Below are 144179 nucleotides of genomic sequence, written 5' to 3'. Positions count from 1 at the left end.
TCTGAATCGGCGCCAGTCGCCTCAAGGCTGAGAGGTCCTCCTCGCCCTCTTCCTCGACTGAGAGGACTCTGGAACATCGTCACCATCAGCACCTAACTCTGAACCTGAATCATCTCCAGCCTCATCTCCATCTTGAGACAACTCTGACTGCGGACTCACTGCCTCCTCGTCAGACTCATCATCACCTGGGGCAGGCCCCCGTGAACTACTCCCAGCGTGAGCACGCCTAACTCTGCTACGGCTGTGCATTGGAGTCCCTCATCCCGCTCCTTCTGCTGCTTGGGGAGGTGTTGAAGGAACCGCCCCTGCTCCTGCTGGGCATTTGATGGGCCTGGCATCAAGAAAGGAATCTGAAAAAGGGCAATTCTCCAAAATGCATTAGTAATCAAAATGTATCAGATGCAAAGAATAATGTGCTGTGAGCAGTGAATGATTTACCGTGTATGTGTACCGTGAGCGGTGTATGGAAGCAATGTATCAGATCAGTGCAGTATGGAACTGTGCAAATGATGGCGTGTCAAGAAAAGACTTTGTGGCATGAAGTGTAGTTTGAAAGAACTTACCAGAATACTGTAAATACTGAGCAGGTCCATGCTCATCTGCAGCATCCCCATCACCGAGGTCGTCAGCTCTAGAGACTGACTAGTGTAGTCAATGGAAGCCTGCAAAGTGTTGAGATAATTAGTAATCTGCGGGATATCGATTGAAATGAATGCGCGAAATGAAAAGAATGGCATATACCGGGGTCGAGCCTCGAACCTCGACGAGCTCGTGACCAGCTGGAGGAGGAGCGATGTGAATCTGATAAGTCTCTCCAGCCCGCCCTTGGTATGTCATAGTAGTAGGCAGCTCTGGCCATACAGTCTCCTATCTCCCCTCGGGACCTCTCCTCGTACGAGATCTGGTCGCTTCACCTCTCCCTCTCGTAGCTGGAGCTCTCACTCCCTCTCCTCCTCGGACACCAGACAAAGGTGGCATCAGATGCGTCTGAATAAAGGTCACATAGTTGCCCTCTATGCAAAAGTAATCTGTCTCCAGTCCTACCATGAACTGAATCACCTGGTCGACAGACAACCTGTGTGTCTCCCTCATCGATGGTGGAGGTGCCGTCGGTACAAATGGAGCAGGCAATGCCAAGTTCTGGCGTACGAAGTGCTCACTCAAAAACCAGGCGCGACAGTTCGGGCCCTCGAAGAGGATGTGACAGCGAGAGACAGTCCGGACAGTGTGGTACTGATCTCGGAGTCCTGACGAAATCACATCCCATGGCTGCCACGTAATCTGAGAAAAGAGAACGAACAAGATGATCAGTTGTCAAATAACTAATGTGGGTGCATTGGGTTAATTGAAATAATCTCATTGCAGAATTACCTCGCGCGCCGTTACCGAATCGAGATACTGCCGGAAGAACATAAAGCTCTCTCGGGTCCTACGACAAAGCTGGCCGTCGTATACATCAGAAAATGGGACTGTCGCTGGGGTCTCCTCCACAGGCTCTGGAGCAAGTGTCGGGAAGTATGCGTACACCCACAGCTGTAAGAAAGATGTGATCAGTACAGTGTATGAATAGAGTATAGAACATGCAGAAAGCAGAACGCAGTACAATGCATAAGGAGTGCAGGTCTAGAGTAGATATTAGATTTTGTGTGTGCAGTGTATGGTATGTAGTATGCAGTATGTATGGTGTACAGAAAATGCAAAGCAGAAAGCATACAGTACGAGAGTAGATACAGAGAATGCAGAAAGTACAAGTGTTGAACAAAATGAAAGCAAAAAATACTAAGTAAAATAATGAAAAGAGGAAACTAAGCTGTGTACCTCACAAGCTCACCAGTAGCCGCCGATCAATCTCCCGCACATCCGAGAGGTCGAGCTCATATATCCATAGAGAGTGGTAAGGCCGACTATGCCTTAGTCATAAAAAATGAACCCGCTGGAGTACCACCAGAGCGCTTAGGAAGTATAAACCCATGGTATTCCACCTGTTCGAAAACAAGGTGGTACCGAAAAGGAACAGGAGGAAACCCCTAGCGTACTGCTCCACCTCCTCATTAGTCTCAGGATCGTCCTCTCTGTAATGCTCCTCGAACTAGGTATATCTAACCATGCCCGCTCGAAGTGTCGATGGACGCGCTCCAAGTAATGTATCCCATGCGGCCACCCACTCTCCCATATCGGGATCAAGAGGAATTGGATCACCTCCTACGCCCAGGCTAGTGATCATGGCGAAGTCGAAAGGAGTCATCGTCATCTCGCCCGTCATGGAGAAGTAGAAAGAGTTTGTGGTGTCCCACCACCTCACCACAAGAGCCCCTAGGAGAGGGCGACTCGCTGTGACCCGTGTCAAGCTGGAGCAGAATAGGCCGAAGTTGGTCCCGTCGATGATCTGGCGGACCCTCGCGGGAAGCACATCATACCAATCACGAGCTATCGTCGCACCATAACCCCTGAAGGAGTGGGATCCGTCCTGTGGCAGTGCATGTGATGGAATCGGATCAGTGATGTATTGAAAATACAGTTGTAATTAGATCAAGTGACAAAAGTACAATAAAAATACAGTTGAATGCAGATCAGTGATGTATTGAAGATACAATTGAATTCCGAGCAGTGATGCATGAGGTACAGTCGCATACGGTACATGTAGAGCAGTGATGTGTAAAGTACAGTTGAGTGTAGAGTAGTAATGTATGAAATACAGTCAGATCAAGGCACGTGATGCAATCAAATCAAAACAGTGCAATAAATGCAAATAGTTGAAAAATAATACTGCGAAAAAGTAGAGTTGGTACCTCCACGGCAATGGCCGATAAATGAGACATCAGCTCCCTCAGCAAGAGATCATTTGGCGCGTGTAGACACCCCATTTTTGACCGACCTTAAGACTCAGACATCACCGATTGAGCGCTCGGTGACGTTGCATATCGTGCTCGTTCAGAAGTCTCAGAGTCGCGGCCGTGAGCCCTGCCTCCGGATTTCCGAACCCTCTTCTGTGCCTTGTCTCGGTTTGTGAACCAAACTCGATTTTCTCTGTTTCTTTTCCCGAGGGGAGGGAGAGGTCCCGTAGACCATCTCTCAGTGGCCGTGGGCTACATTTTGTGGCCGCAGGCCATTTTGCCCATTTCGGAGCCCGGTTTCCGATTTTTCGGGACCGTTGGCCATGTGCCTCGGTTCGGGACTGCCTAACCATCTCCGTTTGCTCTGATTTTCGGCATACTTCTTATTTACTCCCTTTTGAGGGACACTGGGGTCTGAGAAACCCACTTCGTGGTCGAATGCCCCTTTCGGTGCTTAACAGGCAATTTTCGGGACCCCAAACTGCGTGTTTCGGCCCCCGAGCATCCGTTTTGCATCGGTTTTCGTTCATTTTTGGCAGGTGCCTCTGTTTTATCACCAGGAAGGTCACTGGAGGGTGGGAGGCCAGCAATTGTCTCAACAGCCAGTTTTTACTTCTCCGGCGCCCTCCGACGCCCATTTTTCTCACTTCCGAGCTGATATTGAACAACCTGGAGCCACTTTCTTGAACTTTGAACCACATACTTGTGTTGTACACATATGGGAGGACCCTAAAAGTTTATGGCCGGCCATTAATTCCATTTGAACCTTTTGAACCCCTCCTCAAAGTGGCTTGTTCTCTCTCCTATTTTAGAGTTTCCAAATTCGAACCACAAGGTTGTGAAGAGGAGACCTGGGAGGCCACCTTTTTGTGGTGGCCGGCAACTATTCCAACTTGGCCTTTTTGACCCCTAGTCGGCCGGCTAGGGTAGGTGGCCGGCCGGCCACATGGAGCTTTGAAAATGGGCCGGCCATGTTCCTCTCTCTGCACAGTTTACAGCTGTATAGCTGTTTCCCCCCAGAAAATATCTCAATCCGGGGGATATTTTGTGGGGGAAAGCTTACCTCCTTTTTCCCCCACCTTTACACCCTCTTTTTGTTCCTTATAGCCAGCTGCCAACACTTGTATGAGGGGTTGGAACAAAATTTCTTTGAAGCTTTACATACAACTCTCCCTCTATCTCTCTCATTTTCTCAAAAATATCCAAGTTCTACACCTCATTTCTTCATCATCATCAAGCTCTACCACCACCCCTCCATTCCAGCAGCAAGGGGAGGAATTCCATCAGCTTAAAGTCATCAAAGTTGGTCCAAGAAGCAACAAAAGCATTGGTCTTCAAGGGTGAGTAGCATTTCCCCCTTTTTGGTCCATTTCTTGCACCTTTTGTAAGCCATACATGCTTATTGATTTGAGCTCCGACCAAAACTGAAAAGGTCATTTTTTTGAGCTCATTTTCTTGTTTCATTGAGGGCTCAACCCGGTTTGAGCCTTCCATATTGCACTTGCTTCAATATCCTCCTTGAATGCCATTTTCTTGCATGCTTTGGCAGCCTATCATGCTTCTGTTTTTGGTCTTTTTACAGGCCTATAAATAGTCTTATTTTGACCTTCTTAACATGTTTCATTAAGGGTCTTTGGCCGTTTGTGGAATATTTTGTATACTTTGTGTTATAGCCTCTTTTGAGCCTCATTTTGCATTGCATTTCTAGCATGTTTGTATACTGTTTTGGAGTTTTTACAGTTCTGTAAATATGCATATTTTTGGTCCCTCTTCAATGTTGTAGAAGGGAATTTTTCAGTTTAGGCTGTGCATATACCACTTGCCTCTTTGGTCACCTTTTGGCCCATCTTCTTGCACAAGAGCTTAGCCATATCTATCTTTGTTTTTAGGGTTTTTACAGTTCTGAAAAGTGGCTTATTTTTGGCCCATCTTCAATGTTGTTGAAGGGCCATAACCTATTTGGAGTTAGCAGCTGTGAGTTACTTCATAATCTCATGTTTAGGGCCATTTTTGCATGCCATTGTTGCCCTATCTTTGCTTGCTGTTTGGCCATGATTTGTACTGTAAAAATGCTTATTTTGAGGCTGCCTTGCTTCTGTCTTTTCATCTTGTGTACCAATTATGCATGCTTCATATAGCTATAGTTCATTCTATGTGCCTAATTTTGCATTTCGGGAGAGATTCCATGCATCGGGTGTGTTTTCGCCTCATTTCGGGGCTGTTTTCCCCCACATTTCATTGCTAAAAATCCACTAACATGTTTGCATGTCATTCCCATGCATTTGCATTGCATATGCCATTGCCTCGGATTTCGTGCCCGTGTGCACGCATTTCGAGGCACTTCATTTTCATCTATCGGCATCTTATGTGAGTGTGGCTGAGGCTCTCTCATGTTGGTATAAGCCCATGTCATGTTTTCATGTCATTTGCATTGCATATGCCATCGCCTCGGTTTGCGTGCCTGTGTGCACGCATTTCGAGGCACTTCATTTTCATCTATCGGCATCTTATGTGAGTGTGGCTGAGGCTCTCTCATGTTGGTATAAGCCCATATCATGTTTTCATGTCATTTGCATTGCATATGCCATCACCTCGGTTTGCGTGCCCGTGTGCACATATTTCGAGGCACTTCATTTTTATCTACCGGCATCTTATGTGAGTGTGGCTGAGGCTCTCTCATGTTGGTATAAGCCCATATCATGTTTTCATGTCATTTGTATTGTGTATGCCATCGCCTCAGTTTGCGTGCCCGTGTGCACGCATTTCAAGGCATCTCATTTTCACAGCATAATGCATATTAGGTTGTATCTTAGATCGTATTCATGCATTTCCTTGGTTTGCGTGCCCGTGTGCACGCATTTCGAGGCATGTCATTCCATAGCATTGTGTATGTTAGGATTGTATCTTAGTTGCATTTCATGCATGTCATGCATATTGCATCGTGTTCGGAATAGGAGTTAGCCCGGGCACGGGAAACGAGGTGCATTTCGTACTCCGAGTGACGGAATGTGTCTCAATTCCCAGTCACCGACACTCCGGATCATCCATGATGGAGTTAGGGTTTGTTGTGTTTATACGTGCATTCATTCTATATTGAGCTGCACAATTCGACTCCTCGGCCATCATGCCTCGGTATGCGTGATTGGTGGCACGAGGATCGAGGCATGCATATATTTGTGAAGATACATTGCTATGCCCCTTTCCTGCTCTCTGTTGCAGCAAAATGAAGAATCAGCAGTCTTCCGGGGCTCGACGCGCTTTCCAAGAATAAACTGCTAAACAGAGGCTAATTGGGGCATCCCGGTGGATTTCCGCGCAAGACAACCCGAACATGCATCATCCATCAGAAGCAAGGCAGTCCCTGGCTTGCACGCCAGTTTTACAGTTTTCTTAGTTAATTTGTTAATTAATTAGGAATTTGTATATTATTTGGACTGTAATATTTGGACTGTAATATTCTTTTATTTGGGACTGTATTATTTATTCGGACCCTCTGCGCGAGGGCACAACTGTAATAAGTGTGCGTGAGTGTGATGTATGTCTTCCAACCCCACGTCTTTCTTCCCTTTTATTTACCTGCTTATGATGGTTAGATTAGGGCATGTTTAAATTAGCATACAGTATGAGAGCATGTTTGCATCATTCATCTGTATTGCATGCACCGGGCTCGGCGCATCATACTAACTGCATTGTACTTTCAATTCCAAATTGAATACATGTTAGTTGTAGCATTCCATATGCCATGTTTAGAATAGCCGAGCCTGCTATAGTTGCATTTTGCATGTGTTGCATTAGGCATTTCTGTATACTTAGGATCATGCATGATTTCTAATGTAAACTTCTGTTTTGGCTTGGAGTACTCGGTAAGTTTTATGCTTTAGCATCCTTGCATGCGTGTGAGTGACTGCCATGAATAGCATGCTTACCATGAGGCTAAATGCTTATGTGATATAACTGCCTGAATGCCTGTGGGTGAAGGTTGGGTTACTCGGATTGGAATAAATCATCAACTGTTTGTTTTAAGCCCACTAGATAGTGGCAAAACCATCTTTTCTAAGCCCACCTGAGAGTGGCAAAATCTGCATTTTAAGCCTACTTGCGAGTAGCAAACCATCTTCCAAAAAAGCAAACATAAAATGTTCTGTTCCAATTCGGGCGACCCGATCTATACTTGTATGCTGCACGCATCACATAGTAACCTAGGCTAATAACCGGAATAAGAACATACAATGTTTTCAAAAATAGATATCATGGTTAGTAGAGGCCGATCTTTGATCGGGCGAGCGGGGGTGCCCACGAGGTGACCTTCCCCAATCGTACCCAAGTTCCCGAGCCGAGGCAACTTTGGTGATGACGGACACGTGGCCTTAGGCACCGAGTCAGGGTTTCCTAAATTTCCCATTTAAAAAACATTTAGGTGGCGACTCTGTATCTGGCAAAGCAGTCCATGTTTGACACTTCTTTCAAAAATCTGTTTTTTCTCAAAACGATTTGCCGGATTTGGACTCTTTGGTTCAGACTTAGAACCGTGACAAATTTGAGAGTCCTGAGCTGTAATGACCCCAATATGAACGGAACGGGAGCTCGTTCCTCCTGGGGCGTTTGGGGACGTCTACAGTTTCGGGCGACTCCACTGGGGATTTAGAGAACTTGACTCGAACTCATGATATCTGTTTTTGACTACACTTGTGTGATTCTTTGCATTGCATTTTCATTGGTGCGCCTAGGACACCGTGTTTGCCATCTGCTATTCCTGAACGGTTTGCCGGAGGCGTGTCTTGTCAAGGCATGACCATAAGGCTGACCAGTTGTGGGCTCTGCCAGTATGGGAACACAAACCCCGGTTTTACCGGGGCACCCTCTTTGACCATTCAACCTAGTGCATATTCGGATCCATAGTGACCATTCCAAATTAGGACAGGTTGCTTACCCGTTTATAGGTTGTTTGAAACCGCTGCGTGCGTAGTGAAACCCTAGTTCCTGACAAAATAGGACAGGGAAACCCTACCCCAACATAAGGGTGTTTTGGCTCTCACTTATCTGTTATGTGCTTTAGAGTGCGTCTCTACAGGAATGCATGTATCAGTATATGAGTTTGGGCATCAGGCCTGCAGGCACCAGTTTACGAATTTGGGCATCAGGCCTGCGGGCATTACTATCAGTATTTGGGAGTCAGCTTTACTTGTGGGTATCAGACTCAGATTTGGGGTAGAATTTTGGGACAGAATTCAGTAGAGGGCACACTCATTCAACTATGCTCGTATCTGTTCAGATAGAATCAGGCTGAGATGCTGTCTGTTTTCTCTTTTGCTAGGTGGTCTGGGAACCATAGCTTCAGAAGGCTCCGATATCCCCCGAGGTTCATCAGACTTGTGCTGATAGACTTTGTCAGGTCAGAGATTTAGTTCAAGGGTAATCAGTGTTCCTTTACCAGAGGCAGGGTAAAAAGGGCTAGTCAGGCACAAATCACCGGTTCAGCAGTTACCAGATCAGTGGCCCTTATCCACCCCACCAGTGAACAGTCAGGCTGAGGTCTCAGTTTCTACTGCAGGGATAGATACCAACCGGTCAGATGGATCAGCAGAACACGTCAGGGATGGAGGCAATGATGCGCCAGATGCAAGAAAGTATGAAACTCATGCAGCAGGATGCTGCTCGTCAGGAGGAATTTGCCAAACAACAGGCTGCGATCATGGCTCAGCAGGCCGAGCTCATCACCAAGCTGCAACAGCAAAGCGGTGCGTCCGCTTCACAACAAGTTCCTCCCCCAGCAGGAGTTCCAGCACCTGGGGAGACGCCAAATGTCCAGGAAGGTACGGACATTCCGGTAGGGCCGGCTTTGCCCCCAATTTTACCTCAACTATCCAAAACACCTACCAATCTACCGGACTCTCCCTCCGAGTTCGAGGTCGACCCCACATCGTTGAAGTTGAGCAAGCTCGAAAAGCTGTTCAAGAAATCCCAGAGGGTAAAGTCCATCCCGGGCATTGAGGACGGGTACACCGACGTAGCTGTAACTCTGCCGGACAGGTTCAAGATGCCTCACATCGACCGTTTTGATGGGTCAGGAGATCCTATGGTCCACTTGAGCTTGTTTTCAGATGTTTTGCGCCCGATGGGCTTGACAAGATTACAGAAGCTCTCCCTTTTTGGCAGGACCCTGTCGGGTATTGCAGTCACCTGGTATGCCAAATTGGAGGATTCAGTGAAACAAAGCTGGGAGGAGATGGCCGAGGCCTTCGTCGCACAATATTCATACAATACCCAAATCGAGATTACGACCCGTGATCTTGAGACGATGAGGCAGGAGCCGAAGGAGAGCTTCTCAGAATTCGTGACCCGCTGGAGAGCCAAAGCCTCAATGATGACCATTAGGCCAACGGATAAGGATCAAATACGGATGATTGTGTGCAATCTCCAGCCCAAGCTAATGCAGAAAATGATTGTGATCCCCTTCCCTACCTTTTCAGATTTGCATGAGATGGGAGTACAGATCGAGGACGCTATGAAGTAGGGCCTTTTTGACCAGGAGAAGGAGCAGCCCAGGAGGGCGTTTTCCCGCAGTTCGAATGAGACCACCAGTGGTGATGCAGCTGCAAGATCTTCTGATGTGGGCATGGTGGCTACCACCATATCAAAAACAGCTACTCCATTCACCGGTGCGTCCGGAAGTAGCTCACAAGGAACCAAATATCCACCCCGAGTCAAGAGGGTTTTCACCCCGCTTTATATGCCTTTGTCAAAAGCTCTAGAGGCCTTAATCCGAAAAGGACATCTGAAGCCATTGGAACAACGGCCTTTACCTGATCCTATCCCTGCAAAGCATGATCAGACTAAATACTGCGCCTACCATCAACAAACCGGTCATGACACCGACAGTTGCTTTCGTATGCGCCATAATGTACAAGATCTGTTTGACAACGGGGTCATTCCCGCGCCAGTCCAGCAAAGTCTATCGGCACTCGATCAGTGAATTTGTGGGGGGGATAATGTGATGTGATCAAGGGATGAACCACCTGCGGATGGCGCTCAGATTACTCCAGCCGTGGTGGATGGCATGCACTGTTTTGAGCAATGTACAAGTGCAGTTAATTTTGCATTCTGACTTGGGTATTGGGCTGTAACAGGCCCGCGGGGGGGGGGGGGGGGACCTCGCTGCTACAGTTCGGACTCGATTTGTGTCACGGTTCTTAATCTGAACCAAAGAGTCCAAATCTGGCAAATCGTTTTGAGAAACAGATTTTTGAAAAAGTAGTGCCAAACATGGACTGCTTTGCCAGATACAGAGTCGCCACCTAAATATTTTTTATGGGAGAATTTAGGAAACCCTAACTCGGTGCCGAAGGCCACATGTCCATCATCACCGGAGTTGTCTCGGCTCGGGAGCTTGGGTACGATCGGGGAAGGTCAGCTATGAGTACCCCCTTTCGCCCGGTCCGAAGACCGGCCTCTAATAACCGTGATATCCGTTTTTGAAAACTTTATGTGTTCTTAAACCAATTGTTAGCCTAGAATTACTATGTTATGCACGCAGCAAACAAGTATAGACTAGATTGCCTAATTTGGAAATAAGCATTGCATATCCGTTCGGTTTGAAAATGCTTTGGAATTTGCTACTCGCAAGTAGGCTAAAATACGGATTTCAACGAGTTTTTCCAACTCAAACAATCCAACCTTCACCCACAGGCATTCAAAATAGTTTAACACATAAGCATCTAGCCACATGTTAAGCATGTTGTCATGGCAATATTCACACTCATGTGATATGCTAAAGCGGAAATACTTACATAGTACTCCGTGCCAAAACAAAGAACTTGTTAGCAAACATGCATGATCCAAGTCCATGTGAAGTGCCTAATGCATTGCATACAAAATGTTACTAGAATAGGCTCGGCTATCCTAAACATGTCATGTGAAAAATGCACAATTATCACGTATTCAGTTTGGGAATTGAAGTATTGATGCAGTTAGCGTGATGTACCGAGCCTAATGCATGTAATACAAAATGCATGAATGCACGCATGCATAGCATAAGGTATGCTGAATTTAAACATGCCCTAATCTACCACCGTAAGCGGGTAAGTAAAAGGGAAGAAAGAAGTGAGGTTGGAAGACATACACACCACCCACGCACACTTATTACAGATTTACCCTCACTCGGAGGGACCGAATAAATATTACAAATTAATTAACTACGCAAGCTAATTAATATTACAAATTAACTAATTTAATTAACAAATTAAATAAATTAATTAAAGCAGGAAAATGCCTCGGGAAGCGCGCCACCATGCATGGGCTGCCTCTGTTTTCCTTCCTTTCCTCCTCTGGAGGCTGTCAAAGCCTCAGGACTGATCCCTTGGACAGAGAGGATCACCACCGGCTGATTGAAATTGCCACCGGCAGTGTGGTATGGCCATCGGCACAAAATTGAATCTGTCGGCAGAGAAAATGGTGCCGGTCGGCACATTACACTGCCGGTCGGCAGAGTATTCCTGCAGAACCTGCAACTCACAGCAACAGAGGGCAAAACAAAGCATGGCAACACAATTCAAGGCATGTATGCACCAACCATGTCCCTTATCATTGTGATGACTCAAAGGGACATGTGCCTCGGTTCTCGGACCACCAATCACGCATTTCCATGCATGATGGCCCAAAGAGCCAAGTATGCAACTTTGATTTCAAATGCATGCACACCAATCAAACAAACTAGGCCCAATTCCTATCACCGATTCAAGGGACAAGGAATGCATGCAAGATGCAATGCAACCTAGGCATACAAGCTAAGGATGCAACATGGCATGGCAAAGCACTTATGCAAGCATACAAGCATACATATGGCAATGCAAACTAATGCTAAGATGGTCTTATACATGAATTAGGCAGCTCTAATAAGGCCTAAAACAGTGGCCAAAGTGCTAAAAAGTGAGGGCTAAATGGCATGCACACACATATGCACATAAGGACCAACACTTAAGCACAAAACAAACAACATTCAAGCACACTTGAAAGGGACAAACATGAACAATTAGCATGCATTATAAGCCTTGAAATCATGCTAATACATGGTGCCAAACCAAGCAACAAATCAAGCCAAGCATGCACCAAATGGCCTAAGTGTTCAAAGCAAATCAATGAGGCATTGAACTACACTTGACATGACCAAACATGGCATGAAAAGAAGGACCAAAATCAGAGGTTTAGCATGTTAAAACAAAGCTAAAGGACTACTTAGATGGCATCTAAATGGCCCAAATACAAAGGCATGCACCATGGCCAAAACATGGAGCATTGCAACACATGCTTTCAAAGCATTAAAGATGCATGCAAGGCAATCAAACAAGCATGGAAATGGGACTGAAATAGCATGTAGAATGATCCCAAATCACCAAAACAATGCGAAGATGGCACGCTACACATGCACATACTCAAGGCCAACAAGCCTAAATACAAAGGAGCTATATCAAGCATGCCAAAATCAACCCAAACACTTATGGACAGACCTAGAACATGGCAAAATAAGCACATAATCTTCACAAGACTAAGCCTAAAACATGCTCCAACAAAGGCTAACAACCCTAGGCACATTAAGGCATAAACAAGGCATTACATGGCAACTATGCTAAACATGCATGGAGTTCCAAAACCAACTTGAAATCATGTTATATTATGGATATATAAGCATGAAAAACAAACCAAACATGCTCAACACACACTCAAGCATAATGCTCTCTCAAGAGGCCAAAACATGCCCTTTTCAAGGACAACAAGGGGAGGGGGTGGCCCTCTCCTTCTTGGGACTTCAAAGCATCATCTTCACCACTGAAATCCCTCAAGATTTCAGTGGTGAAGAGATCTCAACACCAAAATCCCGGAGCTAACACAAAAAGGCTCAAAATGGGGCCTTTTGAGGCCTAAGGGTGGTCAACAACCCTCAAACAACAAAACACTCTTAATAAACAATAAAGAGGGCTTAAAAACAGAACTTTTTTATGTTATACAATAATCACAAAAACAGCTCTAAGACAGGTGGAAAATCAATGCAAAAATGGGAGAAAAAGGGACTAGTTTCTTACCCTTGTAGTCCTCTTCAACAATGGTGCTCCAATGGCCTTCCTTAGCTTGAATCCAACACCAAAACCTCAAAACAAACTCTTTAGAACCTCAGCTCCAAGAGGAAGGTGAAACACTAGGTGTTTGTGTGCAATAGTGAGACACAAAACACCTAGTGTGCAAATAAGAGGGAAAGAGAGATAGGGAGTGTATATCTAACCCTAACCCTAGAAAAACCAGAGCTTGGTCTGTATTTTTCTCTCCCAAAAATGTCTAAAAGCTCTCCTCCTTTGCCTTAGAGAGAGCCTCTCTCTATATGCCTCTTGTAAAGCTTACAAGACAAGCTTTGCAAGAGGGAGATCCCTCCATACACGTGTATGGAGGGGAGCAAAAGCAATACAGCTGTCTAAAAATATTTGCAAAAGCAGATGAACAGCAATCGGCCGGCCAAAAATGCCATCTTGGCCAAAAAGAGTGCCGGTCGACAACAAATAATGCTGACCGGCAACAAAGAGTGCCGGCCGGCAAACTATATTGCCGGTGGCAGCAAAAACCAGCCGGTGGTATCTAGCCACTGCCGGTGGTGGGTGGGGATGGTCTACAAGCCCCACCCTGCCTCTCAAAGGCAAGATGCAAGTGTTTGGTGCAAAACCAGACACTAAACGGTCGAATTCGGGGATCCTGAGGCATGGCTCGCGAGCTGAGACCTCCGGGAACTCCAAACGAACACAAACATGGAAGATCACCGTGTGTTCAAACAGTGACGTCCAAGTCTTGAGGACGGTCAAAAATGGGGTGTCTACAGTTGCCCCTCTTTGACAGAACTCGAAAGTCATAACAATGACAGGAGTGAATGTCAAAGCCCAGAGACGACCCATTTTTGACAAGGCCGAAGACTTAGACAAACATGCAAGACAAACAAGGTATGTGCCCGGAGGCAGGGGCAAAATGCAAGACAATGCACGAAGCCGAGCATAACTTATGATCTTGCAAAGAAAGCTGTAATGAAGCAAACATGCGACAGTTTTAAGCTAGCAAACCAAACTACACTACAATGCAGAAAGGATGTAAGAGAATTATGGAATTCTCAATACGTCTCACTCGGGAGATACAATACCTGTGCGGCTCGTCTGGTTGCAGCAGCTTCAAATGAACCGTACATACAATATCGTGCCTGCAAAGAAAACAAACTTAACAGGTACAATATTGTTAACAACATGCACAATAGCATACTCGAAATGCGTGACAGCGCAAAGCAAGTGGGGGGCATAACAATGCTATGAAAATACAAACATGTAAGTGGAGCATGCGGTCTACGTAGGCAACGAAATTGATCATAAGCATGCGATCTACGCAGATAATGAAGTTTAACAAACATGCGGTCTACGCAATCAAAGCATGCGGTCTACGCAGGTAATGAAATTGATAATGCGGTCTACGCAATCAAGACATGCGGTCTACGCAGGTAATGAGATTTGAATAAGCATGCGGTCTACGCAATCAAAACATGCGGTCTACGCAGGTATTGAAATTGAACATGCGGTCTACGCAATCAAAACATGCGGTCTACGCAGGTAATGAGATTTGAATAAGCATGCGGTCTACGCAGTCAAAACATGCGGTCTACGCAGGTAATGAAATTGATAAATCATGCGGTCTACGCAATCAAAACATGCGGTCTACGCAGGTATTGAAATTGAACATGCGGTCTACGCAATCAAAACATGCGGTCTACGCAGGTAATGAAATTAAACATGCGGTCTACGCAATCAAAACATGCGGTCTACGTAGGTAATGAAATTAAACATGCGGTCTACGCAATCAAGACATGCGGTCTACGCAGGTAATGAAATTGACATGCGGTCTACGCAATCAAAACATGCGGTCTACGCAGGTATTGAAATTGAACATGCGGTCTACGTAATCAAAACATGTGGTCTACGCAGGTAATGAGATTTGAATAAGCATGCGGTCTACGCAGTCAAAACATGCGGTCTACGCAGGTAATGAAATTGATAAATCATGCGGTCTACGCAATCAAAACATGCGGTCTACGCAGGTATTGAAATTGAACATGCGGTCTACGCAATCAAAACATGCGATCTACGCAGGTAATGAAATTAAACATGCGGTCTACGCAATCAAAACATGCGGTCTACGCAGGTAATGAAATTAAACATGCGGTCTACGCAATCAAGACATGCGGTCTACGCAGGTAATGAAATTGACATGCGGTCTACGCAATCAAAACATGCGGTCTACGCAGGTATTGAAATTGAACATGCGGTCTACGCAATCAAAACATGCGGTCTACGCAGGTAATGAGATTTGAATAAGCATGCGGTCTACGCAGTCAAAACATGCGGTCTACGCAAGTAATGAAATTGATAAATCATGCGGTCTACGCAATCAAAACATGCGGTCTACGCAGGTATTGAAATTGAACATGCGGTCTACGTAATCAAAACATGCGATCTACGCAGGTAATGAAATTGAACATGCGGTCTACGCAATCAAAACATGCGGTCTACGCAGGTAATGAAATTAAACATGCGGTCTACGCAATCAAGACATGCGGTCTACGCAATCAAAACATGTGGTCTACGCAGGTATTGAAATTGAACATGCGGTCTACGCAAGTAAAGAATTAACATGCGGTCTACGCAAGTAAAGAATTAACATGCGGTCTACGCAGGTAATGAAATTGACATGCGGTCTACGCAAGTAAAGAGATGATTACAAACATGCGGTCTACGCAGATAATGTAATTAACATGCATGACAATGCAAAATGCAATGAGATGCGCAAAACAGCGCGACGATTTGAAATGCACAAAACAGTGCGACGGTTTGAAATGCACGAAACAGTGCGATGGTTTGAGATGCACAAAACAGTGCGATGCGCAGAACAGCGCGAGGTTTGAAATGCACAAAACAGTGCGATGCGCAGAACAGCGCGAGGTTTGAAATGCACAAAACAGTGCGATGCGCAGAACAGCGTGAGGTTTGAAGCGCACAAAACAGTGCGATGCGCAGAACAGCGCGAGGTTTGAAACGCACAAAACAGTGCGATGCGCAGAACAGCGCGAACAACTTTGAAATGCACAAAACAGTGCAACGCTAAATGCGATACGCAGGCCACACGGAGCGTAAATGGGCTTAAATGCGCAACAACGCACGTATTCCGGAATGCATGACAATGCATGGAATGGAAATGCAATGATGATGCATGAGAAATGTGCACGATAATGCAAAGGGGTGCGTGTTGCAACGCATGTAACACGTGCATAACAACGCAAATGTGTGGCGCATGACAGCGCAATGTAATGCACCGAAGTAGTGTGATGAACTCGTGCAACACACACATGGGGCAATTTTGAATTTAAAAGGATACAAAAAGGATACACCTTGCATGAATTTGAGTGCCACGCACTGGAGACACGGTCTGCGGTCAGAACGGAGGCCGGTTGAGCGTCGGAGATGCACTTTCTTGCACTTTCTTGAGCTATGAAGACCACGAACTTCTCATATGGCCTAAACAAGGTTGTGGGAACCCCACCGGCCGAAAGATGAGGCCACCGGCTGGCCATCGGCACAAAAACAATTCCATCGGCACAAAAAAGTGCCGGCCGGCACAAAACATTGCCGACCGGCAAACAGTTGCTGGTGCGGGGCAGTTTTGACTTTTCACCTTGGGTGTTATAAAATAGGGCTTCAAGCCCTATTTCCTCATTTCCTCCACGCCGAAAACTCTTGCTCTCTCTCTCTAGAGCTTTTTCTCTTCCCCGTTTCTCCGTTTCTTCGCATTCTACGCCCGTTTCGTCGTCGGATTCGCGTTTCTCTTCGCGTTTCGGACGTTTTCGACCGATCACATTCTCGTTTCGGTGCCTCGTTTAGCGTTCTAGCCTTTTTGGGGTTTGTTCCCCCCGCTTTCCTCTTCATTTCCGTGCCCTTTCACATTCCGGCCTTCCCGGCCATTTCCGACCTTCTCAGGAGTTGACTTTTCAGTTGACTCTTCGCATTCCGGCTCGGTTTTCCTTTTCCGGCCATTTTCACACCACTCTCTTCATGACGGACGACATTCCACGTGGCGGGACTCCCCCGGACCACGAGATGGATCCCGGGGTCGAGCTCTTACCACTGAGAGAGCGCCCGTTCGACCCGGCGACCTACCGGCCGGCGATCCACGTTCTGCCCCCAGACGGCCTGCGTCAGTTTCGAAGCTTTGAGAGGTACACGGCGCCTGAGCTACTACTACGCGAGCCTACCTCCCATCTGTCTTTCAGCACTTCCGAGGTAACTTTTCATCTTCTGTTTTACTTTCTGCAATGTAGGATACAAAACTGCCATAGTTAGTTGTATTCTCTAACTGCTGAAATCTGATATGCCGTAGACCGTAGTTGACTGTAAACATACATACAACTGATATCTGCTTGAGACTGACAAATGCACACACACTGCACTAGCCCCGAATCACCCAAACATACGGCACACACTGTATTTCACTGCATACACATTGGCACCCAGTATTTGTCTGAATCTGTCAAACTTGCACACATACCACATCTGTTCTGAAACACCCAAACACGCTGACACAGCACACGTATTTCACTGTAAGCACACCGGCACCCGGTATTTGCCTGAATCTGACAAACTTGCATACATGCCATATCTGTCCTTTCAAAACTGCATTTTGAATGTTGTCCTGCAATTGTCATTTTCTGTTTGCAGGAGGGTTCCCATACCATTCGCGGGTATGGAAATACTGGTGCACGGGAGTGGTATGATGAGCTCCCTGATGCGGTCCAGCGCATCGTGGACCGAACGGGCTTTGGCACCTTCTGCCGAGGGCTCTCTAGGTTGTCCACATGCAGGCCTCTCCTTGCCGCTCTGGCGGAGAGATGGTGGGACACCACCGATTCTTTCCACTTTTCTGCTGCAGGGGACATGACGATGACCCCTTATGACTTCTCGATGCTCACAGGCATCGGGGTAGGGGGTGATCCGATCCCCTTCGACACCGACATGGATGAGTGGACCGCCGCTCAGGTCCATTTACTGGGGGAGGCCCCACCACTAGCTCGTCCAGGCTTCGTGCGGTACTCCTGGTTCGAGACACAGTTCAGGGTTCAGCCTGCATTGGAGGAGGTGCAGATGACCCCGGAGGACGAGGAGAGATATGCTCGCGGCTTCCTCATGTTCCTGTTCGGGACTACCATATTCACCGACCGGGCGAACACCGTGCCTCTCTGTCTTCTCAGCACACTGGTGGACGTCCGGGATATCTTGCACTATGATTGGGGCGGCGCTGCTCTGGCCACCCTGTACGGATATATGAGCTCGGCTTCTCGTGGCAGCGGCCAGCTGCTTGGAGGTTACTGGCGGGCTTGGGAGGTACATTTCTTCTCCACTTTTTCATTCCCGTCTCGTACTTTCTGTACTCAGTACACTGCACACACTGTGGTCTGCTCTATTCTTGCTGTATACTGTACACACGGCACACACATACATTCTGCTTTACACTGACTGTACATTGCTCACACTGTACACTGTACACAATACACTGCACAACACACGGCTCTGCCATTTCTGCTTCATTCTGTGTATCCTGCTTTATCTGATGGTCATACTGACATCTGTTTTGCAGTTGTGGGTTTACGCCTACTTTCCTAGGCTTGCCCCCGTGCCAGTCGCGGAGCCTCCTCCGGCTGTCCCGTTCTCGAGTCGCTTCGACGGGAGATGCACCCGGCGACCACGGGAGACATTCGGCTTCTTCCGCCGATATTTTGACACCATCACCCCGGCCGACGTATGCTTTACTTTCAGTTCATTTAGCTTTGCTTTCCCACTGCATGTTTCAATAACAGTAGATAACAAACTGTCTGTCACTTTCAGATCACATGGCGGCCATGGGCCTCCTTGCCGTCGGCGATGCGGGGTCGGTTCCCTGGTGCTGAGGAGACCTCGCGTTTCCGGATCTTGCTAGAGGGCCCGGTCTGTCGGGCTTGGTACCTGGGGGAGCGTTTTCTACGCCAGACCCGCAGGTTACCTGAGCAGATAGTCCCAGTTCCCCCTCCTGCAGAGATGAGGGAGACCAAGGGGCTCACCACTGAGCAGCTAGATGATTACTCCATCGGCTGGGAGGAGGCCGGCTTCCGAGGCACCGGCGACTATCAGGAGTATGTGCGGACGTACCTGATGCGCCCCCTGAGCGGTCGTCGAGCAGAGGGAGCCAGGCCTGTAGCATCGGCGGTTGGGACCGGAGCGGGAGCAGGGGCTGGATCTTCGAGGAGGGCCCGGGTCCGTGGTAGGGGCGGAGTGCAGGGAGGACGAGGAGCTGGCTGGCCTGCCCTGCCTGCTGTACTGACTTTCCAGGGGCAGGGTGGGTCGACTTATCAGATCCCCTTCGCCCCTCCACCGGCTGGTCACGAGTTCATTGATGTCCCCGACTTACCGCCGGTATGTTCTACTGCATTTTGTACAGTTATTCATTTCAGTTTACTTGATATTCCACAGAATATTGATGCATCTGATACTTTTGCAGGCTTCTTCTGAGTACACCCGTCAGTCGTTGGCGATGAATGCCTCGATGATGGGGATGCTCCAGCGGACATTTGACCTCCTAGCCGTCTACAGCATACCGGTATGTCCTTCTGACACTGGCCTCAAACCATTCATACACTGCTTTACATAATCTGATGCACGGCACAACACCTGATACACTGATCCCACAGTATCTGACACACTGTATACACTGCATTCTGCACCGTACTCTGTACTGATAAACTGCTCACAGCATTCACTCACTGTACTCATACACTGCATTCTACACTGATAAACTGGTCACGGCATTCATACATTGTACTCACACACTGCATTCTGCATTGCTAAACTGCTCACGGTATACTGATGCATTTCCCTTTTCGTGAACTTTTCAGCCTCCTTTCCAGATTCCCATGGCAGGAGGTGCTCCAGCTAGACCTGCTGTCCCTGCTCGGGGGAGAGATGAGGAGGGCAGGATATTTCCCCGTACCAGGGGAGGGCGTACTCACGTCGGGAGTAGCTCGCGAGCTCCAGTCCCGGACGATGACGACGACGAGGAGTCAGAGGTGGAGGGAGGGTCATCGGAGGAGGAGACCGGAGGCGATTCTAGCTCGGGCTCTGACGACGACGCTGATGATGCTCCTGGACCCTCGTCCAGGAAGAGGACCAGGACAGACTGACGGCCCTTCGGAGTGCTTGACACAGATGCAGATTTTTGCTATCTTTTCTTTCTTTCTTTGTACTTTTCTTTTTGGTTGGTAGATAGATTACCTTGTACTGCCGCGGGCAGATTTTATTTCCAAAACTTATACATTTGAAAAGATAATGAAATGAAACAGACTTTTTATCTGAAAAAGTGTTTACATTGACACATTTCATGCATTGCATCGCATCTCATCATGTTACACCTCAATGTAAATGGAATTGATTGGTTGTCTGAAAATTAAACGCTTGCACTGTAATAATCAGATAACTAAACAGCCAACAACAAAATAACCCAAGCAATCCACTGCCTGATTCTTGGACACAAAGCCCTTGCTCTACTGGGGATTAATCTGCATACAGCCCATAACACAACATTCGATTCATTCTGCACACGGCAATTCTCAAACAAACAGCCAAATTTGACAGGACGGACCTCAAAGATGGAACCGGTTGGAGTCGAAACACGTTCAAATGTAGAGAATGGCACAGCATTCTGAGCATAAATGATTTTTGAAATCGAATGAGGGTTTTTCAAACCGGGATGTCGAGCCTACAACTGAACACAGCAGGGAGGACTCAAATATAAAGGTACACGACCTAAACACAACGAGACACGCTCGAAAAAGACCTAAAACAAAGGTGGAGATATACAAAACAAAAGACACGACATACAGACGCGTAAACGAAGATGGGGGACCTCAGATCACGAGGAGCCAGTTTCTCTGGGTATTATTTCCCACCCTTTCTGATTTTTGATTCTCACATCACTCGGCTCTCGAGCTCGGATTTTTTTCTCAAAAACCCTTTTCCTCACTTTTCTCTCAACTTACACCTCTCTATTCTTCAATCTCTCATTTTTCATCCCTCCCCGGGGTGATTGATGGATAAACAGGAAGTTGCGGGTTCCCGCCCGATGCCGTTAGCTCACAGCTATTTCTTCTGGCAGGCAGAGTGCTCTTCTGGCAAGTACGTCGATGACGGGGGAAAGACAGAACGCCTGGCTCAACTGTGCCCCTAGTTCATCATTTTAACCATTTTTTCGTTTTTGCTTTCTACTGAAACGGTTTTGATCAAAATGAGAGTCGGATTAACGTACTTGTTCGATTTTTGATTTGAAAAGCGTGCAAGTCAGGCTGCAAGCATTGAAAATTTTCCTTTTTTGGGTCCAAGACAATGGTCCGATTTTGGAAAATGAAATAGTTTTCGAGAAAATAGTCAACCTCAGTAAAAATTTTCAAAGACTATTTTTCAAACAGCTGATGCTGAACAAGCATGGAACTTACTCTTCGAGATGCGCAACCTCGGATCGGAGGCAATGGAAAATTGCCCCTGGTTTGAAGGGGGGTGTAAGGCAACGGAAAGTTGCCCCTAGTTTGAATGGCGGCTCACGGCGGCTGGTGGCAACGGAAAGTTGCCCCTTGTTTGGGATGGTGCCGCAGCAATCCGCAGACAGTCTTCATTGGCGGTGGTCAAGCTCTCGGACACAGCGATGACGAAGACGGTCACAACACATATATGGACACAATCACCTTGAAGGGTGTTGGCCACTGGACTTTGGGATGAAATCTAAACCATTGCATGGACTGAGACGCTATGAAAGCGTTGGGGGCTGGACTTCATGATGAAGTTGCCTACGTATCCCAAACATGGGAATCAAGCCTTACGTAGTTCCGGTTAAGGTCCACTCGGGTATTTTAACCTTCACTTTTTTTAGGCTCTCACTTTTGCCAAGGCGCCCAATGCGGGTTTTCGACCTTGCGAGCTTCTTTTCATTTTCTTTTGTTCGTTTCTTTTTCTTTTCTTTTCTTTTCTTGCTTTTTTTTTTCTTTTTCAATCTTTCTTTTGTATTTTTCTCTTTTTTGTATTTTTCTCTTGCTCTAACTTTTGCCTGGGCCGCCCTTCCAGGTTTTCGGCCCAGCGAGCCTCTCAAAGGGTAAAAGTGTAGCAAGTCCATGCCAAATGGTTTTTTTTTTGAAATTGAAGCCTCTCTGTGTCTAGGAGAACGGCTGTTGCACTGTTTTGCGGAGAGTCCATCCCGGTTGCTCTACGAGCTTCTTCCGACGAGATCCACTCCTTCTGATTTGGCTTTTGGTGCCTCTTGCTCGAGGGCTACTTCAAAACTGGCCACACGGGCCTCCATGGCGTCTGTCCGTTGAACTTTCTGAACGTTCTGAACGGGTTCAAACTCGGAAAACAAATAGATTGAATCTTGAGGCTGAGAGCGATCCTAGGCTGCGCAATCTCAAGAGCGATTCCATACAGGTCTTCGCAGGGCCGCGTAAAACATTTGTTTTTGAAAGTTTTTAAGAAAGCGACAAATCGCTCGCGCCGAAGATAGTGTGGAACCAATCTGGATCAGGCCAGGATCCTCCTCAGTACTCACGCCGACAAGCATGGCTTTATTCATAAAAAGGCTTAGCACGCCCCTCTTTCTCTCAAAATGATCAAAATTTTACAAAACCCGAGGAATTCCTTCCTCTTCGTATTTATCACCGCAGTGTTCAAAAGTTTTTTTTTTTTGAAAAACTTAGGTTAATGCAATGAGTTTGGCGCACAGGAGAGCAGGCGAGATGTACTGTCAGCTCAATCAAATTCTCTGGCGCTTATGCTGAAAGCAAGCATGAAGTTGAAATAGCAACAGCTGTTTCATTCGGCTTTGTTGGTGCAACTGGCCCCTCGGCAGAAACAGACTCAAAACAAAAACAAATAATAACAAAACAAAACGGTGTTTGGGACAACAACCCCAGAATCACCTGGTATTATATACAACGGGGACTGACTCGATACAACCAGACAGACCCTTAAGCAAAAAAAAAGACTGACTCAAGACAAAGAGACAGACTCAAAAACAAAAGACTGACTCGACATCCGAGCCAGGATTTACAAAACTCAGTTTCACCGATGCTCAAAAATGCGTGCCAGACGCTTCATTCATCCAAAATGTACCAAATGTTGCCCGCAGGCGGTCCACTTTACATACTCGCAGTATCTGAGCCCTCGAAATCCAACAACTGAGTGGTGACGGGCTTGCCTGAGGTGGGTGGTAGGATAACCTTGTTATCAATCAAATCCTGCACTTCATGACGAAGGCGGGAACATCCATCGATACTGTGACCGGACTGTTGGTGGTACGCGCAGTACAAGGTAGCATCATGAGTGGCGGGGAGGTTCTTCGGGTGTGGCCGGGGCTCCAGAGGCTTAAGATGCCCATTCTTCGCCAATATTAGCAATGCCCTAGACAAAGGCATGTGGAGGTCGTGAAAGACCCTGCGCCCTCGGGGCAGGTACTTTGCAGTTTGAGGATTCTTGCCAGATGCGCTGGCGAAAGGATCAGCTGGCGCTGCCTTGGCTTTTTGAACCTTTCCCGGTGCAGGGTTGGGAACTACAGGAACTGTCTGGGCATGACGGGGCCCATCCCGGTTTTCTGCCTGGCTTGAACTGCCTTTGATCGGAGCGGGGAAAGCATCATCTACAGCTTTGGTCACTATTGCAGATGTTTGTTGCTTGCTCATTCCTCTAACTTTCAGAGCCTCGACTGCCCACAGCAGTTGCTCAATAGGGTCGGCGTCTACCTTTGCCTTGTCCTTTCCCCTGGCCTCAGCCTGATCAAGGGTCTGGGTTGGTGTTGGCATGTCGTGGCTATAGCCAGAAGCCACCTCTGGCTGGCTAAGCTCTATCACAATCCGCCCCAGTAGCGGGGGCTCCTGTGGTACAAAATTTCCGGCATACGGCGCCGCTGGCGGTGAAGCCGACATTCCATAGGCAAGGTCTGCCACAGACCTTTGGAGATCGCCTATCATCCCCATCAATTCAAAGGTGGTGGGCTCACGAGCCTGGTATAACTGGGGAGCCCAGACTGGGTGCACAACGGGCAACCTGGGCGGGTGTGACATACTGATGTTGGCCTCACTCTGCGGAGCGGTCCCCTGCTCCAATGCAGCCGTCATAACCACAATTTCTTCTGAACTTTGTGCCGCCATAAATCCTACCTCAGCAAGGGGGAGACACTGGCTATTCTATATCAACTCTGCAACTCTCCTGAACCTTGAAAGAAAAACAGACAACATTTCAGCCCAAACTGATCGAATACGGGCGTAGTCAGACAACTGTACCCTACTGCTGATCACTGTTCCCAGAAATTACTGTTCCCGAAAACTGAACCGATACCCGCGGATAACTGATTCTCATAACTGATACTGATACTGGTGCCTTCGAGCCCGATACTCAAACTCGCAAACTGGTATATGCGTTCCTGTGGGGATACACTCTAAAAGCACATAGCAAGTAAAAGAGAGCTCAAAACACCCCTATGTTGGGGTAGGGTTTCCCTGTCCTATTTTGTCAGGAGCTAGGGTTTCACTACGCACACAGCGGTTTCAAACAACCTAACATCGGGTAAGCAACCTGTCCTAATTTGGAATGGTCACTATGGATCCGAATATGCACTAGGTCGAATGGTTAAAAGGGTGCCCCGGTAAAACCGAGGTTTGTGTTTCCATACTGTCAGAGCCCATAGCCGGTCAGCCTTATGGACATGCCTTGACAAGACAAGCCTCCAGCAAACCGTTCAAGAATGGCAGATAGCAAACACCGTGTTCCTAGGCGCACCAATGCACATGCAATGCAAAGAAACACATAAATGAAATCAAAACGGGATATCACGAGTTCGAGTCAAGCTCTCTAAAAGTCCCCAGCGAAGTCGCCAGAAACTGTAACAGGTCCGCGGGGGGGGGGGGGACCTCGCTGCTACAGTTCGGACTCGATTTGTGTCACGGTTCTTAATCTGAACCAAAGAGTCCAAATCTGGCAAATCGTTTTGAGAAACAGATTTTTGAAAAAGTAGTGCCAAACATGGACTGCTTTGCCAGATACAGAGTCGCCACCTAAATATTTTTTATGGGAGAATTTAGGAAACCCTGACTCGGTGCCGAAGGCCACATGTCCGTCATCACCGGAGTTGTCTCGGCTCGGGAGCTTGGGTACGATCGGGGAAGGTCAGCTATGAGCACCCCCTTTCGCCCGGTCCGAAGACCGACCTCTACTAACCGTGATATCCGTTTTTGAAAACTTTATGTGTTCTTAAACCAATTGCTAGCCTAGAATTACTATGTTATGCACGCAGCAAACAAGTATAGACTAGATTGCCTAATTTGGAAATAAACATTGCATATCCGTTCAGTTTGAAAATGCTTTGGAATTTGCTACTCGCAAGTAGGCTAAAATACGGATTTCAACGAGTTTTTCCAACTCAAACAATCCAACCTTCACCCACAGGCATTCAAAATAATTTAACACATAAGCATCTAGCCACATGTTAAGCATGCTATCATGGCAATATTCACACTCATGTGATATGCTAAAGCGGAAATACTTACATAGTACTCCGTGCCAAAACAAAGAACTTGTTAGCAAACATGCATGATCCAAGTCCATGTGAAGTGCCTAATGCATTGCATACAGAATGTTACTAGAATAGGCTCGGCTATCCTAAACATGTCATGTGAAAAATGCACAATTATCACGTATTCAGTTTGGGAATTGAAGTATTGATGCAGTTAGCGTGATGTACCGAGCCTAATGCATGTAATACAAAATGCATGAATGCACACATGCATAGCATAAGGTATGCTGAATTTAAACATGCCCTAATCTACCACCGTAAGCGGGTAAGTAAAAGGGAAGAAAGAAGTGAGGTTGGAAGACATACACACCACCCACGCACACTTATTACAGATTTACCCTCACTCGGAGGGACCGAATAAATATTACAAATTAATTAACTACGCAAGCTAATTAATATTACAAATTAACTAATTTAATTAACAAATTAAATAAATTAATTAAAGCAGGAAAATGCCTCGGGAAGCGCGCCACCATGCATGGGCTGCCTCTGTTTTCCTTCCTTTCCTCCTCTGGAGGCTGTCAAAGCCTCAGGACTGATCCATTGGACAGAGAGGATCACCACCGGCTGATTGAAATTGCCACCGGCAGTGTGGTATGGCCATCGGCACAAAATTGAATATGTCGGCAGAGAAAGTGGTGCCGGTCGGCACATTACACTGCCGGTCGGCAGAGTATTCCTGCAGAACCTGCAACTCACAGCAACAGAGGGCAAAACAAAGCATGGCAACACAATTCAAGGCATGTATGCACCAACCATGTCCCTTATCATTGTGATGACTCAAAGGGACATGTGCCTCGGTTCTCGGACCACCAATCACGCATTTCCATGCATGATGGCCCAAAGAGCCAAGTATGCAACTTTGATTTCAAATGCATGCACACCAATCAAACAAACTAGGCCCAATTCCTATCACCGATTCAAGGGACAAGGAATGCATGCAAGATGCAATGCAACCTAGGCATACAAGCTAAGGATGCAACATGGCATGGCAAAGCACTTATGCAAGCATACAAGCATACATATGGCAATGCAAACTAATGCTAAGATGGTCTTATACATGAATTAGGCAGCTCTAATAAGGCCTAAAACAGTGGCCAAAGTGCTAAAAAGTGAGGGCTAAATGGCATGCACACACATATGCACATAAGGACCAACACTTAAGCACAAAACAAACAACATTCAAGCACACTTGAAAGGGACAAACATGAACAATTAGCATGCATTATAAGCCTTGAAATCATGCTAATACATGGTGCCAAACCAAGCAACAAATCAAGCCAAGCATGCACCAAATGGCCTAAGTGTTCAAAGCAAATCAATGAGGCATTGAACTACACTTGACATGACCAAACATGGCATGAAAAGAAGGACCAAAATCAGAGGTTTAGCATGTTAAAACAAAGCTAAAGGACTACTTAGATGGCATCTAAATGGCCCAAATACAAAGGCATGCACCATGGCCAAAACATGGAGCATTGCAACACATGCTTTCAAAGCATTAAAGATGCATGCAAGGCAATCAAACAAGCATGGAAATGGGACTGAAATAGCATGTAGAATGATCCCAAATCACCAAAACAATGCGAAGATGGCACGCTACACATGCACATACTCAAGGCCAACAAGCCTAAATACAAAGGAGCTATATCAAGCATGCCAAAATCAACCCAAACACTTATGGACAGACCTAGAACATGGCAAAATAAGCACATAATCTTCACAAGACTAAGCCTAAAACATGCTCCAACAAAGGCTAACAACCCCAGGCACATTAAGGCATAAACAAGGCATTACATGGCAACTATGCTAAACATGCATGGAGTTCCAAAACCAACTTGAAATCATGTTATATTATGGATATATAAGCATGAAAAACAAACCAAACATGCTCAACACACACTCAAGCATAATGCTCTCTCAAGAGGCCAAAACATGCCCTTTTCAAGGACAACAAGGGGAGGGGGTGGCCCTCTCCTTCTTGGGACTTCAAAGCATCATCTTCACCACTAAAATCCCTCAAGATTTCAGTGGTGAAGAGATCTCAACACCAAAATCCCGGAGCTAACACAAAAAGGCTCAAAATGGGGCCTTTTGAGGCCTAAGGGTGGTCAACAACCCTCAAACAACAAAACACTCTTAATAAACAATAAAGAGAGCTTAAAAACAGAACTTTTTTATGTTATACAATAATCACAAAAACAGCTCTAAGACAGGTGGAAAATCAATGCAAAAATGGGGGAAAAAGGGACTAGTTTCTTACCCTTGTAGTCCTCTTCAACAATGGTGCTCCAATGGCCTTCCTTAGCTTGAATCCAACACCAAAACCTCAAAACAAACTCTTTAGAACCTCAGCTCCAAGAGGAAGGTGAAACACTAGGTGTTTGTGTGCAATAGTGAGACACAAAACACCTAGTGTGCAAATAAGAGGGAAAGAGAGATAGGGAGTGTATATCTAACCCTAACCCTAGAAAAACAAGAGCTTGGTCTGTATTTTTCTCTCCCAAAAATGTCTAAAAGCTCTCCTCCTTTGCCTTAGAGAGAGCCTCTCTCGATATGCCTCTTGTAAAGCTTACAAGACAAGCTCTGCAAGAGGGAGATCCCTCCATACACATGTATGGAGGGGAGCAAAAGCAATACAGCTGTCTAAAAATATCTGCAAAAGCAGATGAACAGCAATCGGCCGGCCAAACATGCCATCTTGGCCAAAAAGAGTGCTGGTCGGCAACAAATAATGCTGACCGGCAACAAAGAGTGCCGACCGGCAAACTATATTGCCGGTGGCAGCAAAAACCAGCCGGTGGCATCTAGCCACTGCCGGTGGTGGGTGGGGATGGTCTACAAGCCCCACCCTGCCTCTCAAAGGCAAGATGCAAGTGTTTGGTGCAAAACCAGACACTAAACGGTCGAATTCGGGGATCCTGAGGCATGGCGCGCGAGCCGAGACCTCCGGGAACTCCAAACGAACACAAACATGGAAGATCACTGTGTGTTCAAACAGTGACGTCCAAGTCTTGAGGACGGTCAAAAATGGGGTGTCTACATGGGCCAGTCTTGTTGTTTTGTTTTGAGTCTGTCCTTTTGTTTTGAGTCAGTCTTTTTGTTTTGGGTCTGTCTTGTTGTATCGAGTCAGTCCTGTTGTATAGGAGTCGGGTGATTCCGGGGGGTGTTACCTCGGGTATCACCATTTTGTTTTGTGTTTGTCTTTTCGTTTTGTTTTGAGTTTGCCAGGGAGCCAGTTGTACCAACAGATTTTGAATGAAACAGCAGTGATTTCCACACTCTCACATCTGCTTCTGCCGTGTGCCAATTGTGCCAGAAAGTTTGAATGAAACGGCAGTACTTTTCGCCTACTCTTCTGCACCCCAAAATCATTGCATTGACCTAAGTTTTTCAAAACTTTTTGAACACTGCGGTGAAAACGAAGAGGAAGGAATTCCTCGGGTTTTGCAAAAATTTGATCATTTGAGAGAAAGAGAGGCGTGCTAAGCCTTTAACGAATGGAATCATGCTTGTTAGCGTGAGTACTGAGAAGGATCCTGGCTTGATCCAGATTGGTTCTACACTGTCTTCAGCGCGAGCGACTGGTCGCTTTCTTAAAAACTTTCAAAAACAAAATGTTTTGCGCGGTCCTGCGAAGACTTGTGTGGAATCACTCTTGAGATTGTGCAGCCTAGGATCGCTCTCAGCCTCGAGACTCAACCCCTTCGCTTCCAAACCTTGAAACTTAAATTCAGAAGGTTCAACGGTCAACTATGATGTGAGGCCTGTGTGGCCGGATTTGAAGCAGCCCTCGAACAAGAGGCCAGGAAAGTCAGGTCAAGAAGATCAGATCTCATCAGAAGAAGCTTACGAAGCTAGAACAGGAGCCATTCTCCTGGATTCAGATGACTTCAGGATCTCAAAACCATTTGACATGGACAAAGCTACACTTTTACCCTTGAGAGGCTCGCAAAACCCGGAAAGGCGACCCAGGCAAAAGTTAGAGCAAGAGAAAAATACAAAAAAAAGAGAAGCAAAAAAAAAATGCAAAGAAAAGAACAAAAAAATCAAAAAAGAAAAGAAATGAAAAGAATTGAAAAGAAAAGAAGAACAAATCTCGCAAGGTCGAAAACCCGCAACGGGCGCCTTGGCAAAAGTTAGAGCATAAAAAGGAGAGGTTAAATACCCGAGTGTACCTTAACCCCGAACTACGTGAGGCTTGATTCCCATCTTTGGGATACGTAGGCAACTTCATTCTGAAGTCCAGCCGTAAAACAATTCGATTATGTCCATGCAATGGTTCCGGTCATCTTTGTCTTTTTTGTATCCGGGAGTTCGGTTGCAATCATCGCTCTGAGGGCTGATTACAATACACTGCGGTGCTATTCAAACAAGGGGCAACTTTCTGTTGCCATTCAATGCGCCGCGGTGCCGTTCAAACAAGGGGCAACTTTCCGTTTCCATGCAGTTCCCCTCAAGCAAGGGGCAATCTTCCTTCAAATTCGAGGTTGTGCATCTCGAGAGTAGGTTCCGTACTCGTTGAGCAGTGGTCATTTGCAAAAATAGTTTTTGAGAATTTTTACTAAGGTTGACTAATCTTCTCGAAAAGTATTCCATTTTTAAAACTGGACCATTTCTTGGACTCAAAAGAGGAAAATTTTCAGTGCTCACAGCCTAACTTGCATGATTTTAAATCAGAAAATTGAACAAGCATGTTAATCTAACTCTCATTTTGGTCAAAAATTTTTAGGAGAAAACTAAAACAAAAATGGTCAAAATGATGAACTAAGGGCACAGTTGAGTCAGGTGTTCTGTCTTTTCCCCTTTGTCAAAATACTTGCCGGAAAGGGCACTCTACTTGTCAGAAAGGGCACCGTATTCGCCAGAAAAGGGCACAACAAAGGGCAGAAAGCTCTCACATCCTCCAAGCAACGAGGTATCAAGCAAAGTGCGAAGCACGAACTAGAATGGGGCAAGATATTCCACTCCATCATCTGGACAGATCTTATCACGTCCAAACTCCCCAGCAAAGCATCATCAACTGATGTTAGCTGCAGATTTGTCACACACCCAGTTGTAGCGCAACCTTTCCGTGGGAGGAATTCACTAGCTATGAGTGGAAGAAAGAGAATCTAGCAGAATGCTAGGGGCACGAGCCCACAATTTGCTGTTCATCCATCAACCACCCGGGGGAGGGATGAAAAAATGAGAGATTGAAGAATAGAGAGATGTACGATGAGAGAAAAAGTGAGAAAAGGGCTTTTTCAGAAAAATAGAGCTTGAGGGACGAGTGATGTGAGGATCACAAATGAGAGAGGGTGGGGAACAATATCCGGTGAAACAGGCTCCCTGTGCATGTCTGTGTGTCGTGTCTTTTGTTTTGTTTGTCTCGATTCTTGCTTTGAGTCGTTCCGAGCATGTCTCGATGTGTTTAGGTTGTTTTACTTTGTTTTTCCTTTGTTGAGTGGTGTTTCGGTTGTGTGCCTTTTATTTCCATGTTGAGTCGTTTTTGCTGTGTTCAGTCGTAGGCTCGATACCCGGTCAAGAGCTCATTTATCAATTCAAAAATAAAATCGTTTTGCGCTCCGAGTGCCGTGCCGTTCTCCACATCTGTGCAAAACAAGATTCGTTCTTTCATAAAACCGCAGGGTTCAACCTAGGTCATGTCAGAACAATAAAATCAGGACCTATCTGAAGCTATATGGGTTCCAGACTGCAAAGCAAAAGCAAAAGAGGAAATGTCGAGCGTCTGAGTTTGTTTCAACTTCAGTAAGTTCCAAGACTACATTCCGTGTGTACCTCTTCAAGTCTTGCCAAAGCTCCGAAGTATGAGTGCGCCTCTACCTCAAGCTCAAGATCAAGGCTGCTTCAAGCCAAAATGGCGATCAAAAGTGCTCTCCCTGTGTACCGTTCCCCGCCAGAGGCATCTTGGCTGTGTTCGCAATGAGTTCCTAGGAGACCAACTGCGACGGTGGAAACTAGAGTTCGAATGGCTGATGCCTAGAACGTAAAGGTTCGGGATTTCCGGGACTAAAGTCTGGTTTAAATACCCAGAGGCGTGTCCTCGGCTTGAAATCTGTATGGAAGCCCCATAGGTTTGAGATAGCGTGTATGCACCTCAATTCTGGATACTGAACCAACCTAGTCTGTCACCCCGTTGGAGAATATGGAAAGTTGTGAATATGATCAGGAAGAAAGGCAACGTCCAAAGTGTTCTACATGAAGAACCCTTGTCAGTATTTCAGAGCCTTTGTACTGTAAGTTGAAGGTAAGTGTTCGAAGAGCACAGGGGAAGATCCCTATCGGAGCAGAGCGGTTCACCGCCACTCACCTCATGAGGTGCTTTCTAAAATGCTGTTTTGTTTATTTATTGCTTTTCTTAAGCATCATGTATTGTATTGCATTGTACCTATCAAGTTTCTTTCTCATTCATACACGATATTGTATGTACGGTTCATTCAAAGAAGTTCCGTTTAAGATCATTTCTTTAGTGTATCTATCACACTTTCTTCATTCACTTTTGTGTATCTATCACACACATTCTCATTTTGTGCATCTACCATGCGCATATTCACTTTTGTGTATCTATCGCACACATTCTCATTTTGTGCATCTACCATGCGCATATTCACTTTTGTGTATCTATCACATACATTCTCGTTTAGTGTATCAATCACACTTCATTCATTCAGTATATCAATCATACTCTGTTCACATTGTGCATCTATCACACTTTGTGTTCATTTTCGCTTTTAGTGTATCAATCACACTCTGTTCACATAGTGCATCTATCACACTTTGTGTTCATTTTTAGTATATCAATCATACTCTGTTCACATTGTGCATCTATCACACTTTGTGTTCATTTTCAGTATATCAATCATACTTTGTTCACATTGTGCATCTATCACACTTTGTGTTCATTTTTAGTATATCAATCATACTCTGTTCACATTGTGCATCTATCACACTTTGTGTTCATTTTCAGTATATCAATCATACTTTGTTCACATTGTGCATCTATCACACTTTGTGTTCGCTTTTAGTGTATCAATCACACTCTGTTCACATTGTGCATATATCACACTTTGTGTTCACTTTTAGTGTATCAATCACACTTTGATTCACTAAGTGCATCTATCACACTTTGTGTTCACCTTTAGTGTGTATCCATCACACTTTGCTCACTTCACCCTTTGTATATCAATTACACTCTGCTCAAATAGTGTATCTATCACACACTCTCGCTCTGTGTATCAATCACACACACATACTTGCTCACTTAGTGCATCTATCACACTTTGTGCTCACTTTTTTTGTGTATCAATCACACACTCTCGCTTTGTGTATCTATCATACTTGTTCACTTAGTGCATCTATCACACTTTGTGTTCACCTTTTTGTGTATCAATCACATGTTCGCTCTGTGTATCTATCACACATGCACACTGTATTTGCAGTGAGAATTCCATAATTTTCTTACATCCTTTCTGCACGAAGTGTAGTTTGGCTCGAGTTTACTTGCTTGCCTAGCATTCGCTTAAAATGTTGCATTTATTTCGCATAATTGCTTCATTACAGCTCTCTTTGCATGATCATGAGTGATGTTCGGCTTCGCGTAGCGTATAAGTCCAACTTTCAAAATCGGCTTCGCGTAGCGTATAAGTCCAACTTTCAAAACCGGCTTCGCGTAGCGTATAAGTCCAACTTTCAAAATCGGCTTCGCGTAGCGTATAAGTCCAACTTTCAAAATCGGCTTCGCGTAGCGTATAAGTCCAACTTTCAAAATCGGCTTTGCGTAGCGTATAAGTCCAACTTTCAAAATCGGCTTCGCGTAGCGTATAAGTCCAACTTTCAAAACCGGCTTCGCGTAGCGTATAAGTCCAACTTTCAAAACCGGCTTCGCGTGGCGTATAAGTCCAACTTTCAAAACCGGCTTCGCGTGGCGTATAAGTCCAATCTTCAAAATATTTCTGCATATCATTTGCACTTTGCCCCCTTTGCCTGCGGGCACATCTCTGTTTATCTTGTACGTTTGTCTAAGTCTTCGGCCTTGTCAAAAATGGGTCGTCTCTGGGCTTTGACATTCACTCCCGTCACTTGTGACTTCCGAGTTTTGTCAAAAAGGGACAACTGTAGACACCCCATTTTTGACCGACCTTAAGACTCAGACATCACCAATTGAGTGCTCGGTGACGTTGCATATCGTGCTCGTTCAGAAGTCTCAGAGTCGCGGCCGTGAGCCCTGCCTCCGGATTTCCGAACCCTCTTCTGTGCCTTGTCTCGGTTTGCGAACCAGACTCGGTTTTCTCTGTTTCTTTTCCCGAGGGGAGGGAGAGGTCCCGTAGACCATCTCTCAGTGGCCGTGGGCTACATTTTGTGGCCGCAGGCCATTTTGCCCATTTCGGAGCCCGGTTTCCGGTTTTTCGGGACCGTTGGCCATGTGCCTCGGTTCGGGACCGCCTAACCATCTCCGTTTGCTCTAATTTTCGGCATACTTCTTATTTAATCCCTTTTGAGGGACACTGGGGTCTGAGAAACCCACTTCGTGGTCGAATGCCCCTTTCGGTGCTTAACAGGCAATTTTCGGGACCCCGAACTGCGTGTTTCGGCCCCCGAGCATCCGTTTTGCATCGGTTTTCGTTCATTTTTGGCAGGTGCCTCTGTTTTATCACCAGGAAGGTCACTGGAGGGTGGGAGGCCAGAAATTGTCTCAACAGCTAGTTTTTACTTCTCCGGCGCCCTCCGACGCCCGTTTTTCTCACTTCCGAGCTGATGTTGAACAACCTAGAGCCACTTTCTTGAACTTTGAACCACATACTTGTGTTGTACACACATGGGAGGACCCTAAAAGTTTATGGCCGGCCATTAATTCCATTTGAACCTTTTGAACCCCTCCTCAAAGTGGCTTGTTCTCTCTCCTGTTTTAGAGTTTCCAAATTCGAACCACAGGGTTGTGAAGAGGAGACCTGGGAGGCCACCTTTTTGTGGTGGCCGGCCACTATTCCAACTCCGCCTTTTTGACCCCTAGCCGGCCGGCTAGGGTAGGTGGCCGGCCGGCCACATGGAGCTTTGAAAATGGGCCGGCCATGTTCCTCTCTCTACACACTTTACAGCTGTATAGCTGTTTCCCCCCAGAAAATATCTCAATCCGGGGGATATTTTGTGGGGGAAAGCTTACCTCCTTTTTCCCCCACCTTTACACTCTCTTTTTGTTCCTTATAGCCAGCTGCCAACACTTGTATGAGGGGTTGGAACAAAATTGCTTTGAAGCTTTACATACAACTCTCCCTCTATCTCTCTCATTTTCTCAAAAATATCCAAGTTCTACACCTCATTCTTCATCATCATCAAGCTCTACCACCACCCCTCCATTCCAGCAGCAAGGGGAGGAATTTCAGCAGCTTAAATTCATCAAAGTTGGTCCAAGAAGCAACAAAAGCATTGGTCTTCAAGGGTGAGTAGCATTTCCCCCTTTTTGGTCCATTTCTTGCACCTTTTGTAAGCCATACATGCTTATTGATTTGAGCTCCGACCAAAACTGAAAAGGTCATTTTTTTGAGCTTATTTTCTTGTTTCATTAAGGGCTCAACCCAGTTTGAGCCCTCCATATTGCACTTGCTTCAATATCCTCCTTGAATGCCATTTTCTTGCATGCTTTTGCAGCCTATCATGCTTCTGCTTTTGGTCTTTTTACAGGCCTGGAAATAGTCTTATTTTGACCTTCTTAACATGTTTCATTAAGGGTCTTTGGCCGTTTGTGGAATATTTTGTATACTTTGTGTTATAGCCTCTTTTGAGCCTCATTTTGCATTGCATTTCTAGCATGTTTGTATACTGTTTTGGAGTTTTTACAGTTCTGTAAATATGCATATTTTTGGTCCCTCTTCAATGTTGTAGAAGGGAATTTTTCAGTTTAGGCTGTGCATATACCACTTGCCTCTTTGGTCACCTTTTGGCCCATCTTCTTGCACAAGAGCTTAGCCATATCTATGTTTGTTTTTAGGGTCTTTACAGTTCTGAAAAGTGGCTTATTTTTGTCCCATCTTCAATGTTGTTGAAGGGCCATAACCTATTTGGAGTTAGCAGCTGTGAGTTGCTTCATAATCTCATGTTTAGGGCCATTTTTGCATGCCATTGTTGCCCTATCTTTGCTTGTTGTTTGGCCATGATTTGTACTGTAGAAATGCTTATTTTCAGGCTTCCTTGCTTCTGTCTTTTCATCTTGTGTACCAATTATGCATGCTTCATATAGCTATAGTTCATTTTATGTGCCTAATTTTGCATTTCGGGAGAGATTCCATGCATCGGGTGATTTTTCGCCTCATTTCGGGGCTGTTTTCCCCCACATTTCATTGCTAAAAATCCATTAACATGTTTGCATGTCATTCCCATGCATTTGCATTGCATATGCCATTGCCTCGGTTTGCGTGCCCGTGTGCACGCATTTCGAGGCACTTCATTTTCATCTATCGGCATCTTATGTGAGTGTGGCTGAGGCTCTCTCATGTTGGTATAAGCCCATATCATGTTTTCATGTCATTTGCATTGCATATGCCATCGCCTCGATTTGCGTGCCCGTGTGCACGCATTTCGAGGCACTTCATTTTCATCTACCGGCATCTTATGTGAGTGTGGCTGAGGCTCTCTCATGTTGGTATAAGCCCATGTCATGTTTTCATGTCATTTGCATTGCATATGCCATCGCCTCGGTTTGCGTGCCCGTGTGCACGCATTTCGAGGCACTTCATTTTCATCTACCGGCATCTTATGTGAGTGTGGCTGAGGCTCTCTCATGTTGGTATAAGCCCATATCATGTTTTCATGTCATTTGCATTGCGTATGCCATCGCCTCGGTTTGCGTGCCCGTGTGCACGCATTTCGAGGCATCTCATTTTCACAGCATAATGCATACTAGGTCGTATCTTAGATCGTATTCATGCATTTCCTCAGTTTGCGTGCCTATGTGCACGCATTTCGAGGCATGTCATTCCATAGCATTGTGTATGTTAGGATTGTATCTTAGTTGCATTTCATGCATGTCATGCATATTGCATCGTGTTCGGAATAGGAGTTAGTCCGGGCACGGGAAACGAGGTGCATTTCGTACTCCGAGTGACGGAATGTGTCTCAATTCCCCAGTCACCGACACTCCGGATCATCCATGATGGAGTTAGGGTTTGTTGTGTTTATACGTGCATTCATTCTATATTGAGCTGCACAATTCGACTCCTCGGCTATCATGCCTCGGTATGCGTGATTGGTGGCACGAGGATCGAGGCATGCATATATTTGTGAAAATACATTGCTATGCCCTTTCCTGCTCTCTGTTGCAGCAAAATGAAGAATCAGCAGTCTTCCGGGGCTCGGCGCGCTTTCCAAGAATAAACTGCTAAACAGAGGCTAATTGGGGCATCCCGGTGGATTTCCGCGCAAGACAACCCGGACATGCATCATCCATCAGAAGCAAGGCAGTCCCTGGCTTGCACGCCAGTTTTACAGTTTTCTTAGTTAATTTGTTAATTAATTAGGAATTTGTATATTATTTGGACTGTAATATTTGGACTGTAATATTCTTTTATTTGGGACTGTATTATTTATTCGGACCCTCTGCGCGAGGGCACAACTGTAATAAGTGTGCGTGAGTGTGATGTATGTCTTCCAACCCCACGTCTTTCTTCCCTTTTATTTACCTGCTTATGATGGTTAGATTAGGGCATGTTTAAATTAGCATACAGTATGAGAGCATGTTTGCATCATTCATCTGTATTGCATGCACCGGGCTCGGCACATCATACTAACTGCATTGTACTTTCAATTCCAAGTTGAATACATGTTAGTTGTAGCATTCCATATGCCATGTTTAGAATAGCCGAGCCAGCTATAGTTGCATTTTGCATGTGTTGCATTAGGCATTTCTGTATACTTAGGATCATGCATGATTTCTAATGTAAACTTCTGTTTTGGCTTGGAGTACTCGGTAAGTTTTTTGCTTTAGCATCCTTGCATGCGTGTGAGTGACTGCCATGAATAGCATGCTTACCATGAGGCTAAATGCTTATGTGATATAACTGCCTGAATGCCTGTGGGTGAAGGTTGGGTTACTCGGATTGGAATAAATCATCAACTGTTTGTTTTAAGCCCACTAGATAGTGGCAAAACCATCTTTTCTAAGCCCACCTGAGAGTGGCAAAATCTGCATTTTAAGCCTACTTGCGAGTAGCAAACCATCTTCCAAAAAAGCAAACATAAAATGTTCTGTTCCAATTCGGGCGACCCGATCTATACTTGTATGCTGCACGCATCACATAGTAACCTAGGCTAATAACCGGAATAAGAACATACAATGTTTTCAAAAATAGATATCATGGTTAGTAGAGGCCGATCTTTGATCGGGCGAGCGGGGGTGCTCACGAAGTGACCTTCCCCAATCGTACCCAAATTCCCGAGCCGAGGCAACTTTGGTGATGACGGACACGTGGCCTTAGGCACCGAGTCAGGGTTTCCTAAATTTTCCATTTAAAAAACATTTAGGTGGCGACTCTGTATCTGGCAAAGCAGTCCATGTTTGGCACTTCTTTCAAAAATCTATTTTTTCTCAAAACGATTTTCCGAATTTGGACTCTTTGGTTCAGACTTAGAACCGTGACAAATTTGAGAGTCCTGAGCTGTAGTGACCCCAATATGAACGGAACGGGAGCTCGTTCCTCCCGGGGCGTTCGGGGACGTCTACAGCGCGTCCTCATCGAAATCAGTAAAAGCATGGATGCCTCCCGCGATTGGTATAATATGAGTCTGCGGGTGATACCTCGTGGGGTCAAAAGGGTAGATACTAGGCGGTAAAAGCTGAGGCCCAACCCCCGGCTCAGCCTCAAAGTCCGCGGCAAGCTCCACTGGAGGGAGTGCGGGGAAACTCCCATCATGCGAAATGTCATCAGCCATCTGAAATAGATGCAAAAATGATGAAGTTTTGAACAAATCAAACCCTAGGAGAGAGAAAAATTCAAATAAAGTTGAAAACCCGGGAAAAGTGAACTAACCTTGAGAGAAACTCGGGGGAAAATGATCCTTGAATGGGGGAAATGACGAAAGAGGCATCGGAATCAATTTCTGATCGGTTCAAATCGAAGAGAACAAAGGGGTTTTAACGATTCAAGGTTGTTTAGGGTGTTGGGAAACGCGTAGAATGCGTGAATCTAGAGAGAAGGCGCACCTAGGGAGCAAGGGAAATGATTCTTGTGCAAGGGGTGTGGAGGAAATGAAGCAATTTTGGGTGTATTTAAAGACCCATGGCCGAAAAGACCGAATTGCCCGAATCTGCCATCGATGGCCGGTAGGGCATTGTTGATGGCCGCCAATGGCCACTGATGGCCGGCAAGAGGCCGGCAGCCTTCCCTGATGGCCTGCAATCCTCCACTAGCTTCCTATGCCTATTTTACCTTGGTATGTGTACTTGGGTTCCAACAATTCCTAGGAGTGTTCAAATTTTGATTCAAAATGCCTCCGTGGAAGCCCGGAATCATGTTCTCAATGTATGGTGGTCATCGCCCATCAATGCGCACAAGGTGTATCCTTTTTGACGCATCACAAATCTTCCGGGAGGTAAACTGGAAGTTGCCTTCAAGATGTCTTTATCAAGCATGCTTTTGTTGTCACCTAGCATTTACTTGTTGTATTAAACATCCATTCTATACACTTGCATTGTTTTGCACCTCTTTAACCTACGCTGTCACGCACGTTACTTGCATTGTTTTGCACCTCTTTAACCTGCGCTGTTACACACGTTACTTGCATTGTTTTGCACCTCTTTAACCTGCACTGTCACGCACGTTTTACTTGCATTGTTTTGCACCTCTTTAACATGCGCTGTCACGCACGTTACTTGCATTGTTTTGCACCTCTTTAACCTGCGTTGTCACGCACGTTACTTGCATTGTTTTGCACCTCTTTAACTTGCGCTGTCACGCACGTTACTTGCATTGTTATGCACCTCTTTACTTGCGTTACCACGCATGGTCTACGCATATTGTTATGCACACTTCTCTCGCATTGTTATGCACATACTACTTGCATTGTTATGAATCCTCGTTACTTGCGCTGTCACGCACGTTACTTGCATTGTTAAGCACCTTTTCACTCGCATTGTTATGCGCCAGTTTCGCTTGCATTGTCATGCAACATTTTCACTTGCATTGTTATGCACGTTCTACCTACATGTGTTTCTACTATATTGTATCTGTCAAAGTGTCTTTTTGTGCAGGCACGATATTGTATGTGCGGTTCATTTGAAGCTGGCACAACCAGACGATGTTGTATGTGTTTCAGTCAGAGGAACTCCGGGTGAGATCATTCCTCTTTGCATGATCATAAGTTATGTTCTGCATTGTGCATGTCATTTGCATCTTGCCCCTGCCTGCGGGCGCATCTCTTGGTTATATTGAATGTTTGCCTGAGTCTTCAACCTTGTCAAAAATGGGTCGTCTCTGGGCTTTGACATTCACTCCCGTCAATTTGTGACTTTCGAGTTCTGTCAAAGAGAGGCAACTATAGACATCCCATTTTTTACCGTTCTCGAGACTTGGTTCTGCTTGTAGGTAAATCTAGCCATAAGTTCGATTGCTCGTCAAGTACTCGACTTTCGCAGCGGAACGTCACAGGTTTGAGCTTTTCAAGCCCTGTATTCTTTCTGCCCCATTTTTGGACCATGTGTTGGTCCTTTAAGCATGCTCCTCATGAAGCAATGCCAGCCACTCTCTACCACTGCCGGCCATTCATTTATCCCTACCTGCCATTGATGATGCCTGCCGGCCATCAATGAGCCACTGCCGGCCACAAATGATGGCCGACAAAACACTTTGTCTCAGCAGATTTCACGCCAGATCTTTTGAGCCAGCTAATTTTCACTCATCCCTCCTCCATACAGATGAAGCTCTAGCTTTGCATTGCATTCTTCTATATAAGGAGAGGCTCCTCCTCCCTTACAGAGGTTCAGCATTTTTGGAGAAAATATATATCTCTCTCTCTCTCTGTATTTCTCACTCTCTTTCTCTATATTGTATTGAATAGTGTCCCAAAGTGTGTTTTCTCTTCACTTTTGCAAAGGAACACTTAGTGATGCACCACCATATTTGAGCTAAGGTTCTTGGGAGTGTTATTTGAGCTCTAAAAGTTGGTTTTTGGCCTCAGAGGTTGCGGGTTTCGAAGTTGTGCTTCAAGGGTGAGTATATCCCCCTTTTAAGCCTTTGTTTGTATCACATATTGGCCATCCTTGCATATTGTTTTAGGCCTTGCTCTCAACTAAAAAAAGTTCTTTTTTTTAAGTGCTTTTGATGATTGTTTAAGGCCTCTTTGGTGTTAAGGGTGTTCTACCCTCTTGTGTGCCTTGTTTTGTGCCATGTCTTAAGGCCTTTGAGTTAGTCTTTGTTTGGCCTTTCAGCCACTGAAATCCAGTGGATTTTCAGTGGTAGGCATGTGGTTTTGAGGCCTTAAATCAGAGGGGGGTGATCCCCTCTTTTTTTGTTTTGTTTGCTTGAGTTATCGACCTATCAAATGAGCATGTATCTCTATACCCTTGAGGCATATTATGAGCTTGTTTTTGTGAGTTTTTAGGTCTTCCATGACTCTATTTTGGGCTGGTTTGGTTGTCTCTTGAGTAGCTCATGTACTTGTAGTGCAAATCTTGCTTATTAGCCTTGTATGCACGATGTTTTGGCTCATTATTCTAGCATATTTTGGCTTTGCTCCAGCATGATTTTATTCATATTTTGGGCTGTTCTAGCTCTGTTTTGAGGCTTCTTGGTCGAATGATGCTTGTCATGCATGCTTGTAGTGCAAAAGCTTTGACTAGCCTTGAGTTTTGAGGTATCTTGCATGCTTAATTTGATGTATTTGCATGTTTTGGCACCATTTGGAATGATATCTCAGAGCATATAGTGTTGTTGCACTTCCATATTTTCCACTCTTCAAGTGCTTTTGAGAGTTATACCTTTATGCCTTATTTGTGAGCCATTGCATGACCCTCATTTTCTTGCCTTTCAAGCCATCATCTCAGTCCATTTTGGCTACTGATTTGGCCTGCATAGGGTCTGTTTGGGGTTGGTTTAGCCATTTGAGCATTGTCTTGCATGCCCCTAGTGTAGTACACTTCACTAGCCTTGATGCTTTAAGCTTTTCAACATGCATTACATGGGTTGTTTGCATGATTCCAAGTCATTTTACATGCCATTTCAGTGCTGGAACATATGCCATTATACTCCATGTTTCATCCTTTCAATGCCTTTGGAGAGTTGTGTTTTGTGCCTTAAGCTTGGGCCAATGTGCATGCATGTTTGTATAGCCTTTTGAGCTTCTATCTTAGCATGTTTTACCACTGCTTTGGGCATGATGTAACTCTGTTTTGAGCTGGTTTGGATGTTTGAGCATTGTGATGCATGCTTATAGTGTTATCTTCTTCACTAACATTGGTATTCTTGGCCCCTTAACATGTCATGCATGAATGCTTGCATGTTAGAGTAGTGCATTTTAGTCCAAGATTAGCATGTTGTTTGCATGTCATGTTGTTTGCGTGTTTTGCATTGCGTTCAATCGGATGTCGTATTGAACGCGAGGAAGATTGGCTCAATTCATACTTGAAGTGATGAAATGAGCCAATCTCCCTTAGTCTCCATTCCCTTTGATTCCTCATGATAAGGAGATGGTCTTGGTGTCCTATTTGTTATGCATTTATTGAAATTCGCACATGTTGGATCTTTGGCCATCATGCATCGAGATGCGTGATTGATGGTCTTGGATCTGATTATGCCTCTCCCTTGATGTTTTGAGATGATATGGAGTGGCATAGTGCGTACATACCCTTGGGAGACCCTCACTTTCCTCTATTTTGTGTTCTGCTGCAGCTTGGTATCACAGCACACCAGTGGCCGGTAGCCCCTTATTGTTGGCCGGCAGCCCTTCATGCTTGGTCGGCAGTGCCTTCTTTTGGTCCGCAGGAGGGTCGGCAACCACCTCTCATGGGCGGCAGGCCACTAGTGCACTCCTCCACACTGTTTTGGTGAGATCCAGCAGCTAATTTTCAAGGACACCCTGCAGATAGAGCCTCTAGAGAGCATTTGGAGAGCTTTTCGGGACGGCAACCGAACATGCATACTCTTCTCCTTCAACCAGAGCTGGAGCAGCTTAGTTTAAAGCTTTATTTTTTAATTAGTTTAAATTTGTAACTTAATTAATTTGTTTAATTAGTTTTGTGATGTAATAATTAGTCGTAACTATTTATTGAATTTGGTTTGTAATAGTTTAATTAGTTTAATTAGATTAGTTGAGTAGCTTAGCTTAGATTAGCTTAGCTCATTCATTCGGACCCTCCGTCGAGAGGGCGAATTTTGTAATAAGTGTGCGTGAGTGTGTGAATGTCTTCCAACCCCACATCTTTCTCCTTTTTACTTAACCGCTTACGATGGTTAGTTTTAGGGCATATTTTGTTTAGCATACCTTATGCTTGCATGCGTGCATTCATTCATTTGTCTTGCATACACCGGGCTCGGCGCATCATACTAACTGCATTGTATTTCAATTCCTACTTGAATACATGTATCAAGTTGCATCTCATATGCCATTTTAGAATAGCTGAGCCTATTTCTAGTTGCATTTTGCATGTGTTGCATTAGCCATCTTAACATAGCTAGGATCATGCATTGATTACTAACTAGCTATTATTTTGGCTCGAAGTACTAGGTAAGCTTTTACGCTTTAGCATCTTACATAAGTATGAGTGTTGCCATGATAGCATGCTTGCCATGAGGCTAACTGCTTATGTGATATAACTGCCTGAATGACTATGGGTGAAGGTTGGGTTGCTTGAATTGGAACAATTCATGAAATACGAGTTTTAAGCACACTTGCGAGTGGCAAAATCATGTTTTCTAAGCCCACTTGAGGGTGGCAAATCCACGTCTTAGCCTACTTGCTAGTAGGAACTTCAAACCATTTTCAAACAAACAAACATGAGATGTTTTGTTCCAACTTAGGCGATCCAGTCTATACTTGTGTGTTGTGTGCATCACATAGTAATTCTAGGATAATACACCGGAATAAGAGCACATGTGTTTTCAAAAACTATATATCATGACAGTAAAGGCCGATCTTTGATCGGGCGAGCGGGGGTGCTCATTGCATGACCTTCCCCTCTCGTACCCAAGTTCCCGAACCGAGGCAACTTTGGTGATGACGGACATGTGGCCTTAGGAACGAGCTAGGGTTTCCTAAATTTCCCAAAACAAAACATTTAGGTGACAACTCTATATCTGGCAAAGCAGTCCATGTTTGACACTTCTTTATAAAAATCAGTTTTCCAAAACGATTTGCCGGATTTGGACTCTTTGGTGATTTATCAGTTTTGCATTGCACTTTGCGAGATTAGATTCAGAACCGTGACATTGAGTCCAAACTGTAGTAGTCCAATGAACAAAACATATTTTTGCGCCCATTTCGCAAGCGGGGCCGGGACGTTCGGGCATGTCTACATAAATCACTAGTTCATGTGTTGAAAAACCATCAACCAATTGAAACAACTTTCAAATGAAAGAGATGAATGGCAAGTTGATTATTGAAATGAGGTTTTTAAACATGAAAATGAATTAAAGAAAAGCTAAGCACAATATACAACAAGTTATATAGACAAGCTTGTGAGATGACAACCAAACTAATCAAAGCATGAACTATTTAAACAACCTAAAACAGTCCCAAACCAACCCTGAAGAGACGAAAAATAGTAGCTTAGAATGCATGAAAAGGGCCTAAAAAGCTAATCAACAAAAAGAGAACTAGACTAGTAAGCAAGAACAATGAAGGGTGGCTAACCCCTCCACTTTTGAAACCTCAGAGTATCATTTTTAGCCCTTTTTAAACTCTGAAAATCAGTTTAGGAAACAAAGAAAAAAAGTGTAAAAGTAAGGGTTTGACCTATAGGTAAAGGTGTAGAAAGAGTGTAAATTCTCTTTATCCTTTTGGTAAATCTCCAAACCCAAACTTAGACACTTAGAATTGAATCAAAGCAACATGAAACTACAAGAACGATATAGTAAATGAAAGAAGGATGGCAAGCTTATACCTCTTAAAGAAGTAAGCTTTTGCTTGTGATTCAAACTAAGTCGCAACACACTCTCAAGCTTAAATTATGATGTTCAAGGCTCAATTAAGGTTCCTAGGCTAAGGTGTGAAGGTGTATATGGTGTATGGATATAGGTTCAAGGTGACAAGTTAGCTCAAAGTGTTGCTTGCACAAGAAGAAGGAGAAGAGAGAGCTCTCAAGGTGATGTAGAGGCTTTCTTAAAATTCTTCAACCCTCAAAACAGAGATATATGGTCGTTTTTATAGAATTTGAGCAAGAAAAGTCATAAATATCTTCAAAAATGGATAGTTGGCGGCCTTTCACCTAGAACAGTGTTTCTCGCTGCTAAGGCATGGTCAGCCTTCAATAGCCATGGCCAGCCCTCACTGAGGTATGGCCAGGCCTCAATGTGTTTCCCTGTTTTTCTGTTTTAGCCTCAGCAAAAGGGTGGTACAATGTGTAAAAAGGAATTTCTTGGGTATAATCAATGGGAATAGGAATGGTTTGAGATTGTTCGGAGCTTTAAACACGGCCCCTTCATTGAGACCTTGAACCACACACAACACCACTTTCATCATCGAGTGTACCGAACAAAGCGCGCGAGCCTTGCGGACAGTCAAAAATGGGGTGTCCACAGCTGTCAGTGTTTCTCTTGGCTCAGGCCATACACCTCCAATAAACTCCAGCCCAGATCTCAACCTTGTGTCTTTTGGGGATATCATCCCTCAAGCAAAGGGTATTGGTGGTTAGACCTTATATCTGGTAAAATCCATGTATCTAGGCATGTTCTATTCAATGAGCATTGTTTTCCTTTTTCCATTCTTCTTCTCTTCATACCATTTATTCATTTGTTTGGTCTTAACCTCCTCTACCTACTTCTCCAAAGTCTATTTCTTCTTCTATTTTTGCCCCACTTATTTCCCCTGTCCCTTCTATTTTCTCTGCCCCCTTACATCATCTAACCTATCTATTTCTCATACTTCTCCTATTTTACCTACCTCCCATCTTTTGTCTACATCTCCTCAGTCTACTTCTATTCCTATTAGTTCCATCTATATCAGTCTTCCTCCTTCTACACCTACCCCTCATGTTCCTTTTACACCTGCCCCTCATGTTGCTTCTACACCTGCCCCTCCTGTTGCTTCTACACCTACCCCTCTTGTTCTTTCTGCTTTTTATCATGCTCCTATTGCTTCTTCTCATCCGATGGTCACCAAAAGTAAGTCCCACAACCCATCTTGTTTCATTATTGCCTCTCTGCTCTCCATTGAACTGACTACTACTAAAGAGGCCTTACAGTCTCCTATTTGGTTAGTAGCCATGTATGACATGTTTTATGCTCTTTAGAGGCAATCCACCTGGGATTTGGTTTCTTTTCCTCCTTCCAGAACAACAATTGGTTGCAAATGGGTTTTCAAAATCAACAAAAACTCTTATGGGAGTATTGCTCGATACAAAGCCAGGTTGGTAGCCAAAGGATATCTCCAGCAAGAAGGCATAGTGTCACGACCCACACCCATCCTGTAGGTTTAGTGCCGTAATCGGCCAGTAATCCTGGGATTACCAAAGGCCTCTGAACAAATTAAACAAAATACAGGAGCTAGCAAAAACAAATACAAACATACAATGTCCATAGAGCTGTGTAAACATACATGAGACAAAAATTTAAAACTTAATTTACATAATTAAGATGTCATACCCACGTCACCATCTATACATACACACAACAAAAGACCCATTCAAACTTAACAAAAGAAATACAAAAGATCTTTAACATGGTTCACAAAGATTTGACCACTACAAAACAGGAACCTCCTCGGGAGGCACTGTGGTTGGCTGACAGAATGGAACTCCAAGCAATCATCTCTGAGCTTGGTCATGCGCCTGGTCACCTACATACATAAATAATACGGTGAGTTGGAGCCCAATGAATAACAACAGGGTAAAGGGTTATGAATGATGTCCTAAAACAGATTCAGAAATCAGAGTTCATATCAGAAATAGATTCAAATTCACATACATATACAGAATTCATGAGTAGTTATATGTGGTACACCCATTAGCTATTCGATCAAATTGGTCATATGACCCACATGCATAGTGGGTACCGACGACCATAAAGGTTAACATCTTTGTGCACAAATAGCCATGGTATATTGTTACCCTAGGTGAGGGCCATGACCACGGTATTGTTACCCCTGGGCAAGGGCCACGTGCATATTGGCCGCAGTATTGTTACTCCCGGGCAAAGGCCACATGAACATAAGCCACGGTATTGTTACCCTCGGCCGAGGGCTACGTGAACTAAAGATGCCATAAATACATTTTTTTAAAAAAAATGGACATTCATTCATGATTCATAAAATAGCATTTCATGAAACAAATCATATCTTATCATTCTGAAAATACTTGTAGTCAAACATAGCTTTACAGAGTTGTTACTCATAGACAGCTCCATTAGCAGAAGGGTTAGAATAGTTGGATCAACAATCTATGGCACGTGACCTACACAAACACATAGTGGATACACACTGAAACACACGCTTGGAAAGTACTTAACTCATTTCTTTTCTATCTTGGTGTGTTTCTAATTATTATCCTCATTGTTATGTCTTAATTAAGGCTTAGGAATGCCTAAGATGCAATGAAGACGCCAAAATATGAGTTGAAACACTTAGTCAAATTGTCAAAAACAGGGCAGTCCGCTCGAGCGCAACATCAGTTGCTCTAGTGGTCTGCAAGGTCTGTAAAAGTACTGGTTACATGATTTTTATGCTCAACGGTCACTCGAGCCAAAGACTTAGTGAACAAGGTCTTTGCTGGAGCAGTCTCCAAAACTCTGCAAAACTTCTTGGAGCTCTCATTTTACGCTCGAGCGGAAGGTCAAAAATGAGGGTGGTTGCTCGAGCGCAGGTTTTGCCGCTCGAGCCAACCCCCAAACTCTGCAAAAGTATTAGGAGCTCGCATTCTTTGGTCGAGCACAGAGTCCACCACTTTAGCAAAGAGTGCAATTTCTGGAATTTCCAGATTGCCGATTCAAGTTCAAAATCCATTTTTAAAGCATCAAAACACCTCTTTTTGGGCTAAAACTTAAGAAAACACTTGTAAAACATTATGATTAAAGATCATTTTGTAAAATCAAGGCCCTGAAGCAAGCGAATTGTTCAAAATAAAACTCAAAACTTTGAAAATGTAACATGCATGTAATAAATTGAATTCAAGGCCTCCAAATCATGATCAAATAAAGTAAAATGATGGTAAACATGATGAATTCCAAAAACTAGATTAGAATTGTTACATGCATGTAAGAATTCTTGAAAATTAAGTTCAAAATGTAAGAAAATATGCATGCATGCATGGTATGACTTAAACTCATTCATTTCTAGCTCAATTCTCATACTTGATCACAAGTCTCCTTAGATTCTCTTAATCAATGACTTAGATACAAAGAGTAGGAGTCAAATACTCACCTAAGGTCTCCAATTGAGTTCTAATCAAGAAATTCTTGAGCTCTTACATGCCAAGCCTTCAATTCTCTACAATTCCAAGCTTGAGTTCAACTTTCCTAAGCTTCTCTCTCTCTCTCTCTCTCTCTCTCTCTCTCTCTCTCTCACGTTTATGAGTTCAAGAAGGGGATGAAATGCTAGTGTCTTACATATTTTAAAGTCATTTGTGCCTTATATATGCTTAATTAGGTTGCCTTAATTAATTTGAGTTAAGGTTAGTTAATTAGGATTATTTTATTCTAATTAATGAGGTTGGAATCGAATTCCAATTAAACCTACCACAATGTTCTAAAAATTCCAAATAACACATAAACTAAGTCAGTTTCATGATCAGATACTGATAAGGCCTTCAATTTGTGTACCGAAACAAAACGCAAACAGATATTCCTACGTCAGACAGATACAAACACAAATAACACAATTCACATACAATTAACACAGAATTTCTTCTTAATTACTTATTAGGCATTCTTAATCAAAGATTATAAATTAATCACAGGTCGAGGTTGTTACCCGTAGACTACCAAGAAACTATCCTCTTGTGTCTGGCTCTTCAATTCAACTAGCCTATTAAGCAATTAGAAATATGTAATGCCTTTTTACATGGAACACTTGAAGAGGAGGTCTACATGTCCCAACCCCAAGGTTTTATTAATTCTCAATATCTAATCATGTTTGCAGGCTTAAGAAAGCATTGTATGGCCTCTAGCAAGCCCTAGAGCTTGGTATTCTACTTTCTCATCTTTTCTCATTTCTCAAGGGTTCCATAACAGTCATTCTAATTCCTCTCTCTTTATCAAATAGGGTGTTTCTAGCATCACTATTCTTTTGATATATATTGATGACATTCTTCTCCCTGGGAGTGATCCTAGTCTCGTAGCTGACTTGGTTTAACATATGCATTTGGCTTCTTTTTTTATGAAAGAGCTTGGTTCCATTAGCTACTTTCTTGGTATTTTTGTTCAGCAACATGCCCAAGGTTTTTTCTAGTCTCAACACAACTATGCTAGTGACCTACTAGTTAAAGCTGGGATGGTAGACTGCAAACCATGTGCCACTCCTGTCACCCTTGAGCCCTCATCTTCTCTTGGTGACAATCTTCCCTTTTCTCAACCTATTTTATACAGGAGTGTGATTGGTGCCCCTCAATATCTCATTATTACAAGACCTGATTTCTCTTTTGCTGTTAATCAAGCCTGTCAACACATGCATTCTCCCACTGTGGCTCATTTTGTAGCTGTCAAAAGGATCCTCAGATACATCCAAGGCACTTTAACTTATGGTTTCACCTTCAATCCTGGTCTATTCTTCATGCATTTACAGACTCCAACTGGGCTAGTGACTGGGTGGATAGACGATCCACCTCTGTTTTTTTTCTTTTTTTTTTTTTTGTATATTTCTTGGTCCCAACCTCATTTCCTAGTTTGCTAAAAAGCAACCTACCGTTCTCTCAATCCTCTACTGAAGTTGAGTATCGGTCCATAGCTAACATTGTTGCAGAACTTTGTTGGCTTCAACAACTCTTGGTCGATTTATATATCTCCCCATCTTTTTGTTCCTCTTTTATGGTATGACAACATATCTGCCATGTCCCTTCCTTCCAACCCAGTTTTTCACTCCAGGTCCAAACACATGGAAATTGATGGTCACTTTATTAGAGAAAGAGTTGCTTCCAAATTGATTAATTTGAGATATATTCGTACCACAAACCAATTGGCTGACATCTTCACCAAGCCAGACAAGCTTCAAGTGTTATCTAGCCCTCTCAGCTTGAGGGGGGATGATAAGAGTATTGAGCCATCATCAAGTAACAAAGCCACACATGCAACTTAGGTGGCTCAGGTCATGCATCAAGCTCAAGAGGTTCCTAATCCACGTGATCACTCCTCAAGATACAGTTGTAACAATAAAGTAGATCAGATTAGTTAGTTAGTGAGTTGGTTAAGATTTTGTTAAGTGTAATCAAATTAGACTTGTATATATATCATGTACTGTAAAACAATCACAAATAATCAAGATTCAATTTCTTCTCACAATGGCTCCAAAGTATCCACATTAATGAATTTTTATTTTAAACTTTAAAGTGATTAAAATTTTAAATGACATGATAGATATAAACTATTGATTATTGATTTTAGATTTCAATGATATATTACAATCTTATAAAATGAAATGGAAAAGATATTGATCATTTTTCAATATATTTACAAATTTTTTCCTTTTATCATTTTTCCCCTCTCAAACTTTGACTGCTCTCTTTCTTTTGACTAAGCACAAATTTTTTGCATACTTCTAATTTCTCTCTCCAAACACAATGTGGATCACGCATCAATTTTTCATACTATATGATTTTAATAGTAAAATCATTAATTAAATTTATTATAACTTTAATATTACAAACCTAGATTTAACTATCTGAAATCAAAGGTAAAAATTTTGGATGGTTGATCTGATCAAGAAAGGAAAGTTGGAAATGTCTTAGGTTGGAAGGGTTGGCTTAGATGGCTTTTAGAGATCACCAAAACCTCCATGTTGATCTGTGTATGTGTATATACATTAGGTTGACACAAGTCTTATACATTAAGGGTGTTCATGGTTCGGTTGCGATCGGAGAACCTCCAATCCGTCATCTGTCCACCAGATTCGCAAATTGGAAAAAAATCAATCTACATTCGTCAACTGGATTAGTGGATGCAAATTGAGTGGATTGGAGGATTGACGTATGGATGTGAATCAGTTTGATGGTTTAAACTTTTACAAATTTTGAACATGATACAACTTGTCAATATTTTTTTTTGGATAACAATCCAACTCATCATAATCAAAAGATTATCATGTAAATTGTCAAATATTCATAATAAATACATATAAGAAAACCATACATTATCAAAACTATTTTATTACTATTTTTTTTATTCAAAAACTATTTAATTTAATTTTTTTTAAAAAATGACAAAATTAAGTCTTATATTTTTCACACAAAAATATTAAATACCAACACTTGCTATTTCATAAGAGGATTCCAAATTGAAAACACAACAGAGTATCTAAACTTTTTTTTAATTGAAAACATAAACAGAATATCTAAACAAATTGAAAATACAAAGTCGTATAAATTATTAGGGGTGCTTGTAGTTTGGCGGTTCGATTGTGGTCAAAGGAACCTCAAATCTATCATCTAAAAAAAATTAATCTGTAAACTTCCGCTCGTTATCATATATCTACCCAAAATGCAATGGATTGATTCGATTTGATTCGATTCAATTTGCACAAATCAAAATATCCGCTGAACACTCTTATACATAATGTGGGACTGGAAGAAGCAACAACTTTTTTATGTATAAAACCATATGTATAATCAACACAAAACCCAACACAGAATATAATAAAAGGAAAATGTTTGAGGGCCATAATTTTTGTGGCTACAATGGCTCAAAACTGTCAAAACGGCGTCGTTTTGGGTGTAAAACATGCCAAAACGACGTCGTTTTGACAGTTTTGAGCCATTGTGGCCACAAAAATTGTGGCCCTCTAACATTGTTGATAATAAAATTTTACATACTTTAATAATAATAATTATAATAACAACAACGGTGAGGTTGTTGACACACAGCCCTGATGCATAAGTTTGGGGCGAATTATTGAAATGTAATGGAAGTTTCAAGAAGATTAATGCTTGGGAGCACTAAAAAAGGAGTATTAGGGGAGCACTAATGAAGTGACTCTCACTTTAATATGATGGTTGTCTCTTATATTTTTCTTTTTTCTTTTCTTTTTTATATTTTTCAACTCATTAGAGCTATTTGTAATAGGATTTTTTAGTGGTCTCTATCATTGCTGTTTCAAGAAAATGCTGTAGAGTTAAACAAGGGTTTATACTTACTATGGATTTATTTATTTATTTATTTATTTTAATGTTTAACTCTGTGACCTTTTATACTTACTAGTTTTTACAATTAATAATATGGATAAAACAAACAGATGCCCCTATATGTTTTGGAAAAATGGTTAGGAACATTAAAATGGGAGTACTAATGATGTGGCAGTGGATTATGGCTTTTTTTTTTTGTTGTTGTTGATATTTCCAATGCATTAGTGCTCTTGGTGGTGTTTTTTTTAACGATATGAATCATTGTTGTATGTTTTGTGTTGTTTTTTGCTTAAAGATTCTAATTTCATAATAAATAGGTCTTTTTATTAACAAATCATCAAGTTAATTAACAGTTTTTAATAATGTTAAAATTTTATTTCAATTAATAATTCAAATAATTTTATTATTGTATAGGAGAACAGTTAGAAATTTTACTTTTTTAATTAATTCTATTAAATAAAAAATTCTAACAGATATGTATTTGTAATTTTTTAAACCACAAGAAACAATTTATATTTTAAATAAATCTCAAGAAGTATATTTATAATTTACCCTTTCCAAATCGATCTGATGGTCCTTCTCAAGTTGCCTCTGTGTTTGGATATCTCTTTTATTTATTTATTTATTTTGTATTTTTTTAATCATATAATCATACCAAAAAAAGACTCATCATAAGAATAAATAAAGGGACAAATACACTACAGTGGTCCTTTAAGTTATAATTATTACAATAATGTTAGGGATCGTGAAATTTATCATAAATATTTTTTATCTTTTGATTAGTGTGTGATATTTTATTATATAAACAATCTAAAAATAGAGAATCTTTCATAATCATCTTTATGATATTTTTTTTTCATAACCCCTAACATTACTCAAATTATTAAGTAGTGGAAAAACTTATGATTTTATACTTTAATTTATGTAAAGTCTTGTTCTTGTGGGCACTTGCCAATTCCGAAGGTCCCCCCTACCACTCCGCAATTAACACGTTGATGGCTAGCTTAAATAAGGAGGTTTTAAAAAATGTTTTTAATTTAATAATAAATATTACAAATATTAAAAAATCAAATCATAAAAATTTGCATCATTTTATAATTAATTCTTAACAATTTCTCCATCAAGTAATTTTTCCATAAACAATTGGATATTAAGTTGTCAGATTCCTTATTCTCAAATATTTGGTTTTATAATTCAAGATTCACTTTTTAAAAAACTGAAACTTTTTATTTTTTTATTTTTTTATTTTTACTGAAAAAAATATATAATTTATGATTTTTTTAAAAAAAAAATTCACTAAATACCAAAAATTAAAAAAATGAAAATTCAATATATTTTTTGTATTCTTGTGTTTGTAATAATTTTTTAAAATATTTTTTTTACAAATATTTTACAGTTTAGATACATCGAAGTAAGATGCATTTGAAAAATTAAAAAAATATTAAAAAGTTTGAAAATATTCACTAAAAATAAAAAAATTATGAAAACAAAAAACTCAATTTTTGAAAAATTGAATTCAATAAATTGAAACAAAACACAATCCTATTTCAAAACATCTATAATTCTTAGATATGTCTCAATTTTTTTTTGTATTTTAAGATTTTTACATAATCTTTTGAGATAAGAAAAAATATTTGGGACCAGACAATTATTGAACCGTGCGAATTGATAATATATTTTTAATTCTTGATTTTGATGAGGTGGTAATATGAAAATAGTATGAGATAAAAGATGGACCAAAAATTTTGCCAGACGATCTGTGCTCTTTAATATCAATCAAATCCTCAATATTTCTGTTTTTGTTTTGGTTTTTTTTTTCTTTTTTATTTTGAACAAACTTTTGGCTATATGTTTGATTCCACCAAATGCAAGCACCAATTGTTTAGTTTATGTGCTGAGATGGAGCAATTTTAGGAGGGTTGGCCAAAGAATATGCATAACCAAACCATAGGCATTTCAAGCTCCAACCTTGCAAAAATGCTTGGTGTGCAATTGTATGCAATTTCATATAAAATTATGTATGTTTTCGTTAATTTATATAAGTGATTATACAAATAAACATCAGTTGAATATAAATTTACGTAAATTCATAAAAACACATAATTACGCAAATTGATATTGAACTTACGCATTTTTATGAGACTATTTATGTAAATTAGTGAAAACTTATGTAATTTTATATAGGATTACATATGATGTGCAATACACACTCAATATTTTTCCCTAACAATGTTAAGAAACCTTAAAAAAAAACTTTGGTATGGTAGCACCCAATATATAAAAGCACAAAAATGACATGCGCAATCAATATATATATCTATCGTTCAAAAAAATCATATATATATATTTATAGAGTCGTGCTATTAGCATTTCATAAATTATTTTAGATCCTCCATTTTTTTGGACTCCCACTTATAAATTTTGAAACCCTTGAAAAAAAAAAAAAAATTTGCCACCCAAAATAATATCAAAATTATCCTTCTACCCATTGAATGCACACCCCCTAGACCCCCAAAAAAACCTTCCTTCCAAAAAATCCTAACAAAACCCATTAAGAAGAAAAAATGTCTCATCCTTTTCAAAACCCACGAAAAAGAATAAGAAGAAGAAGAATAATAATGTCTCTATCAATTTAACCAACTTCTCATTTGATATTTTTCATGATTATCAAATCCAAGCTCTTGATTTGAGCCACAATAATCTTTAAGGGGATGTTCCAATACAAAACTTGTCTATGGTTGTCACCAACCTTACTTATCTTAACCTATCATACATTCACTTCTCGGAGATTAAATTCTCCGATTCCCAGTTCTTAAAACAGTTCAGTTCTTCGAGTTTTCTTCATTCTGGACTCATCCCAAATCACAAAAAGTTCAAAATCAATGTTTAGTTACTGGTTACCAAACAAGTAAACAATGTTTGGGCCTGTGTTCCCAAATTTCGGTCATATGTTCGGGAGTTCAATCCCCAAAAAATGACAAATAGATTTTATTATTTTTGTCATTTTTTTTCAAGAAACTTATCCTTATAAGGTTAATCTTCTTTGAGCTAAGAAAAACATCAAAGGTATGAACCTTCGCTAAGCTTTTATTGTTGTACTCCTCTCGTCTTATGGAGTTGTGGTTGTTAGAAAAATTTCTACTTATTATCATTGCTGGAAAAGTGTAGGTAATCAAATGGTTGTCACCGTCACTGTTATAATATTGCCGCCAATGGGTTTTCAAGGTTTTAAGGGTGGGTAGGTTTTGAAGGTAAGATTTGAAAAAGATTGATGGGTGGTGATGAAGGTGGATACTCTCATAAACCCTAATTCATGATGTAGTGGTTGTGTAGGTTTAATTGTGAGATGAGGTGTCCCAAAATTAATGATGTCCTTTGTAGTAATTTTATTTGAAGTTATTATTGTAATAAAAAAAAAGAGCTAAAAATTAAAGGATCCAAAATAATTTATGAGGTGCTAATAGTAGCACTCATATTTATATGATTATTAAAATTAAACGACTAACCTGATGTTCATGAATCTTCTTCTCCCTTTTTTTCCAAAGGAACCCCAGAGTAAAACGTGGCTATACTCTTTCATCAATCACTATTTATCATGTCCCCTCATATTATTCAATCACATAACACAAATAATCAATATTTCATCTTCACCACCAATCATACTACTATGAAGCGCCATGTATCCGTACTTCCGGACTACTGAATAATTACCCTTTGCCAAATGACTTTCTCTTCTTAGGCCAAGTATCAATTTCTCCATTAAAAAGAAAAAAATAGTATTTATAAGCCTATGCCTATGCCCATTGATGTAATACATAACAATTTAACCAAGTAAACAACATATAAGATATATTTTTTGTGGGAGCTGAGTAAAAATACACTTAATACGGCAAACATAGTACATCTAAGCCCATCTGAGATGGGCCAAATAAGGCCAAACCCACTAGATTCAAAGTCATTGCCGAATAGACAAAAAAAAGAAAACAGAATGAGAAGCACGTTGAGTCAGGGGTACCTGGGCCACACGTCTAAGCTGAGTACGTTGGATAAGTTGGCCAGACCACGTTAGGCGGATCTGGGTTGTCCTTTCCCAAAGAGTATAGTAGTGAGATAGGCCCTGATAAAGTGATGATGAAGGCCTAAGCTACAGAAGAAAAGATTCAAAAGAATGACTATAAAAGGATGAGGAAATGAGAGAAAAATGTATGTTCTAAACAATTGGCACCTTATGAAATCAAAAACTATTCTTTGAAAAGAAACAGACTTGCTTGTCAGAGTGCTAATTCTGGCACCATTGACTGAGCAGTTCTTCTATTTTAAGTGACGACTGGAAGATTTTTGAAGGGCTTGTTTGGATTGAAGAAGTATTCCAAAGCCACTTCTCCACAATTGGCACCGTCTGTGGGGATACTCAAACTCGTCCATGGCAAACCCAAGTCAAGATCCTCTAGTTGAAGATGATAATACTACGGATAAAATTTTCGGATACTCTATCAGATAATGATAACATAAGAGCTTAGTTGTTAGCTTTAATTATTGCTGAAAAGAATATCATGTTAATGGTAGATAATCTTAAACGAGAATTACGTGGAACAGCCCTTAGCTAATTGGGAATTTAAGAAAAAATAGCATTTATAAATCTAACTAAGATATGAATATGTGATATGTGTTATTTTAAAATTTATGCTTGTGAATAAAAAAAAATGGTTCTATAAACTGTTGTACAAATTGTGTGATTAAACAAAACAAATAAATTCATTTTTGATAAATTACATTATAGAACATGAAACATAAATACATATCACATAGTATATTGAAAGACGAAGAATCAAATTGAAACCTATGTGGTATCACAGTCTCCTTAAAATAGATTAGCTATTTCATCGTGGGTACTGGAGGTATGTTGACTTCTGTCTCCCAAGATATGACGGTTTAGATTGGCTAACGCAGAAGCACCTTTTGCTAGCTTTGGAAAACTAATAATGGCGGTACTCTCTCACACAAGAAGAAAAATTATAGGCACAAGGCAAATTAATTGTATATCTGAAAGCCAAAAAGTTTTGTAACAAACCAAGGAAGATGTGCCTCATTTTATACACAATGGGGGAGAGAGGAGGAGCCTCTAGCCATCAAAGCTGGCACCAAATGCAAGCCATTACTTTTGCAAAAATGCTAGAGTAATGCACCAAAAATTGATAGGTGTTCAATGTGTGAGTTACACACAATATATACATGAGTGTATATACATATTTGCAGTAGACTTGGCCCAAAAAGTTTAGGTTGGTAGACCACCAATCCGGCCAAGCCCAAACTTAACCCATTTCCTCAAGCCCCAAGCCGCAGATCTATGGCCTATGGCCCACAGACTCGAACCCGGTTCGGACGGGCGAGCAACGTGCATGTGGCAATTTTTCCATAACCAACTTGGATCATAGTTTTGGCCCAAGCGCATCCTTGAAGCATCCATAACTCTATTCCTTCGAAAAATTTAGATGCTCTAAAGGGCCCATGCCCTTATCAAAATCTTGAGATTTAAATACCCATTAAAGTTTTTCTCTACAATCAATGTGGGATTGATAGTTATACACAATTTCCAATACCTCATTCATGAGGCCAACTTTATGAGACCATTTCTCATTCAATTCTTAATGGTTTTTGGTCATTCCTTTTGTGGTGTAAAGACCTAGTTACAAAGAATCTACACCCATTTAATGACACCTCAACCAATGGTTGGAAGCTACTTTAATTTCCCATTAAAGTCACCATAAGACCATTTTTTTTTTTAGACAATAACTAGACCTAGAAGATACTATTCATTGGCAAAAACAATTCATAATCAAACTTTGTAAACCATTAGATGAACTATATCAAAAAGAGTTTGAAAGCCTATTGGAAAAGAATCAAATATGTGATTCTTTAGGTAGACAAATAGTTTATCTACGAGAAGTTATAAATAAATATTGTGCAGAACGACAAATTATAAAAGATATGGAAAAAGGCATATATGGATTATAGTCGTTGTTCAAAAACTGAAGATATTGTCACACCCCAAATCCGGGCATGATCGGCCATGGCCCACAGGGACTTAGCCCAAGGCACGCGTAAGCTTAAACATGAACCCAAAACCATAAAGAATAAATGTGATGATAGCCCCGAAATAAATAAATCAAAACTCAATCCAGTGACATGCCACAATTGAAAAACAAGTCATAACCAACTTCCTAAATACATATATATATATATACTAAATGGGACACAAACCGCCCACAACAAAAAATAATTCTAAATAAAACTCAACCACAATGTATACACAAAACTTGACAAGCAACCTAAAACAAATTAAATAAATGCCCTAGAGGTCCATGAAATTGAGTCCCCGCTACACCATGAGTCCACTCTAAGTCCTTCTAACACTTGGAATGGTAAACAACTAAGTCAGTTGATAGCTCAGTGAGTAGCAACATGGATAGTAAATACAATTTTGAAAACATGGTTCAATTCCAAAATAAGATATATATCACAAAAACTAGATTGGCATACAGTTTGGTAAATACAATCTGTTTCACAAAGAAGGTTCCACAGTTCAACACCTAAAATACTCATGTCTCGCAAGAACATGATAAACGACATTTTTCACTTAAAACAGATTATAACATGAACACCAATAATTTTCTGGGTACCAAGAAAAACAAATAATATGCCACACAGTTCTCAAGGCTATAAGCCCCGCTGGATCCAATACCGAACTAAGAGTCATCCTCATGGTGGCACCTAGGCCTTTTCTCAAAGACGATCCGATTGAAGGTCACCTAGGTCTTTTCCTTACAATCATTGAGCACTAGAGTCATCACAGCCCAACCCGGATCTGTTCCCTAGTGGCCAGAGTCACCACATACAGTGGAATAATTTCCCTAGATTAAATACACACATGGTCCCAATAATCAATACACATCAGTTTCGCAAAACATGGTAGTTCATCATTATAAACATAAGACCAAAACAAATAGTTTACTGTATGCCAAGTTCACACATGTTTTAGAAATAATTTGATTCCATTGATAATATAATAATTTATCAAAACAGTTTAGTCTTGAAACAATAATTTAATTTTCCAACAGTTCAGGGTATGGGAACATTTATAAAAATATGTAGCATGAAACTACTCACCTGGAAACGAAATAATATAATCCTCGAATAGAGTATGAAAGTCCAACTAGTGCCCTGAACCAATATGAAAACTACACGTCACTACTAATTTAAAAATACTAAAGAATACGAACTAAGTAACCCCAAACTAAAGCGCACTAACACGGCTCAACCCAACTCACCGTTACTCTTAAATATTACCTAAGTTCATGTTCTTCAAGGTCTAAAATCACCCAAGACATAGGTTCCGATCGAAACTTAACTAAAAGTAACTTTAAGATAAAACAGAGTTTTTTCAATCTATTCGCTAACTTTGAAAGTTAAAAACTCACTCCACGTTGTTCGAAAAATTCTAAAACCCTCCAGATATTAACTAATATATCTTAAGTTCCAAACCCAATTGGTTTCACTTGATTTTCTTATCAAAATAATTATCTACAATTTATTATATCCAAACAGGTTGTTTTCTGCAGCACTTTAAAGAAATTGACGGTTCTCTTAATATACACGAGCAATCAATGCAAGGCCAAAAACGTACAAAACTAGACTCGTAACCGGTTCTAATGACACTAATTTGATAATTTTTGGATTTATACCCAAAGAGAACAATACTCCCGAATTTACTGTTTCGGATTGGTTTCCTGGACAGATTTGAATACCTCAATTTATATGGATTTTGACTCCCAAAAATTATGAAAGAATTCAGATATGCAATTCAATATGTAATTGATCTACTGTAAAAATTTCAGTTCAAAATTCATCCGTTTGATATGGTTGCTTGATTTTTAAAATTTGTGACTTTGTACAGATTTTTTAAACTACAATCTACACTCTCTACGTTGCACTCTCACAATCAGACCCATTACCACCCAAACACACCTTCAGCCCTTCACCTTACCAAAGCCATACATGCTAGCCTCCAAATAACCTCTGCACACAAGCCATACACTATACCCAAAAGAGTACTCAAGAATACCCAAAACAGTGGCACATCACAATGAAGAAAGATGGGGGAAAAAATGTAAAAGAAGAGACAAAACAATTAAAACATTGGTCTACCTTGAAAAATTTGCTTTAGATTCAGACGATTCCTAGAGACACCCAACGTAGCTTCTCTTCCCCTCTCTCCTTTCTTTCTCTCACGGCTGCTATGTGTTGAAAGTTTTGTGGGAAAAAAAAATTATAATAAGGGTTAGGGCTTTTGTTAGGAAAACTAGGGTTGTTCTTTTATATATATATATATATATATCTAAACAAAAGGTTTTAAATTATTATCTCTTTATATTATTTTAAATTTCTATCTCCATTAAAATACAAATATTATTAGATCAAAATATGCTTACTAATTTGGCACTTAAATTTATTTATTTATTTAAATAATAAATCCTGCCTCTAAATTAAAGACTTTCACCATAAATTTATTTTAGGTTTAAAATTAATTAAAAGATCCTCCAAATATTTAATTTGCACTTTAGGATTCACCACCAAAATATTTGAGATTGTAATATTATTATTATTTAATTATTTACTTAATTTTTATATTCGGGTTCTCACAGATATGGTAGGAAGCTGTGTGTCACAACTCGAACCCGCCCCAAAAAGTTTGGATCATAATTGGCCAGTAATCACTCGATCACCTTCGGCCCTATACAACATACAAAATAATTATAATAATGGGGCCATAAGCGGAAGCATACAACAAATGAGGAAGTCTATTGAGCTGTGCCAATATGAGCAAAATTATAATGCTTACACCATAGCACATAAACACATTTACATGCCCATGCAAAAATTATGAGTACCATATGAAATTTTATAGATATCGTTTACATATCCCAAGACCATAATAGCAAAAACAAAATAAAGTCAAGCATAATGTAAGTCAAAAGCAAAACTCCATCTCGGAGGCATGACTCAACAGGTTCATAAAATAGCTCCTGAAGCTGACTCTAAGTGCGGGCTCTGTGCTGCGGATCACCTACATGTGCATACATAATATTGGGTGAGCGAAGCTCAATGAGTAATAATACAGTAAAGAAGTGTAAATAAATGAACATAAGGTTCTCACAATTTTCATAGACATAATACGGAATGGCCTTGGGTCCATCGTATAAATAGAACAGTCTTAGGTCCATTACATAATAGAACTGCTTTGGGCCCATCATATTAAAATGGCCTCAGGACCACAAAGATACAGAATGGCCTCAGGCCTACATATTAATAGTTGTTCAGAACAACCTTGGGTCCAATCACATATTATCATGTCATTAGCAGATCGGCCTCTAGCCCATATATGACACAAAACGGCTTCGGACCCACATATGATACAGAACGGCCTCGGGCCTACAGAACAGCCTTAGGCCCAAACATATCATAACATAAACAAAACGACCTTAGATCCACATTGCACATGTTATATAACTTTCACGAACTTCATGCATTTCGATCAAAACACAATGTTGGCACAAATTACCATTCATGGCTCAAAGTAATCAATTAAGAACATATTTTTACAATACTATTACTCACAGTGTGTTTTATCTAGTGACGTTTCCTCCGGCACACGACCTAAACAAACATTTCACACACACATTTGATAAATAATCAGCACACATAATATTGGGTGAGCGAAACTCAATGAGTAATAATACAGTAAAGCAGTGTAAATAAATGAGCCTAAGGTTCTCACGAAACTCAATCATAATACGGAACGACCTTAGGCCCATTTTATAAACAGAATGGCCTTAGGCCCATCAATATTAGAACGGCCTCAGGCCTACATAAGGTACAGAACAGCCTCAGGCCTACATATTAACAGCTATTCAGAATGACCTCAGGTCCATATTATCATGTCATTAACAGAATGGCCTTACACCCATGTATGATACAGAACGGCCGCAGGCTCACAGAATGGCCTCAGGTCAAAACATATCGTAACATAAACGAAACAACCTTAGGTCCACATTGTACATGTCATATAACATTTGCGAACATCATTCATTTTGATCAAAACACAATGTTGGCACAAATCACCATTCATGGCTCAACGTAATCAATTAAGAACATATCTTTACAATACTATTACTCGCAGTGCGTTTAATCTCGCGGCGTGGAGTGAAAGTTTGAGGAAAAATAATTTATTTTAAAAACACTTTTTCAAAAAAACACCACCTAATTACATAATCTAAAATACCTTCTCCAAGTGAGTTGTTGATAATACCTCACCAAGCGATCCAAGTGTCTCGCCTCCAAAGTGATTCACCTTGCACCCTCTTTGATTTATTTTTGTGTATATATTTTCTACAGACCTTAAAAATTCTGATGGCCAATTTTTTGTATCAAATACATCTGATATATATACACAACACATGATAGAGTTTGCATGTAGGTGGGATCCTTAGGGATCTCTATCTTTTAGTTGTGGGGATAAAATAAAAGATATATCTTTTATTTTAAATATACAGGATACAACTTATCCAATTTTTCATTAATTATCTTTTAAACAGATAATATAGAACTTCCACTAATTGCAATAATGTCCATCAACACATTACAATTAAACCCCTAAAAGTAGAGAATTACAAGTGAGGCCCTTTGTTACAATTAATCACAAATTTCCTTCCACCAAACTATATTCCACATGAGCTATTAGGTATGGACAAGTTCATCACTATCAAAAGCCCTAACTCATATAACCGAATTCTAAATTTTTCCTTCTTCTAATTGGACCCTAAAAGCATTTTCCAAAAATAGTATTTTTACAATTATATATGTATAAAATATTTTTACGAAACAGTAACCGGCCGGTTTTCTTTTGGTCCAATGTTAATAGGAAAAATTGCTTGAATATACTTTCTCACTTGAGAATGGTGGATTCCATGTTAAGCACCTATATAAATTAATTACCACTCACATAACCCAACATGTCAGTGTATAGCCGAATCACCGATTGACAATGTCAAATTTAAATGAATAAATAATTTAATTATACAAGCCTCTCAGGTCAAAGGAAAATAAGTGTATTGTAATAGAACTACCTTTTAAACTAATAATGATCATTCCATAGGTGTTCTTAAAACCGATCATGTTCAGTGCATGTACTTATTGCATAACACCCACCTATTTGCTTAAAGTCACTACCTCAATGATGGAGTTAATCATTCTATCATATAGCAGCAAAACAAGTGTAGGCCATAGTAGTGCGACGCCCAATCAACACCCATAGCCTAGAACATTAATTGGGTCTACAAGGCACCGAAAAATCATAACTCCCAGCTTTTGGTTCATTAACCATTAGCATGTTTTTCTACAATGTTACCCAAGGGACCTTATGCTCACATCATATGTAACATTAAATATAACATTACCCATAATAACATACAAAATGCAAAATATAAAATGCCAAGCAATTTATATAATCAATCAATAAAGTCAATAAATTGGTTTTTGAATGCACAAATGCTAACATTCTCCCACTTGCACTCAAAACCAATTACACATGTATTTAATACCATTCTCTTTTAAATAATTTCAAAAATTATATAAAAGGTATTCTCTCCACGATTTGATCGAAGAGCTTTGATACTTTTTCCAAGTTTGCTACGAAATTCCTTGAACTTTTCAAAGGATTCAGACTTATGTTTCATTAGGTACAAATAATCATACCTAGAACAATCATCGGTGAATGTAATGAAATGGTAAAAACCACCTCTTGCTATGTGATTTATTGGACCACAAACATCTGTGTGTATTAATTCCAAAACTTCTGTGGCTCTAATTCCTTTTCCCAGAAATGGAATTTTAGACATTTTTTCTTGCAAGCAGGGCTCACAAATTGGATAGGGCACAATTTTCAAAAAAAAAAATCTAAAGGTCCATCCTTGACCAATCTATTTAGACATTCTAAATTGATATGGCCGAGTTTCAAGTGCCACGTGTAAGTTTGGTTAACATCCCTTTTTCTTTTAAGGGGTAACATACTAGTGTTTGTATCATTCTCAACACAATTAATGGAATTATCAATAGAACTAATAAAGTAAAGACCTTCTATTAAAATGCCAGAAGCCACAAATTTATTATTGTGCTTAATAACAACTTTTTGAAAAAAAGGAAAAACAATATCCCAATGAAAATAACTTTGAAACAGAAATTAAATTTCTACGAATGTCTGGCATAAATAGACAATCTTCTAAAACTAAAGTTCTATTAAATGATAATTCCAAATAAAAAAAAAATCCTATGGAAACTACAGCAACTGTTGCACTTGTTCCCAACTTTATTAGCATCTCCCCTTCATTAAGCCTTCTGGTCTCCTTGAACCCCTACAACATATTGCAAATATGTAAGGTCGCACCAGAGTCTACACACCAAGCTTTAGGAGGACCAATCAATAAATTGGTTTCACTAACAAACAGATTCAACATACCTTCTGAAGGTTTGTCCTTTTTCAGTGTTGCCAAATACTGACAGCAGTTTCTCTTCCAATGGCCAAGCTTTCCACAATGGAAACAATTTCCTTTGCTTTTCTTCTTATCTATGCCCTTTTTAAAATCACCTAGTGTTTTTGCAAAGAATTTGGAGTCCTTTGGTTTCTTATTAAAATTGTTCTTGCCCTTAGGCTTGAATTTTCTAGGACTTTTTTTCTCACCCATCATTATAGTGGGTTGGCTCTTTTTAATAAGATCTTCTGGTGCTTGCAACATATTGAGCAGCTCTGATGGTGCAACAATCATCTTATTCATATTGTAATTCAAAATAAACTGATTATAAGAATCTGGTAAAAAATGAAAGTATCGCATCAATTTTAGTTTCACCATCAATATCTACACCCAAAGTTTCCAGTACGTTAATGAAAGATATCATTTTTAGAACATGTTCCCGTACTGGAGTACCTTCCACCATTTTAGTGGACATCAAACCTTTCATGGCTGTTTGGCGTGCACTTCTGCTTTGTTCTCCAAACATTTCTTTCAAGTTAACCATCATGTCTTTTGCAGTAGGAACACCCTCATGCTGCTTTTGCAACACATTGGTCATTGAGGCCAATATGTAGCATTTTGCAACATCATCTGCCTCATGCCACTTCCTAACAGCCTCACGTTGTTCATCAGTCGCATCCGCCTCAGGAAGCGCAGGTGGATTAGTGGTTAGGACATGGTTCAATTTTTCAACAGTGAGGACAATTGTTAAATTTCTCTTCCAGTCCACATAGTTTGATCCAGTCAAACGATTATCATCAAGAATTTTGGACAAAGGATTAAAGTTGTTCATTTTTAACTGCATATGTTAAAAATTAAAACATGTGTCAGAAGAATATAAGTATTGCATTGTATATAAATCCATAGGATGCGGGATTTTGAATCTACTATAGTAATGCTCACTAGAATTTTTATTCAAACAATTTATAACCCCACAAATATAACATTTATATTTAAAACATTCATAGTGAGCATTGGGAAACCAATCCTGCATGTACAAAAATTTCTTTTGAAATAAGTGAACATACCTTGAATGGGTGGGTAGCTACTACCCATCATAATATCATCTCATGTTAACATTTTTTTTTTATTTTTCTTTTAGAAAAATTAAAATTTATTTATGACTCCCAATTTTTCTTTTGGCCTCCAAATCAACTCATATGACACCTTTTGGTTACCATATAGTATTTGTCTAAGTGCAAACCATTGTCTAGATACATAGCATGAACATGTAAGATTATGCCTTCATTTTAGCCGATACTCCCACTAGTCACACTTATACTCTTTACAAAATAAATAAAACAAACTAATTAATTAAAACCCAACTGACCCTTTTGGTATCATTTGAATCTCAATTAATCAGAATTTTTATTTATCAACAATGGAGGGCCATAGGCATTATTTTTCTTAAAATAATCCCATTTAACACTTAATAATTAAAATGGGGTACCAATAACATTTATAACTAATTTATCCCCATAAATTAACAAATTAATTTTAATGTTATCATAAGTAACATGAAACCCACAAATATATATATATATATATATATAATCATGAATATGGTTATATCCATCAACAGAAAATATTGAGAGAAAATCTACAAAGATTTTTATCAACTGAACAACCTCCCACTAACTATGGCATGTCTAAAGCATGATAAAACATTAATTCTACATGATAACATCTCATTGTAATTCATAAAATAAAACATGTTAGAATATTTAATCATGTAATTAAAATTCATCAATATAAATAAATCATGTTATTTAAAATAACAATATACTACAAGTTCTACTTAACATGTTGTATATAATATTTACATAATCCCATAGCATATTTCTATAATTTTTTTAATATGGAACATGCATCAACAGTAAGCAAAAATAGATAATAAAAATAAAATAATGATACCATGTGAATGCCTTTTAGGCCAATCCCTAATAAACACAAAAACTGAGGTGCACCGTTATCACCGATTAAACAGTACGTGTTTTTTGTTTTTTGTTTTTTGTTTTTAATACTATTTTGGTCCTTTTCTTTTGTGATTAATACAAGAAAATATAGATTATATATTCACAAATTATATAATCAACTATTATGCAAGACAACATTGAATATTCAATATTTTTATCAAACTATAGAAAACAAAAATATAGATTCATGCAATCAAAGTGGGTGGCTTTGATACCAATGAAAATTTGCGGAAAAATAATTTATTTTAAAAACACTTTTTCAAAAAAACACCACCTGATTACACAATCTAAAATACCTTCTCCAAGTGAGTTGTTGATAATACCTCACCAAGCGATCCAAGTGTCTCGCCTCCAAAGTGATTCACCTTGCACCCTCTTTGATTTATTTTTGTGTATATATTTTCTACAGACCTTAAAAATTCTGATGGCCAATTTTTTGTATCAAATACATCTGATATATATACACAACACATGATAGAGTTTGCATGTAGGTGGGATCTTTAGGGATCTCTATCTTTTAGTTGTGGGGATAAAATAAAAGATGTATCTTTTATTTTAAATATACAAGATACAACTTATCCAATTTTTCATTAATTATCTTTTAAACAGATAATATAGAACTTCCACTAACTGCAATAATGTCCATCAACACATTACAATTAAACCCCTAAAAGTAGAGAATTACAAGTGAGGCCCTTTGTTACAATTAATCACAAATTTCCTTCCACCAAACTATATTCCACATGAGCTATTAGGTATGGACAAATTTATCACTATCAAAAGCCCTAACTCATGTAACCGAATTTTAAATTTTTCCTTCTTCTAATTGGACCCTAAAAGCATTTTCCGAAAATTGTATTTTTACAATTATATATGTATAAAATATTTTTACGAAACAGTAACCGGCCGGTTTTCTTTTGGTCCAATGTTAATAGGAAAAATTGCTTGAATATACTTTCTCACTTGAGAATGGTGGATTCCATGTTAAGAACCTATATAAATTAATTACCACTCACATAACCCAACATGTCCATGTGTAGCCTTTGATTTGGCATCACCGATTGACAATGTCAAAGTTAAATGAATAGATAATTAATTTATACAAGCCTCTCAGGTCAAAGGAAAATAAGTGTATTGTAATAGAACTACCTTTTAAACTGATAGTGATCATTCCATAGGTGTTCTTAAAACCGATCATGTTCAGTGCATGTACTTATTGCATAACACCCACCTATTTGCTTAAGGTCACTACCTCAATGATGGAGTTAATCATTCTATCATATGGCAGCAAAACAAGTGTAGGCCATAGTAGTGCGACACCCAATCAACACCCATAGCCTAGAACATTAATTGGGTCTACAAGGCACCGAAAAATCATAACTCTCAGCTTTTGGTTCATTAACCATTAGCATGTTTTTCTACAATGTTACCCAAGGGACCTTATGTTCACATCATATGTAACATTAAATATAACATTACCCATAATAACATACAAAATGCAAAATATAAAATGCCAAGCAATTTATATAATCAATTAATAAAGTCAATAAATTGGTTTTTGAAGGCACAAATGCTAACATGGAGCCTACCTTTAGAGTCAGCTTCAGGAGCTATTTTGTGAACCTGTCGAGTCATGCCTCCAAGATGGAGTTTCGCCTTTGACTCTCATCATGCTTTGACTTTTACTTGTTTTTGCTATATTGGTTTTTGGGATATGTAAATGATATGTATAAAATTTCCTATGGTACTTAAATTTTTGGCATGGGCATGCAAATGATGTGAACGTGTTATGGTGTAAGATTTATAATTTTGCTCATATTGGCACAGCTCAATGGACTTCTTCATTTGTTGTATGCTTCTGCTTATGTCTCCATTATTATAATTATTCTGTATGTTTGTATGAGACCGAAGGTAATCAAGTGATTATTGGCCGGTTATGATCTAAATCTCTAGGGGCGGGTTTGGGTCGTGATACTATGGTTGTGACAAAAAATTCAAACCATTGGTTAAGAAAAAGAAATTTTTGAAAAAACAGAAAAAAAAAATTAGAAAAGAAAATTTAATTCTTATAAAGAAAAATCAAAACCCTACAGTAGATATATTAGAAAAAAAAAAATCTAATAAATTCTCAAAAGATAAAAAGACCTTAATATCCAAAAGGAAAATATCATGAAGATTGCGAATGTTGGCTTCATGGAGAAAAATGACATTTCACAAACAAATGTCCTGAGAAACAAAGAAAACATGCTAAACAAATATTATTTTCTAAAGACAAAACCCTAATTTCTTGTAGTGTTAGCAAGAAGATTATTAAAAAAAAAATAAAAAATAGAGGCAGTAAATCATCATTTTTAGCCTAAAAAATTGCATAGAAATACAAAATATAAATAACATTTTAAATAGATAATTATAATTCATAATAATAATAATAATAAATCTGGACAAAAATGGTAACCAAACAACCAAAACAAAGTTTAATATATATTTATGGATTAAAATCACCAATAAAAAAATGTTATACCTTCTAATAATTGTAGGACAATCTTCACTGTATTTAAAAGATTTAATTCTATTGTGTACACAACAACAAATAGAATTTAAAGAAACAAAGAAAAGGAGAGAATTTGTTTGATTACAAAAATCAAACTCGAAATAAAAATAAATAAATAAAAAACAGATTTTATTTTGTTACAAAAACAAAATTAAAATCTGAATAAATAAACAAATAAAAACAACACTGAAAGTAATTAAATAACTTACTTGATTTAATTTCTTCGAATTATTTTCCTGATCAAGTCCAGTGTTTAACACTGTGTCCTTAAGACAGATTCGTCCTCTCCACGGTGCTTTCAGAATTTGGACGTCTATCTCCCAGGATGAAATGATCTACCACAAACAATAGCAGCACTACTAACTGTTTGCCTTACGAACACACTAAGTGTTTACACTCTTTCTTTCGGAAATAAAATGCAGCAAGATGAAGAATATAGATAACAGAAGTGAAATACGAAATTTCTGAATCCAAAACATCAAATGAGGGTGCTCCTATTTATAGATGTGAAGGTGGCTCTTGGTTTTGAATTAAACAGGTATGTAGCTCTTGGTTTTGAATTGAACAGGTATCATACCTGTTGGGTTTTGAATTCAAACAGATTTGAATTAATTCAAACAGATAGTAAAACGGGAAGGGCCCTATTTGGGTGTGCATTAATTCCAAAACAGTTTATTTCTGTTTGAAACCGGGAAGGGCCCTGTTTGGATGAACAAAAAATCCAAATTAATTTAATTTGAATTCTGGATTTTATTTTAATAAAAAATAAAATTAAATTCAAATATTTTTGGCCCAAAAAGATTAGAAGCCCAACCCAACCACGCACCCGCGCCCAAGCCCAGGCCCAGCCCAGCCCGCCGGACCGACCGGACGGACGGCGGCGGCGGCGCGCGTGTGTGGTGATTTTTGGGTCCAATGGGTCTAGCCCATTTTGCCCATAACCTCTCCCTCTAAAACACTTGGGTACCCCTTGGGGCACACCCCAAGTATCTCACCTTAAGCCTTATAAACCCTTTCAAAACCTCCCACCAAATCAATGTGGGACAAGCCAATTTACAACCTTAAGGAATTTCCACCAAAACTCCATTTCCATGGAGCACACTTTGGCTTCAATTTCCCATTCACTCGGTAATGGTTTTGAGCAACCAAATATACCACGTGAATCACAACGCGGCATAGAACGCGTTACCACTTTGACCCGAGTAAATCGACACTCGGGGCCCACCTAAAAAATAGACCGAACTTAGGAAAAAATTCTGATTTTATCCAGAATTTTATAACCATTCCAACAATCCCCCACATGAATGGAATTTGATGACAACGGAAATGCAACAATATGCAGACTTAACGAAAGAGTATAAGTCGAAAATATCTTGCATCAGGATAGGTAGTTTTCGGCTTTGAACCTTCCCTAGTGATAACCTATCGGACTTACTGGCTAACCAATGGACGCGATGCCTTGAATTGTTCAGCCGTTTGTGTAAGCCAAGACAATAGATTTCACACAAAATATCTTCTAACACATCGTGGTTCTCACGGTTGTGTTCATTTTGGCCTTGAACGCACCTGGTTTTCATAAGTGTTTCTAGAGAATTTAGCCTTTTCATTCTCATAGAACCGGCCCCAGTTCAACACTCATATAGGTGATTCTTATTGTGAGTATCTCCTTATACTCGTCTTGATTTTATGTCTTAATCAAGATATAAGTAATCATTAAAAGCAAAGCTTATCCTTATACCCCTGCAGACAACATATGTTGCAGATATCACTCTCACCATAGGAATGGGTAGGAATTTTAATCCCTTGGTGATTTCTGGCGAGCCATACATAACTTAGTTGTCCCTTTGAACTTAGTTCTTGGGATCTCCAGTCATATAAGTAGGGTTACCATTATGACGACTCTTATGTAATAGGCTTTAATCCCATCCCCTTCGATGAACTATACACTAGCTCTTTTGTCAAACCTTTTGTTAACGGATCCGCAATATTCTCTTTAGATTTGATATAATCTATTGAGATTATTCCATTTGACAGTAATTGCCTTACGGTATTATGTCGACGACGTATATGTCGTGACTTACCGTTATACATGTGATTCTGTGCCCTGCCTATTGCAGATTGACTATCACAATGAATACAAATAGCTGGCACAGGTTTTGGCCACATTGGAATGTCTTCTAAGAAGTGACGAAGCCATTCTGCTTCTTCACCTGCTTTGTCTAAAGCAATAAACTCGGATTCCATTGTGGATCGTGCGATGCAAGTTTGTTTCGTGGACTTCCAAGAAACAGCAGCGCCTCCTAGAGTAAAGACATATCCACTAGTGGATTTTGAATCTTTAGTATCCGATATCCAATTGGCATCACAATAACCTTCGAGTACTGCTGGATATCGAGTAAAGTTCAAACCATGATCACGAGTAAATCTTAGATATCTAAGAACTCTAATGATCGCTTTCCAATGGTCTTCTCCAGGGTTACTAGTGTACCTACTCAATTTACTTATAGCATAAGCTATATCAGGACGAGTACAATTCATTAGGTACATTAGGCTTCCAATGATTTGGGAGTATTTTAACTGAGACACTGCATCACCTTTATTTTTCGATAAATAAAGACTGATGTCTACAGGTGTTCTAGCTAAATTCAAATCATCATTGATAAATTTATCAAGAATTTTCTCAATATAATGAGATTGAGATAATGCATATCCGTCAGATGTTTTAGTAATTTTCATTCCTAATATAACATCTGCGACCCCCATATCTTTCATATCAAATCTCTTGTTAAGCATCTGCTTAGTTGATTTGATCATGTTTTGACTGCTTCCAATGATAAGCATGTCATCCACATAAAGACAAACTATGACATATCCTTGGTCAGTGTTTTTAACATAGACGCATTTGTCACATTCGTTTATCTTAAACCCATTAGTAAGCATTGCATGATCAAATTTTTCATGCCATTGCTTAGGTGCTTGTTTTAATCCATAAAGGGATTTTACAAGTCGACAAACTTTCTTTTCTTGTCCTGATACTACAAACCCTTCGGGTTGTTCCATATAGATCTCTTCATTTAGATCACCATTTAAGAAAGCTGTCTTAACATCCATTTGATGTATTTCTAAATTAAACAACGCTGCTATAGAAATAAGCATGCGAATGGATGTTATTCTTGTCACAGGGGAATATGTGTCAAAATAGTCCAGACCTTCCTTTTGTCTGTAACCTTTAACAACAAGTCTTGCTTTATACTTGTCAATTGAACCATCTGCTTTCATTTTTCTCTTGAATATCCATTTATATCCAAGAGGTTTAGAACCTGGTGGAAGATCCACCAATTCCCAAGTATGATTTTGCATAATGGATTCAATTTCATTATTAATAGCCTCTTTCCACAAAGGTGCTTCAGGACCTGTCATTGCTGCCTTAAAGCTTTGAGGTTCATTTTCTAACAAGTATGTCAGAAAATCTGGACCAAAGGATTTTGATGTTCTCGCTCTTTTACTTCGTCTTGGTTCATCATTAGTTAAATCCTGTTGGTCGAGACTATTGCTAGTCTCTTGTGTTTGATTGTCATTAGTCTCTTGACTTTGTGTACAATCATAAGTTCTTTTCTGTGAACTTAATTCCTGTCCTTTCTTGTAAGGAAAGACATGTTCAAAAAACACAGCATTCCTTGACTCTATAATAGTGTTCACATTTATATCAGGTATATCTGATTTATAAGTCAGAAACCGATATGCACTACTATTCTGAGCATAACCAATAAACACACAATCTACTGTTTTTGGTCCTATCTTAGTCTTTTTAGGAACAGGTACTTCAACTTTTGCCAAACACCCCCACACTTTTAAGTATTTGTAGGAAGGTGGTCGACCTTTCCACAATTCATAAGGAATGCTTTTGGTTTTGTTGTGGGGTATTCGATTAAGAACATAATTAGCAGACAATATTGCTTCCCCCCACAAGTCCTGTGGTAAGCCTGAACTTAGTAACATGGCATTCATCATTTCTTTTAAGGTTCTATTCTTCATTTCAGCAATTCCATTTTGCTGTGGAGAATAAGGGGCTGTAGTTTGGTGAATAATGCCATGTTGTGCACAAAATTCATTTAATGGTGCATCATATTCACCACCCCTATCACTTCTAACCATTTTAATGGTTTTACCAAGTTGATTTTCAACTTCTGTTTTGTAGAGTTTAAACATTTCTAAGGCTTCATCTTTACTTCTAAGTAAATAAACATAACAATATCTTGTGCAATCATCGATAAAAGTTATGAAATACTTTTTGCCACCTCTAGTTTGAATAAATTTTAAATCACATACATCAGTATGAATTAATTCTAGAGGTTCGGTTTTTCTTTCAACCGATTTAAATGGAGCCTTAGTTAGTTTCGCTTCTACACAAATTTCACATTTATGATTAGGATTAATTTCAAACTTTGGTATATAATCTAAACCAATTAATCTACGCAAAGCATCAAAATTCACATGTCCTAATCTACCATGCCATAAATTTGACTCAAGAATATAAACAAAAGATGTGTTATTCTTATTCATAGCAACTTTCGGTACAACTGTCATTACATTCAACTTAAAGAGACCATCACTCATGTATCCCTTACCAACATACATACCACTCTTTGTTAATACAAATTTATCAGACTCAAATACAAGCCTAAAACCATTTTTACTTAACAAAGACCCAGAAACTAAATTCTTCCCGATGTCAAGTACATGCAGTACGTTGTTGAGGGTCAGTTCTTTCCCTGATGTCATCTTCAAGATTACTTTCCCTTGTCCAGCCACAGTAGAAGTAGAAGAATTTCCCATGAAAAGTTGTTCACCATTTGCAGCCTCAATGTAGGTAGTGAACATCTTCTTGTCCGCACAAATGTGACGAGTTGCTCCAGTGTCAACCCACCACTCTTTGGGATTTCCAACCAAGTTAGCCTCAGACACCACAGCAGGAAGGTTGATGTCATTCACTCCGTCAGAGATGTAATCCAATTCTGTTACATTGGCCTGATTGGTGGTCTTCTTACTTGTACTTCCATGATTCTTCTTAGGGCGGCGGCAGTCAGAAGCTCGATGTCCAGTTTTGCCACAGTTATAGCATTTTCCTTTGAACTTCTTGCTACTATCGCCTTGTTTAGGACCATCTCCAGTAAACTTTCTCTTTTTGTTATGTGGTTTATGAATTTGTTCAACCACATTTGCCTTGGACTCAATGGGATTTTTCCCATTCCTCTTTTCAGCCTTTCGGTTATCTTCTTCAATTCTTAATCTTACAATCAATTCATCCATAGTCATCTCTTTGCGTTTATGTTTTAAATAATTTTTGAAATCTTTCCAAGCCGGTGGTAACTTTTCCACTAAAGCAGCGACTTGGAATGACTCGCTAAGAGACATACCTTCTGAATGAATATCATGCAAAATTATTTGAAAACTTTGAACTTGAGATATTACCGTTTGGGAGTCTACCATAACAAAGTCCAGAAATTTACCGACGACAAATTTCTTCGTGCCGGCATCTTCTGTCTTGTATTTCTTCTCCAAAGAATCCCACAATTCTTTTGCTGTTTTCAGAGGACTGTATACATTATACAGCATATTGTCAAGGCCATTTAGGATGTAGTTTCTGCACAGGAAATCTGAATGTTTCCAAGCATCTACAGCGGCAACAACTTGCCGATCACTTTCACCCTCTTTAAGTGCTGGAGCCTCTTCATGGAGAAAACCGGGCCAAATTAAGAGTTGTAAGATAGAACAGCATCTTCTGCTGCCATCTCTTAAACTCGGTACCATTAAATTTTTCCGGTTTTTCTCCATGATTGATTGGTACATGAACATGGTTCTGGATAGGGACCGATGTAGGTGTAACAATAGGAGTATCACTGCCAGATGCAGTTTCAGTTGTAGTAGCCATAATCTCTGATTACAAAAATCAGAAAATATTAAAACACAAATTAATTTTCTAGTTACTAAAACCAGAAAATAATTATAACACCAAAATAATTTTATTTTCCTTGTTACTAAAACTAGAAAAATAAAATATCACAAGAATTTTCTGTAATACCAAATAATATTCTGAATTGTTAATGACACCAGTATCGTACTACTAGTAGTTGTCAAAGAAAAGAGACAGTATATTACTACTATCTGTCAAATAGCATAAATCACTATTTGTTTTTCCAACCAGAATATTAATTTGAAAACACAGAAAATTAAATACAATGAAGATACCCAAAAAGGGATCTGTCTTAAGATTGTAGGACAATCTTCACTGTATTTAAAAGATTTAATTCTATTGTGTACACAACAACAAATAGAATTTAAATAAATAAAGAAAAGGAGAGAATTTGTTTGATTACAAAAATCAAACTCGAAATAAAAATAAATAAATAAATAACAGATTTTATTTTGTTACAAAAACAAAATTAAAATCTGAATAAATAAACAAATAAAAACAACACTGAAAGTAATTAAATAACTTACTTGATTTAATTTCTTCGAATTATTTTCCTGATCAAGTCCAGTGTTTAACACTGTGTCCTTAAGACAGATTCGTTCTCTCCACGGTGTTTTCAGAATTTGGACGTCTATCTCCCAAGATGAAATGATCTACCACAAACAATAGCAGCACTACTAACTGTTTGCCTTACGAACACACTAAGTGTTTACACTCTTTCTTTCGGAAATAAAATGCAGCAAGATGAAGAATATAGATAACAGAAGTGAAATACGAAATTTCTGAATCCAAAACATCAAATGAGGGTGGTCCTATTTATAGATGTGAAGGTGACTCTTGGTTTTGAATTAAACAGGTATGTAGCTCTTGGTTTTGAATTGAACAGGTATCATACCTGTTGGGTTTTGAATTCAAACAGATTTGAATTAATTCAAACAGATAGTAAAACGGGAAGGGCCCTGTTTGGGTGTGCATTAATTCCAAAACAGTTTATTTCTGTTTGAAACCGGGAAGGGCCCTGTTTGGATGAACAAAAAATCCAAATTAATTTAATTTGAATTATGGATTTTATTTTAATAAAAAATAAAATAAAATTCAAATGTTTTTGGTCCAAAAAGATTAGAAGCCCAACCGGACGGACGGACGGCGGCGCGCGTGTGGTGATTTTTGGGTCTAATGGGTCTAGCCCATTTTGCCCATAACCTCTCCCTCTAAAACACTTGGGTACCCCTTGGGGCACACCCCAAGTATCTCACCCTAAGCCTTATAAACCCTTTCAAAACCTCCCACCAAATCAATGTGGGACAAGCCAATTTACAACCTTAAGGAATTTCCACCAAAACTCCATTTCCATGGAGCACACTTTGGCTTCAATTTCCCATTCACTCGGTAATGGTTTTGAGCAACCAAATATACCACGTGAATCACAACGCGGCATAGAACGCGTTACCACTTTGACCCGAGTAAATCGACACTCGGGGCCCACCTAAAAAATAGACCGAACTTAGGAAAAAATTCTGATTTTATCCAGAATTTTATAACCATTCCAACAATAACATCATAATACGAATGAAAATTTAAGATATTTTTGTTTACTCACTCATTAATACCCAAAAACAATGACATGAATAGTTTAATGTGGCTGCTTAAACTTGTTATGTCACTCTGCATCTCTAACCGTGTATTGATTTTTTTATTTAATAAACTCTGCATCTCTAACCGTGTATTGATTTTTTTATTTAATTATTATTATTTTTTTAAAATTTAAGTAAAAACCTTCCTTGGATATGAATTATATCAATTTTATATTAAAATCTTTTAAAAAACTGTTCTCTTATTCTAAATTTCATTTTTTATTAAATTTGACAATAATAATAATAAAAAACATCTCTAATGTTTTGTCTTTTTAAATTGACGAAGGATACTCTCCTTTCATATAATGAAAACTTGAAGAAAGAATTAAAGATGATTTTTTAATATTTTAAGAAAACGTGAATCATTAAAGATACCCTTACGTCCAATTGATCCATTTCTCATATATGTATGTATGTATGTATGGATGTATGTATAGGCTCAGGTATAAGTAGGGTTGTACAAAATACTGCCCAATCCGTTAAAATCATACGGATCTGCGTCAATTCACACCGCTTTATTCCCTAACCGCGATTTAAATTTTAAAATTTATAATTCACTTTTGAATACATATATATTTTTAAATTTATAATGAAATATCAAAATAAAAATGAATGTAAAAGAGATTTAATATCTGAAATTTATTTCAAATTAATAGTTATATAGATGAAAAATATTATGTAAAATTAATTTGTGTTATATATATGAAAAATATTATACAAATTAGTATTATATATTATGCAAATGCTTGATAATTGGATAAAATATCCTTCGATCCGCCAATCCTTCCTAAATCGTTCAAACCATAATTTGTCAATCTGTCAATCCATTAATCTGTCATTTAATTTATCATTTTACTCTCAAATCATTCGAGCTGCACCTTATACACCCTAACTGTAATCGTTAAGGAGATGGTCCTTCTCAAGTTGCCTCTCTGTTTGGATATCTCTTTTATTTTTTTTGTTTTTTTAATCACATAATCATACCAAAAAAAAGACTCATCATAAGAATAAATAAAGGGACAAATACACTACAGTGGTCCTTTAAGTTGTAATTATTAACTAGGTGAAAAACTTGCGATTTTGAACTTTAATTTATGTGAAGTTCATGTGGGCAGTTAAAGGTTCCCCAGCCCCCCACTCCGCAATTAACACGTTGATGACTAACCTAAGTAAGGAAGTTTTAAAAAATATTTTTAATTTAATAATAAAATTTACAAATATTAAAAAATCAAATCATAAAAATTTGCATCATTTTATAATTAATTCTTAACAATTTCTCTGTCGAGTAATTTTTCCTTAAACAATTGGATATTAAATTGTCAGGATTCTTTATTCTCAAATATTTGATTTCATAGCTCATGATTCACTTTTTAAAAAATTAAATTTTTTTTTTGTATTTGTTGTTTTTATTGAAAAAAAAAATTGTGAAAAAAATCTTTAAAAAATTCACTAAATACCAAAAATTAAATATATGTGTGTATATATATATATGAAAATTCAATATATTTTTTGTATTTTTGTGTATTTATTAATTTTTTACAAATATTTTATTTTTTAGAAACATCTAAGTAGGGCGTATCTAAAAAAGTAAAAAAATTGCTTAAAAGTTTAAAAATATTCACTAAAAATAAAAAAAAATACAAAAAATAAAAAACTCAATTTTTTAAAAATTAAAACAAAACACGGTGATTGTTCTCCTATTTCAAAACATCTATCATTCTTAGATATATCTCAAAATTTTTGTATTTTAAGATTTCTACGTAATCTTTTGAGATAAGAAAAAAAAATTGGAACCAGACAACCATTGAACCATGCGAATTGACAATATATTTTTAGTTTTTTGTTTTGATGAAATTTTGCTAGACGATCTGTGCTCTTTGATATCAATCAAATCCTCAATATTTATGTTTTTTTTTTTTTTTTTTTAACAAACTTTTGGCTATATGTTTGATTCCACCAAATGCAATCCTATTTCAAAACATCTATAATTCTGTTGACTTATTTTTCTTACGAAGGAAAATATCATAAATACGAGCGCGTCAGTAAGGATTGAAAAATCCTTACAGATTAAATTTAAGCCAATTATCAAGCGATTGCATTGACGATTCTTTTGTTTCAACAAAGAGGATTTCCAAATTGCTAAGTGTAGAGAAAATAAAAATTAAAAGAAGAATGAGAGACAGAGAAAGACAATTGAGTGAACAATCAAAGTAATAATTACTTACCTCTACTCTTATGCTTCGAAAAGGAAATTCATAAAATGTTTTGAAAAGAAAATGGTGAAAATAAATGTTTCGAAATATAAATCTATGTTAAACTACTTATAAGATAAGAAAAATGACAAGAAATATTGAAATTAATTGTCTTTGATTTGAATTCTGGATCCTTTCACAATGTAGCCATGTATGGCTGTTTATAGGCAAATATTTGTAGGAAAAAACTTCTAGCAATAACTACCCAATAACCACCTAAAACTACCAACTCTTCCATCTTTTTTCCCACAATACCACATATCCCTCCATGTCTTGATAACTTCCTTTAACCTCCAATTCATGCTCCGTGTTCTCTACTTTATTCTCCATCATCTTTCCACATTTTATAACTTCTCATAACCTCCAAATGAGTAGGAGGATGCCACATGTCCTGTAATTATATAAATAATAACTAATAATAATAATTGTAGATTTATGGTACCAACATTACCCCCCCGCAGCCCTTAAAAAATGATGTTTACTTGAATTTTTGAAAGGTTGAGCCAAGCATATGGCTAATCTAAGCAATAAAATGCTTCAAATAATATCAACAAATGGTATCAAATGATATAACAGCACCAATAAAGTGCTTCGAATAAACATGAAATTATGAGTAGAAGACCAATAACAAGTTTCGAAGGTGGTATAAAAGACTAAATTCATCGTTCGAAGGTCTTGCGGCATAGCTTTGAAGGAACAAGGAAGCATTGATATATGATGATGATACTTACAATGAAGTTTCAAGGTTAGGCTTGATGCTTCGAATGTATCTTCGAAGCTCTATATAGTTTTGAAGGTGAAGTAATCAACCTTTGAAACAACTCTTGATACTTCGAATGTATCTTCCAAGCTTTATATAGCTTTGAAGGTAAAGTAATCAACCTTTGAAACAACTCTTGATGCTTCGAATGTATCTTCGATGCTTTGATTGTGTACATACAAACAATTGGCCATCAATTTGAAAAGATAAGCCATTCTCAACCACTAATTTAAACGCATAGGCTTTTCCTAGCCAAGTTCATGCATTTTAAATGGTCATCCCCTGTTCTTAGTGCTTCGAACTCATAAGAACAGTTTGTTAATTTTATTAGCCACATCATCAGAATTATATATTGGTGTGATCCACAAATCCAAAGTAGGTTTTGAACACCAAGAACCATAGTACAAGATGGCCTTAAAAATTCAAACAACTTGACATTTTGAACAATTTCAAAATATTCAGATTCATGAACATTAAATTGTTCATCATTCCTAGCCTTGTTTGGGTTCAGAACATGTTGTTTAGCCAAATAACTTTCATCATTTATTAACAAATGGGCCTGCTTTTCTATTTTAGCCACTAACGGCTTATGAAAATCCTCTATGTGAATTTCATTATTTTTTGGCCTAATGGGTCGTTCCATTTTAGCCATTAATGGCTTATGAAAATCCTTCATAGACATGTCGTTTCCATGGTTTGACTCTCTAAGAATGAGTTTTTCAACCCCTCGACCTCTATATGGAACATCATTTTTAACCATGTTTGGCTCAACAACAGGTTTTGTATCAAAGTTATTTTTGTAAGTTGGCTTTTTTAAAAATGGGTTTTTCGACCCCCTAAGCCATTGATGAAATTATATTTTTACTAATTTCAGTCACAAATGACTTAAAAACATTTTGTAAAACCACACAAAATTCGGTCATTAAAGACTTGACAAAAACGGTTAATAACTCATGTCTCCATTGACAAATTTTCATATCAAGTTGATGAGTTACTCCGATTAAGTAGTGTATTTTTTCTTTTACCAAATAATATGGAAATGAAGAAACAACTTGGAATTTTTTTTCATCAAGAAAATGGATCTTTTCTTGAAGATCCAAAATTTTTCTGTCATGCCAATATATTTCATATTGACAAATTCGAATGGCAAAATCTAGATCGTTTGTCATTTCTTACACTTGGTAGTCCCACTGGGCGTGCCAAAAATTGTTGGCTTATTTTTCATACGAAGAAAAATATCATAAATGCGAGCGTGCTAGCAAAGATTGAAAAACCCTTACAGATTAAATTTAAGCCAATTATCAAGCGATTGCGTTGACGGTTCTTTTGCCTCAACAAAGAGGATTTCAAAATTGCCAAGTGTAGAGAAAAGAAAAATTAAAAGAAGAATGAGGGACGGAGAAAGACGATTGAGTGAACAATCAAAGTAATAATTAATTACCTCTACTCTTATACTTCGAAAAGGAAATGCATAAAATGCTTTGAAAAGAAAATGCTGAAAATAAATGTTTTGAAATATAAATCTACGTTAAACTACTGCTAAGATAAGGAAAATGACAAGAAATATTGAAACCAATTGTCTTTGATTTGAATTCTGGATCCTTTCACAATGTAGCCATGTTTGACTATTTATAGGCAAATATTTATAGGAAAAAACTTCCAGCAATAACTACCCAATAACCACCTAAAACTACCAACTCTTCCATCTTTGTTCCCACAATACCACATATCCCTCCATGTCTTGATAACTTCCTTTAACCTCTAATTCCTGCTCCATGTTCTCCACTTTATTCTCCATCATCTTTTCACATTTCATAACTTCTCATAACCTCCAAATGAGTAGGAGGATACCACATGTCCTGCAATTATATAAATAATAAATAATAATAAAAATTACAAATTTATGATGCCAACAAATTCTTAGATATATCTCAAAATTTTTGTATTTTAAGATTTTTACATAATCTTTTGAGATAAGAAAAAAAAAATTGGGACCAGATAACCATTGAACCACGCAAATTGATAATATATTTTTAGTTTTTGATTTTAATGACGTGGAAATATGAAAATAGTATGAGATAAAAGATGGAACAAAATTTTTTCCTGACGATCTGTGCTCTTTGATATCAATGAAATCCTCAATATTTCTTTTTTCTTTTTTTTAACAAACTTTTGGCTATATGATTGATTCCACCAAATGCAAGCCCCAATTGTCTAGTTTATGTGCTGAGACGGAGCAATTTTAGGAGGGTTGGCCAAAGAATATATATAACCAAACTATATGCATTTCACTACAAGAAATTAGTTATTTAGAGAGACTAATTGAATTTGGTCCCTAAAAGCAATCTTTTAGGGACGAAAACATAACTTGTGATATTCCTGCAGAAATGCTTCATTGTCTGTGCTAAAATTCTTTAGAAATATTTAGAGACAAATTAATTTGGTCATAACTGAGATTTAGGGACCAAATCTTTTGGTTCTTAAAAATGGACAATTAAAAAGCGACCATCTTTATAGCTGAAACCATCCCAATCCACAGATCAAACACTCATTTGCCCTAATTTTGCAGTTCTCTCTCTCTCGTTTGAAGCTCGATGTGAGAAAATGGATCATGAAAATCGATTTATCATTTACTCATTACCGGTAGATCTATCGAACATATGAGATGTTAAGCCAAGTAGATCTATCATTTTTCACACACACACAGACACATACACACAGAGATCATGAAGTCTATGGTTTGATTCTTCATCTTCTTCACTTTTTGTTGTGTGTGCAGATTTGTGACCTGAAGCTTCATTCACAACGGATCTATCATTTCCTTCAATTTTTATTTTTTATTTTTTTTATTTTTTTGTAGATTTGGTGCATCTCTCCCTCTCTCTACCTCATATGTACGTGTATCTATAGATCTATGAAGAACACAGTGATTAGTTCTCGTTTTTTTTCGAATTATCAATTTTTTTTTTTTTAAGTAACTAGACTTCTTGTTCTTTGAAAGGCAGGGTTGGTTTTCTGTTTTTGGTTGTTTTGTTTCTAGATTTGAGCAGGACTTCGTTACTTTTCTGAGGTTTGTTTTTGTGTTCTTACTCTTGTTTTTTTACATCGATTACTAATTCAAATTTAGAGTCAACAAAGTTCTACTTCTCTCAAAGATCACTGCTGGGATTTTTTACCAATTTTAAGTCGCTCACGTTTCAAATTGATCTAATCGTTTCATCACCTTGTCTAATTCAGATGGCTTCGACGATGCTCTCTCTCTCTCTCTCTCTCTCTCTCTCTCTCTCTCTATCCTCTACATCTGCCTCAGCTTCAGCAAGACAATCGCAAGATACCATTAACCTCAATCCACTGGTTAATTTTACAAAATTTCCTATTTTGTGTGATTTTCTTTTCATTTTCCCTATGTTGGCCCCATTTGGTGTAGCTGTTAAAACAACTTATAGATTATAGCTTAACAGATTATAGATTATGACTTTAATCAGAAGTTGTTAATCTGTTTGGTGTAGCTGTTGAATTATAGATTTAAATTACTGAGTAGTGTTTGTTAAATAAGCTGTGAAATAGGTTTTTCAATTAATTTTTATTTTTTGTTTGTCTACATTTCCTATAAAAAATAATAATAATAATCTATAATCCATTTGAGTCTTTTTCTATTTTTAAAAAAATAAAAAATAAAAAAATTTAAGAGTATAACCATAAATTAATATGTCCACAGCAGAAGCTGATAATCAGAAGTAATGGGTGAACAGCTTCTCAGAATCAGCTTTTTTGAGTTAAAATAAGCAGTTAGAATCAGAAGCTGTTTGAAATAAGTTTAACGAAACAGTCTAAAATAATTTTTTCAAAGCTAAAAGCCATAAGTTGGCTCTGAAAAGCTGAAACAAACACCCCCTTATATGTTGAAAATGAAGTATAAAAAAAAAAAGTTTATGAATTTAAGTTTGTATTAGCTTTACTTCAGGGGGGTCCTTTTGTTCTATTGGATCACAATTCTGAAGCTTATCTAAAAATTTTAAGCATTACTTTTTCTTTATTTCTTTCTTCAACAACTAAACTAGAACATTAAGGCTATGTTTGGGAACAAGCTAAATTAGCCAAAAAGGTAATCCATTCTCTCTAATTTTTTCGCATATCGTTTCGTAAAAAATCAGGAAAAAAAAAAGAAGTCAATTTCCAAACGAATCCTAGGATGTATAGTAAATCATGACATTCTATTTGAACAGGCAAAATTGAAGCTGGAAGGCTCTGATCATGCTACTTTCTTGAAGGAGAAAAGCAATCCCTTCACCAAGACTAAGGTAATTATGATGTCAGTGTAATTTAGTGTAAATTTAGTAGCTTCAGGCTTCCATTACATCTTAACATAGTGAAAATTGGTTAATAAATCCAATTAAATTTATTTGTGTGTGTTTCAAAAGCAAGGACCATTGATCTCCATTGTGTTTGGAAATAAAGCTTTGTTTTATTTTTCTCAAACAGTGTTTCACTTGTTGGCTCTTTAGATTGTTAGGTAGATTTTCAAGCAAAGGCTTGAAACTGGCAACTGTGATGGTGACATAGAGTAATATCGGGTGGATTTTCAAGCAAAGGCTTAAAGCATCAACTTTCCTTTTACCTTGGAAGTGTGTGTTCAAGGTCACTGATGCTCAGGTATTAATCATTATCAGTTTTGAGGTTGTTTGTGATGTGAGTTTTGATATTGTTTCTGTAAAATGGACAGGAGTTGAGCAGCAGTACTTGTGTTTTCTAATTCTTTTAAAGTTAACATAAAACACATTTGGTGGTTTGTTCATACGTAACAAATGGTTTCCTATTTTTTCAGAGGCTTTTTTTATTTATTTAGTTGATTCTGTTTCTAGGCTTACTGTCAAGACCATTTTTTCTTTCTACAACTAGAAAGCATTACTTAATTTCGTGAATATGTTTCATTCCATATGGTCCCAAAAAGTCCAATGCAATACTTGATTTCGTTCAATTTTTGGAGACCAAATATAGACCTTGTTTGGTTTGTTTTTTAGAAACATTTTTGGGAAAAATTTTCGATAAACAAATTTTCAAGAGTAATCAAATCAAATAAATTTTTCTAAAAAAAATCTCAAAATTTTGTTTGGTTACCTACTTTCCAAAATCACTTTCTCTCTCATTCACATCAAATCAATCACTTTTTTTAAAACTCTCTTCTCAAAATAATTTTCCAAAACCATTTCTGAAAAAAAGTAAACCAAACAAGTTTTCGTACTTTTTATCTCAAAAACTACTCTACAAATACAAACCAAACACACCCATAGTATTTGGTAGCCAATTGATAGAGTTTGTTGAACTTTTCCTGTACCTTTGTGATAGATACTATTTTATTAATCGCCTTAGATTAAAGAATTTCCTTACAAATGTTATCTGAATTGAACTGATTGTAGCAATCCTTTTGAGATGTACAGTGATTATTGAAGAAGATTGTTCTTAGAAAACTTATTGCGTGGTGAGTGTTATTTATGGTGATTTGGATAAGTGGACCACTACAAGTTTTTGATACTTCACTGTTTCTCATTTCTGGCCCATATCACCCTAATTTGTGTGTGTGTGTGTGTGTTAATTGTATATTTTTTTATATTGATCTCAATTGAACACATACTGATTTGATTGTTGTTTTTGTTTGATAAATAACTTGTTAAGCCTCGAGGAGATTACATAGACAATTGATTTCTTTTTTTTGTTTGATGTTTGAGGATCAAAACAAAGGTTGAAAGCCCTCCCAAAACAACACTGCTGCTGCAAAATTCTGTCTTTCCCTCTCCTTTCTTGGTTTGCTTTATTACAAGAAATCTAGAATTTAGGAACAAAATTTCAGGGACAAATGTTATTGTAGCATGACTGACTGAATAAATGTATATGTAGTACCATGACTGAGTGAATAAATGTTTAAGGTTTATTGGGATTTTTTTTATTACATTGAGCATTTGGTAATTTACACTATTTTATATTAGGTGTGATATGATAATTTTGTAGTGTTCATGTGGGATATTCTTAAATTATCTGGAAATTGACAACATGCTATTTGTTTGCAGAGTTTGGCCATTATAAAAAGGGACAATGCAACTCTAAAGACATTGATTGGTTGATTCACTCTCTATCAAGGTATTTCTCAATCCTTCAAGTCGTATTGAGTTTTTAATTTCAATTTTGCTTTAGAATTGCTAGTTAGTTTGAGGATGACTTTTTAAGATAGAAGTGTGATAGGTTCTTGGAAGGTTTATGGAGTTGAATGATTGATTGGGTATGTGATTTGGGTTAAATCAAGAAATAATTTTTTTTTAATTACCCATCAAATAACTATTTCCCAAATACTCTATCCAAATATTCTTGATCTCTGTAGCTCGCCTTTTTCGCGCCCCCTCTCGAAAGTTTGAAAGAAAACCCTACAGTTCGGACTCCAGCGATTATGAATGTAATCTCACAAGTGCAATGTGAAACTGATAAACACCAAAGAGTACAAATCCGACAAATCTTTTGGAAAATTGATTTTAGGATCAAAAATGCCAAAAATGGACTGCTTTGCCAGATACAGAGTCGCCACCTAAATATTTTATTTCGGGAAAATTTAGGAAACCCATGACTCGTGCCAAAGGCCACGTGTCCGTCATCACTAAAGTTGTATTGGTTCGAGAACTTAGGTATGAGAGGGAAAGATCATGAATTGAGCACCCCCCTCGCTCGATCAAAGATCGATCTCTACTAATCATGATATGATTGTTATAAACATTATGTGCTCTTGTTTCGGTTATTAAACTAGCTTTACTATGTGATGCGCACAATCACAGACTAGTTTGCAAGACTTGGAACAATTCAACTCATGTTTGTTTGCGAAAATGGTTTGAATTTGCCACCTCAAGTGGGCTTAATATGCACATTTGCTGAATCGTTCCAATTCAAACAACCAGCCTTCATCCACAGGCCCTCAAGCAGTTTAGCAAGTAAGCACATAGCCTCATGGTGAGCATGCTAATCATGGCAACATTCATATTCATGCAAGTATGCTAAAGCGTAAAAACTCGCCTAGTACTCCAAGCTAGGAAAACATGAATTAGTGAAATATGCATGATTCCTAACTATGTTAAGTGTCTAATGCAACACATGCAATATGCAATTAATAGGCTTAGCTACTATTATGACATATGGATCGATTTGATAACATGCGGTTAAACATGTATTCAAATAAGTATTGAAATAAAAAAGCATTTTGAATGATGCGCCAAGCCTCGGTGCATGCAATACGAATGAATGGATGCAAGCATAAGGCATAAGGTATGTTAATCGAAACATGTCCCTAATTTAACCATCAAAAGCGATTAAATAAAAGGGAGAAAAATGTGGCGTTGGAAGACATACAAACACGCATGCACACTTATTACAACATTACGCCCTCGCGAAGGAGGGTCCGAATGAATAAACTAACTAGCTAATTACTAAGCTAAGCTAATTAAGCTGACTAGACTAATTATTACAACACTTAAATGAATAATTTAACTAACTATCTAAGCTAATTAAAAGAAATTAACTAGGTTAAGCTAATTAAATATTACAACATCAACTAATTAGCTATAACTACTTAGACTAATTTAATATTACAACACAATTTGCTATGCTAATGAAACAATGAAATAACCAAGCACATTTGATATGAGCATGACGGAGGATGGATGGAGGTTGCATGCGCGTCGCCTGAAAGTTGCTCTGTCTGCCCCAGACTGCCTCTGTTTCACCTTTAGCCACTGCCTCTATTTCTACAAAGCTACATTGCTGGCCACACAACAAGGGCCTGCCGTGCATTACTGATGACCGATCGGGCCTACAGAGGGCCGACCATGCATTGATTTGGTGCAAACTTTGTTTTTGTGCTCTGAGGTGAAATCAGTGCAGATAGAGCATTTTCAAGCTCTGTTTGTCTTTTCTTCCTTCTCTGTCATATGAAAATCTCAAGACAAGGTTGGGATTGACTCCAAAACCATCAATGAACAATATGATCGCTTGATGATCTTGGATATCATCTTGGACCAAAAATCAATGAACGTAATGCAAATGGACCACCCCTCCCTTTTTGTCATCGAATGACCTCAAAAAAGGAAGTTGAGACACTTTAAGGACATCAAAAACACCATGAATTGATGCTTGATGACCCTTGACACAAGGAACTTGGCATAACGTTTGGCCAAGTTCTAGTTATTTAAGCCATTTTCTTTAAGTGTGTTGATCCAAATTTTAAACCAATTGTTTTAGGCCTTGCCATTCATTAGTCCATTTGTCCAAATGTGATGTTAAAGTCCTCTAAATGAGAAGTGATGTCAAACAAGAGGTCCTTCTAAGACATGAGAAGGAGACTACACCGTTGACGATGAATCTCCGAAGAGATTAAGCCATTAAGTGTATGTCTCCTTTACATGCATTGAGCAACCTCAATTGGTTGAAACCATTCTTATGAATGAAAGATATGGAATGATTGATTGATTAGCAAACTTAAGCCCCAAAACACAGAAAATGAACAAAGAAAGCATATTAAACAACAAGTATGCCAACTAATGAGACCTACAGTGTAACAAACAAGGCATGAACCAATTGGAAAAGCTTAGACAACCTCAAAATAGTCCTAAATACATGCAAATCAGAGGTGAAACATGCATGAAAAGGGGTTGAAAAGCTAGACAATAAAGATGAAAATTAAGGCTAGTAAACAAGGATGAGGAGGGGTGGCTAACCCCTCCATTTTTGAAGCTTCAAAGCATGGTTTTCAGCTTTTTCAAACCTCTAAGAATCAGTGTAAAAATAAAAAAAGAGTGAAAATGAGAAGGTTTGAGTTATGAATAAAGGTGTAAAAAGAGCAAGCTCTCTCTATCCTTTTGATAACCCTTCAAACGCAACTCCAACACTTCAAACAAACTCAAAACCAACCAAAACAACAAGAATAATTGTCAAACCCCAAATCCGGGCATGACCGGCCGTGGCCCACAGGGACTTAGCCCAAGGCACACGTAAGCCTAAACATGAACCCAAAACCATAAAGAATAAATGTGATGATAGCCCAAAAATAAATAAATCAACACTCAATCCAGTGACATGCCACAAGTATAAATGGTAAAACCAGCCATAACCAACTTCCAAAAATATATACTAAATGGCACATAAACCGCCCACAAAATAAAATAATTCTAAATCAAACCCAACCACAATGTATGTACAAAACCCGACAAAGCAACCTAAAACAAATTAAATAAATGCCCTAGAGGTCCATGCAATTGAGTCCCCGCTACGCCATGAGTCCACTCTAAGTCCTTCTAACACCTGGAAGTGATAAAAACTAAGTCAGCTGATAGCTCAGTGAGTAGCAACATGGATAGTAAATACAGTTTTGAAAATAGGGATAAATTCCAAAATAAGATATATGTCACAGAAACTAGATTGGCATACAGTTTGGTAAATACAATCTGTTTCAAAAAGAATGTCCCACAATTCAACACTTAAAATACTCATGTCTCGCAAGAACATGATAAACGACATTTTTCACTTAAAACAGATTATAACATGAACATCAATAATTTTCTGGGTACCAATAAAAACAAATAATCGGCCACACATTTCTCAGGCTATAAGCCTCGTTGGATCCAATACCGAACTAAGAGTCATCCTCAGGGTGGCACCTGGGCCTTTTCTCAAAGACGATCCGATTGAAGGTCACCTAGTTATTTTTAAAGGTCTGTTCCTTACAATCGTTGAGCACTAGAGTCATCACGGCCCAACCCGGATCTGTTCCCTAGTGGCCAGAGTCACCACACACAGTGGAATAATTTCCCTGGACTAAATACACACATGGTCCCAATAATCAATACACATCAGTTTCGCAAAACATGGTAGTTCATCATTATAAACATGAGACCAAAACAAATAGTTTACAGTATGCCAAGTTCACACATGTTTCAGAAATAATTTGATTCAATTGATAATATAATAATTTATCAAAACAGTTTAATCATGAAACAACAATTTAATTTTTCCAACAATTCAGGGTAGGGGAACATTTATAAAAAATATGTAGCATGAAACTACTCACCTGGAAACGAAATAATATAATCCTCGAATAGAGTGTAAAAGTCCAACTAGTGGCCTGAACCAAGTATAAAAACTACGCGTCACAACTAATTTAAAAATACTAAAAAAAATAGGAACTAAGTAATCTCAAACTAAAACGCACTAACACGGCTCAACCCAACTCACCGTTACTCTTAAATATTACTTAAGTTCATATTCTTCAAGGTCTAAAATCACCCAAGACATATATTCCGATCAAAACTTAACTAAAAACAACTTTAAGATGAAACAGTGTTTTAAACAAGTTTTCCCAATCTATTCGCTAACTTTGAAAATTACAAAATCCACTCCACGCTACTCGAAAAATTCCAATAACCTCCAGATATGATCTAATATATCCTAAGTTTCAAACCCAATTGGTTTCACTTGATTTGCTTATCAAAATAATTTTTCTACAATTTATTATATCCAAACAGGTTGTTTTCTGCAGCACTATAAAGAAATTGACGGTTCTCTTAATATACACGATCAATCAATGAAAGGCCAAAAATGTATGAAACTAGACTCGTAACCGGTTCTAATGATACTAATTTGATAATTTTTGGATTTATACCCAAAGAGAACAACACTCCCGAATTTACTATTTCGGACTGGTTTCCTGGACAGATTTGAATACCTCAATTTATATGGATTTCGACTCCCAAAAATTATGAAAAAAATCAGATATTCAATTCAATATGTAATTGATCTACTGTAAAAATTTCAGATTAAAATTCATCTGTTTGATATGGTTTCTTTATTTTTAAAGTTTGCGATTCTGTGCAGAATTTTTTGGACTGAAAATTACACCCAATCTTTACACATAAATTTAGCTACTCAAGTTTCTTAATAGGATATCTATATACACAATACATGAACCTACAACCTCTCCATGAATGAATAAAATAATTATAGAATAAGGATAGAACAAAGAAAGAAGAGAAGAAAACCTAAGAGGGCTAACCTTTGATGATCACACACAACACAACACACCTAAAAGTTCTTTGATTGCAACATCTTCTTCTTTTTTTCCTTCTCTCAAACCTTCTCCCGTGGCTGCTGTGTTGTTTCCCTATGTGGTGAACAAATAATAAAGTAGGGTTTGTGTTTATTTTATTTTATACTAGTAGTGGGCACACATAGGTCAAATAAATAAATAAATATACAAAATATATGTATAAGTTATATGTAACTCAAATGGTAGGAGTCTTATATATTAATCTTGTGGTCTAGAGTTCAAGTCACACCCTCCTCTCTCTCTATATATATTTTTTATAATAAATCTTGCCTCTAAATTAAATGCTTTCACCACAAATTTATTTTAAGTTTAAAATTAATTAAAACATCCTCCAATAATATTTAATTTGCATCTTAGAATTCACCACAAAAATATTTGAGATTGTAATATTATTATTTAATTATTTACTTAATTTTTATATTCGGGTTCTCACATTCTCCCCTCCTAAAAAAAGTTTCGTCCTCGAAACTAACCTGAGTAAATCATGAGAATAGATGTGGGTACTTCTTGCGCATCTCATCCTCGCGTTCCCAAGTTGCCTCTTCAACTAGATGATTACGCCACAGTACCTTAACCAATTTAATGGCGTTTGTACGCAACATTTTCTCTTCTGAATATAAAATCTGAACAGGCATCTCCTCATACGAAAAATCCTCTCTAATCTGAAGCGGCTCATAATCTATCACATACGACGGACTGTGCACATATTTCCTCAGCATAGACACGTGAAACACATTATGCACTCCTGCCAACCTAGGGGGTAAAACAACACGGTACACAACCTCACTAACCTTCTCTAATACCTCAAATGGTCCAATGTATCTAGAACTCAACTTTCATTTATTTCCAACCCTGATGACTCCTTTCCATGGTGATCCTTTCAAGAATACCATATCCCCCACATGAAACTCTAAGTCTCTCCCACGATGATCAGCATAACTTTTTCTTTTTTTTTTTTTTACTCTGAGCAGTCAATAATCTCTCTCTAATGGTGATAATTTTCTGTGTATCATCCTCCACCAAATCAGGTCCCAACATTTGCCTTTCACCAACCTCATACCAACACAAAGGAGACCTACACTTCCTTCCATACAAAGCCTCATAAGGGGCTACTCCCAAACTAGAATGATAACTATTATTATACGCAAACTCCATGAGCGGCAAATAATCATCCCAATTACCTCTCCACTCCAAAGCATAAGCCCTCAACATATCCTCAAGGATTTGAATAGTCCTCTCCAATACCCCATCTGTCTAAGGGTGATAAGCTGAACTAAAATTTAACCAAGTACCCATAACTGACTGTAACGCACCCCAAAACTTAGACACAAAATGAGGGTCCCGATCTGACACTATTAACACAGGTGCACCATGCAATCTAACAATCTCCTTCACATACAACTGTGAAAATCGAGCTAGAGAATAGGTCATCCGAACTGCAATAAAATGTGCTGACTTGGTTAATCTATCAACAACAACCCAAACTGCATCGTGATTACTACTAGTACAAGGTAAACCACACACAAAGTCCATGGTATCATGATCCCACTTCCACTCTGGTATAGGTAAGGGTTGTAGTTTCCCCGCAGGTTTCTAATATTCTACTTTAACTTGTTAACACACCAAACACTGAGCCACAAATTCTGCAATATCTCCCTTTATACCATTCCACCAAAAATGTTCATAAAGATCCTGATACATCTTAGTACTTCCAAGATGAATGCTATAACTAGAACTAGAACTATGTGCCTCTACCATAATCTCCTTCCTCAGATCACCACCAACAGAAACACAAATTCGGCTACGGAATCTAAGCAACCCGTCATCACTAACCACAAATTCTACATTCTTACCTTCTGCCATCTCTCCTTTAATACGCTCACACTGGGGGTCAATCACCTGTGCTAAACGAATCCGTTCTCTCAAGGTTGGCTGAACTATCAATTGACTACAATAAGCCATATCACCAGGTGTAACAACCTCAAGCCTCAAACATCTCATGTCTTCCAGCAAACAACTCTCAATAGACAAAGCAGCTACATCTCCGACTGCTACTTTCCTACTCAAGGCATCTACCACCACATTTGCCTTTCCCGGATGATACAAAATATTCACATCGTAATCTTTTAGTAACTCAAGCCATCTTGTTTGCCTCAAATTTAGTTCCTTCAGTGTGAAAATATACTTCAAACTCTTATGATTAGTGTAAATCTCACATGACTCTCCATAAATAATGTCGCCAAATCTTAAGAGCGAAAATCATTGCTACTAACTCCAAGTCATGCATAGAATAATTTCTCTCATGTACTTTCAACTATCGTGACGCATAAGTAATCACCTTCCCATGTTGCATGAGCACACATCCTAAACCCTATCGTAAAGCATCACTATAAATCACAAAACCACCACCATTAGTAGATAAGGCAAGGATTGGAGCTGATATCAACCTTTGTTTAAACTCTTAGAAGCTACACTCACAATCATCATTCCACTCAAACTTTACCTCTTTCCTAGTGAGGTTTATAAATGGCAAAGCAATACGGGAGAATCCTTCCACTAACTGTCTATAATATCCAGCAAACCCTAGAAAGCTACGTACCTCCGTCACAGAAGTAGGTCGTGGCCAATCAACAATTGCTGACACCTTTGTGCTATCTACAGATACCCCATCTTTACTCACTGCATGACCCAAAAAGGATACACTGTTCAACCAGAATTCACACTTCTTAAATTTTGCATACAATCTCTTCTCCCTAAGGATCTGCAATACTACCCTCAAATACTGCTCATGCTTCTCTTTACTCGAATAAATTAGGATGTCATCAATAAACACTACCACAAATTTATTTAGTTGGGGTTTGAATACTCTATTCATCAAATCCATGAATGCGGCTGTTGCATTTGTGAGACCAAAAGGCATCACCAAGAACTCATAATGCTTATAACGGGTTCTAAAAACGGTCTTAGGAGCATCCTCATCCCTTACTTTCAACTGGTGATAGCCTGACCTCAAGTCCATCTTAGAGAATATCTAAGCTCCCTGCAATTGGTCAAATAGGTCATCAATACATGGCAAAGGATACATATTCTTCACTGTGACTTTGTTCGGTTCTCTATAATCAATACACAATCTCATAGACCCATCATTCTTCTTCACAAATAACACAGGTGCTCCCCAAGGTGAAACACTAGGCCTAATAAAACCTTTGTCTAGCAACTCCTGTAACTGAGTTTGTAACTCCCTCAACTCCAACAGTGCCATTCTATAGGGTGCTTTAGAAATAAGTGTTGTGTTGGGGACCAAGTTAATGGAAAATTCTACCTCGCGATCTAGAGGAAGTCCAGGTAGATCCTTTAGAAAAACATCAACACATCACTTAGTACAGGCAACTCCTCTAACTTCCATTATGGCAGTTCAATACTCACCACACAAGCTAAGTAATCATGATACCTTTTTCTCAACATTCAGTTAGCCTAAAGGGAAGAAGTAAAACAGATAGAAGACCCTTTCTTATCTCCCTAAAAGAAAAACTCAAGTTGTCCCAACATAGCAAAAACTACCATCTTTCTAAAACAATCAACAGAGGTATGATGCTTGGTCAACCAATCCATCCTCGAAATCACATAAAAATCCTTCATCTCTAAAGAAATCAAATCCACTGGAAAAATTCTACCATCCATTTCTATCTCACAAGATCTACAATCATCCCCTAACACCACTGTTTCTCCCAATACTACTATTTCACCTAAAGGAGTAGACAAGGTAATACAAACATCAAAGGCTCACCAGGAATAGACAATCAGTGTAGATATCTAGGTGCCAACTCTTAACCTTCAAAATGAAATCAAGAACGATTCAACACAAGCTTAAACAAAACTAACTTAACCAAACACTACTAAGGACTATAGGGACTCGGACCTCGTCTAAATGATGAAATGCAAGGTATGTAACTTGATAAATCTATAGCTCTGATACCACAATTGTCAAACCCCAAATCCGAGCATGACCGGCCGTGGCCCACAGGGACTTAGCCCAAGGCACACGTAAGCCTAAACATGAACCCAAAACCATAAAGAATAAATGTGATGATAGCCCAAAAATAAATAAATCAACACTCAATCCAGTGACATGCCACAAGTATAAATGGTAAAACCAGCCATAACCAACTTCCAAAAATATATACTAAATGGCACATAAACCGCCCACAAAATAAAATAATTCTAAATCAAACCCAACCACAATGTATGTACAAAACCCGACAAAGCAACCTAAAACAAATTAAATAAATGCCCTAGAGGTCCATGCAATTGAGTCCCCGCTACGCCATGAGTCCACTCTAAGTCCTTCTAACACCTGGAAGTGATAAAAACTAAGTCAGCTGATAGCTCAGTGAGTAGCAACATGGATAGTAAATACAGTTTTGAAAACAAGGATAAATTCCAAAATAAGATATATGTCACAGAAACTAGATTGGCATACAGTTTGGTAAATACAATCTGTTTCAAAAAGAATGTCCCACAATTCAACACTTAAAATACTCATGTCTCGCAAGAACATGATAAACGACATTTTTCACTTAAAACAGATTATAACATGAACATCAATAATTTTCTGGGTACCAATAAAAACAAATAATCGGCCACACATTTCTCAGGCTATAAGCCCCGTTGGATCCAATACCGAACTAAGAGTCATCCTCAGGGTGGCACCTGGGCCTTTTCTCAAAGACGATCCGATTGAAGGTCACCTAGTTATTTTTAAAGGTCTGTTCCTTACAATCGTTGAGCACTAGAGTCATCACGGCCCAACCCGGATCTGTTCCCTAGTGGCCAGAATCACCACACACAGTGGAATAATTTCCCTGGACTAAATACACACATGGTCCCAATAATCAATACACATCAGTTTCGCAAAACATGGTAGTTCATCATTATAAACATGAGACCAAAACAAATAGTTTACAGTATGCCAAGTTCACACATGTTTCAGAAATAATTTGATTCAATTGATAATATAATAATTTATCAAAACAGTTTAATCATGAAACAACAATTTAATTTTTCCAACAATTCAGGGTAGGGGAACATTTATAAAAAATATGTAGCATGAAACTACTCACCTGGAAACGAAATAATATAATCCTCGAATAGAGTGTAAAAGTCCAACTAGTGGCCTGAACCAAGTATAAAAACTACGCGTCACAACTAATTTAAAAATACTAAAAAAAATAGGAACTAAGTAATCTCAAACTAAAACGCACTAACACGGCTCAACCCAACTCACCGTTACTTTTAAATATTACCTAAGTTCATATTCTTCAAGGTCTAAAATCACCCAAGACATAGATTCCGATCAAAACTTAACTAAAAATAACTTTAAGATGAAACAGTCACTACAGGAAATGTAGGCTTTAACGGCATTTATTTAATGGCGTTTTTCTGAACGTCACTGTTTTATAATATTTAACGGCGTTTTGCAAACGTCGCCTTTTGTTAAATGAAAACGGCACCGTTTTAATGATAGGAGGCGTTCAAAAGCGCCTTCAAATCTCTAAACCCTATCTCCCTAAATGGGCCGGCCGCTGACTCACTCTTCTACACCCTCTTCCTAAGCTCTCACTCACTCAACCCTCTCCTGATCTGTGGACGGCTCGCTCTCTCTCTCTCTCTCTCTCTCTCAAATACTTCCAATAGCAGTGATTCATCTCAGAATATCAATCGATCGATATCTCAACGGATCGCTCTCTCTCAAGCTCTCTCTCAACGGATCGATCGATCGAATCTCGGTGATTCATCTCAGAATGACATCTCGGCGATTTCGATTTTGATTTCAAAGCGCGCTCTCTCTCGATTTCGAAGGTCTCTCTCTCGATTGCGAAGGTCTATCTGTTATGCGGAGATCAAGGCATTGAGAGAAGGCAGAAAGGTTCGGATCTACCCCTTCTCTCTCTTTATATGACTATCGTAAATCTGATTCGGTGATTCTGTTTTGTTTGTGTTGGTTCAGTGATTCTATATATATACATATATGTATGTATATATATATATATATATATTATAACTCTCTTCTGTTTTGTTGATTTGGTTGTTGCCAAGTTTTGATTCTGCAATGCGATAGTATTGCTCTGTTTCAGTGATTGATAATCTAACAGAGCTTGTTTTGCTAACAGAGCTTGATTAAGATAGCCAAGATTCCTCAACCCTAGGCCTCTCCAAGGAAGAGGTAAACAAATCTTATTTCAATTCTGCCAACAAAAACCTTTACTACCATACGAACCGCAAAAAACCTTCTGGATAATTGAAGATAACTTGTCTAAAACATACTTAGGAATCTTAAAAAAAGAGAAAAAGCAAATGGGAATAGACTGAGGAACATATTGAGCCAGAGTACACTGGCCTGCCATATTAAGAAGACCACATTTCCAGTGCTGAAACGTTTTATGAATTTTTTTGATCAAGGCCCTAAATACCTCATATTTTTTAGTGGTATTGAAATCCAAATTTGCCCCCAAGTAGAGGCTAGGCTTACTCACACGATGAATATTTATTGGGCTTAGCTAGATATTTCCATATTCCAAGCCTTGCTTATATAGTTAAATTACCCTTCACCTAGATACGAGTGCATTGAGTTTTTCAGTGCATTCAAAAAGAAGCGACAAATTTACTCAATAAAGCTGAAAAAATAGCTTTTAAAGCGTGTTTAGCAAGAATTTAAAGGACCAAAAAGACAACAATATATTGGCTTCTCATTTGGTAGATGATTTATTAGTTTTGGGACTACATTCTGATGAATAAATTAGGTTGGGAAACAATACTCATTTGCATCCACTGACGTTTCTGCAATTTTTGTTAGTTTCCTGTCTAAGAAAGTTTCAAGCAGACTTGATATCTTTCTCAGCGTTGTAGCTAAGTTTAAGTTGATTCAAATTCGAAATTTTTGTGTCCTGAATTGTCATTATCTTAATGCTAATCTGCAATCTGCCATTAACGTACCTGCATTGGTGTCCTATAATCAATCTGAGGCCACGATACATGAGGGTTGTGTTGATTCAGATATTAATGTCAGGGTAAGAAGTTAAAAGCCATTGTTCCTGGTGGGTATTTATTTGAAATTTTAGAAGTATTTTGACTGTAAACAATCTAGCCTTGTCTATCTGTCTGTCCTACGTATGGAATTTTCAGGCTGCATTACTTATAATATATCTCCTATACATATCATCTCCTGTTCTTTTATATTGCTTTCTCTAAGAATTTCTTTCTAATCTACTTCCATTTCATACATGAACTATAGGTATTTTATTGTCAAAAGTTGCAATCGTGAAAATTTGGAATTATCGGTAGAACAAGGAGTATGGGCAACTCAACGGAGCAATGAGGCTAAACTGAATGAGGCTTTTGACTCTGTGGAAAACGTTATCTTGATCTTTTCAGTCAACCGGACTCGACATTTCCAGGTAGGATTTGGGTTTAGTATCCTGTAGTTGTGCAAATTGCAGTCTGGACTATTGTGGTTCTCTGTAAACAGGTTCTATACAGTACACAGCTTGCTAGGTTTTAAAGGAATTCTATTGCATAAGGCAAAGTATTACCTTTTTCTTTATGAGAGATATTGAGTATGAATCTGTCAATGATTTGCTAGGGTTGTGCAAAAATGACATCTGGAAGTATGCACATGGAAGTGCTCATTATGGGCGGAATTTCTCTGTCAAATGGTTAAAGGTACGTTATTTTAATTATCATGTTTATTAGATTTTAGAATTTATTTAGTAGTCAACACCACATGGTGTTTCTTGTCCTGAATCTGTTACCATATTAAGTTTGTCATTCACTCAAGTGTTACCATCATATGTTCTTATCGTGTTATGGATTACTGTCAGAGATAGGTGAGAAAAATGAATCAGGTTTAATTTATGGATTACTAGTTAATGGAATTTGGTATCTTTACGTCTTTTTCGTTGTTGGGTGGCTTTATCTCATGGAATATTATTATGTGTTTTTTCTAGTAAATTCTCAAATTGGGTTTCTATGATAAGCATACATACAAACTGATTGCTCACAATCAGAAAACTAGGATTTTTACCTTAACTTTGTAACACACATGCTGTTACAACTATTCGGAAAACATTGGCAGAAATTGATGAGCAAGCGGAGCTTCTACCTGATGGAACCCTTCTCGTGTACGTAGCTTTGTGGCTTAAAATATTTCATTTTTTTTTTTTTTTTTGTTTTGGGTTCTAAATTTGTTGGATTACAATGTGATGTTTTTATTTGTAAGTTATTACTTTAACCAGTTGAAAGCCTTTGCTCCTGCAGTGGTGGTCAAGCAATTGCAGTCATCTATTTCAGAGCTGGGTATGCACCAACTGATTATCCCTCAGAATCAGTGAGTAGATTCACTTTTGCAGAATCAAGTTTTTTGTCATAAAACTAAAGCATCAGCATAACAAAAGTTTAATCTACAAACAGAATGAGTACTGCATTCTTCCGAAGCTACCAGCCAAATTACTTTCGAACTTTGCATTGATCGATATCTGGATAAATTAACAATTCCATGAACTGGAGTGATGTGATGATAAGTTTCTGCCAGTTGTTGTCTCTCCCTAGGAAATAATAGCAAGCTCAGGCTCATTTGTTGAAGAGGCTAATGCTGCTGATCTAATACAGCGCAGACAGCGTTCTGAGTTTCAGTGTAAGTACTCCAAACTGTTGGTGTCATTTTTGTTTTCTATTCTTTGTTTTCATTTTTCAAAAAACACAGAAAACTTGTTAGGTAAAGTGTTTCCAGAAAAAAAGTTATGAAAGCAACCCAGTTTTAGGAAAGCACCAAATAGTTGTTTTCAAATTTTAGAAAAATTTTGGAAGTGATGGATGACTTTGAACTTTTCATTGCTTTTGTTTCTGAAAACATGAAAAATGAAAATGATACCAAATAGTTATGTACATTTAACATTGACGGTGTCTATTGAATTAACATATTTTCTTTGACAGCAAGTGTGAAGGGGACCCTTTTTACAGCTATAAAGGTAAATCCCGCCATCATGCTTAATGAAATTGATCTTAATGTAATGCATATTTAGACCTGATTTTACAGATTTAAAACCTACAATGCTTCATTGATTCTTGATGTGCCGATTTCAGGCAAACCCAGATCTTGTTCCATCCTTATTGACTTTGGCGATGAATGATGCTATGACTTATGATAAGGTGAGAAAGAGTTTTACTTGTTGACAGTTTGAGATGAAAGTAGAAATTTATATTATTCCTAAACATTACATATCAAGAAAGCTCATATGATTCTAATTGAGTTTTGCAGGCCACAAAATCTGGTGGCCCAAATGGATCTGTACGTTTCAGGTACTTCTAACATATAGCATTACCACGCATAAGTATGTAGTATTAAAGAATAAAGTAAAAGAATGAAATTCTGCATTCTATCAAAAATTAGGATTGGTATTTCATGTACAGTGAAGATTTTCACCAAACCAAAGATGATTCATCTATTATGTTTTGTTCCGGCTTATTTTTTAGGGATTTTAATGCCAATTCACATAATGACCCTATTATTTCAGTGTCGATGATAAGCAGATGTATTAAATGTGGTAAAAAAAGGTTATGGAATATGAAAATTATGTTAAATTGTCAAAATTGTATTGAGGTTTTGGATCCTGGATTTAGTTGGTTTAGGCATCAGAGTTTCCTTTTATTTGCGTCTTTTGGCTGAACTGTTTTCACTCCTTGCTTCTTATTTTTTCGGTTAGAAGTTTTTAAGTCAATGCTGAAATGTTACCTTGATGTTTTTTTTATTATTTTTTTCTTGTCAATTATATTTTCTTGCTTGAAGCTCAGAGATTAGCAGACCAGAGAATAAGGGGCTCTCCGCCGCAATGAATTTATTAGAGGAAGCAAAGAAGGAAATAGATTCATATTCCAAGGGTGGTCCTATTTCATTTGCTGATCTCATCCAATTTGCAGGTTGCATGTCATACTTATCACCAAGTTTGTCCTGTACACTACCTACATGGCCATTAACTTGCTCAGATACTCTATAAATCATTTGTTTTTACCAATATGTTCATCATCAAATTTATGGTAGATGAATAGACTATAGTGTGTGCACAATTGCACATGGAGTCTCTGTGTATTTATGTGGAGTCTCTGTGTATACACATTTCATATGTGGTATCCATTATGCTTTACCTCGCTTAACTCAAATTATCAAATTTGCTACGAACACAGAAACTGGTCAAAGAATTTACATGATTTGTTAATGAGATCCACTTTTGAAAAACTATATTCGGCCATATATATTTTGTGTCCAATTTTGTGATCAGTTATTTCAAAATTATTAGGGGACGTGGATGTAATGGATACAATTGCTTTTTGTAACTGCAGTGGGGCTTGTTTGACAAGCAATTTCTATCTTCTTTTTTATATGTGCACGTGTTTGACCCTGAAATGCTGCACCAGTTTTACCACCCTAAGGGATATGAGTTAACCATTGGGGTAGAAAGTTCCGTCGTCTTCTTCTTCGAGGACTGTTTTCATGTCAACTTTTTCCCCTTACAAACACACATTAATGCGTACTAATTGGACGTTATTTTTTTTTACTGTTTTCATGTCAACTGAGAGAATTAAATAATCAATGATATCTTCTAGGATAATGTAAAGCTCCTCACTCATTTGTATTTATTTCTTTTGAAGGTTTGGTAGAGGGAACTAGAAGCTCATCTTAAATTCAGATCGTGACATATTTGAAGAGAGAACCGAGGTGAGAATTTTTTATGGTTGTGCCTTTTTTCTGCTTTAATATTATTTTTCTTTATGTTAACATAAGGGCTTCTTTTGTTTAGGTTGATTTGAAGGACAAGTGGAGAAATATGATACATTACTAACTCTTAAAAACAGAAGATGGTCTGCAGTTTGTATTATAGTTGAGGTATGCCCCCCCGACCCGACAAGTTCATTGGAGAGAGGTTGTTAAAATACAAGGGGTTGGCTATAAACTCTTTACTTATCTAAAATATGGCTTTAGAAACTTTTGTATTGAATAGTTGCTATCATATTTTGTAGATGTAGTTAATGTTCTAACAAGCTAAGGTTTGTAAGGTAACCGAAAGGACGGTTCTTGCATGTTGATTGATTCTTCATAGTTTTCTACTCTACTTGATGGGTCTTCAAAAAGGAAAAAGAAAATATTGATTGCTTGAATACAATGTTGGTGCATCAGATTTCTTCTTCTTCTTCTACTATTATTATTTATTTATAATTTTTTTTTTGAACTTTATACCAAATGTGTTATGTGATGGATAGATGAGAGTGTAATCATGTTACTAATCGGTATAATAACATGTCAAGAGCCTCATTATTTTATTTTTAATTTTGTTTTCAAACTTAGTTTATTTATTATTTTAATAAACATCAATTATTAGTTCTTAATAATTGTTTATGACAGGTATTTTTTCAACCATATAAAATTAGCACAACGTTAAAAATAAAAAAAATGAAAATAAAGGCTATGGCGGCATTTTTTGAACGTCACTATATCCCACCCCAACGGTTAGATTTTTAAAATGTATAAATGTCTTTAACGGCGTTTTCAAAACGTCGCTAAATGTCATAGTGACGTCACAGTGCAATTAGGTAGGACTTTTGGCGGCGTTTTTAAAAACGCCGCCTATAACAATATAACGACGTTTTTCAAACGCCATAAAGCTATAGCGACGGCCGCGTCGTCGGCGTTTGGTATTAAACGTCACAAAAAGAATTAGCGACGTTTTTAATACTTATAGCGGCGTTTTTAAAACGCCGCTAAAAGTCGATTTTCCAGCAGTGAGTGTTTTAAACAAGTTTTCCCAATCTATTCGCTAACTTTGAAAATTACAAAATCCACTCCACGCTACTCGAAAAATTCCAATAACCTCCAGATATGATCTAATATATCCTAAGTTTCAAACCCAATTGGTTTCACTTGATTTGCTTATCAAAATAATTTTTCTACAATTTATTATATCCAAACAGGTTGTTTTCTGCAGCACTATAAAGAAATTGACGGTTCTCTTAATATACACGATCAATCAATGCAAGGCCAAAAATGTATGAAACTAGACTCGTAACCGGTTCTAATGACACTAATTTGATAATTTTTGGATTTATACCCAAAGAGAACAACACTCCCGAATTTACTATTTCGGACTGGTTTCCTGGACAGATTTGAATACCTCAATTTATATGGATTTCGACTCCCAAAAATTATGAAAAAAATCAGATATTCAATTCAATATGTAATTGATCTACTGTAAAAATTTCAGATTAAAATTCATCTGTTTGATATGGTTTCTTGATTTTTAAAGTTTGCGATTCTGTGCAGAATTTTTTGGACTGAAAATTACACCCAATCTTTACACATAAATTTAGCTGCTCAAGTTTCTTAATAGGATATCTATATACACAATACATGAACCTACAACCTCTCCATGAATGAATAAAATAATTATAGAATAAGGATAGAACAAAGAAAGAAGAGAAGAAAACCTAAGAGGGCTAACCTTTGATGATCACACACAACACAACACACCTAAAAGTTCTTTGATTGCAACATCTTCTTCTTTTTTTCCTTCTCTCAAACCTTCTCCCGTGGCTGCTGTGTTGTTGCCCTATGTGGTGAACAAATAATAAAGTAGGGTTTGTGTTTATTTTATTTTATACTAGTAGTGGGCACACATAGGTCAAATAAATAAATAAATATACAAAATATATGTATAAGTTATATGTAACTCAAATGGTAGGAGTCTTATATATTAACCTTGTGGTCTAGAGTTCAAGTCACACCCTCCTCTCTCTCTATATATATTTTTTATAATAAATCTTGCCTCTAAATTAAATGCTTTCACCACAAATTTATTTTAAGTTTAAAATTAATTAAACATCCTCCAATAATATTTAATTTGCATCTTAGAATTCACCACAAAAATATTTGAGATTGTAATATTATTATTTAATTATGTACTTAATTTTTATATTCGGGTTCTCACAATAATAAAGTAAAGGACAGAAATGAAGGCAAGAAAAGAGAAAACAAGCTTATACCTTTCAAGAAGTAAACTTGTTCTTGGAGTTTCAAGCTTGATTTCAATGCATTCTCAAACTTGAATCACTCTTCCTCAAGATTAACCAAGGCTTTAGGATGGTAAGGAAAAGTTGTATATGATGTATGGTGTAAGCAAGCTGGGTTAGCTCCAAGGTAACTTGCAATGGAAGAAGGAGGAGTAAAGGGCTCTTAAGTTGTATATATCTCTTCTTGAATTTTTTTCAACCCTCAAAACAATCCCAGAGCTTCGGTTGTATAGAATTCGAGCTAAAAATGTGATAAATATCTTCAAAAATGGGTAGCTGGCAACCTCCTGCCCAGAATAGCGTTTATTGCCATCGAAGGCCGGCCAACCATTCATAGCCATGGCCGGCCATCACTAATGCACGGCTGGGCCTTGATGGCCTCCCCTGTTTTTTTGGTTCAAACTCAGCTCAGGGTGAGAAATGGTTCAAAAATGAAACCCAAGGGTTCAAACAAGTAAAATGTTGAAGATATGAGGTTATTTCGGAAGCCTAACTGAGTCCGAATCACTGCGGATTCACAATTCAACTTTCATCACTGAGTACATTAAACCAAGTGTCTGACTCTTATGGGCAGTCAAAAATTGAGTGTCTATAGTTGCCCCTCTTTGACAGAGCTCAAAGTCATAAAATGACGTGAGTGAATGTCAAAGCCCAGAGACGACCCATTTTGACAAGGGCGTAAGACTTGGACAAGAAAGCAAGACATAGATTAAATGGTTGCACCCGCAGGCTGCCTACATATCATTTTGCAAGGAATCAAACCAGAGTAATTCAGGAGCAAGATGCAAATGATATGCATGATGTAAGAACATAACTTATGATCATCCAATGAAACTATGCAATGAAACATTTTAAATGCAACTGTAATGCAAAGAAAATGCTACAATTAAACAAACTAGAATAAGGCACAACAATTCCAAACGTGGAAAGAAGACCATGAGCCACGCGCGAGAAACATAAGTCAAACCATATTTCATGCAGAAAGGATGTAAGAAACTTAAAGCTCAACTACGCGACGCGTAGGAAAGGCGAAAGGCAATGTACCCGTCGAGGACACCTGAGGTCTTAACCGAGAACCTAACGTGTCTCATGCGAGAGGGGAAAGGTTGGTGTGAACATCGGACGCACCCAAATGTTTTTTAACCGACATACAATCCCAACGTATCTCACGCGAGAGGAGAAAGGTGAATAAATCCAAACGCGTCTCACGTAAGAGGAGGAAAGTGAACAAATCCAAATGTGCCTCACGCGAGAGGACAAAGAGAATGTGTCCAAACGTGTCTCATGCGAAAAACTAAAGTAAATACATCCAAACGCGTCTCACGTGAGAGGAGAAAGAGAATACGTTCAAACGCGTCTAATGTGAGAGGAGAAAGAGAATACGTCCAAACGCGTCTCACGAGAGAAGATAAAGTGAATACGTCCAAATGCGTCTCACGTGAGAAGAGAAAGAGCGTACGTCCAAACACGTCTCACGAGAGGAGATAAAGTGAATACATCCAAATGCGTCTCACGTGAGAAGAGAAAGAGAATACGTCCAAACGGGTCTCACGCGAGAGGAGAAAGTGAATACATCTAAATGCGTCTCACGCGGGAGGAGAAAGTGAATATGTCCAAACGTGTCTCACGCGAGAGGACAAAGAGAATACGTCCAAACGCGTCTCATGCGAGACGAGAAAGTGAATACGTCCAAATGTGTCTCACGCTAGAAGAGAAAGAAAATACGTCCAAACGCGTCTCAGGCGAGAGGAGAAAGTGAATACGTCCAAACGCGTCTCATGTGAAAGGAGAAAGAGAATACGTGCAAACGCGTCTCACGCAAGAGGAGAAAGTGAATACGTCCAAACGCGTCTCACGTGAGAGGAGAAAGTGAATATGTCCAAACGCGTCTCCCGCAAGAGAAGAAAGAGAATACGTCCAAACGCGTCTCACGCGAGAGATGAAAGTGAATACGTCCAAATGCGTCTCATGCGAGAGGAGAAAGAGAATATGTCCAAACACGTCTCACGCGAGAGGAGAAAGAGAATATGTCCAAACGCGTCTCACATGAGAAGAGAAAGAGAATATGTCCAAACGCGTCTCATGTGAGAGAAGAAAGAGCATACGTCCAAACACGTCTCACGTGAGAGGAGAAAGTGAATACATCCAAACGCGTCTCATGCGAGAGGACAAAGAGTGATGGGATACGATTCGAAGGGCACGAGTGATTTCACCTGAAATTCCTCTGAATGAACCGTACGTACAATATCGTTTGATAAGAAATGATGAAATGATGTGAACCATGATTCAGTCCAAACACATTTGATCAAATACAGTTAAATAAACAAACTTCAAACGAAACAAATGAGCTTACACAATAAGAACAACTCCTCTTCTTTTCTTTTCCACTATACACACCCCATTTTTGACCGATCTGAAGACTCAGACGTCATTGATTGAGCGCTCGGTGATATTGCATATTGTGCTCGTTCAGAAGTTTCAGAGTCCCGACTGCGAGCCTTGCCTTCGGACTTTCGGACTCTTTTGTGCCTTGCCTCGGTTTGTGAACCAGGATCTGTTTTCTCTTCCTGAAGGGAGGGAGAGGTCTCATAGATCATCTCTCAGTGGCCGTAGGCTACGTTTCGTGGTCGTAGGCTACATTTCGTGGTCGTAGGCCATTTTTCCCATTTGGAGCCCGATTTCCGATTTTTCGGAGCCGACGGCCGTATGCCTCGGTTCGGGACCGCCTAACCACCTCCGTTTGCTCTGATTTTTGGCACACACCTTATTTTCTCCCTTTTGGGGGACACTATGGCTCGAGAGACCAACTTCGTGGTCGAATGCCACCTCCAGTGTTTAACAGCCCATTTTCGGGGCCCCGAGTCGCGCGTTTCGGTCCCCGAACCTCCGTTTTGCATCCGTTTTGGTTCATTTTTGGTGGAGACCTTATTTTCATTGTTAGAAAGCTTGTAGGAGGGCGGGAGGCCAGCAATTGTTCTGAAATCTAGCTTTGTTTCTTCATCACTTTTCGTCGCCCGTTTTCCTCACTAAAAAGCTAATGTTGACCACCCCGGGGCCACTTTCTTTAGCCATAAACCCCATATTTGTGTTGTACACACCTGGGAGGCCACCAATATGTATAGGCCGGCCAGTAATTGTCCTTGACCCTTTTGAACCCCTCTAAAAAGTTGGCTTTTCTCTCTCTTGGTTTATATTTTCTGGGTTTTGACCACATATTTGTGTTGTGCACATATAAGAGGCCACCTTTTTGGGGTGGTCGGCCAGCAATTTTCATTGACCCTTTTGACCCCTGGCCGGCCGGCCAGGGGGGGTGGCCGGCCGGCCACCTGAACCTTTTGAACCTGGCCGGCCAGAATCCCCTCTCCAAATGCCTTCCAGCTGTACCCTCTGTTTCCCCCCAGATTTTGTATCCGGGAGGGAGGGGAGCCTTTTGGGGGGAAATTTGAATTGGTTTTTCCCCCCCTTTTCCTCCACTCCTCCATCTATAAAACCAGACCCCCCAGCTCCATTTTTGAGGGTTACAAATTCTTGTTTAGAGCCTTGCTTACATCTCTCCCTCTCCCTTTCTTCCAAGCCTCAAAACCCTAAAAGCCTTGCATCATTTACACACCAACCCATAGCTCCACACATCCACACTCCATTCCAGCCTTTTGAAGCTGATTTCCAGAGGCTAGGAGCTCCTCTTCTTGGTCCAAAGGCTGTTGGTTCATTGCTCTTTAAGGGTAAGCACACTTTTCCCCTAAACTAGTCTTTTTTGCTTCATTTATAAGCCTTGCTTGGAAGCATTTTTGGGCTCCGACCTGAACTGTAAATAGTCATATTTTGTGCTCATCTCCATGTTTGATTAAGGGTCTTTCTCTGTTTGAGGTCTCCTCCTCACCCTTTGTGTTTAAACTCTCTTTTAGGCCTATTTTTGCATGATATTTTAGGCTTATTTGTGAGCTGTTTCGGACTTGGTCATAAACTGTGAAATATCTTTTTTTAAGCCCCTCTTCAACTTTGTTGAAGGGCTCTCCTCTGTTTGCAGCCAGAAGCTATCACTTGTCTCTTTATCCATCTTTTAGGCCTTTTTCTTGCATGATATTTTAGGCCTACTTGTGATTATTTTTGAAGCTTGACATAAACTATAAAGTGCCTTTTTTTGAGCCTCTCTTTAACTTTGTTGAAGGCCTCTTCACTGTTTGAGGCCAACTTCTGTCCCTTGTCTCTATTATCTCTTTTAGGGCCATTTTTGCATGATAGATTAGCCCTACTTGTGTTTGATTTTGAGAGTTGTCATAAACTGAAAAATATCTTGTTTTAATCTCATCTTCAAGTTTGTTTAAGGTTCAATTTTTTTTTGAGGTCATATGCTTCCTTCTATGCTTGATTGTCTCCTATTTTGAGCCTTACACCTAAGCCCTTGTTGCATGGTTTGTTTGGCCTTATAGCCATTGAAATCCAGTGGATTTCTAGTGGCTAAGACACTGTTTTGAGCTTCCAAATCAGAGGGGGGTTGACCCCCTCTCACCTTGACTTGTTTGGTGGTCATTTTGGCCTTCCAAAGAGACCCTATCTTGCATGATTTGGAGTCACTTTTTAGGGTCAATTTGGTGAGTTTTGGGACTACCATATTTGATTTTCATAGTTTTTTATGCCATGTCAAATGTCTATCTTGCATGTGCTTAATGACTCCTTGCATGGCCCTCTAAAGTAACTCATCATTTTTGCATGCCATGGTTGCATATCAGTGGTTATTTGGGCCTATTTTCACATGTTTTATTCACTGATTTTTTCTGGTTTGGTGAGATTCCATGTGCATCCTATACTTGCCATGTAAACCATGTTTGCTAGTCAAAATTGTATGCTATTTTAGTCCATCTTGCTAGCATCTTTTGGCCATGCTTTGAACTGAAAATGTCCATGTTTTGGGACTGCCTTGGCTCTATCTTCATGCTTCATGATCAAATAATGCATGCTTTGTATAGCTACAAGTCATTCCATGTGCCTAGTTTCGAGTTTCGGGGTTCATCTCATGCATCGGGTGCCATATTTCCATAATTCGGGACCATTTTGCATCATATTTCAGTGCTGGAATCTACATGCTTGTATGCCATATTCCATGCCTTGCCATGCCTTGTTAGAGTTGCATGTTATGCCTAGGATCAGTCCTCGGTTCGCGTGCATGTGTGCACGCATTTCAATAGTCTCATTTTCACCTAATGGCTACTGATGTGAGTGTGGCTGAGGTCCACTCATGTTAGTGTAAGTCCATTATGCATTGTGTATGCCATTTCATTTCATAGAATTGCGTATGCAAGGTTGTATGTTAGAGCATTGTGTATGCCTCGTTACATCGTGCATTGTGTGTGCCATTTCATAGCATTGCGTATGCTAGGTTGCATGTTAAGATTGCATTCATGCATGCCATGCATATTGCATTGTGCTTGGGATAGGAGTTAGCCCAAGCACGGGAAACGAGGGACGTTTCATACTCCGAGTGATGGAACGTGTCTCAATTCCCGGTCGCCGACACTCCGGATTATCCATGATGGAGTCTAGGCCTTGTTGGGTCCATACGTGCATTCATTTCATATTGAGTCATACAATTCGACTTCTCGGCCATCATGCATCGAGATGCGTGATTGGTGGCACGAGGATCGAAGACTACACTCCCTGAAGAGTAATCATGCATACATATGTGCAAATACTTTGCCATGCCTCTTTGTTGCTCTCTGTTGCAGCAAATTAGAAATCAGCAATCTTCCGGAGCCTGGCACGCATCCCAAGAATAATTGCAAATAGAGGCAAACCGGGACATCGCAAGGGATTCTCTGCACAAGGCAACCCGAGCATGCATCATTCATCATTTGGAACAGAGCTGAGGCGGTCTACGAATTTACGTGCAATTTACTGCTTTCCTAGATTAATTTGTTAATTAATTAGGATTTTGTATTTATTCGGGACTGTATTATTTATTCATTTGGAACTGTATTATTTATTCGGACCCTCTGCGCGAGGGCAATGTTGTCATAAGTGTGCGTGTGTGTGATGTATGTCTTCCAACCCCACGTCTTTCTCCTTTTTATTTACCTGCTTATGATGGTTAGATTAGGGCATGTTTCAATTAGCATACAGTATGATAGCATGTTTGCATTCATTCATCTGTCTTGCATGCACCGGGCTCGGCGCATCATACTAACTGCATTTGTATTTCAATTCCGATTTAAATACTTGTTAGTTGTAGCATTTCGTATGCCATCTTTAGAATAACCGAGCCCATCTTAGTTGCATTTTGCGTGTGTTGCATTAGGCATTTCTGTATAGTTAGGATCATGCATGGATTTCTAATTAGCTTCTGTTTTGGCTTGTAGTACTCAGTAAGTTTTATGCTTTAGCATCCTTGCATGCGTGTGCGTGACTGCCATGATAGCATGCTTACCATGAGGCTATATGCTTATGTGATATAACTGGCTGAATGTCTATGGGTGAAGGTTGGGTTATTTGAATTGGAATAATTCATTAAAATGTGAGTTTTAAACCCACTAAATAGTGGCAAAACCATGTTTTCCTAAGCCCACCTGAGGGTGACAAATCCACATTTTAGCCTACTTGTGAGTAGCAAACCGCTTTTCAAAAACAAACATGAGATGTTTCGTTCCAATTCAGGCGATCCAGTCTATACTTGTATGCTGTGCACATCACATAGTAAATCTAGGCTAATAACCGGAATAAGAACGCATAAAGTTTGCCGGATTTGGACTCTTTGGTTCAGATTAAGAACCGTGACAATTTGAGAGTCCGAACTTGTAGTGAGCCCAAAACGAACAGAACGGGACTCATCCTCTCGGGGCGTTCGGGGACGTCTACAGTTTCTGGTGACTCTGCTGGGGATTTTAGAGAAGTTGACTCGAACTCATGATATCTTGTTTTGACTACACTTATGTGTTTTTTTGCATTGCATTTGCATTGGTGCGCTTAGGACACCGTGTTTGCCATCTGCTATTCCTGAACGGTTTACCGGAGGCTTGTCTTGTCAAGACATGACCATAAGGCTGACCGGTTATGGGCTCTGCCAGTATGGGAACACAAACCCCGGTTTTACCGGGGCACCCTTTTCGACCATTCGACCTAGTGTATATTCGGATCCATAGTGACCATTCCAAACTAGGACAGGTTGCTTACCCGATAGGTTGTTTGAAACCGTTGCGTGCGTAGTAAAACCCTAGCTCCTGACAAAATAGGACAGGGAAACCCTCCCCCAACATAGGGGTGTTTTGGCTCTCAATTATCTGTTATGTGCTGTCAAAGTGTGTCTCTACAGGGGTTGCATGTATCAGTTTGCGAGTTTGGGGCATCAGGCCTGCAGGCATCAGTCAGTGTTTGAGAATCAGTTATCTGCGGGTATCAGGTTCAGTCTTTGGGGACAGTGATTCAGGGATAATGATCAGTGATTGAGGACAGTGTGTGTTCAGCCTATCGACCGTGTGTTGATTATGCCCAGCTGTGTGTTGTGCATTTACTTTAAGTTGATATGCTGTCCGTTTATCTGTTTATTTCCTTATTGCTTTATTTATCTTTTTACTAGGGGCAGTTTTAGCACAATTGCTTCCGACCAAGTAGATATTCCCCAAGCACCCTGGACAAGAGGTCGCCGAATCAATCAATCCGAGGATCTGGTTGACGAACAGCCAGTGTTTCACTCTCTACCCCCAGCTATCAGATAGAGGCCAAGAAAGCACAGTGTGTCTGAGCAGAGTTTGCCAGAGCAGTGGATTACTCCATCAGTGGACAGTCAGATTGAGATCCCAATTGTTGCTATAGAAATAGACCTGCCAATAGTGCAGACAAATCAGGGCAGTATGGCGGCACCGACATGAGTTGAGGAAATGATGCGTTAGATGCAAGAGACCATGAGAGCCATGCAGCAGGACGCTGTTCGCCGGGATGAGTTTGCCAAACAACAGGCCGAGATCATGGCCCAACAAGCAGAATTAATTGCCAGGCTGCAACAACAAACCGGAGCATCTGCTTCACACCCAGTTCCTCCCCCACCGGGAATCCCAGCACCCGAGGAGGCACCAAATGTCCAGGTAGATACGGACATACCAACGGGGCCAGCTCCGCTCCCAATTCTGCCCCAGCTATCTAAGGCACCCACGCTTGTCAATCAACCGGACTCTCCCTTCGAGTTCGAGGTAGACCATACAGCACTGAAATTGAGCAAGCTCGAGAAGCTATTCAAAAAATTCCAAGGGGTAAAGGCTACCCCAGATATCGAGGACGGATATACCGACGTGGCTGTAACGTTGCCGGATAGATTCAAAATGCCGCAGATCGATCGCTTCGACGGATCTGGTGATCCCATGGTCCACCTCCGGCTATTCTCAGATATACTACGGCCAATGGGCCTCACCAGACCCTAGAAGCTTTCGCTATTCGGCCGGACCCTGTCAGGCGTGGCCGTTATCTAGTATGCGAAGTTGGAGGATGATGTCAAGCAGAGTTGGAATGAAATGGCCAAGGCCTTTGTTGCGCAATACTCTTACAACACCCAAATTGAGATTACAACTCGTGATCTCGAAACAACAAGGCAGGAGCACAAAGAGAGTTTCTCGGATTTTGTAACCCGATGAAGGGCGAAGGCTTCAATGATGACCCTGAGGCCTATTGACAAGGACCAGATCAGGATGATTGTGCGCAATCTCCAGCCAAAACTGATGCAAAAGATGATTGTACTCCCTTCCCTACCTTTTCTGATCTGCATGAGATGGGGGTACAAATTGAAGATGCAATGAAACAGGGTCTGATTGACCAGGATAAGGAACAGCCCAGAAGAACCTTTAACTGCAACAACAATGCAGGCCCGAGTGGCGCTGCAACTACAAGGAGTTCGGAAGTCAGCATGGTCACCACCATTCCCCCTCCCCTTCCAAGACCCATGGTAGCCACACCTTTCTCCGGTGCATCCGGAAGTAACACCCAAACCACCAACTACCCACCCAGAGGCCAAAGAAACTTCACCCCATTGTATATGCTCCTGTCCAAGGCTCTAGGGATATTAATCAGGAAATGGCATCTAAAACCCCTGGAACCGAGGCCGCTACCAAACCCACTTCCCCCCTCTCACAACCCAGCCAAATACTACGCGTATCACCAACAACATGGTCATGACACTGACCAATGTTTCCGACTGCGTCATGAGATTCAAGATCTCATTGACAAACAGGTGATCCTATCTCCAGAAAAACCCAATGTCACAACTAACCCACTCCCTACACACAACCAAGCTCCACCTCCCAAAAGAGTCAATTTTATCCAAACTGGGGTCGTGTCTTACGATCCTAGTATCTATATCACTCCTTCCCATCTACCTAAGCCGGAGGTGCTCCTTCCTGACTGCACTGACTTTTTGTGCATGCTGGGCACCTCCACAACACAACCTGAGCCAATGGTGGCGACTGTTGAAGATGGTACGGGAGAGATTGCAGAGGGGGATGGAGCTGTTGAATCAAGGTTTGAGCAGTCTGGGAACTTTGCTGGGGAAGCCTATGATCTGAGTGATTACATCCTGTCAGTAGGCCGGTCTAAGCCAAGTGTAGAATTGCCAAAGAAGGCAGAACTGTGTGTGATCCAGGGGGATAGATTTAAGCAGGGAACAGATGATGTGGCGGCTGTAGAAGAGGGCTTTGCCAACCTACAGTTTTTCAATGACCAAGAATCAGGGGGCCTGACAGTCAACTGGTTTGATTATGAGGAATCGGCAGAGGTTACCGGATGGCTGGATGATCAACCGGATATTGTGGAAGGGTTCCAACCAGAACAGGGCCCGGCAGGGGCGGGAGTATCAATTGTGGCCGGAAGGGCCGGAAGTCAGAATACATTGCCGGAGAGCGCCAGTATGAAGAATTTCGCTCGGGACTTGAGCATTGTGGATATAGAGAAAGTTGAACCACAAACTGCACTGATGCAGTCAGGACAAGAAACGTTTTGGGATTCTGAGAGTCAGGAAGGCAAAAGCCTGTGAAGGGGCCGAAAGTGCTGTAGGCACAGGAACAGAAGACGCTGCGGGCATGTGGGCTGAAGGTACTGCGAGTACGATCATACCGGGGCTGGACAGGTGTCCGTCGGCCGCCGACAGAATATGATGGGAAGACGATGATTTATGTCTCGCCCACACAGATGAAGACTGGGGGAGTAACCAGCCAGATGATACCTGGTATATCGGCGAGGTTGATCATATGACAAGAAGTGGGCGGTATTTCAAGCCCTCGCACCTAGACCAGCCAAAAGCATCTGGAAAAGATAAGGAAGCTGAAAGACAGAAAGAGAAGCAAATCGAAGAAGAGGCAGACATCTCCATCTGGGGATTGCTTATGGCATCACGAGTACACAGGCAGGCTGTCCTTTCAGCCATGGACAAGGCCAAGCTTTCTAGAGACACCACACCAGAGCAGCTAGTTGGATTGGTTTTTCCGGGAGGAGGTTCCCCGACATTGACCTTTTCTGACAAAGAACTACCGCCTGAAGGCCCAAATCACAACAAACCTCTTTACATCTCGGTGGAATGTAGAGGCAAATGGGTACCAGTGGTTCTTGTCGACACGGGATCTGCTATTAACGTGTGCTCGTCAAGGACGGCATATGCAATCGGGTTGAAGCCTGCAGACTTCGTGCCAACTACTCAATTGATCAGAGCCTATGATAACACAAGCAGGGAGGTGATGGGGACTGTCAAAATTCAGACCCAGGTTGGTCCAGGACAACACAACATTGAATTCCCTGTCTTGGACGTTCCTGCAACCTTTAACTTACTTTTGGGGCGACCGTGGTTGCACCAGGTCAAGGCAGTCTCTTCCACCTTGCATAAGATGTTGAAGTACCCTCACGGGAAAGGGGTAGCTATTGTTTTTGGGAATTCGTCAATCTATCCACCGCCGGAAGTGTCTACACCAGTCTTGGAAATCGAACATGGCACGGAGGATTTGTTCTTATCAGGGTTTACTTTAGCTAAGGCCCGAATTGTGCAGAACATCATGGCTGTTAATGAGGAAGTGTATGTCAGTGCTCAATCTGTATACCTCATGAACAAGCTTCAACACATCCCCGAGATGGGATTGGGGAAGGGCATCGCAGCATTGGCCGAAGTGCCGCACAATCCGTATACCTTTGGCTTAGGTTATCTGCCCACCAAAGAGGACTGGGTGAGGAAAGGTAAAGAGATGGCTGGGAAAGCCAAAGCAAAGAAGGCAGGGAAGCCTTTTGAGTTGATGCATAGGCCCATTCAGGGTACCCTAAACGGACGCTTCGTCCGGGAGGGGGAGGACTTTCCATTTTGTGGATTCCCAGAGCCGTGGCTGAATGCAGAGAGGAAGCGCGTGCCTGGTTTCGAGATCTTCTTCGACCTGCAACTATCTGGGGATGACGTTGCCGAAGAGCAGATAGACCCCATCAGCTGAGGTTGAGCAGTGTAAGAAAGTGCAGTCTAAGGACACCGAACTTGAAATGGGGGTAGCGCTGGCGTGTCTACTTTCAGATCCTCCCATCGACTAGGAGTGCTTGGGGGATAACTTCTCGGTATGCGTGATCGGGAATGGAACGGCTGCGGGCCCGCCAGCAACTATTTTGGATGCATCTATTGCACCCTCTCTCATTTGGCAGTATGAAGAGGGATTTTTGTCTAGCAGCACCGAGTCAGGTAGTGAGCCAGAATCTGATTCCACCGAGTCTTGTGAGTCGGAATTAGGTTCCAGCTCGACTGAGTCTGAGTCTGGTATTCCTGGGGATGATAACCCGGATGCCACAGTCTTGTTCAAGTCGTCTTTTTCTTTCTCTTTTGAGTCTGTTGTAACCGAAGAATCTGACGATTTGGATGTGCTTAATGAGAATCAAGTAGCTGTGGTTTCTAAGTACTTTTCTGTGCCCTTGATTTATTGCATTAACTCAGACTTTCAAAATTTTGATGAAAACGACGAGGACGAAATTCCTTCGGTTTTGCAACGCTTAATTGAACAAGAGCAGGAAAGATTTGTTAAACCCCTAGTTGATGAAATCACTACAGTAAATATTGGTACTGAAGAGGACCCGCGGCTGGTCCAGTTCTAGTCCACATTGTCTTCGGAGGAACGCGAGCGCTTAGTCATTTTATTAAAAGATTTCAAAGATGTTTTCGCGTGGTCCTACGAAGACATCCTGGAATCGGTCCTGAGATAGTACAGCACCGGATCCCTCTTGACCCCGAGGCCCGACCTGTTAAATAGAAACTCAGGAGGATCCGCCCCGACTAGGCTCTCAAGATTAAGGAAGAGGTCACTAAGCAAATCGACGCAGGCTTCCTACTGGTATCCGAATACCCGACTTGGTTGGCCAACATCGTCCCAGTGCCGAAGAAAGATAGCAGGATCAGGGTATGCGTGGATTTCAGGGATTTGAACAGAGCTAGTCTGAAGGATGACTTTCCCTTGCCGCATATTGACGAGTTAGTGGACTTCACAGCGGGGCATGCTTTGCTCTCGTTCATGGATGGCTTCTCAGGCTATAATCAGATAGTGATGGCACCCGATGACCGGGAGAAGACTGCTTTCACCACCCCGTGGGGGACTTACTGCTACAGAGTGATGCCGTTTGGGTTAAAGAATGCTGGAGCTACATATCAACGGGCCGCGACCACAATACTACATGACATGATCCACAAAGAGGTTGAGGTGTACGTGGACAACATGATTGTCAAGTCCAAAGAGAGAGAGGGCCACTGCACTGCCTTGCAAAAGTTCTTTCAAAGGATCAGAGAATTTCGGTTGCGGCTGAATCCTCAGAAGTGTACGTTCGGTGTTACAGCGGGAAAAATGCTGGGGTTTCTGATTACACAAAGGGGCATCGAGGTCGACCCTTCAAAAATCAAGGCCATCTTAGAAATGCCACCACCAAGGACTGAAAAGGAGGTGCGAGGCTTTCTGGGTAAAGTGTAATTCATAAGACGGTTTATCTCAAAATTAACCTTGACTTGTGAACCACTTTTTGGTCTCCTGAAGAAAGGCAAGAAATTCCAATGGGACGGCCGATGCCAAGCTGCTTTTGAACAGATCAAAGAATACTTGCAGAACCCACTCGTGTTGTCACCGCCAGAGCTGGGGAGACCGTTGATATTGTACCTTTCAGTGATCGAGACCACAATGGGCTGCATGCTCACTCAAGAATCAGAGGACAAAATGGAGAGAGCCATCTACTATCTGAGCAAGAAGATGCTAGAGTATGAGACTTGCTACACACCGTTGGAGAAGGCTTGCTTAGCTTTGGTATGGGCTACCTGGAAGCTGCGGCACTATCTGTTAGCTCACTCCGTAATGTTGGTTTCACGACTCGATCCCATCAAATATTTTTTCGAGAAACCAGCACTTATAGGTAGGCTAGCTTGTTGGTTGTTGTTGCTCTCTGAATTCGACCTGAAATATGTGACACGCAAGTCAGTCAAGGGGAGGGTAGTAGCAGAATTCTTAGCCGATCATCCAGTGGAAGGAGGTAATGCAGTTGAATACTTATTCTCAGATGAAGCCATTTTGCACATCGACGACGAGTATTGAACGATGTACTTTGACGGAGCGTCAAATCAGTACGGGTATAGGATAGGAGTGTTGCTGATAGCACCAGACAATTCCTGTATCCCTCTAGCCTTCAAACTCCGGTTCAAAGTCTCGAACAACGAAGCAGAATATGAGGCATGCATTGCCGGTCTAGAAGCAGCCCTGGAATTAGGGGCAAGACGGTTGGACGTCATCGGTGACTCGAACCTTGTTGTGTCTCAAGCAAAAGGAGACTGGAAAGTCAAAGAAGAAAAGATGATGATGTATCACCAGACCTTGGACTTGTTAATTCCTCGGTTCGAAAAGCTAAACTTTGCTCATCTTCCAAGAGAGAACAACAGGTTCGCAGATTCTTTAGCAACTCTATCTTCCATGATAGACATCCCATTTGGAATCCGGATGCATCCAGTCATCATTGACCAGAAATTTGCGCCAGCCTATGAGTCGATCACTGCTATAGATGAGGTTCAAGACGAAAACCCCTGGTATTACGACATTTGGAATTTCTTGGAGAAGGAAGCATACCCGCCAGGGGTAAATGCCAAGGATAAAAGGGCAATTAGAAGAATGGCCATTCAGTTCATCATCTGTGGGGGTAAGCTGTATAAGAGAGGTCATCTAGGAATGCATAAGCTGTGTGTCGATGTCGAAGAATCGGAGCGCCTAATGGAGGCCATCCATGGAGGAGAATGCGGTGCGCATATGAACGGAGTAATGCTAGCACGGAAGATCCTCAGGCAGGGTTACTATTGGTCTACCATGGAGGAGGATTGTATCGGTTTTGTTCGGCGATGCCACAAGTGTCAGATTCATGCAAACCGCATGAACATCCCGCCGTCGAAGCTGTACAACATGACTTCGCCATGGCCATTTTCAGTTTGGGGAATCGATGTGATCGGGGCTGTCACTCCAAAAGGGTTGAATGGGCATGAGTTCATCCTGGTTGCGATAGATTACTTTACAAAGTGGGTCGAGGCCCAATCATATGCAGTGTTGAAGGCGTCGCACGTTGCAAAGTTTATCAGAAACAACATCATCTGCCGCTACGGGGTCCCAAACGAGATTATTTCAAATAATGGTTCCCACTTCAAGAAGGAAGTGATTAACTTGTTGGAGAAATACAACGTGGCTTTTCATAAGTCATCCACATACCGGCCGCAAACCAATGGAGCGGTCGAGGCCGCCAACAAGAATATCAAACACATACTGCAGAAGATGGTGGAAACCTACCGGGATTGGCCAGATAAGCTGCCATTTGCTCTGTGGGGCTACAGGACTTCAATTAGAACTTCTACTAGAGCGACTCTGTATTCATTGGTTTATGGGATGGAGGCCGTTCTACCTATCGAGATTGAGGTTCCGTCATTGCGAGTATTGGCTGAGTGTCAAATAGCCGAAGCAGATTGGCAGCAGAGCAGATTTGAGGAACTCATGCTCTTTGATGAGAGAAGACTGAAAGCACTGTACCATGTTCAAGGTTATCAGCGCAGAATTGTCCGGGCTTTCAACAAGAAAGTTAAGTCCAGGAATCTAAATGAAGGAGATTTGGTGCTCAAAGACAACCGAGCTCCCATCCATGACCCAAGGGGCAAGTTCAGACCCAATTGGACTGGTCCCTACATCATCAAAGCTATCTGGTCAGGTGGAGCTGTGGTTCTGATGGATCTAGATGGCCTAGAGTTCTCCCAACCGATAAACATGGACAAGTTGAAGAAATATTACTCCTGAGAGGCTCGCTAGGCCGAAAACCCGAAAGGGCGACCTAGGCAAAAGTTAAAGCATAAAAAAAAATTGGAAAAATATAAAAACTGAGCTCGCAAGGTTGAAAACCCGCAAAGGGCGGCCTTGGTAAAAGTTAGAGCGTAAAAGGAGAGTGAAAATACTCGAGTAAACCTAAGCCTGAACTACGTAAGGCTTGATTCCCATCTTTAGGATACGTAGGCAACTTCATCCTGAAGTTCAGCCCTAAACTTTTCCTCGATCAATTCTGTCCATTTGATCATCTCGGTCATCCTTGTCTATCAGCATTTAAGGGCTTCGATTGTAATCCCCGGTGCAGTGCTATTCAGACTAGGGGCAACTTTCCGTTGCCGTGCAGTGTCGCGGTACTCTTCAGACTAGGGGCAACTTTCCAGTTGCAGGGATCCGGGGTTATGCATCTCAGTGACAGATCTCAGGCGTGTCCAGTTCTGATCCATATCGAAAATGGTTTTCAAAAGGTTTAATAAAAGTTGACTTTGTTCAAATTAATCTTTCTACAACTAAGACCATTTTTGGATCAAAGCAGAAAATTTTCAGTACCATAACCTTCAATTTCATTAATTTCAAAACAGAGTTCTCCTGCTCTTGCATACAATCGAAGTTGTTTTTTATTACATTCATAAAGAAAACTTGAAGGTACTAATAAAGCAATAAATCTGGGGCATAGTCAAGTCAGGTGTCTCTGCGCCCCCTCCCAGAGCTGGTCGAAGCTTCTGATACCGAGCTGGGCCCAATCTGTGCCTCTTCATTGAGCCAATCCAAGCACTCGTCAGACAAAGTATAACTGAAAGTGGGAGCGGGGGCCAGGAGTTCTCTCGTCCTCCATGATGTGGCATATCGGGCAAGCTGTGCACCTCGAACTGGGAAGGTAGCCGGATACTCTATCCCTTCTGGCGGGCAAGTCTGATCATGACCGAACTGGCGTTGGAACCAGAACGGAATGTAGAATACACAGTGAGTCAGACCAACCAACTGGATCCCGGTCTGCCGGAACATGCTATAGCTTATTGCCGGGAGATTGAGCCAAGGGCAGCGCCAAGCAATGCGATCTGTAGACAAATTGCACATCCAGTTGAACCACCATCCCTCATCAAGGGCATTAACTAGGCATTGTCGAAAGAAGTAGCCGCGAGCTGAGTAGGCTGGGCAAGAGTCCACAGCTTGCAATTTATCCATCAACCATACCTGGGGAGGGATGAAAAATGAGAGAATGAAGAATAGAGAGATGTACGATGAGAGAAAAGTAAGACAAGGGTTTTGTGAGAAAAACCGAGCTGAGGGCCGAGTGATGTGAGCAATGCCTATGTGAGATTGGGTGGGAAACATTACCTGCAGCAGTAGTGGACTCCCTGCAAATCTGGTTGTCTCCCGGCGATGAAAAGCATCCAAGCCCATCAGCGTCTCAGCCAGTGTCATCGCAATACAACTCTTTCCATCCTTCAAGCCCTGAGCAACTTCAATCAGGCGAATGCTAGATCCACCAAAGCCCGACGCAAGCAGAAAGTGAGATAGCATACACAAGCAAAGGGCATGTTGTCGGAAACCTTGCCAATGATGGTCGCCACGGTCACCCGCGTCAGAAAAGCGATAAATCAATCCGAGGATGTCCAGTTCCCCATTACAGATCAGAGACCGAGCGTCATGCGTGGTGAGTCCACACATCCGCCCTAAAGCTTGGACGTGACCAAAGCGAAACTGAGGCAAGATCTCTTCATAACTTTTAGATTCCATCAAAGCTTGAAAATCTTCGAAAGTTGGACATACCTCTTGCCCGCCGAAGCAAAAGACATGTGTTACCGGGTTCCAAAACCTTGCCGCGGCATAAAGGAAGGGAAGGTGTAGCGGAGTACGGCTCAGTGTGAATAGTGCATTCAAGCCAAAGCCCCGGAAGTTCAACTTTTCCGAGCCGTCTAAAGAAGCAATCCAAGCTGTGAGATTTTCGACGAGAAACGCTTCCATTTTGGTGCAAAACTGAGATGAAATGAATGAGCCACGGAGCTAGGACCTTTAAAGGGGATAAGGCATTGTTCGGGGGGACACGTGTCGAAAAACTGGCGGTTGCTGAGCTAAGTGGCCGGCCGGCCACCTTTTCTGGTAGACCGGTCACCCCTCTCCCCTCAAATGCAAAAAGCTGGTCGGCCAGCTCCCAAAGGTGGCCGGCCATGCTGCAATCTGTGCCTTTGGTCCTGTTCTACCCTCTAGAAGGAAGTTCCTAACATTTCCATGTATCGGGAGTGTTGAAGGCACGAGTTTTCCTCAGTTTTGGATGCGTTCTGTTGCCAAGATCGTCCGAAATACACCTTGTTTATCGAGTTGGTGTTTAGTCTTGCTTATCAAGTTGTTGTTTTGCTTATCGAGTTGTTGTTTTGTTGGTCGAGCTGTTTCGTTTACCGAGTCTTGTTTATCGAGTCGCCGAGTTTTGTGCATTTGAGTTGTTACTCTTTGTTTATCAATTTTGTCGAGTTGTAAACTTGCTGAGGTTTTGTTGTTTCTTACTAAGTTAGGTTGTTTAGTTTGTCGTGTCGGTTCGCTACCTGACTTGGAAAATACACAATGCACATTTACCGTTCAAACTCATTTTTGTGCAAAATGATGTGATGCGATGCTGAGAACATAAAGTACAAACACTTTTTTCAAAAAGCTGTTTCATTCCATCATGCTTCCTTTGTTACAACATTTTACAACAAAGGTACAAGTTTTACAGAAAATAAAACTGCCTAATAATGTACAATGTGCTACAACTACTAGTAAAAGGGTAAATAAAGCAGGAAACAGCTGCACCAATGCTCTCAAGAGTACGAATAAGAGGCCCTCTTCGTCCTCTTCTGCGGAACTGGCTCTGCACCACCGGCACCATCCGAGTCGGAACTTTCATCCTCAGGATCCTCCTCAGCCTCCTCTCCACTCCCGGAACCAGGGTCGGAACGCTCCTCTCTGTCAGCAGATGTCTCTGACTGACGATTTGCAGCCTCCTCCTCCTCTTCGTCCTCACCAGGCTCTTCCTCTACGATGTGTGCTCTGCGTCTGCGGGACGACTCCCCTCTCCCGGCCCCGCGAGAAGGCCGAGATGGCCCAGCTCCCCGAGGAGGTCGAGATGGCCCGGCTCCCCGACAAGGCCTGGATGGCCCGGTCTGTGGCTGATATACTGGAGGCATCTGAAAATAAAAAGTGCAGTTTGAATACATCAGTTCAAATGTGTGTATCAGATACAAATGCAAGCAAACTACATGAAATGAGGGTGCATGCAGATACAGTATATGAATGTGGTGTGTGTCAGATGTGCTCTACACAGGCAACCTACCAATGCAGTGAAATGATCAAGTTTAGCATGTCATCAGAAGTATGATAAATGCGAGAAAATTAAAGATTAACTGGACGCCCATGATGGACAACTGTGCCTCTCTCCGTAAGACCATGCACTTAAGTGCGGCCATCATCTCGAGCATCTCATCCATATACTCGACCGGAGGCTGCAGATACAAATGCAAAATATCAGTAAAGGAATGAATGTCCAAGTATTTGAGTGATAAATCAAAGCTGTAAAGCATACCGGTGGCGAATCAGGATCTTTGACATATCTGTGGTCAGACATGGGAGGCTCTATCGGAATCGAGTAGGGAGTCCCGAATCGCCATCCCGTCAGCTCAGTCGGCATGTCTGGCCACCCAGGATGATGATGAGTTGGAGGAATCGGGGGAACCAATCCACCCCCACCTCTGGATGTACCAGCCCTGCTAGTGGAAGGGATGTCCGCAGCTCGAGCTCGGCCCGATGAGGGCATACCAGCGGATCTCCTCGTCAGGGTACGGACTCCCGTCAATGAAGGCATCAAGTATGTGTGACGATAAGTCGCATACTCTCCCTGCTCCAGATGAAGAAATGCATCAGTACCTAACCTGGCGTCAACGACACCCTGGGGAGGGAGCCTATCAACGGTCCGCATGTCGTCTGGGGGTGCTGAGGGAGCGTCCTGAACGGGGTAGCCCCATGTCTGGCGCGGGAAGCGCTCCCCTAAAAACCAGGCCCTGCCAACCGGCCCCTCTAATAAGATCCTGTACCGAGAGGAACCCCAGGCTCCGGCAAACTAGAATCGGAGGTCACTACCCAAAGGCGCCCAAGGCTGCCATGCGATCTGCGGGTAACCAACGCATAAGCTGTTCAGAAATCGTAAATGCACAAGATAAATCAAAGATTGGAAGCATGAAGAACTGAGAGTTCTGCAATACCTCTGATGGCCGTACTGTGTCAAAGTACTGCCGTAGATAGAGAAGAGACTCCCGAGGTCTCAGCCAGTATGGGCCCTCAAATACCAGCGAGTAAGGGGTCATGGGAGGCATCGCCACCTCGAGCTCCGGGGCTAGTGTCGGTACGCATAGATCCATAGCTGTGGAAAAAAGGGCAGTAGCAATCAGAATACAGAATGCTGAGTGCAAACTATAAATACAGAATGCTGAGGGCAGAGTACAGAGATACAAAATGTAAAGTGTACCGTGTGTGCCGTGTACAAAGAATGAAAGAAGAAATGTAAATCAAAAGGGGCAGAAAGTACCTCCCAGGCTCTCCAATAACCGCCAAGTATGTTCCCCCGTCCGCGGGAGGTCACGCTCATATAGCAATAAAGAGTGGCCAGGCTAGCGCCACCCCAATCATACCGTCGGACCTGTGATAGGTCCACTAGGGCACTCAATAGATAAAGTCTGACAGTGTTCCCCCTATCGGCGAACAGAGTAGTCCCGAATAAGAACATCAAAAATCCGCGGGTATACTGGGCTACCTTCTTAGGAGTTTCAGGCTCCATCTCCACCCTCCGGAAATGGGAGGAAAACCAAGTATATCGGACCCTGCCCGAAGATCTGTCAACTGGCGGGCGAGCTCCCAACAAGTAGATCCAAGTAGCCTCCCACTGGCCCATGTCCTCGTCATGTGGGATCGCCTAACCTCCCATATCAAGGTCGGTCAATACGGCGAAGTCAAATGGGGTCATAGTCATGTCCCTAGTGGCAGAGAAATGAAAGGAGTTGGTGGTGTCCCACCATCTCTCCACTAAAGCACCCATCAGTGTCCTACTAGCCGGGCAACGAGATATCCCGGAGCAGAAGGGCTGCGTGTTCAGAAATTCAGAGTTGTGTGCTGCGTGTCCACCTTCAACTTGGGCTGCGTGTTCAGAAATTCAGAGTTTGGGCGGTGTGTTCTACTCTCGACAAGTGTGTGCTGCGTGTTCACCTTCAGATGGGCTGTGTGTTCAGAAATTTAAAGTTTGGGCTACGTGTTCAACCTTCTGTCAAGTGTGTGCTGCGTGTTCACCTTCAGATGGGCTGTGTGTTCAGAAATTCAAATTTTAGACTGCGTGTTCAACCTTCTGTCAAGTGTGTGTTGCGTGTCCACCTTCAACTTGGGCTGCGTGTTCAGAAATTCAGAGTTTGGGCTGTGCGTTCTACTCTCGACAAGTGTGTGCTGCGTGTCCACCTTCAGATGGGCTGTGTGTTTAGAAATTCAAAGTTTGGGCTACGTGTACAACCTTTTGTCAAGTATGTGTTGTGTATGCACCTTCCATTCAGGCCGTGTGTTCGGAAATTCAAAGTTTGGGCTGCGTGTTCAACTTTCTAACAAGTGTGTGTGCTGTGTGTTCACCTTCAACTCATGGACTGTGTGTTTAGAAATTCAAGTGATTGAACTATGTGTTCGAGATGCAAATAGAATACGGTGTCATCGACTAAAGCATTCTAAACAAGCGGTGCACTCAAATGTGCGGATAAACATAACATGGAATGCATGGAAAATGCAGGTTACATCGCAGAAAATATGAAAGCAAGGAACATACCTCCTGCGCCTGATGGGAGAGGTGGGACTCCGGCTCCCGCAATAAAAGATCCCTGGGTGCTCGATCATTGAAATCAGTAAAATGGTAGAAAACTGTCTGGGGGAGCACATGCGTCGGAGGGTCGTACCTCTTGGGTATGATGGGTCGAACCCTCGGAGGTAGAGCCATGATGTCGGGATCATCCCCGGCGCCTGGAGGACCTCCACCGTGAGGGAAATGACCAGTCATTTCAGAAAATCTGCAAAAAGGAGCAAAAATGAGCAAAATGAGCCAAAATTGGAAAAAGTCAAAAAAAGTCAACTCTCGGGAAATGAAAAAGTCAACAAAAGTCAACCCCTGAGGAAATCTTCTAAATGTTGAGACAAACTTACCTCAAGTGGTGAAAATGAGAAGAGAAGCACCGAAATCAAAATTTAATCGGTCCAAAGTGACGAAAACTGAAAGATTTCGCGAAAACAACTTGCGTGGGGCGTTGGAAAACGCGTATAGAGCACAGAACTGAGAGAGAAAATGATCTAGGAAGGTAGAGAAGGTGTTTTCGGAGCTGGAGTTGTGAGGAAAAGTGTTTGGCCGAATGGATTTAAAGAAAAGAGAGTGAAAGTACCAAAATGCCCACGGCTTTGGAAAAGTGGCCGGCCAGCCACCTTTTTGGGCAGGCCAGCCACCCCTCTCCCTCAAGCTTGGTCGGTGGCCTCCCCCTGGGAAGAAAACTGGCCGGTGGTGTTCCCCAGGTGCCCACCAAGCTCTCTGCAAATTTTGGGGAGGATTGGAGTCCCCGGGACCTGAAAAAGTACAAGAGAAGTGCACTCTCCGTCGCGAAATCGCTCTACCGGAACTTCAACTTCAACTTTCGATGCGTTTCTCATCGTTACTCGTCAAAAGTGAGATGTATCCTTTTTGACCATGTTGCGACCCCTCCGGGAGGTAAACCGGAGGTCGCGATTGAGTCGCCCTCGTCAAAAGCTTGCATTTCTTTGATTGTCGTTTTGTGACAAACATGCATTCAAATTCACACTTGTTCTGCATTGTTATGCACGTCACTTGCATTCTCATGCACACCACTCATACTATTGTGCACGTTTCGCGGGTGTTGTCAAACCCTCATGCTTAATCCGCGTTGTCACGCGCGTTACTCCTCGCATTGCAATGCACTTTTCTATCGATGCCGCGATTGTCTGCATTCAATATCGTTTTGAAAATATGTTGTTAACAATGTTGTGCTTGTTGAGTCTCTCTCTTTTCAGGGCACGATATTGTATGTACGGTTCATTTGAGTCCAATCTTCAAAATATTTCTGCATATCATTTTGCATCCTGCCCCTGAACTACGCTGGTTTGATTCCTTGCAAAGGGATACGTAGGCAGCCTGCGGGCACAACCATTTATTTATCTATATTTTGTTTATTTGTCCAAGTCTTCGGCCTTGTCAAAAATGGGTCGTCTCTAGGCTTTGACATTCACTCCCGTCACGTGTGACTTCCGAGTTCTGTCAAAGAGGGGCAACTGTAGACACCCCATTTTTGACTGCCTTTAAGACTTGGACGCAACTGATGGTTTACTTGGTGGAGAAAGGTGTGCAGGGGAAATGTGCAATTTCTTCGGCAAAGAGAGAGTCAAATCTCAACTTCATACCCCTGTTCTGGACTAAAACAATCTTGATCAAAAGATTTTAGTCTTAAAACCCTCTCTCTCAAAAACGTTTTTGAAATAAAGTTCCTATGATGTTCTGACGCTCGCATTTTGTTAAATGTTGCGCTTTTCGGTAAACCGAGCAACGGCAAAGTGGAAAAGAATGAAAGAGAGATGAAATCTTTGAAAAAATCTTTCAAAATACCTTACTTAGGGGTTTGAAGTTGAAGAAAAGAGGAGAAGAGGGAAGAAATCCAGTAGGGGGTGAAAATGGGCATGAACCGTTAAGAAAGAGTCAAACAGCCCTCGCCGAATCGGGCCTATTCATTGGCATACTTGGAATCAAGCTATGAGGCCACCACCGTTGGAAATAATACTTCCGGGGCTTAATTTTTCACTCAAGAATCTCCGAAATCCAATTCCGGACGGGGAAGATATAGTTGATCGAAGTAGGGCATCACTCCGGTTGGACCGAAATCTGCGCGGTTTCACCAAAAAGGGCATAACGTTTTCCACAGGAGGAATTTTAATTCAAGGTTTGCGCCATTGGAAAGCCAACTTCTGGGGCTTCAATTTCGATACTTGAACGGCCACCATTGGACTTTCCTACCACCCACCGGCCACTTTTCTTTCCGGTAGTCCATTTTTTTGTCCTGAAAGTAGTTGGCCGGCCAGAAAACCTAGCAGGCCGGCCACCTAGCTGGTGAAACGACCTTTTTGCCCTTTTTGAGCTGGCTGGCCATAATCCTTGCCCCAAGTACATTCTAGCCATGTATTTTGTTTTACACTTCACCCATGTCCGAGGGTTTGGCACTTTTGGAGGGAAACTTGACTCATTTTCCCTCCATTTCCCCCCCCCCTTTTTCCCCCTCTTTGGCCTATATATCAGCAGCTCCAGCTGCTGGTTTAGGGTTACAAAATTTCCCTAAGAGCTTTGCATACATACACCTCCATCTCCCTCTCTTCCAAGCTTCAAACTTGTCAAACCCTACACCATTTCTTCACCAACCCATAGCCCCACCCTTCCATCCTTCATTCCAGCAGTTGGAAGTTGTTTTCTAGAGCCTAGGAGTGCTGCAACTCAAGCCAAGGAGCTGCCAAAGACAAGTCTTCAAGGGTGAGCTTCCATTTTCCCTTTTCTAGCATTTTCTTGATTCATTTATAAGCCATTCTTGCTTGCTGTTTTGGGCTCTGACCCTAATTGGAACTAGGCTTATTTTGAGCCATTTTTCATGTTTGATTAAGGGCCTTTACCTGTTTGAGGTCTCCTTGTTGCACTTGCTTCATTATCTCCCTTGTATGCCATTGTCTTGTGTAGTATTTTTGGCCTATGTATAAACTGTTTTGAGCTCTGTCATGAACTGAAACATTGCTTATTTTGAGTTCTTCTTCAACATTGTTGAAGGGCTCATTGCTGTTTGAGGCTTCCATTTGCTACCTGCCATTATATCTCTCTTTTGGCCATATTTTTGCATGATTGGTTAACCTCTTTTGCTTCTGTTTTTGGGCTGTGGTCCGAACTACAAATGACCTTATTTTGACCCCATATTCATGTTTCATTAAGGGTCTTTCACTGTTTGAGGTATCCTTTATGCACTTTGCGTTATATCTCTCTTTTTGGCCCTATCTTGCATAGCATTTTGAGCATTCTTGTATACTGTTTTGGGTCCGGCCATCAACTGTAAAGTGCAATATTTTTGGCCCCTCTTCAACATTTTTGAAGGGCCCCTTTGTGTTTGAGGCCAGAAACCACTACTTGCTTCTTTGTCCATCTTTTGGCCCTTTTCTTGCATGAGATCTTAGCCATACCTGTGCTGGTTTTTGAGGTTTGTTTTAAACTGTAAAACATAATATTTTGGGCCCCTCTCCAACATTGTTGAAGGGCCCTAATCTATTTGAGGTCTGAAGCTGTGACTCACTTCTTTATCTTCACATTTAGGGCCATTTTTGCATGCTTGTTTTGCCCTATTTGTGTTTGCTGTTTGGCCTTGCTTAGAACTGTAAACATGTTTTCTTTGGGGCTGCCTTGAATCTGTCTTCACATGTCATAAGCAAATAATGCATGCTTGATGTAGCTACAAGTCATTTCATGCGCTTAATCTTGCATTTCAGGACCATTTCATGCATCAGGTGCTATATCGTCATGATTCGGGGCTGTTTTGGGTCATGTTTTGCTGCTGAAACTTGCATGTTTGTATGCCATATTTTGTGCCTTGCTATGTCTTGTTAGAGTGGCATTTGGTGCCCTAGGGTCGGTCCTCGGTTTGCGTGCATGCGTGCGCGCATCTCGAGTTTTCTCATTTTCATCTGATGGCCTCTTATGTGAGTGTGGCTGAGGTCCACTCGTGTTAGTGTAAGTCCATTGTGCATTATGTATGCCATTTTATTTCGTAGCATTACGTATGCTAGGGTGTATGTTAGCGCATTGTGTATGCCATGTTATCTCGTGCATCGTGTATGACATTTCATAGCATTTTGCATGCTAGGTTGTATATTAGTTGCATTCATGCATGTCATGCATACTGCATTGTGCTTGGGATAGGGGTTAGCCCGAGCACGGGAAACGAGGTGCGTTTCGTACTCCGAGTGACGGAACGTGTCTCGATTCCCAGTCACCGACACTCCAGATTATCTATGATGGAGTTAGGTTTTTGTTGTGTTTACATGTGCATTCATTCTATATTGAGTTGCACAATTCGACCCCTCGGCCATCATGCATCGAGATGCGTGATTGGTGGCACGAGGATCGAGGCATGTATACATCTGTGAAAATACATTGTTATGCCCCTTTCCTGCTCTCTGTTGCAGCAAATCAAGAATCAGCAGTCTTCCGGGGCTTGGCGCGCTTTCCAAGAAATCATTGCAAAACAGAGGCTGATTGGGGCATCCTAGTGGATTTCCGCGCAAGGCAGCCCAAACATACATCATTCAGAAGAGTCAAGGCAGTCCCTGGCTTGCATGCCAGTTTACAGCTTTCTTAGTTAATTTGTAAATTAATTAGGAATTTGTATATATTTGGACTGTATTATTTGGACTGTACTATTTATTCGGACCCTCTGCGCGAGGGCAATACTGTAATAAGTGTGCGTGTGTGTGATGTATGTCTTCCAACCCCACGTCTTTCTCTCTTTTATTTACCTGCTTATGATGGTTAGATTAGGGCATATTTCAATTAGCATACAGTATGATAGCATGTTTGCATTCATTCATCTGTTTTGCATGCATCGGGCTCGGCGCATCATACTAACTGCATTGTGTTTTCAATTCCAAGTTGAGTACTTGTTAGCTGTTGCATCTCATATGCCATGTTTAGAATAGCCGAGCCTGCTATAGTTGCATTTTGCATGTGTTGCATTAGGCATTTTTGTATATTTAGGATCGTGCATGATTTCTAATTAGCTTCTTTTTTGGCTTGGAGTACTCGGTGAGTTTTATGCTTTAGCATCCTTGCATGCGTGTGAGTGACTGCCATGAATAGCATGCTTACCATGAGGCTATTTGCTTATGTGATATAACTGCCTGATTGCCTGTGGGTGAAGGTTGGGTTACTTGGATTGGAACAAATCATTGACTGCGAGTTTTAAGCCCACCAGATAGTGGCAAAACCATCTTTTCCTAAGCCCACCTGAGGGTGGCAAAATCTACATCTTTAAGCCTACTTGCGAGTAGCAAACCATCTTTCAAAAACAAACATGAAATGTTTCGTTCCAATTCAGGCGACCCAGTCTATACTTGTATGCTGTGCGCATCACATAGTAAATCTAGGCTAATAACCGGAATAAGAACACACAATGTTTTCAAAACTTGATATCATGGTTAGTAGAGGCCGATCTTTGATCGGGCGAGCGGGGGTGCTCACGAAGTGACCTTCCCCAATCGTACCCAAGTTCCCGAGCTGAGGCAACTTTGGTGATGACGGACACGTGGCCTTAGGTAAACGAGTCAGGGTTTCCTAAATTTCCCCAAATAAAACATTTAGGTGGCGACTCTGTATCTGGCAAAGCAGTCCATGTTTGACACTTCTTTCTAAAAATCTGTTTTCTCAAAACGATTTGCCGGATTTGGACTCATTGGTTCAGACTTAGAACCGTGACAATTTAAGAGTCCTGAGCTGTAGTGACCCCAATATCGAACAGAACGGGAGCTCACCCTCCCGGGGTGTTCGGGGGACGTCTACAGTTTCTGGCGACTCTGCTGGGGAGTTAGAGAACTTGACTCGAACTCATGATATCTGTTTTTGACTACACTTGTGTGTTTCTTTGCATTGCATTTGCATTGGTGCGCCTAGGACACCGTGTTTGCCATCTGCTATTCCTGAACGGTTTGCCGGAGGCTTGTCTTGTCAAGGCATGACCATAAGGCTAACCAGTTGTGGGCTCTGCCAGTATGGGAACACAAACCCCAGTTTTACCGGGGCACCCTTTTTGACCATTCGGCCTAGTGCATATTCGGATCCGTAGTGACCATTCCAAACTAGGACAGCTTGCTTACCCGTTTATAGGTTATTTGAAACCGTTGCGTGCGTAGTGAAACCCTAGCTCCTGAAAAAATAGGACAGGGAAACCCTACCCCGACATAGGGGTGTTTTGGCTCTCACTTGCTTGTTATGTGCTTTACAGTGCGTCTCTATACGAATGCATGTATCAGTTTACAAGTTTGGGCATCAGGCCTGCGGGCACCAGTTCAGCATCTTGGGATTCGGTTTACCAAAGGGTATCAGATTTGAGGCAGAATTTTGGAGGCAGAATTCAGTAGAGGGCACAGTCATCTTGCTACACTTGTATCTGTTTTGGTGAAGTTGAGCTGAGATGCTGCATGTTTTCTCTTTTGCTAGGTAGTCTGGGAACCATAGCTTCAAAAGGCTCCGATATCCCCCGAGGTTCATCGAACTTGTGCTGATAGACTTTGTTAGGTCAGTGATTCAGTTCAAGGGCAATCAGTGTTCCTCCGCCAGAGGCAGGGTAAAAAGGGCCAGTCAGGCACAAATCACCAGTTCAGCAATTACCAGATCAGTGGCCCTTATCCACCCCACCAGTGAACAGTCAGGCTGAGATCTCAATTTCTACTGCAGGGATAGATACCAGTCAGTTGGATGGATCAGCAGAACTCATCAGGGATGGAGGCAATGATGCGTCAACTTCAAGAAAGTATGAAACTCATGCAGCAAGACGCTGCCCGTCAGGCGGAATTTGCCAAATAGCAGGCTGCAATCATGGCCCTGCAAGCTGAGCTAATCACCAGGCTGCAACAGCAAAATGGAGCATCTGCTTCGCATCAGGCTCCTCCCCCACCAGGAGCTCCAGCGCCTGGGGAGACACCAAATGTCCGGGAAGGTACGGACATTCCGATGGGACCGGCTCTGCCCCCAATCCTACCCCAATGATTCAAAACACCCACCAACCCGCCGGATTCTCCCTTTGAGTCCGAGGTGGACCCCACAGCATTGAAGGTGAGCAAGCTTGAAAAGCTATTCAAGAAATCTCAGGGCGCCAAGTCCATCTCGGACATTGAGGATGGGTATACCGATGCAGCCGTGACGCTGCCAGACCGCTTTAAAATGCCACATATCGACCGCTTTGACGGGTCCGGGGATCCCATGGTGCACTTACGACTGTTTTCAGACATACTAAGGCCGATGGGCCTCACTAGGCTGCAGAAACTTTCATTATTCGGCCGGACCCTGTCAGGTGTGGCCGCTATCTGGTATGCAAAATTAGAAGACGATGTCAAACGGAACTGGGATGAGATGGCTGAGGCCTTCGTTGCGCAGTACTCTTATAACACGCAAATCGAAGTCACAACTCGTGATCTTGAGACAACAAGGCAAGAGCCTAAGGAGAGTTTTTCTGATTTCGTAGCCCGCTGGAGGGCCAAGGCTTCTATGATGACCTTGAGGCCTACTGACAAAGATCAAATTCGGATGATTGTGCGCAATCTCCAGCCCAAGCTTATGCAGAAAATGATCGTTCTCCCCTTCCCCACCTTTTCTGATCTGCATGGGGTGGGGGTACAGATTGAGGACGCTTATGAAGCAGGGCCTTCTTGACCAGGAGAAAGAGCAGCCCAGGAGGGCATTTTCACGCAGTTCAAATGCGACCACCAGTGGTGATGCAGCTGCAAGATCTTCGGATGTGGGCATGGTTACCACCACCGTATCAAAAACAGCTACCCCATTCACCGGTGCGTCCGGAAGTAGCTCACAAGGAACCAAATACCCGCCTCGAGTCAAGAGGGTTTTTACTCCACTTCATATGCCTTTGTCAAAGACTCTAGAGGTCTTAATCCGGGAAGGGCATCTGAAACCGTTGGAACAACGCCCCCTACCCGATCCTATCCCTGCAAAACATGATCAGGCTAAGTACTGCGCCTACCATCAACAAACCGGTCATGACATCGACAGTTGCTTTCGTCTGCGCCATGATGTACAAGATCTGTTTGACAACGGGGTCATTGCCGCACCAGGTCCTGCAAAGTCTATCGGCACTTGATTAGTGAACTTGTGGGGCGACAATATGATCTGATCAGAGGTTGAACCAGCTGCGGGTGACACTCGATTTACTCCAGATGTGGGAAGGACAGGCACTGTTTTCAGCATTTGCGAATGCCAGTTTCTGACTTGGGTATTCAGTCAGTCTTGTTGTTTTGTTTTTGAGTCTGTCTTTTGTTTTGAGTTTGTCTCTTTTGTTTTGGGTTTGTCTTGTTGTATCGAGTCAGTCCTGTTGTATAGAAGTCGGGTGATTCCGGGGGGTGTTACCTTGGGCGTCACCATTTTGTTTTGCGTTTGTCTTTTTGTTTTGTTTTGAGTCTGTTTCTGCCAGGGAGCCAGTTGTGCCAACAGATCTTTTTTTGAATAAAACAACAATAATCTTCATGCTCTCGCATTTGCTTCTGCCTTGTGCCAGTTATGCCGGAAGTTCTGCATGAGACGGCAGTATTTGACTAAAGAACTCTGTCTTTTCTGTGCCTTGAAATCATTGTATCGACCTAAGTTTTTCAAAACTTTAAAAAAAAAAAAAAAAAAAACACTGCGGTGAAAACGAAGAGGAAGGAATTCCTCGGGATTTGCAAAACTTTGATCAATTGAGAGAAAGAGAGGCGTGCCAAGCCCTTAATGAATGAAATCATGCTTGTTAGCGTGAGTACTGAGAAGGACCCTGGCTTGATCCAGACTGGTTTCACACTATCTTCAGCGCGAGCGATTTGTCGCTTTCTTAAAAACTTTCAAAAACAAAATGTTTTGCACGGTCCTGCGAAGACCTGCGTGGAATCGCTCCTGAGATTGTGCAGCCTAGGATCGCTCTCAGCCTTGAGACTCAACCCCTTCGCTTCCAAACCTTGAACTTGAATTCAGAAGGTTCAACGGTCAACTACGATGTGAGACCTGTGTGGCTAGATTTGAAGTAGCCCTCGAACAAGAGGCCAGGAAAGTCAGATCAAAAGATCAGAAGATCAGAAGAAGCTTGCGAAGCTAGAACAGAAACACCCCTCGAACTAGGGGCGAAAACGTCCAATGTGCTCGAAGAGCCGAAGATGGATCCTTCTGCAAATCGATATAACAGCCATTCTCCTGGATTCAAACGACTTCAGGATCTCAAAACCATTTGACATGGACAAAGCTACACTTTTACTCTTTGAGAGGCTCGCTGGGCCGAAAACCCGGAAGGGCGGCCCAGGCAAAAGTTGGAGCAAGAAAAAAAAAAAGAGAAAAAGAAGAAGAAAAATGAAGAAAGATGCAAAAGAAAATAAAAAAAAAAGAGAGAATTGAAAAGAAAAGAAAAACAAAGCTCGCAAGGTCGAAAACCCGCGACGGGCGCCTTGGCAAAAGTTAGAGCCTAAAAAGGAGAGGTTAATACCCGAGTGTACCTTAACCCCGAACTGCATAAGGCTTGATTCCCATCTTTGGGATACGTAGGCAACTTCATTTTGAAGTCCAGCCGTAAAATACTTCAAATTCAACTGTGTCCATGTGATGGTTCTAGTCATCTTTGTCTTTTCTGTATCCGGGAGTTCGGTTGCAATCATCGCTTTGAGGACTGATTACAATACACTACGGTGCCATTCAGACAAGGGGCAACTTTCCGTTGCCATTCAATGCACCGTAGTGTCATCCAAACAAGGGGCAGCTTTCCGTTGCCAGTCAATGCACCGCGGTGTCATCCAAACAAGGGGCAGCTTTCCATTGCCATTCAATGCGCCGCGGTGCCGTTCAAACAAGGGGCGATTGTCTGTTGCCATGCAGCTCCCCTCAAGAAAGGGGCAATTTTTCTTCGGATCTGAGGTTGTGCATCTCAAGGGTAGGTTCCGTGCTCATTCAGCAGTGGCCGTTTGCGAAATAGTTTTTGAGAATTTTTACTGAGGTTGACTAATCTTCTCGAAAAGTATTCCATTTTCAAAACTGGACCATTTCTTGGACCCAAAAGAGGAAAATTTTCACTGCTCATGGCCTGACTTGCATGATTTTAAATCAGAAAATTGAACAAGCATGATAATCTAACTCTCATTTTGGTCAAAATTTTTTAGGAGAAAACTAAAACAAAAAATGGTCAAAATGATGAACTAGGGGCACAGTTGAGTCAGGCTTCCTGTCTTTCCCATTGTCAACATACTTGCCAAGAAGGGCACTCTACCTGCCAGAATAGGGCACAACTGAAGTTAACAACAAAGGGCTGAAAGCTCTCTCATCCTCCAACCAACGAGGTATCAAGCAAAGTGCGAAGCACGATCTAGAATGGGGCAAGATATTCCACTCCATCATCTGGACAGATCTTATCACGTCCAAACTCCCCAGTAAAGCATCATCAACTGATGTTAGCTGCAGATTTGCTACACACCCAGTTGTAGAGTAACCCTTCCGTGGGAGGAATTCACTAGCTGTGAGCGGAAGAAAGAGAATCTAGCAGAATGCTAGGGGCACGAGCCCACAATTTGCTGTTTATCCATCAACCACCCAGGGGAGGGATGAAAAATGAGAGATCGAAGAATAGAGAGATGTGCGATGAGAGGAAAAGTGAGAAAAGGGCTTTTTTTTTTTTTCCAGAAAAAACAGAGCTTGAGGGCCGAGTGATGTGAGAACCACAAATGAGAAAGGGTGGGAAACACTACCCGGTGAAACAGGCTCCCTGTGCACGTCTGAGTGTCGTGTCTTTTGGTTTTATCTCGATTCTTGTTTTGAGTCGTTTCGAGTGTTACTCGATGTGTCTAGGTTGTGTGCCTTTTATTTCCTTGTTGAGTCGTTTTGCTGTGTTCAGTCGTAGGCTCAATACTTGGTCGAAGACTCATCTCTCAATTTCAAAAATAAAATCGTTTTGTGCTCCGAGTGCCGTGCCGTTCTCTACATTTGTACAAAACAGAATTTGTTCTTTCATAAAATCGCAGGATTCAACCCAGGTCATGTGAGAACAGTAGAACTAGGACCTATCTGAAGCTATATATGGTTCCGAACTGCAAAGCAAAAGCAAAAGAGGAAAATGTCGGGTATCTGAGTTTGTTTCAACTTCAGTAAGTTCCAGGACTACATTCCGTGTGTACCTCTTCAGGTCTTGCCAATGCTCCGAAGTATGAATGTACCTTTACCTCAAGCTCAAGATCAAGTCTGCTTCAAGCTATAATAGGCAATCAGAAGTGCTCTCCTTGAGGACCGTTTCGTGCCAGGGACATCTTGGCCGTGTTTGCAATGAGTTCCTAAGAGACCAGCTGCGACGGTGGAAACTAGAGTTTGAATGGCTGATGCCTAGAACATAAAGGTTCGGGATTTCTAGGACTAAAGTCTGGTTTAAATACCCAGGGGTGTATCCCCGGCTTGAAATCTGTATGGAAGCCCCATAGGTTGAGATAGCATGTATGCACCTCAATTCTAGATACTGAACCAACCTAGTCTGTCACCCCGTTGGAGAATAGGGAAAGTTGTGAATGTGGTCAGGAAGAAAAGTGGCATCCCAAGTGTTCTACGTGAAGGACCCTTGTTAGCATTTCAGAGCTTTTGTACTGTAAGTTGAAGGTAAGTGTTCGAAGATCACGAGGGGAGATCCCCATCAGAGTAGAGTGGTTCATCGCCACTCACCTCATGAGGTGCTTTCTAAAGCGCCGCTTTGTCCATTTATTGCTTTCCTTAAGCATCATGCATTGTAATGCATTGTACCTATCAAGTTTCTTCCTCAATAACGCACGATATTGTATGTACGGTTCATTCAAAGAAGTTCCGTTTTAAGATCATTTATTTAGTGTATCAATCACACTTCATTTATTTAGTGTATCAATCACACTTCCTTTATTTAGTGTATCAATCACACTTCATTTATTTAGTCTATCAATCACACTTCATTCATCTAGTGTATCAATCACACTTCATTCATCTAGTGTATCAATCACTCTTTTCACTTTTAGTGTATCAATCACACTCTGTTCACATAGTGCATCTATCACACTTTGTGTTCATTTTCAGTATATCAATCATACTCTGTTCACATAGTGCATCTATCACACTTTGTGTTCACTTTTAGTGTATCAATCACACTCTGTTCACATAGTGCATCTATCATACTTTGTGTTCGCTTTTAGTATATCCATCATACTTGTTCACTAAGTGCATCTATCACACTTTGTGTTCACTTTTAGTGTATCAATTACACTCTGTTCACATAGTGCATCTATCACACTTTGTGTTCGCTTTTAGTATATCCATCATACTTGTTCACTAAGTGCATCTATCACACTTCGTGTTCACATTTAGTATATCAATCATACCCTGTTTCACATAGTGCATCTATCACACTTTGTGTTCGCTTTTAGTGTATCAATCACACTCTGTTCACTAAGTGCATCTATCACACTTTGTGTTCCCTTTTAGTATATCCATCATACTTGTTCACTAAGTGCATCTATCACACTTTGTGTTCACTTTTAGTGTATCAATCACACTCTATTCACATAGTGCATCTATCACACTTTGTGTTCACTTTTAGTGTATCAATCACACTCTGTTCACATAGTGCATCTATCACACTTTGTGTTCGCTTTTAGTATATCCATCATACCTGTTCACATAGTGCATCTATCACACTTTGTGTTCACTTTTAGTGTATTAATCACACTCTGTTCACTAAGTGAATCCATCACACTTTGTGTTCACTTTTAGTGTATCAATCACACTCTATTCACGTAGTGCATCTATCACACTTTGTGTTCGCTTTTAGTATATCAATCATACTCTGCTCACATAGTGCATCTATCACACTTTGTGTTCATTTTCAGTATATCAATCATACTCTGCTCACATAGTGCATCCATCACACTTTGTGTTCATTTTCAGTATATCAATCATACTCTGTTCACTAAGTGCATCAATCACACTTCGTGTTCACATTTTTTATATCAATCATACTTAGTTCACTAAGTGCATCTGTCACACTTTGTATTCACCTTTAGTGTATCCATCACACTTTGCTCACTTCACCCTTTGTATATCAATTACACTTTGCTCAAATAGTGTATCTATCACACACTCACTTTGCCCACTTTGTGTATCAATCACACACGCTCACACTATGCCTACTTTGTGTATCAATCACATGCGTTCGCTCTGTGCATCAATCACACACTCCCGCTTTGTGTATCTATCATACTTGTTCACTTAGTGCATCTATCACACTTTGTGCTCACCTTTTTGTGTATCAATCACACACTCTCGCTTTGTGTATCTATCATACTTGTTCACTTAGTACATCTATCACACTTTGTGCTCACCCTTTTGTGTATCAATCACATGTTCGCTCTGTGTATCTATCACACATGCACACTGTATTCGCAGTGGGAATTCCATAATTTTCTTACATCCTTTCTGCACGAGGTGTAGTTTGGCTCGAGTTTACTTGCCTGCCTAGCATTCGCTTAAAATGTTGCATTTATTTCGCATAATTGCTTCATTACAGCTCTCTTTGCATGATCATGAGTGATGTCCGGCTTCGCGTAGCGTGTAAGTCCAATTTTCAAACCGCCTTCGCGTAGCGTATAAGTCCAATTATGAAACCGGCTTCGCGTAGTGTATAAGTCCAATTTTCAAATCGGCTTCACGTAGCGTATAAGTCCAATCTTCAAACTGGCTTCACTTAGCGTATGAGTCCAGTCTTCAAAATATTTCTGCATATCATTTTGCATCCTACCCCTGAACTACGCTGGTTTGATTCCTTGCAAAGGGATACGTAGGTGTAGACACCCCATTTTTGACTGTCCTCAAGACTTGGACGTCACCGTTTGAACACTCGGTGATTATCCATGTTTGTGTTCGTTTGGAGTTCCCGGAGGTCTCGGCTCTCGCGCCTTGCCTCAGGATCCCCGAACTCGACCGTTTAGTGTCTGGTTTTGCACCAAACACTTGCATCTTGCCTTGGAGGGGCAGAGTGGGGCTTGTAGACCATCCCCACCCATCACCGGCAGTGGCTAGATGCCACCGGCTGGTTTTTGCTGCCACCGGCAATATAGTTTGCCGGCCGGCACTATTTGTTGCCGGTCAGCACTTTTTGTTGCCGACCGGCACTCTTTTTGGCCAAGATGGCATTTTTTGCCGGCCGATTGCTGTTCATCTGCTTTTGCAGATATTTTTAGACAGCTGTATTGCTTTTGCTCCCCTCCATACACGTGTATGGAGGGATCTCCCTCTTGCAAGGCTTGTCTTGTAAGCTTTACAAGAGGGATATAGAGGGAGGCTCTCTCTAAGGCAAAAAGAGGGCTCTTAGACATTTTTGAGGGAGGAAAATACAGAGAGAAGCTCTGGTTTTCTAGGGTTAGGATTAGATACACACATCTATCTCTCTTTCCCTCTCATTTTGTTCACTAGGTGTTTTGTGCCTTACTATTGCACACAAACACCTAGTGTTTCACCTTCCTCTTGGAGCTGAGGTTCTAAAGAGTGTGTTTTGAAGTTTTGGTGTTGGGTTCAAGCTCAAGTAGGCCATTGGAGCACCATTGTTGAAGAGGACTACAAGGGTGAGAAACTAGTCCCTTTTCCCCCCATTTTTGCATTGATTTTCTACTAGTCTTAGAGCTGTTTTTGTGATTATTGTATAACATAAAAAAGTTCTGTTTTTAAGCCCTCTTTGTTGTTTATTAAGAGTGTTTTGTTGTTTGAGGGTTGTTGACCACCCTTAGGCCTCAAAAGGCCTCATTTTGAGCCATTTTGTGCTAGCTCCGGGATTTTGGTGTTGAGGTCTCTACACCACTGAAATCTTGAGGGATTTCAGTTGTGAAGATGATGCTTTGAAGTCCTAAGAAGGAGAGGGCCACCCCCTCTCCTTGTTGTCCTTGAAAAGGACATATTTTGGCCTCTTAAGGAAGCCTATGCTTGAGTGTGTGTTGAGCATATTTGGTTTGTTTTTCATGCTTATATATCCATGATATAACATGATTTCAAGTTGGTTTTGGAACTTCATGCATGTCTAGCATAGTTGCCATGTAATGCCTTATTTGTGCCTTAACATGTTCTAGGTTGTTAGCCTTTGTTGGAGCATGTTTTAGGCTTGCATTTGTGAAGATTATGTGCTTATTTTGCCATGTTTTAGCTCTGTCCATAATCGTTTGGGTTGATCATTGCATGCATTATATAGCTCCTTTGTATTTGGGCTTGTTGGCCTTGAGTATGTGCATGTGTAGCATGCCATCTTTGCATTGTTTTGATGATTTGGAATCATCCTACATGCTATTTCAGTCCCATTTCCATGCTTGTTGGATTGCCTTGCATGTCTCTTTAATGCTTTGAAAGCATGTTTTGCAATGCTCCATGTTTTGGTGCCTTTGCATGCCTTTGAATTTGAGCCACTTAGACGCCATCTAAGGAGTCCTTTGGCCTTGTTTTAACATGCTAAAAATCTGTTTTTAGTTGTATAATGCATGCCATGTTTGGTCATGTTAAGTGTAGTTCAATGCCTTATTGATTTGCTTTGAACACTTGGACTATTTGTTGCATGTTTTGGCTTGATTTTGTTGCTTGGTTTGGCACCATCCTAACATGATTTTGGGGCTCGTGTTGCATGCCAATTATCCATGTTTCCTCCTTTCAAGTGTGCTTGAATGTTGTTTGATTTGTGCTTAAGTGTTGGCCCTTATGTGCATGTGTGTGTGCATGCCATTTAGCCTTCATTTTATAGCACTTTGGCTACTGTTTTAGGCCTTTTTTAGAGTTGTCTAATTCATGTATAAGTCCATCTTTCCATTTATTTGCATTGCCATATGTATGCTTGTATGTTTGCATAAGTGCTTTCCCATGCTATGTTGCATCCTTAGCTTGTATGCCTAGGTTGCGTTGCATCTTGCATGCATGCCTTGTCCCTTGAATTGGTGATAGGAATAGGGCCTAATTTGTTTGATTGGTTTGCATGCATTTGAAATCAAAGTTGCATACTTGGTTCTTTGGGCCATCATGCATGGAAATGCGTGATTGGTGGTCCGAGAACCGAGGCACATGTCCCTCTGAGTCATTACAATGATAAGAGACATGTTTGGTGCATACATGCCTTGAATTGTGCTGCCATGCCTTGTTTTGCCCTCTGTTGCTGTGAGTTGCAGGTTCTGCAGGAATACTCTGCCGACCGGCAGTGTAATGTGCCGACCGGCACCATTTTCTCTACCGACAGACCCTATTTTGTGCCGATGGCCAGACCACACTGCCGGTGGAAATCTCAATCAGCCGGTGGTGACCCTCTCTGTCCAAGGGATCAGTCCTGAGGCTTTGACAGTCTCCAGAGGAAGAAAGGAAGGAAAACAGAGGCAGCTTGCGCATGGCGGCACGCTTCTCGAGGCGTTTTCCTGCTTTAATTAATTTGTTAATTAAATTAGTTAATTTGTAATATTAATTAGCTTGCGTAGTTAATTAATTTGTAATATTTATTCAGTCCCTCCGAGCGAGGGCAAACCTGTAATAAGTGTGCGTGAGTGTGTGTATGTCTTCCAACCTCACGTCTTTCTTCCCTTTTATTTACCTGCATATGATGGTAGATTAGGGCACGTTTAATTTAGCATACCTTATGCTATGCATGCGTGCATCCATGCATTCGTATTACATGCATTAGGCTCGGTACATAACGCTAACTGCATCAGTACTTCAATTCCGAACTGAATACGTGATAATTGTGCATTTTCACATGACATGTTTAGGATAGCCGAGCCTATTCTAGCAATGCTTTGTATGCGATGCATTAGGCACTTAACATGGACTTGGATCATGCATGTTTGCTAACAAGTTCTTTGTTTTGGCACGGAGTACTATGTAAGTATTTCCGCTTCAGCATATCACATGAGTGTGAATGTTACCATGACAGCATGCTTAACATGTGGCTAGATGCTTATGTGTTATAATTGCTTGAATGCCTGTGGGTGAAGGCTGGATTGTTTGAGTTGGAAAAACTCGTTGAAATTCGCATTTTAGCCTACTTGCGAGTAGCAAATTCCAAAGCATTTTCAAACCGAACGGATATGCAATGTTTATTTCCAAATTAGGCAATCTAGTCTATACTTGTTTGCTGTGCGCATAACATAGTAATTCTAGGCTGATAATCGGAATAAGAACACGTAAAGTTTTCAAAAACGGATATCACGGTTAGTAGAGGCCGGTCTTCGGACCGGGCGAAAGGGGGTGCTCATAGCTGACCTTCCCCGATCGTACCCAAGCTCCCGAGCCGAGACAACTCCGGTGATGACGGACACGTGGCCTTCGGCACCGAGTCAGGGTTTCCTAAATTCTCCCATTTTAAAATATTTAGGTGGCGACTCTGTATTTGGCAAAGCAGTCCATGTTTGGCACTACTTTTTCAAAAATCTGTTTCTCAAAACGATTTGCCAGATTTGGACTCTTTGGTTCGGATTAAGAACCGTGACACAAATCGAGTCCGAACTGTAGCACGAGGCCCCCGCGGGCTTGTTACAGTTTCTGGCGACTCTGCTGGGGATTTTTAGAGAGTTTGACTCGAACTCGTGATATCCTGTTTTGATCTCATTTATGTGTTTCTTTGCATTGCATGTGCATTGGTGCGCTTAGGAACACAGTGTTTGCCATCTGCCATTCCTGAACGGTTTGCCGGAGGCTTGTCTTGTCAAGGCATGTCCATAAGGCTGACCGGCTATGGGCTCTGACAGTGTGGGAACACAAACCCCGGTTTACCGGGGCACCCTTTTTTACCATTCGACCTAGTTCATATTCGGATCCATAGTGACCATTCCAAATTAGGACAGGTTGCTCACCCGATGTTAGGTTGTTTGAAACCGCTGTGTGCGTAGTGAAACCCTAGCTCCTGACAAAATAGGACAGGGAAACCCTACCCCAACATAGGGGTGTTTTGTTCTCTTTACTTGCTATGTGCTTTTAGAGTGTATCTCTACAGGAACGCATATACCAGTTTACGAGTTTGAGTATCGGGCCCGAAGGCGCCAGAATCAGTATTGTTGAGAATCAGTTATCAGGAATCAGTTATCCGCGGGTATCAGATTCAGTATTTTGGGAACAGAAATCTGGGAACAGTGATCAGCAGTAGGGTACAATTGTTTGGCTACACCCGTGTTTGATCAGTTTGGGCTGAAATGCTGTCTGTTTTTCTTTCAGTTCAGAGAGTTGCAGAGTTGATACAGAACAGCCAGTGTCTCCCCTTTGCTGAGGCAGGATTTATGGCGGCACAAAGTTCAGAAGAAATTGTGGTTATGGCAGCTGTATCGGAGCAGGGAACCACTCCGCAGAATGAGGCCAGCATCAGTATGTCATATCCGCCCAGGTTGCCCGTTGTGCACCCGGTTTGGGCTCCCCAGTTATACCAGGCTCGTGAGCCCACCACCTTCGAATTGATGGGGATGATAGGCGATCTCCAAAGGTCTGTGGCAGACCTCGCCTATGGAATGTCGGCTTCACCGCCAGCGGCACCGTATGCCGGGAATTTTGTACCACAGGAGCCCCCGCTACTGGGGCGGATTGTGATAGAGCTCAGCCAGCCAGAGGTGGCTTCCGGCTATAGCCACGACACGCCAGTATCAACCCCGACCCTTGATCAGGCTGAGGCCAAAGGAAAAGACAAGGCAAAGGTAGACGCCGACCCTATTGAACAACTGCTGTGGGCAGTCGAGGCTCTGAAAGTCAGAGGGATGAACAAGCAACAAACATCCGCAATCGTGATCAAAGCTGTGGAAGATGCTTTCCCCACTCCAATCAAAGGTAGTTCAAGCCAGGCAGAAAACCGGGATGGGCCCCGTCATGCCCAGACAATTCCTGTAGTTCCCAACCCTGCACCGGGGAAGGTTCAAAAAGCCAAGGCAGCGCCAGCTGATCCTTTCGCCAGCGCATCTGGCAAGAATCCTCAAACTGCAAAGTACCTGCCCCGAGGGCGCAGGGTCTTTCACGACCTCCACATGCCTTTGTCTAGG

The 144179-nt window shown here is 40.7% G+C and overlaps 1 protein-coding gene and 6 long non-coding RNA genes across 9 annotated transcripts; 4 read left to right on the top strand and 3 right to left on the bottom strand.

Annotated features, from left to right (window-relative positions):
• Window positions 1-19435: 19435 nt before the first annotated feature.
• On the top strand, window positions 19436-20285 carry LOC145823466 (uncharacterized). The gene is made up of 2 exons (XM_082922983.1): window positions 19436-19529; window positions 19825-20285. Exons 1-2 carry the CDS (start codon window positions 19464-19466, stop codon window positions 20107-20109), a joined length of 351 nt encoding a protein of 116 aa, XP_082779109.1. The 5' UTR covers window positions 19436-19463; the 3' UTR covers window positions 20110-20285.
• Window positions 20286-58502: 38217 nt separating this feature from the next.
• LOC145823465 (uncharacterized) lies at window positions 58503-60347 on the bottom strand. The gene is made up of 3 exons (XR_014365750.1): window positions 60205-60347; window positions 59167-59220; window positions 58503-58910 (listed from the first exon to the last, which is right to left on the bottom strand). It is a non-coding gene; the product is annotated as an uncharacterized LOC145823465 (long non-coding RNA).
• A 21998-nt stretch (window positions 60348-82345) lies between these two features.
• Window positions 82346-110078, top strand: LOC145789587 (uncharacterized). The gene is made up of 4 exons (XR_014327655.1): window positions 82346-84070; window positions 84275-84422; window positions 85835-85904; window positions 109740-110078. It is a non-coding gene; the product is annotated as an uncharacterized LOC145789587 (long non-coding RNA).
• LOC145789588 (uncharacterized) lies at window positions 88831-90952 on the bottom strand. Of its 2 annotated transcripts, XR_014327657.1 has the most exons (3): window positions 90850-90952; window positions 89869-89922; window positions 88831-89102 (listed from the first exon to the last, which is right to left on the bottom strand). It is a non-coding gene; the product is annotated as an uncharacterized LOC145789588 (long non-coding RNA). The 2 variants fall into 2 exon arrangements; XR_014327656.1 differs by lacking the exon at window positions 90850-90952 and having other exon boundaries at window positions 89869-90577.
• LOC145823464 (uncharacterized) lies at window positions 94986-103759 on the bottom strand. The gene is made up of 3 exons (XR_014365749.1): window positions 103449-103759; window positions 96024-96077; window positions 94986-95257 (listed from the first exon to the last, which is right to left on the bottom strand). It is a non-coding gene; the product is annotated as an uncharacterized LOC145823464 (long non-coding RNA).
• Window positions 96396-98563, top strand: LOC145789586 (uncharacterized). The gene is made up of 4 exons (XR_014327654.1): window positions 96396-96829; window positions 97074-97126; window positions 98195-98357; window positions 98543-98563. It is a non-coding gene; the product is annotated as an uncharacterized LOC145789586 (long non-coding RNA).
• Window positions 98562-101319, top strand: LOC114300525 (uncharacterized). Of its 2 annotated transcripts, none has more exons than XR_014327653.1 (9): window positions 98562-98622; window positions 99035-99080; window positions 99217-99286; window positions 99491-99592; window positions 99892-99926; window positions 100042-100107; window positions 100217-100257; window positions 100745-100875; window positions 101296-101319. It is a non-coding gene; the product is annotated as an uncharacterized LOC114300525 (long non-coding RNA). The 2 variants fall into 2 exon arrangements; XR_014327652.1 differs by having other exon boundaries at window positions 99370-99592.
• Window positions 110079-144179: the final 34101 nt, after the last annotated feature.

The sequence above is a fragment of the Camellia sinensis genome, chromosome 4 (genome assembly GCF_055761805.1).
Source record: "Camellia sinensis isolate YWXY chromosome 4, ASM5576180v1, whole genome shotgun sequence".
Lineage (NCBI taxonomy): Eukaryota > Viridiplantae > Streptophyta > Magnoliopsida > Ericales > Theaceae > Camellia > Camellia sinensis.
This window is presented reverse-complemented; position numbering and strand designations above follow the sequence as displayed.

What these genes read in the sequence shown, in the direction of transcription:
- LOC145823466 (XM_082922983.1), top strand. Translation starts at nt 19,464, where the DNA reads ATGAATGCCTCGATGATGGGGATGCTCCAGCGGACATTTGACCTCCTA. An exon ending in TAGCCGTCTACAGCATACCG is followed by an intron (nt 19,530 to 19,824) that starts GTATGTCCTTCT and finishes TGAACTTTTCAG; the next exon opens with CCTCCTTTCCAGATTCCCAT.